We start from the raw sequence: 144,179 nt of genomic DNA, 5'->3' as shown, positions 1-144,179 counted from the left end.
AATCATCTTGTACACCTCTATCAAGTCACCCCTAAACCTTCTTTTCTCCAATGAAAACAACCCCAAGTGCCTCAGCCTTTCCTCATAGGATCTTCCTACCATACCAGGCAACATCCTGGTAAACTTCCTCTGCACCCGTTCCAGTGCCTCCACATCCTTCCTATAGTATGCCGACCAAAACTGCACACAATATTCCAGATGCGGCCGCACCAGAGTCTTATACAACTGCAGCATGACCTCAGGACTCCGGAACTCAATTCCTCTACCAATAAAAGCCAGTACGCCATATGCCTTCTTCACTGCACTATTTACCTGGGTGGCAACTTTCAGAGATCTGTGTACATGGACACCAAAATCCCTCTGCTCTTCCACACTACCAAGTATCCGACCATTAGCCCAGTACCCCATCTTTTTGTTACTCTTACCAAAGTGAATCACCTCACACTTAGCTACATTGAACTCCATTTGCCACCTTTCTGCCCAGCTCTGCAGCTTCTCTATATCCCGCTGTAACCTGCCACATCCTTCCTCACTGTCTACAACTCCTCCGACTTTCGTATCATCCGCAAACTTGCTCACCCAACCTTCTAACCCTTCCTCCAGGTCATTTATAAAAATGACAAACAGCAATGGTCCCAAAACAGATCCCGCGAGTGACGGCACTCCAAGATGAACCTTTGCCATCAACTGCTACCCTCTGTCTTCTTCCAGCCAGCCAATTCCTAATCCAAACCTCCAACTCACCCTCAATGCCATATCTCTGTATTTTCTGCAGTAGCCTACCATGGGGGACCTTATCAAACGCCTTACTAAAATCCATATATACCACATCTACCGCTTTCCCCTCATTTACCTCCTTAGTCACCTTCTCAAAGAATTCAATAAGGTTTGTGAGGCACGACCTGCCCTTCACAAAACTATGCTGACTATCCTTGATCACATTATTCTTATCCAGATGTGCATAAATCCTATCCCTTACAATTCTCTCTAAGACTTTGCCCACAACAGAAGTGAGACTCACTGGCCTATAGTTACCAGGATTATCCCTACTCCCCTTCTTGAACAAGGGAACCACGTTTGCTAGCCTCCAGTCCTCCGGCACTACTCCTGTAGACAAAGAGGACACTAAAATCAAGGCCAATGGCTCTGCAATCTCCTCCCTTGCTTCCCAGAGAATCCTCGGATAAATGCCATCAGGCCCTTGCCAGAATTTCCAACACCTCTTCTCTACATATCTCAAAGCCATCCATTCTACTTATTCGTGCCTCAGTATTCGTATCGACAACAATATCCTGTTCCTGAGTGAATACTGACGAAAAGTATTCATTCAGTGCCTCCCCAATCTCTTCAGCCTCCACACGCAACTTCCCATTACTATCCTTGATTGGACCTATTCCTACCCTAGTCATTCTTTTATTCCTAACATACCTATAGAAAGCCTTAGGGTTTTCCCTAATCCTACCAACTAAGGACCTTTCATGTCCCCTCCTTGCTGCTCTTAGCTCTCTCTTCAGGTCCTTCCGGGCTACCTTATAACTCTCAATCGCCCCTATTGAACCTTCACGCCTCATCTTTACAAAGGCCGCCCTCTTCCATTTAACAAGGGATTCCAATTCCTTATTAAACCACGGCTCCCTCACACGACCCTTTCCTCCCTGCCTGATAGGTACATACTTGTCAAGGACACTCAATAGTTGCTCCTTGAACAAGTTCCACGTATCAATTACGCTCTTGCCTTGGAATCTACTTTTCCAATCCACACATCCTAAGTCATGCCTCACCGCATCATAATTTCCCTGCCCCCAGCTATAACTCTTGCCCTGTAGTACACACTTATCCCTCTCCATCACTAGAGTAAAAATCACCGAATTGTGGTCACTGTCCCCAAAGTGCTCACCTACCTCTCGTTCTAATACCTGGCATGGTTCGTTACCCAGAACCAAATCCAGTATGGCCTCACCTCTTGTTGGCTTATCTACATATTGTGTCAGGAAACTCTCCTGCACACACTGGACAAACACTGACCCATCTAACGTACTTGAGCTATAGCTTTCCCAATCAATATCAGGAAAGTTAAAGTCCCCCATAACAACCACCCTATTACTGTCACTCTTCTCCTGAATCATCTTCGCAATCCTTTCCTCAACGATTCTAGGACTATTAGGAGGCCTGTAAAAGACTCCGAACAGGGTGACCTCACCTCTCCTATTCCTAAACTCAACCCAAACTACCTCAGATGGCAAATCTTCGTCCATCTTCCTTTCCACTGCTGTAATACTATCTTTGACAAGCAAAGCCACCCCCCCTCTTTTACCCCCATCTCTGACCCTACTAAAACATTTAAACCCTGGAACCTGCAACAGCCAATCCTGTCCCTGATTTAGCCATGTCTCCGTAATAGCCACAACATCGAAGTCCCAGGTACCAACCCACGCTGCGAGTTCACCTACCTTATTTCGTATACTTCTGGCATTAAAGTATACACACTTCAAACCACTCTTCTGTTTACAGGCACCCTCCTTTAAGATTGATGCCATATTCCTAACCGCCCTACACTCCAGATCCTGCACCCTAAAGCTACAGTCTGGGTTCCCATGCCCCTGCATGTTAGTTTAAACCCCCCCCCAAGAGCACTAGCAAACCTCCCCCCAAGGATACTGGTGCCCCTCAGGTTCAGGTGCAGACCATCCTGTTTATGTGCAATTTTTAAAGCAAAACTCTGTAGGCAGTCAATACATGTAATAGTGTGTAAATTTGACTTTGGAAATAGAACCAGTCTAACTCAAGTTTGGGATACAGGCAGACTCTGACCTCACACCTTTAATGCATTGTCTAGTTTGAGATGTGAGCTTTTGCTATAAAACCTTGTTATCTCGAGAAGGTGACAACAAGAAGTTCAGGGATTCACATTGTAATGAGACCTGCAACCTATTTGAAAAGGTGGAAGACTTAACAATCCAGGTTTGTTGAATATACCATTTCAGTGGCAGGACGCTGGAATGTTTTGCTCTAAATTGTGTCTCAGGATCTTATCCCCCACAACCACCTGATGATGAGGCAGCACTCCAAAAGTTACTGCTTCCAAAGAAGCCTGTTGGACTCCAACCTGGAGTTGTGTGATTCTAGAATCTGGTCTCCAGCATCTGCAGTCCTTGTTTTTACCTCGTTGATTTTAACCCTAAAGCGAATCCTCTTGCAAGGATGCCTGCCTTTCCTCCTCTCTCTCCAAGTTTTCCTCCTCTCTCTACAAGAATCTCAAGGAGTCCCTCTCCCACTGCAACTCCCAGGTCATTTCCGCTGCCCTGAAGCTCTTCAACCATGTCCTGAAACAGACTCGCTACCACAGCCACATTTGCTTCCTCAGTGCCAGCCCCCGTAACCAGCTCATCCTGCACAGACTCTGGAACACCTTGATCCAAACAGGCCACTCCACCCTCCTGTCTGACCTATCACCTTCATCCCCACCCCTATTCACCTATTGTACTCTATATTACTTTCTCCCCACCCCCCTCTCATTTATCTCACCACCTTGCAGGCGCACTGCCTCTATTGCTGATGAAGGGCTTTTGCCCAAAATGTCGATTTTCCTGCTCCTCGGATGCTGCCTGAACTGCTGTACTTTTCCAGTACCTAATCTAAAGTGGATTGGCCATGCTGAATTACCCATAGTGTCTAAGGATGTGCAGGTTAGGGTGGATTGGCCGTGCTAAACTACCCATAGTGCCCAGGGATGTGCAGGTTAGGGTGGATTGGCCATGCTAAATTACCCATCGTGCCCAGGGATGTGCAGGTTAGGGTGGATTGGCCATGCTAAATTCCCCATAGTGCCCAAGGATGTGCAGGTTAGGGTGGATTGGCTGTGCTAAATTACCCATCGTGCCCAGGGATGTGCAGGTTAGGGTGGATTGACCATGCTAAATTCCCCATAGTGCCCAGGGATGTGCAGGTTACGGTGGATGGGCCATGCTAAATTACCCATCGTGCCCAGGGATGTGCAGGTTGGGGTCGATTGGCCATGCTAAATTACCCATAGTGTCTAAGGATGTGCAGGTTAGGGTGGATTGGCTGTGCTAAATTACCCATAGTGCCCAGGGATATGCAGGTTAGTTTGAATGGGCCATGCTAAATTAGGCATAATGTGCAGGGAAGGTGCATGACTCAGGGTTAAATGTAGAGCAATGGGGACAGGGGGAATGGGTGTGGGTGGGTGACCCTTGGGAGGGTCGGTGAGGCCGAGTGACCTGCTTCCACACTGTGGGGATTCTCTGAAGGGACGGGGTTTGGAAAGTGAGTTGTCCTCCCCGTCTGCTGCTGGGGCCGCGCATGCGCGGTGCGGCGGCCCGCTGAAGGACTCGCCCCGCCTCCTGTCCCGGCACGTTTCCTCGCCCCGCCCCTAGTTCCTTTGTGACGTCACAACGCGGAAGTGGCCCTGTCCGTTTCAAAGTGAATCTCCCTCCCTCTGGGCAACTCTTCATCCTGGGAGGGAGACAGAGATGGGAGGAGGGGAAATTGGTCACTTGGAGCAACTGGAGTGAATCCAGGGAGGGAGCAGACTCCACAAACTCAGGTATGTGTCTTAGTTACCCGGGCGAGCAGGGACTGAAGGATAGAGATTGTGAAGGGGGAGGGCTGGATATCTTTTCTGTTTTGATGTTTAAAATGCACCCGATTCCCACCAGTAACTGCAACAGGTACAAGTACAGCACATACAATATTCCTCATTGCAGCTTCACGCTGGTTTTGCATCCTCCGTTCTTGCTCCACCTTCGTTCCTGCACATTTAGCCTCTTTCCCTCATTCCCATCCCCCCGCCCTGATGTTCCAAGCTCCATTCTTTCCCGATGGCGCCCATTACTCTTGTCGATTTCTTGCCTTATCCGGCCTTGTGTGTGAACAAAGTGTTAACGTATATCCTCTTTCACTGCCAGCTGCTTCCTTGTTTGCGAAAGCAACATTTCTTCCCATTTTCCGCCGACACTGAGCCTTCTGACCTCCTTGATTGTGTTTTTTTGTTTTGCAGAAGCAGGAAATAGATGGTTATAACTGTTTGTACGAGCACATCTAGTTTAATCTACACCCCCTCCCCTCACAGCACCTTTATCTATTTGTCTGTAACATTGTTTGCAGGCACATTTCATGTATGCACGTTTTAGCTAATACAAAAGCAATTATATATTTCCTTCACATAGCTTTCATTCTTGTTAACTCCACTGTTGGCTGAAACAATTATACCCTGATGTTAGTTCATTTACTTTGCAGAAGCAATTATGGTTGCAGAAGTAACACTGCTTTACCTATATCCCACAGGGGTGACCCTACAACCTTGTATAAATAATGTGGGGCATGGCGAGGGTAAACAGACAATTTCTTTGATCTGGGATTGCTCATAGGTTTAGGGTGAGATTTAAAAGAAACCTAAGGAGCAACTCCTATGTACAGAGGGTGGTGTGTGTAAATGTTGGGAAGCATTTAGAGGGACATGGGTCAAGTGCTGGCAAATGGGACTAGATTGATTTAGGATATCTGGTCAGCATGGACTGAAGGGACTGTTTCTGTGCTGTACATCTGTGATTCTGGCTTGCCACTAATGTTTGTCACGTCTGTATGTTCAGGTTCTCCCTGGTGTTGGTGTTAACGCCTTGGTGTCTTATTTTGCTCCCCACATCCTGGGGACATTAACCATTTCCTGTCTGGTTGTTCTGATCTGGACTGCTGTCCGGATCTTTGGATTTCTGGGATTGGTCAATAAGCACACCTGGAAATGACTCTTTGTCAATCACACAAGCAATAGTTTATTCTTTGATACGGCCGGGTCGGTAGACTCTGATCAGCCCAGAAGGATTAGATTAGATTCCCAACAGTATGGAAACAGGCCCTTCGGCCCAACCAGTCCACACCGACCCTCTGAAGAGTAGCCCACCCAGACCCATCTCCCTCTAACTAATTCACCTAACATTACGGGCAGTTTAGCATGGCCAATTCACCAAACCTGCACATCTTTGGATTGTGGGAGGAAACCCACGCAGACATGGGGACAATGTGCAAACTCCACACAGCCAGTCCCCCGAGGCTGGACTCGAACCTGGGACTCTGGTGTTGTGAGGCAGCAGTGCTAACCACTGAGCCACCGATGAGTACTCCTAGAGTGCCAAAAGAATCCGCCGACTTTTACAGAGTTTGGATAGAACTTATGTACATTGTTCAGAGTCAGACATTGAGCATGATCACATAGTAACAACCAATCAGATCCTGCAAGGTCCACGTGCATTTTTGACTTAGCCTAGGGCGGCATGGTGGCTCAGTGGTTAGCTACTGCTGCCTCACAGCACCAGGATCCCAGGTTCGATTCCAGCCTTGGGTGACCGTCTGTGTGGAGTTTGCACATTCTCCCTGTGTCTGTGTGGGTTTCCTCCGGGGGCTCCGGTTTCCTCCCAGACTCCAAAGATGTGCAGGTCAGGTGGATTGGCCATGCTAAATTGCCCACAGTGTTAGGTGCATTAGTCAGAGGGAAAATGGTTCTGGGTGGGTTACTCTTCAGAGGGTCAGTGTGGACTGGTTGGGCCGAAGGGCCTGTTTCCAAACTGTAGGGAATCTAATCTAATCTATCATAATTTCTTGTAGACAACCTGTTCTTGGAATCGTATTTGTCCTGGCTAGTGGTGAGGATTAAACGTTACTTCTGCGATTGATGGTTAGGTTCAGATTTGTTACTTCTGCATTTGCAATTTTTTTCACTGGATTTACATCCGTCTGTGGATTCTTGTTTGTTCTGAGTCGTATCTGCCTGACTCAGTCCCACCGAGTTAGCCAAGCAGAAGCTATTTTGTCCTACCTCCCATGTTAAAGTGGAGATTTGAGGTGGCCCAGGGAATCCTTTGAGAACTCAGACCTGTAACGCCTCACTCTTGGTTTGTCCTGGAAATCATACTCTTTGGAAGCCTGGAATAAAAATCTCTCATCATAAAGCCCCAAAATGCAATTCAATTCAATCCATTGCAGATAAGCACTAAGAGTTAATTTTCTACGGGTTTCAACAGTCTCAGCACTAAAATGGTCTCACAAGGGAACGGCTGTGAATGTTATCACTTGGTGTCCTGTTCACACAGATTCACCGATGCTGAGGCAAACATTCTTCATTGCCTTACAGCATCCTGTTATCACTTGGTGAGCCCAGGTATCCCTATCTTTAAGTTCTCTCCTCATTCTGAGCCTTCCTGCCTGTTTATTTTCTAGTGCAGTAAATGTATTCAATGATTCAGCATTACATTTTAGTCTGAATGTTTAAAGACAAGTTTTAAGGCTATAGACTTCATCACCCAGATGCCCACACCCTCATTCCTCCCTTTGATTGCACCGCGATCACTGAAAGAGAAGGCTAGTCCAAACGAATGCCCTTCAAGGTGGTCCAGCCATCAACATCCTGTAGAGAGGCACCACCATCTTCGCAGCTCATCTGGTCATATTTATCATCGCCATCAACACGTGTGGGTGAGCCATCAGATCGCGAAAGGAACATTTTCTGGGGCAAATCTATATCACTAAGGGCCCTCATAAACCTAGCAATTAAATACCTAACAATACCAATACCGACAAACAGACATAGCTAAATTGATAAGCCAATTGTACCATCGGCCCGATCTGCAGTTTCCCCAACTAGTCCCTTCAGACATTCTGTCACGGAATACCTGACTCTCTTCTTGTATCTTAGTTAATATTGCCAGTGAGATCAGGAATACCCATAGTGCATTTATCTTGGACAATGGTGCAGACCTCACCCTCCCGGGCGAGTATATAATCTAAGGCATATCAATTCTGCACAGAGTAAAGACACAGGTCTGATAATCCCAGTTTACTCTGTTCCAGAGCCTCTTTACTCTTATTTCCTCAATTGGTCAGGCCGCAAAAGAGGGAACTGCGGTTCTGTTGACTTGTCAACCCTGCCGATCCTTCCAACCTCAGGGTACTCTGGATTCCCCAGCCTATCGGGTGTCCTGTATTGTCACCCAGTCCCTTGGGATCCTTCCAGTTGGAGCAAGGTTGGCTGAGACCAACCGCTGCATCCTCCTCAGATGGAGGTTCCATCGACTTGTCCACTGGCCTGGACAAGGTACTATTGTGGGAACAAGGGCTCCGATACTGACCTTATGAGGGACATCTTTGCCATCCAGGACAAGGAAATTGGTAGCTTTACCTTAGCTGAAGAAATAATAGTCTGGTTTGGTGTATATTAGGGAGAGTTTGTCAAAATAGGTTACTGAAATGTTACAGCAGGGGGTCTGGTCAGGTCTACAGGAGTATAGGGTCAACGTTTTGCAAGGGGAGTCACTTTAGCACTGTACAAAATGGGCCAAGTGACTTGAGCACTCGCAGTGTATGGGAGACAATGGTCCTCAGAATGCTGTTCCCATTGGGCTCTCCCTTAGCTCTATTGTACATGGTCTTGGTGACAGTATCTGGTTCTGAAAAGAGAAAAGGCCTATAAATGCACAAGGGAAGGGTTCCGTTCCAGGTCCATGTGCCACATAAGGCCTGCTGTACCCCAGGCAGTGTTACACCAGCTGTTTGTATAGACAGACCGGAGGTATTGGAAAGTGATATTTCTCTTCACAGGATCAGCAGTAGGAAGTCTGACGAATAGAATGGAATCGGGGTCTGGGGACAGGGCAAGTAAGTCATCTCCTGATAGAGAGGAGTAACATACTACTGTCTCTGGGGTGAAGAGCGTTCTGTGGGCCTGTATAAATAAGTTCCTTGTGGATTGAGGAGTTTCCCCTATCAGGCTTCCCTTTTCTCGAGTCGGCCCGTCCTACAAAAAGGGATGGTGTTCCTGGGCGTCCTTAAAATATTTACCATAATGACGGGGTTGATCATTTTTATCCTCACTAGGCTTGCGTCTGCAGATAAAATCAAAAAGACAGGTTCGGTAACGCCATGGTAACTCCCCCTGATTTCTACTGTCCAGATGGACCATCTGGTCTTTCTGATGGAAGAGTCCATTCCAATAATCAATCTTCATCACGTTCCACACGTCAAAGGTGTCTGGTCCGGTGCACTGGACGACATCTCCTCAGTATGGGTGGTGATAACATCTGATCATTCCCGGTCCCATCCATACTTAGAGCCTTTCCCCATCAGGATGTTGTATGTGATCAGAGAGGTGAGGAGATAAGCGATCCCCCACATGTCCCTCCTCTTAGTTCAAGTATCTGCAATAAGATTAACATTAGAACAACAGCAGGATTCAAAAACCCAAATGGACAGGGTCCACTCCTTTTGTTCAGATTTCAGGATTCTCTCCTCGTCTTCGCCCCTTTTGATTGGTGCGGTCAATCAATTTACAATGGTGCAGGTGGACCCAAGCTGAGTGCCCAGCGACTGTGACCGCCGTAGGGGCGGGAAGTAAAACCTGGAAGGGGCCATCCCAACGAGGTTGGAGACCTTTGCCAGTCCAGTTCTTGACGAGCACCAATGAACCAGGCTCTACCCGTAACGAGACTGAAAGGGGGGGAACATCGCTGTAGGTCACACGCTCCTGGGAGTGAAAGGCACACATAACATTAGATAGAGCAAGAACATAACCAATCATTGCTTCGGTCATGTGGCGGACGTGGACTGAGAAGGGAGGTGAATCGTTCCAAGGGGTACAGAGGGGGTGACCAGAGAGACTCTCAGCTGGAGACAGTCGTGTCTTGCCCGCAGACATGGATCACATCTGGAATAAGGCCACAGGGATTAGCATAACCAGGAGAGGCCAGACTCGGCCATTAATTTGGCAAGTTTAGGCATGAGTCTGGTTTAAACATTCAACAAGGCCGGTCACCTGAGGATGATAAGTACCATGCAGTTGCCGACAAATACAAAGCTGGGAACAGAGTTCTCTGTTAATATTACCTACAAATGTGACTGGAGTCATAGAGATGTACAGCACAGAAACAGACCCTTCGGTCCAACTCCGTCCTTGCTGACAGGAGAGCCAACCCAATTTAGTCCCAGCTGCCAGCTCCCGGCTCATATAGGGGCCAAGTGATGGCAAACGTGACTCGGTTAATTGAGGATATCTGGGCAGGTTGGGCCAAAGGGTCTGTTTCTGCGCTGTGTGACTCTAATTGTCTTCAGTGAAAGCAGAAGTGTGGTTGTGAAGGCTGGACTTTCAGAGCATGTTCTGCCCTGACTGGAAGCAGAAGAGTTTGACTGAAGTGTGTTGGTGTTAATGCCTTGATGTCTCATTTTGCTCCCACCTTCTCGGGGTCATTAACCATTTTGTGTCTGGTCCTTCCTCAAGAAGCTGAATTGGCACACTTTGTTTTTGCTTCCCAAAATCAGAAGCTGAATTGGCACACTTTGTTTTTGCTTCCCAAAATCAGACCTGCTCACTCTCAGCAGGATCCCAGTGTTGTGAAAGATATTAACTTTCAGGTGGAGGTATCCAAAATTCAGAGAGATGTCAGTCTTGATGTTTTTGCTTTTTCTGCCCCTGTAAGATCCTGAATCAGCACCTTCAGGGGAATTAGTTAGAGCAGAGTGAGAACAGAGGGGAAGGGAGATTGGGATGGTGCTTTCAATTTTGTGGAACAACAAAAGAATATTCCACAGAAAGTAGAATTGCTTGTTATGAATTTCTACCCTGCACTGATAGTGATGACTTTTGTAATCTGTTTTTGCAGAGTATTTGAAAATCTGAAGACTGAAGTTTCAAAATCAACAGATGAAGGGCTTATTCCTGAACCATTGACTCTCCTGTTCCTCGGATGCTGCCTGACCTGCTGTGCTTTTCCAGCGCCACATTTTTCAATTGACTCTCCAGTGTCTGCAGTCCTCACTTTGATGTCAATGTCTGACAGTCTCTGAATCCATCGGGACCACAACGATTTTTGACTGTGATTTCTGTGAGAGGGATCCACACTTTTTGGTTCCTGTTTGAGGATGTTTTCAGCATCAGTGGGACTGGACGAGAGACCCCACTGTTACAGCGAACTGTGTGTGGAGCCTGAAACAGTTATACGGCCTGGGAAGGGGACTTCACGGCAGGGAGGGGCTCTACACGTGTTTGTGTGCAGCTGAAGCTGTGGCCATGGAGAAACCAGAGGAATCCCGCCCTGTGGAGAAACCGTGGAAGTGTGGTGACTGTGGGAAAAGCTACCATTTCCCGTCTGCCCTGGAGACTCATCGGCGCAGTCACACCGGGGAGAAGCCATTCCCCTGCCCTGTCTGCGGAAAGGCCTTCAGACATTCCTCCAACCTGCAGGCCCACCAGCGGATCCACACGGGGGAGAGGCCCTTCCGCTGTCCCGAGTGCGGGAAGGCCTTCGGCACATCCTCCCACCTGCTGACCCACCAGCAGATCCACACGGGGGAGAGGCCGTTCACCTGCTCTCAGTGCGGGAAGGGCTTCAGGTATACCTCCCACCTGCTGATCCACCAGCGTATCCACACGGGGGAGAGGCCCTTCAGCTGCCCCGAGTGCGGGAAGGCCTTCAGCACTTCCTGTAACCTGCTGACCCACCAGCGGATCCACACGGGGGAGAGGCCGTTCACCTGCTCTCAGTGCGGGAAGGGCTTCACCTGCTCCTCCAACCTGCGGAACCACCAGCGTGTCCACACGGGGGAGAGGCCCTTTAGCTGCCCCGAGTGTGGGAAGGGCTTTACCCAGGTCTCCTCCCTGCTGACCCACCAGTGGGTCCACACCGGGGAGAAGCCAGTTACCTGCTCTCAGTGCGGGAAGGGCTTCACCAGCTCCTCCACCCTGCTGGCCCACCAACGGATCCACACCGGGGAGAGGCCATTCACCTGCTCTCAGTGTGGGAAGGCCTTCACCTACTCCTCCCACCTGCGGAAGCACCAGCGAGTTCACGTGCCATCGCAGGGGGATTGAAGGAGTGACGGCCGAGTGCCAATATCAATTGAACTGTGGACCTGTTTCTGGGGAGTCCTGGGTTTGAATCCCGCCACGACAGATGGCAGAATTGGTATTCGGTCAGAAATGTGGAGTTCAGAATCTGACGATGAGACCGTTTCAGGGAGGGGGTGGTGCAGGGGAGAAAGCCCCCATCTGATTTCCCCCTCTCCCTTGTTAGGGAAGGGAACCACCATTGTGGGAAAGGATTCACTCAGTCGTTCCAGCTGCATCCTTTACCCGGTCTGGCCTACACCTGACTCCAGACCCACAGCAGTCTGGTTGACTCTACACTCCCCCTTCCTGGCAAATGAGCAGGGAGACACTTACTTGGAGACAGGGTATGGGTTAAAATTGCTGAGTGAGGCAATACTTCCTCCGGGTTACGGATGTACCAAGGATCCAATTACAAAGGGACAACTTGGTGCTCGCCAATAGTGAAGACAGTGAGGGAGGTGGGACAGGGGAGGTGTGGTGTGTGCAGGCAGTCAATACATGTAATAGCTTGTAACTTTGACTTTGGAAACAGAACCAGTCTGACTCAAGATTGGGATACAGGCCGACTCTGACCTCACACCTTTAATGCATTGTCTGAGCTGAGATGTGAGCTTTTGCTATCAAACCTTGTTATCTCGAGAAGGTGACGACAAGAAGTTCTGGGATTCACATTGTAATGAGACCTGCAACCTATTTGAAAAGGTGGAAGACTTAACAATCCAGGTTTGTTGAATATACCATTTCAGTGGCAGGACGCTGGAATGTTTTGCTCTAAATTGTGTCTCAGGATCTTATCCTCCACAACCACCTGATGATGAGGCAGCACTCCAAAAGTTACTGCTTCCAAAGAAGCCTGTTGGACTACAACCTGGAGTTGTGTGATTCTAGAATCTGGTCTCCAGCATCTGCAGTCCTTGTTTTTACTTCGTTGATTTTAACCCTACTGCGAATCCTCTTGCAAGGATGCCTGCCTTGAAGAAGTTGTCCTCCTCTGTCTACAAGAATCTCAGGGAGTCCCTCTCCCACTGCAACTCCCAGGTCATTTCCTCTGCCCTGAGGCTCTTCAACCATGTCCTGAAACAGACTCGCTACCACAGCCCCATTCGCTTCCTCAGTGCCTGCCTCCGTAACCAACTCATCCCACACGGACTCCAGACCACCTTTAAACCAGCAGAGTTCGGATCCGAACAGGACAAACAGTACAGACTACAGATTCAAAAACACCAGCAACGGTTCTCCTTCAGGATCCTCCGCTCCACGCTTGCAGCAATGCGCCGTCAACTAACCTTTCTACAGTCAGCCCTGCCTCAGCTGAGGGCCACACTCTCTCAGAATTACAAAGGACCCCCTCTGTACTACATCCTCAGGAGAATTCATACTCTCAACAAACAGTATTTCAACTCCATCTTAAACATCAAAAACTGTAAGTACAACAAACCTTTATCCACCCACCTCCATAACCAGCGCTCCTCAAACATTCCAAAAGATTCCCCCGGCCTCTGAAATTGCTCGGACGCCATTAGCCATGCGGCTGGTGCAGCTGCCACCCCCACGCTGATTGATGTCACTTCCGCCCCCATCATGGCTACTCCCACAGCCACTTCCGCCCCTCACAATTCCTCATGCGTCACATGTGACATCATTTCTGCCCCTCACATCATCGCTGATGTCACACGCTCAGTGACTTCCGCCACCCCTACTGCCGTGGTCACCCCCACTTCCGCCCCCACCAACGCCACTCACCTGCATTCTGCTGACATGCCCCCCACAGATCCCACCGTCACCATTCCTGGCCTACAGAACCCTGAGGGGAACACCACCCCAGCTCATGACTCCACCCCCCATTCCCCCCCCACCATCACACCCACTCCAGTTACCGGCTCCGCCCCCACTCCCAGCTCCACACCCACACCAGATCCCAGCTCCCAGCCATGCTGCGTTTTCACCATCCCCCCAGACCTCCCCCTCACTGAGGACGAACGATTAGTCCTCAGCAAAGGACTCATCTTCATCCCCCTCCGTCCATGCATCAATGAATTTAATACACGCCGTGATGTCGAACACTTCCTCCGCCTCCGAGCTTACTTTCACAATCTGGACTCCCGCCCACCTTCCGAGGACCCCTTCGCCCACCTCCAACACACTGCATCCACCTGGACACCCCGCGCTGGCCTATTACCTGCCCTCGACCTCTTCATTTCCAACTGCCGCCGGGACATTAACCGCCTCAACCAGTCTACCCCCCCTCCCCCACTCCAACCTCTCACCCTCACAACGCGCAGCCCTCCAATCCCTCTGCTCCAATCCTAACCTCACCATCAAGCCAGCGGATAAAGGGGGCGCAGTGGGAGTCTGGCGCACTGACCTCTACGCCGCTGAAGCCAAACGCCAACTCGAAGACACCTCTTCCTACTGCCCCCTCGACCATGACCCAACCCCCATCATCTCCCAGACCATACAGAACCTCATCACCTCAGGAGATCTCCCAACCACAGCTTCCAACCTGATAGTCCGGGAACCCCGCACTGCCCGGTTCTACCTCCTTCCCAAGATCCACAAGCCTGACCACCCTGGCTGACCCATTGTCTCAGCATGCTCCTGCCCCACTGAACTCATCTCTACCTACCTCGACACTGTCCTATTCCCCCTAGTCCAGAAACTCCCCACATACATTCGAGACACCACCCACGCCCTCCACCTCCTCCAAGACTTCCGTTTCCCCGGCCCCCAACGCCTTATCTTCACCATGGATATCCAATCCCTCTACACCTCCATCCGCAATGTCCAGGGCCTCAAAGCCCTCCGTTTTTTCCTCTCCAGACGTCCCTAACAGTACCCTTCCACCGACACACTCATTCATTTGGCTAAACTGGTCCTCACCCTTAACAATTTCTCCTTCGAATCCTCCCACTTCCTCCAGACCAAAGGGGTAGCCCATGGGCACACGTGTGGGCCCCAGCTATGTTTGTGTCTTTGTTGGCTACGTAGAACAGTTGATCTTCTGTAATTACACCGGCACCACTCCCCACCTCTTCTTCCGCTACATTGATGACTGCATTGGCACCACCTCGTGCTCCCGCGAGGAGGTTGAGCAATTCAGCAACTTCACCAACACATTCCACCATGACCTTAAAGTTAACTGGACCATCTCTGACACCTCCCTCCCCTTCCTCGACCTCTCCATCTCCATTAATGATGACCGACTTGACACCGACATTTTCTACAAACCCACCGACTCCCACAGCTACCTGGATTACACCTCTTCCCACACTACCTCTTGCAAAAATGCCATCCCGTATTCCCAATTCCTCCGCTCCCGCCGGATCTGCTCCCAGGAGGACCAGTTCCATCACAGAACACACCAGATGCCCCCCTTCTTTAGAGACCGCAATTTCCCTTCCCACGTGGTTAAAGGTGCCCTCCAAGGCATCTCGTCCACATCCTGCACTCCTGCCCTCAGACCCCACCCCTCCAACTGTAACAAGGACAGAACGCCCCTGGTGCTCACCTTCCACCCGACCAACCTTCGCATAAACCAAATCGTCTGCCGACATTTCCGCCACCTCCAAAAAGACCCCACCACCAGGGATATATTTCCCTCCCCACCCCTTTTCCGCCTTCCGTATCTACTTGGTTAAGTCCACCCCCACCCCCCCACAACCCATTAGGAAGACTGGGTGCCTCCTACCAGAGCGCTTTAGGGAACATCTCCAGGACACCCGCACCAATCAACCACACTGCCCGGTGGCCCAACATTTCAACCGCCGCTCCCTCACCACCAGACGCCTGGAGGAAGAACGCCTCATCTTCTGCCTCGGAACACTTCAACCCCAAGGCATCGATGTGGACTTCAACAGTTTCCTCATTTCCTCTTCCCCCCACCTCACCCTAGTTCCAAACTTCCAGCTCAGCACTGTGCCCCTGACTTGTCCTAACTTTCTATTTTCTTTTCCACCTATCCACTCCACCCTCCGCCTTGACCTATCACCTTCATCCCCTCCCCCACTCGCCTATTGTACTCTATGCTACTTTCTCCACTCCCCCACCCTCCTCTCACTAGTCTCTCCACGCTTCAGGCTCTCTGCCTTTATTCCTGATGAAGGGCTTTTGCCTGAAACGTCGATTTCGAAGCTCCTTGGATGCTGCCTGAACTGCTGTGCTCTTCCAGCACCACTAATCCCGAATCTGGTTTCCAGCATCTGCAGTCATTGTTTTTACCCAATAGTAAAGAAAGGGTGGGGGTGGTGAGGAGGAGGGGAGGTGTGGGGTTCAAAAAGCAACTGCTTTTTCTCTGCCTTTTTGCTGGGGGGATCTGAAGCTGTAACAAAGTTGGTTTGCAATAAAAGGTTACCTGAACTTACTGCCGGGCTCAGACTCTCATTGAAAGCTTTGAGCTCCAAGAGGTTTTTGTTTTAAAGCTGCTCATTTCTTTCAGCCTCCTGCACTAAGTTTAGAACATAGAACAATCCAGCGCTGGGGAACTCAAAACTAGGAGGGGGGGGGGCATTTTTATTTAAATATAAGGAGAGAGATTAAAAAGAAACCGGCGGGGCAATATTTTGAAAGAGGGTGAATTGCATGTGGAATGAACTTGCTGAGGATGTGGTAGATGCAGGTACAGTGACAACATTGAAACAGCATTCGGATGGATACATGAGTAGAAAGGTTTAGAGGGATATGGGCCAAATGCAGGCAAGTGGGACTGGTTTAGATTGGGAATCCTGGTCAACATGGACAAATTGGACCGAAGTGTCTGTTTCTGTGCTGTATACCTTTATCGAAACCAGTAGATTTCTGAAAGGGGCTTGACAGGATAGATGCAGATAAAATGCTCCTTTGTGGGGAGGGTCATCGAATTCCGACAAGGTGGAAGCAGGCCATTCAGCCCATCTATTTCACTCTGGCCCTCTGAACAGAATCTGAGAGACAGTAACTGAGCTGGAAGTTTGAAACTAGGATGAGGTGGGGGAAGGGGAAATGAGGAAGCTGTTGAAGTCCACATTGATGCCCTGGGGTTGAAGTGTTCCGAAGCGGAAGATGAGGCGTTCTTCCTCCAGGCGTCTGGTGGTGAGGGAGCGGCGGTGAAGGAGGCCCAGTCCCAGTCCCCCCCCCCCCTCCCCCCAGTCCCAGTCTCCCCCCCCCCCCTCCCCCCAGTCCCAGTCTCCCCCCCCTCCCCCCAGTCCCAGTCTCCCCCCCCCCTCCCCCCAGTCCCAGTCTCTCCCCCCCCCTCCCCCCAGTCCCAGTCTCTCCCCGCCCCTCCCCCCAGTCCCAGTCTCCCCCCCCCCTCCCCCCAGTCCCAGTCTCTCCCCCCCCCTCCCCCCAGTCCCAGTCTCTCCCCCCCCCCCTCCCCCCAGTCCCAGTCTCCCCCCCCCTCCCCCCAGTCCCAGTCTCTTCCCCCCCCCCCCCCAGTCCCAGTCTTCCCCCCCCCCCTCCCCCCAGTCCGAGTCCCCCCCCCCCCCCAGTCCCAGTCTCCTCCCCCCCCCCCCCAGTCCCAGTCTCCTCCCCCCCCCCCCCCCAGTCCCAGTCTCCTCCCCCCCCCTCCCCCCAGGCCCAGTCCCTCCCCCAGTCCCAGTCCCCCCCCCTCCCCCCAGTCCCAGTCCCCCCCCCTCCCCCCAGTCCCAGTCCCCTCCCCTCCCCCCAGTCCCAGTCCCCTCCCCTCCCCCCAGTCCCAGTCCCCCCCCTCCCCCCAGTCCCAGTCCCTCCCTCTTCCCTCTCCCCTCCCCCCCCCCCCCCCCCCGGGCCCAGTCCCTCCCCCCCCCTGCCCCAGTCCCTGCCCCCCCCCCCGGGCCCAGTCCCTCCCCCCCCCCCTCCCCGGGCCCAGTCCCTCCACCCCCCCCCCTCCCCGGGCCCAGTCCCTCCCCCCCCCCCCTCCCCGGGCCCAGTCCCTCCACCCCCCCCCCCTCGGGCCCAGTCCCTCCCCTCCCCCCGGGCCCAGTCCCTCCCACGTGGCCCCATCGTTGTCACAGGCCCCGCCCCCCGACCAGGAGGGCCCCACCCCCCAGGCGGCCGACCATGTTCCCAAACAGACCCTTAACCCCCATCCTCCTCCACAATGATCACCGGCTCCTACCTGCTGTACAGCCCGGGGGGGGGGTGTGGCCCGTGACCCAGCAGCTGCCCCAGGAAGGCGGCGGTGCCCAGTGACGGGTGTCTGCCCCCGGGGGGGGACCGCACGGCGCCATTTTCCTAACGGCCGCCCTCCCGCCGCTTCCTCGCTCGAGCGACTTCTCCCAACCGCCTTCACCCCCGCGTGACGTCTGCACGTGGGAGGTGGGCGGGGCCGGGGGGTGGGCGGGGCCGGGGGTGGGCGGGGCCCGGGGAGCCTCCCCGTCACCAAGTCACAGCCACCTCGCGCTCCAATTGTTCATTCACAAAAACAAACTCTCCTGTCTCACTCTGCAGCTGCGGGGGGCGGGGACACTGCCACGTTTCGAGGAGCCCTGTCTACATTGGGAAAGCTCACGGCTCAATTTAAACAGATATTCCGACATCGAACAGGACGGCGTCATATCTGCATTTTTTATGCTGGAATCCATTGCTTATTATTTTTTTTCTTAACCCCCCCCCTCACTATGGTAGTGCTTATTTTTCCCCCAGCACCCATGGTGTGTGTGTGTGCAAATGTAAGACACAGTGAAAGACACAAAGTGCACGAATCTGCAAATAAAGAGGTCTAAATGGACAAGGTTATATTTCAAAGGGATGTGAGCACATTCAAAGGGATATCTTCATATGTAAAGTGACGCAGTTATATCCAAATGAATCTACATTTCAAAGAGACGTTGCCCTATTTATAAGTAGAGACAATCGGTGTGAATTCTGTCTGTGTCCCAATGTTGAGTCAGACTGACATTTTTCTTAGAAAAGCTCTGCATTTAAACTACATTCTTGTGCTCCAGTGAATAAAGTCCCAGCCTCTCTCCTTATAACTCAAACCCTCCAGTCCTTACAACATCCTGGTAAATCTTTATTAAACCCTCTCTGATAGTATTCTTCCTATTACAGGGCCACCAGAACTGTACTCAGTCCTCTGCAAGTGGCCTCACCAACATCCTGTACAACCTCAACATGATGTCCCATCCCCGATACTCAATGGGGTGAACAATGAATGCTATGCTGCTAAATGCCTTCTTAACTGCCATGGCTACCTGTGACGCAACTTCCAAAGAACCATGTACCTGAACACCCCCCCCCCCATGTCTGTCTGTTCTATAACATGACCCAGGGCCCTATCATTATCTGGACAAGTGCTGCCCTTCCTTGTTTTAACAAAATGCAACCCCTTGCTTGTATTAATACCTCTCACACATATGCTCCGACACACACACACACACACACACACGTTCCTCCTCCCCTCAATACTCTGACAGGCTTATACACCATCACACTCACACTTTACCAAGCATGTACACACTCTCACGCACAAACTCACATGCACGCACACACAATTCTTTGGGGTGAATTTGTATTGGCAGAATTATATTTGCAGATACATTCAATTTTGGTCAAAAAGCACACAATGTCCAGGCAGTCAATCCATGTAATATTTTATGAATTCCTCCTTTGGAAATAGAACCAGTCTGATTCAAGATTGGGGTACAGACAGACTCTGACCTCACACCTTTAATGCATGGTCTGAGCTGAGATGTTATCTTTTTCATAAAACCTTAAGTCATCTCAAGAATGTGACTTAAAAGATGTTCTGGCAGTGACACATTAATGAACCAAAACCTGCACCCATTCTAAGAGATGAAAGGCTTAACAGCAATCTAGGCTTGTTCAATATATTCTATCAGTTGCATGATCTTTTGATATACGTTCTGTGTCTGCTCCACAGCTACCCGATAAAGGAGCAGCACTCAGAAAGCTAGTGCTTCCAAATAAACCTGTTGAACAATAACCTGGTATTGTGATTTTTTTTTAAACTTTATCACCCCAGTCTAATACCAACCCCTCCATATCATTTCGACTGAACACAGCCCCCACCTCCTGGTGCTGCCAGGAAACTTGACAATGCTGATGAAACAACGCAGTACCTGAAAGATGTACAATTTCTAATGATACAAGCTACTCATTCACTGCTCCATCTGATACACGACATTGGAAACTCTGCAGAGGCTGAAAGACAGGAGCAGCTTTAAAACAAAAACCTCTCGGAGCTCAAAGCTTTCAATGAGAGTCTGAGCCCGGCGGTAAGTTCAGGTAACCTTGATTGTGACCCGACTTTGTTACAGCTTCAGATTCCCCCAGCAAAAAGGCAGAGACAAAGTAGCAGCTTTTTAAACAGTTCAAGATCAAAGCCCACACACACCCCACTGTCTTTACTATTGGTCAGCACCAAGTTGTCCCTTTGTAATTGGATCCTTGGTACAGCCGTAATCCGGAGGAAGTATTGCCTCACTCAGCAATTTTAACCCATACCCTGTCTCCAAGTAAGTGTCTCCCCGCTCATTTGCCAGGAAGGGGCAGTGTAGAGTCAACCAGACTGCTGTGGGTCTGGAGTCACGTGTAGGCCAGACCGGGTAAAGGATGCAGCTGGAACGACTGAGTGAATCCTTTCCCACAATGGTGGTTCCCTTCCCTAACAAGGGAGAGAGGGAATCAGATGGGGGCTTTCTCCCCCGCACCACCCCCTCCCTGAAACGGTCTCATGGTTAGATTCCGAACTCCACATTTCTGACCGAATACCGATTCTGCCATCTGCCACAGTGGGATTCAAACCCAGGAGTCCCCGGAACCTGGTTGATAGTCCAATCGATAATGGCACTCGGCCGTCACTCCTTCAATCCCCCTGCGATGGCCCGTGAACTCGCTGGTGCTTCTGCAGATGGAAGGAGCGGGTGAAGCCCTTCCCGCACTGAGAGCAGGTGAACGGTCTCTCCCCGGTGTGGATCCGCTGGTGCCTCAGCAGGGTGGAGACCTGGGTAAAGGCCTTCCCACACTCAGGGCAGCTGAAGGGCCTCTCCCCCGTGTGGACCCGCTGGTGGGTCTGGAGGTTGGAGTAATTGCTGAAGGCCTTCCCGCACTCAGGGCAGCTGAAGGGCCTATCCCCTGAGTGAACCCGTTGGTGCCTCAGCAGGTCGGAGGAATAGTTGAAGCCTTTCCCACACTCAGAGCAGCTGAACGGCCTCTCCCCCGTGTGGATTCGCCGGTGGGCCAACAGGGCAGAGAAAAACATGAAGGCCATCCCACAATCGGGACAGCTGAAGGGCCTCTCCCCCGTGTGGTCCTGCTGGTGGGCCAGCAGGTGGGAGGAATGTCTGAAGGCCTTCCCGCAGTCGGTGCAGGGGAACGGCCTCTCCCCGGTGTGACTGCGCCGATGAGTCTCCAGGGCAGAAGGGAAATGAAAGCCTTTCCCACAGTCGCCACACTTCCACGGTTTCTCCACGGGGTGGGATTCCTCGGGTTTCTCCATGGCCAAAGCTTCGGCTGCACATAAACGCTTTTCCAGCCCCTCCCTGCTGTCAATTCCTCTTCCCAGGCCGTCCAACTGTTTCAGGCTCCACACTCAGTTGGTCAGACTGACAGTGAAAACATACTCAGTCAGGAACCAAAAAGCTTTGATCCCTCTCACAGAAATCACAGTCGAAAATCGTTGCGGTCCTGGTGGATTGAGTGACTGTCAGACATTGATGTTGAAGTGAGGACCGCAAATGCTGGAGAGTCAGTCGAAAAACGTGGCACTGGAAAAGCATGGGGATGTCAGACAGCATCTGAGGAGCAGGAGGGTCAATGCTTCTCATCTGTTGATTGAGAAACTTCCGCCATCAGATCTTCAAATACGCTGTAAAAATAGATTACAAAAGTCACCACTGTCAGTCCCAGGGTAGAAACTCTAAACAAGCAATTCTACTTTGTAGAATTTTCTTTTCTTTTGTTATTCTACAAAATTGAAAGCACCATCCCACTCTCTCCCCTCCCCCCCCCCCCCACTCTGTTCTCACTCCGCTCTAACTAATTCTCCTGAAAGTGCTGATTCAGGATCTTACAAGGGCAGAAAAAGCAAAAACATCAAGACGGACATCTCAGAACAAGAGGGCATAGGTTTAGGGTGAGAAAGAAACAAAAGAGATCTGAGGGGCAACCTTTTCACACAGAGGGTAGGACATGTATGGAATGAGCTGCAGGAGGAAGTGGTGGAGGCTGACACAAATACAACTTTTAAAGAGCAGCTGGATGGGTACGTGAATGGGTAGGGTTTAGAGGGATATGGGCTGCTCGTATCATACATTTGTAAATCCCAGAATTTCCTGAAAGACATCTTCTTGAGATAACTCAAGGTTTTATAACAGAATGTGACAGCTCAGCTCTGACAATGCATTAAAGGTGTGAGGTCAGAGTCTGTCTGTAACACAATCTTGAGTCAGACTGGTTCTATTTCCAAAGGGGAATTTACAAAATATTACATGGATCAGCCTGCATATTGTGCATTTTTGAGAAAAATAGAATGTCTCTGCAAATATAATTCTGCAAATACAAATTCACCTCCATGGATGTATGTGTGTGAATGAGACAGAGAAAAGTCTATTTTGTGCTGTATATCCCGATGTCTACTTGATAACAGATGCTTTAATTCTGCTGGTGTAAATATTGTTGTAAATCATAGCTGGGTATGAATAGTTAGATGTTAGGGTGAGAGAGTGCCTCAAGAGGGGCACTATAAGAATCGTGGGAGAGCCCTATTTCTGGTTTACTTCCTCATGAACAAACATTAAGCACGAGCATTTATTTATTTCTAATTTTGTTCTGTTTTTCTTGTTTGATTCCCAGCTAGGACTACACTCCGTGTCTGGATGGTTGACAGGCTGGGAGACTGTGGCTTGAGTCTTGAATAACTGAATGTTTTAGTGTTCCAGAAGGTGTGGGGGGTGGGGGGGTCAAGGCTTCAGCAGAAATCCAGCAGAGCAGAGAACAGACCAATATCTTACTCTGTGGGAAACTGAAATCCGAGCTGATTGTGGCTGATATATCCATTGGCTCAGCTCTTTCTCCCTGCATTATCCCAACTACCCTTAACTCCCTGACCATGAAAACCCATCCAATTGTGTCTTGAATATACTTAATGAAGATGCCTCTACTGCTTCCTTGGGCAGAGAATTCCATAGAATGACTCTTCTCCAGGAAAAGCAGTTCCTCCTCATCTGTCCTAGGTGGCACAGTGAGTAGCACTGCTGCGTCACAGCGCCAGAGACCCAAGTTCAATTCCTGCCTCGGGCAACTGTCTGTGTGGGTTTCCTCCGGGTGCTCTGGTTTCCTCCCACAGTCCAAAGATGTGCAGGTTAGGTGAATTGGCCACGCTAAATTGCGTGTAGGGTCAGGTGAAGGGGTAAATTTTGTAGAGTGGGTCTGGGTGGGTTGCTCTTCAGAGGGTTGGTGAGGTCTTCTTGGGGGTTGTGCATCCACCACGACCTCTGGACATTCATCCCATACAAGAACCACTCTCTGTTTTTGAAAACCTTTTCCCGAATCGGTCCACGCCGTGCATTCACTTGCAGCAACCGAAAGGAAATGGAAGTCAAAGATTGAATCCAAGAATGGGGGGAAAAAAAAGGAAAAGGAGTTGGGAAGAGAGTACCCTACTCACAGATGGTTGACAGAGTAAGGAGGTTGCAGTCTGGAGCAAACTCAATCTTCATTCAGAGACAGAGCAGCAGCAGCTCCCGAAGCTCGTGTTCCAACTTCCGCATTCAGACAATAGGAAGGCTCTGATTGGCAGGAGGACCAGTCACCTTCCGGTCCTCCAGCGCTTCCGATTGGCCCACCAAAAGAAAGTCGCGAGGCGTGTGCCTTGCGTGCAGTGAGGAGCACGCGCAGTCTGCTCTCTGGCGATGAGGCTGTTACTGACAGGATTGAAGTGTCTGAATGTCAAGAGAAGGAAAAAAGGGGATATGCATCATTTTTCCCCCCCTGTGATATTTACCTTTCCTACACGCCCCATGACTTTATAAATCGAAATAAGGTCACCCGACAACTTGTGGTTGTCGATAGGGCGACCAGAAGTGTACTCAGTGCTCTACACATGGTCTCAACCAATATCCTGTCCAACCTCAACGTGATGTCCCAACTCCTGCACTGAACGGTGTGAACAATGAAGGAGAGTGTGCTAAACGCCTCTTTCACCACCCTGTCTACCAATGATGCAACTTCCAAAGAACTATGTCCCCGACTTGGAGATGCCGGTGTTGGACTGGGGTGGATGAAGTTAAAATTCACACCACACCAGCTGATACTCCAACAGGCTCATTTGTAAGCACTAGCTTTTGGAGTACTGCTCCTTCATCAGGTGGTTGTGTCTTATGATCCTGTTCCACAAACATCCCATGAAGGAGCAGCGCTCCAAAAGCTTGTGTTTCCAAATAAACCAGTTGGACAATAACCTGGTGTTGAGAGATTTTTAACTTTATGTACCAAAACCCCTCCACGCCCCCCCCCCCCCCCCACCATGAATCTGTTCTAGAACACATTGCAGGGCCCTACTATTAACTGTACAAGTCCTGCCCTTCCTCTTTTTAGCAAAATGCAACCCCTTGCCTTTATCTCTCGCTCTCTCAGACACACACACACCCTAACACTCACCCCATCTCACAGGCTGATACTCCATCTCACACACACTTCATTTGCATATATGCACACACTCTCATGCACACACAGTCACACAAGTCTATGGGGTGAATTTGCAATTGCAGAATTATATTTGCAGATATATTCAATTTTGCTCAAAATGCAGACAAACTGCATGTAATATTTTATAAATTCCTACTTTGGTTAATAGAACCAATTTGATTCAAGATTGGGATACAGACTCGAACCTCACAACTTTTATGCAGTATCGGAGCTGAGATGTCACCTATTTTTATAAAACCTTAAACCGTCTCAAGAAGTTGAATTAAAAGTAGTTCTGGGGTTTACTGAACTGAAACCTGCAACCCATGGTAAAAGATGAAAGACTAATCCGCAATCTAGATTTGTTCAATATCTTATCAGTTGCATGACACTGTCAGCTTTTGCTATAAATTCTGTGTCTTATGATCCTGCTCCACAGCTACCTGATGAAGGAGCAGCACTCCAAAAGCCAGTGCTTCCAAATAAACCAGAAGGAAGATAACCTGGTGTTGTGTGATTTTTAACTTTATCCACCCCAGTCCGACACTGGCACCTCCACATCGTTTCCAATGGACACAGCCCACACCTCCCAGTGCTGCCAGGAAACTGTACAATGACAATGGGATGATGGAGTACCTGCACTCCTGAAAAATTCACAATTTCTAACAATACTGGCTACTCATTCACTGCTGCAACCAATACACAACATTGGAAACATAGTACAGGAGGCTGACAGAAATGAGCACAGAAGGTCAGGCAGCATCCGAGGAGCAGGAAAATCAATATTGCCCAAAAAATGTCGATTTTCCTGCTACTTGGATGCTGCCTGACCTGCTGTGCGTTGCCAGCACCACTCTAAGCTCGATTCTGATCTCCAGCATCAGCAGTTCTCACTTTCACCTGTAAGAAATGAGCAGTTTTAGAACAAAATGCAATTCAAAGCTCTCAATGAGAGTCTGAGCTCGGCGTGAAGTACAGGCAATCTTTATTGCGACCCAACTTTGTTACAGCTTCAGAATCTCCCAGCAGGAAGGTGTAGAAAAAGTAGCAATGTTTTAAAAACAGCTCACAGTCAAAGTGCACACACTCCCTTCGACCCCTCACTTTCTTCATTATTGGTCATTACCCAGTTGCCCCTTTGTAATTGGATCCTTGGTACAGCCTTAACCCGGAGAAAGTACTGCCTCACTCAGCATTTTCAACCCGTATCCTGTATCCAAGTAAGTTGGATGGGCAGTGTAGAGTCAATCATACTGCATTGGGTCTGGAGTCACGTGTAGGCCAGACCGGGTAAAGGATGCAGCTGGGACGATTGAGTGAACCCTCTCCCACAACGACAGTTTCTTTCCCTAAAAAAAGAACGGAGTGAATCAGGGTGGGGGTTTTCTTCCATCCCCACCCCACCGACAATGGTTTCACCGTTAGATTCTGAACTCCAGATTTCTGACTAAATTCCAATTCCCCCATCTGCTGCGGTGGGACTCGAACCCGGGAGTCCCCAGAACCGGGTTGATAGTCCAGTCAATAAATGGTACTCGGCCGTCATTCCTTCAATCCCCCTGCGATGGTACATGAACTCGCTGGTGGCTCCGCAGGTAGGAGGAGCGGGTGAAGGCCTTCCCACATTCGGGGCAGCTGAAGGGCCTCTCCCCCGTGTGGACCCGCTGGTGCCTCAGCAGGTTAGAGGAATTGCTGAAGGCCTTCCCGCACTCGGGGCAGGGGAACGGCCTCTCCCCCGTGTGGACGCGCCGGTGGGTCAGCAGGTTAGTGGAATGCCTGAAGGCCTTCCCACACTCGGGGCAGCTGAAGGGCCTCTCCCCGGTGTGGACCCGCTGGTGGGTCAGCAAGTGAGAAGAATACCTGAAGGCCTTCCCACACTCTGTGCAAGGGAACAGCCTCTCCCCCTTGTGGACCTGCTGGTGGCTTAGCAGGTTAGAAGAATTGGTGAAGGCCTTCCCACACTCGGGGCAGCTGAAGGGCCTCTCCCCCGTGTGGACCTGCTGGTGCCTCAGCAGGGTGGAGGAATTACTGAAGGCCTTCCCACACTCGGTGCAGCTGAAGGGCCTCTCCCCCGTGTGGACCCGCTGGTGCCTCAGTAGGTGGGAGGAATTGCTGAAGGCCTTCCCACACTCGGGGCAGCTGAAGGGTCTCTCCCCCGTGTGGACCCGCTGGTGGCTCCGCAGGTGGGAGGAATTGCTGAAGGCCTTCCCACATTCAGGGCAGCCGAAGGGCCTCTCCCCCGTGTGGACCCGCTGGTGGGTCAGCAAGTGGGAGGAATTCCTGAAGTCCTTCCCGCACTCGGGGCAGCTGAAGGGCCTCTCCCCCGTGTGGACCCGCTGGTGGGTCAGCAGGTGAGAGGAATTGCTGAAGGCCTGCCCGCACTCGGGGCAGCTGAAGGGCCTCTCCCCCATGTGGACTCGCCAGTGGGTCTGGAGGTTGGAGGCCTGGGTAAAGGCCTTCCCACACTCGTGGCAGATGAAGGGCCTCTCCCCCGTGTGGACACGCCGGTGGGTCTGGAGGTTGGAGGCCTGGGAAAATATTCTTTTCTTTTGTTATTCCACAAAATTGAAAGCACCATCCCACTTTCTCTCCCCCTCTGTTCTCACTCCACTCTAATTCCCTGAAGGTGCTGATTCAGGATCTTAAAGGGGCAGAAAAGCAAAAACGTCAAGACTGACACCTCTCTGCATTTTGGATAACCCCACAACACTGGATACAGTTGACAGTGAGCAGGTCTGTTTCTGAGAAGCAAACATAAGTGTGCCAGTTCATGGGGTAACCTGCAATGCAGCTATTTGTGGAACAAAATGGTTAAGGTCCCCAGGAAGGTGGGAGCAAATTGAGACATCAAGGCATTAACACCGACACACTTCAGTGAAACTCTTCTGCTCCCAGTCAGGGCAAAACATCTTTGAAAGCTGCTCTGAAAGTCCAGCCTTCACAACCACACTTCTGCTTTCACCAAAGACAATTAGACTCATACAGCACGGAAAAAGACCCTTTGGCCCAACTTGTCCGAGCTGACCAGACATCCTAAATTAATCTAGCCACGTTTGCCATCACTTGGCAATAGATCCACACACATCATCTATTGCATCCGCTGCACCCGATGTGGCCTCCTCTATATTGGGGAGACAGGCCGCCTACTTGCGGAACGTTTCAGAGAACACCTCTGGGACACCCGCACCAACCATCCCGTAAAACCAACACTTCAACTCCCCCTCCCACTCCACCAAGGACATACAGGTCCTTGGACTCCTCCATCGCCAGACCATGGCAACACGACGGTTGGAGGAAGAGCACCTCATCTTCCGCTTGGGAACCCTCCAACCACAAGGGATGAACTCAGATTTCTCCAGTTTCCTCATTTCCCCTCCCCCCACCTTGCCTCGGTCAAATCCCTCGAACTCAGCACCGCCTTCCTAACCTGCAATCTTCTTCCTGACCTCTCCGCCCTCACCCCACTCCGGCCTATCACCCTCACCTTGACCTCTCTCCACCTATCGCATTCCCAACGCCCCTCCCCCAAGTCCCTCCTCCCTACCTTTTATCTTAGCCTGCTGGACACACTTTCCTCATTCCTGAAGAAGGGCTGATGCCCGAAACGTCGATTCTCCTGCTCCTTGGATGCTGCCTGACCTGCTGCGCTTTTCCAGCAACACATTTTCAGCTCTGATCTCCAGCATCTGCAGTCCTCACTTTCTCCACCAATTAAGACACATACCTGAGTTTGCAGAATCTGCTCCCTCCCTGGATTCACTCCGGCTGCTACAAGTGAACAGATTTCCACCCCTCCCCTCTCTCGCCTCCCCAGGATGAACAGTTGTCCAGAGGGAGGGAGTTTCACTCTGAAACTGCCAGGGCCACTTCCGCGCATTGTGACGCCATCGATGGGTCGGGGGTGGGGGAGGGTATGGGAGACTGGGCGTGAGAAAGGGGCGGGATGGGATGCGGGGCTCGGCCAGCAGCAGGACCCCGCAGTGCGCCTGCACTGCCCTGCACAGTTTGCAGAAATTCCTTCCCTTCAGAGAATCCCCAGTGTAGAAGCAGGCCACTCAGCCCAACGAGTCCACACCGACCCTCCAAAGGGTAACTCACCCTCAACCAGTCCCCTAGCCGTATTGCTCAATACTGTTAGAAATGGGGTAAAGTGTTGTTTTTGCAGATATAGAAAAAGCACAAAGAAAAGGGGTACAGCAAGAGAACTATTCACCCTGCAGGTATTTAGGGACTTTTCAGTGTTTAATTGTGGTTAATTAAATACTAACGTTGGTGTGTAATTACTATAACAAAAAATTATTTTTGTAAAATTATGCTTTCAGCAAAAAGCTGAGATAACCGAAATACTTGAGCGATACAAAACGATACAAGTTAATGAAATATCTGAGGATGGAATGTACCAGCAGAACTGATACAAAATGTTAAACCAGATCTCGACAAAATAAATGTATGTGTCAGCATTTACAGAGAGGAAGGTTGCCAACCTGGGGAAGGGGGAAGTAATAAGGGTGGAGCACAGCTGGGCAGTGGTCTGGTACAGTGAGAGAGATTGGGTCATTAGGAGTCTAGAGAGATGACCTCACTCAGCTCAAAGGGTATAACTGTCCACTAACCTGATTCTAATTTGCTCATTTGCTTCTGCATTTGATGCCCTTTCTTGCAAGATCGTAGAATAAATTGTCTTGTTTCCAGTTTCAGTGGTCTCCTCTAAATTTTATTCAACTTGTTTCTAAAAGATTTGGGGGCTCGTTCCTGGATCCCAAGCTCCGGTCACTCGGCGTTCATGGAGAAACGGAGAAGGTGCACCTCGCTGATTTCGGCGATCTCTAGCTTCCCCTCGTTGCCGAGGCGGCTCTGGGCGAGGGTGATCCGGACTGGGAGACCCTGGAGACAGGACGGGCAGAGGCGACGCAGCGGGTCCGGTCGGGTAACTCTTGTGCACAAGACCCGGGTAAGAAAAAGGTCTTAAATAAGTATTGTCCAGGCGACCGGGGTAGGCAGCGGGTTTTGTTTTGTTGTCAGTCTTTGCCACGAGCGAGGTGCACTAAGACCTGGCGGGTTGGTCAGGTAACACTTATGGACTTAAGACCCGCATTCGCGGGCGGCCGGGATTCGCAGCAGTACTTGCTGTTTCACCGCGGCGCGAAGGTCTTGTACATAAGACCCAGGTAAAGGTAGATTTCAGGCAACCTAGATGGACAACGTATTTTGCTGTCTGGTATTGCCGCAGGAAGGGGCACGCATTCGACCAGGTAACTTTTGTGCACAGACCAAGGTATGAAAATTGACCTTTAGGTATTACCTTGGTGGTCGGTTCCATACGAGAAGTACGGGGGAATTGGCAACATAAAAAATAGAGAATAAAGGTCTTTAATTGGCTAGATTAATCAAACAAGTAAGGTGTCTAACTGATTCGATCACCCAGCCTTAGACCGGTTATTAAGAAGGGAAACCCCCATGCGGAGATTAGGACTCTGAAGTGGGTGTGGAAGAAGGTAACACCGAACTTCAGAGAGGTTAATTGAAATTATATAAAGAAAACGGCCGAGTATTAAAATGGGAAATAAGAATAGCAATTTAGATGTAGAAGGGGACATGAGAGGGACGTTCGAGGACCACATCCCAACGGACAGTCCTTTAGGAAAAATGTTAAGAGATTGGAAGGACAATCCTCGGACGCGAGGAAAGGATAAAAAACAAATGATAAAATGTCAATGAAAAACAGCCTTATAGTCAGGAGGAATCAGATTATGCTTCGTGTCAGAAGGGCTAGTAGCTGAAGGGCTACTGGGGGTGCACTTCGGAACTAACTTATGGCCAGACGCCCAGAAAAATATTCAAAAGCTAGAGGAGTCATTGTGGGAAACTCAAAGTGTTTGTGAGACTCTGTGTGTGTGTGTGTGAGAGAGAGAGAGAGAGAGAGAGAGAGAGAGAGAAAAGAGCCGTACAGTTAGTAGAAAGTTTATCCCTGTGTGATTCAGTCTGAATACACATTTGTTTGTTGGTGATTGAATGTTCCCTGGAGCTTGAGATCCGGGACTGTTTTGAATCTGATTTCTACTATGGAAATTTTAACATGATTTCTTTTAAGGTTAAGGATTTTGCAAGACTATGAAATAAAATGTTCTTTTTACAGGTCATGACTGCCTTACTATCAGTTACTAATTAATCTCTTTTGTCCTTACATAAAAGCGATTTATGGAGGACAGTTGAAGTTTTAACTTGAATAGACAAATCCTTTTAAGGCAGCTCTGTTTATTTCACGGCCTATAGCATTGTAATTGAGCAATGACTGGTCAGGACTAGTTGGGAGGACTAGTTTTGGATTTGAATCAGGGGACTGGAACCGGGTGATTGTGGTGGATTTCAGAGTTGGGAACTGTGTGCATTTTGCATTTTGAATATTAAACACTGAATAAATGAATTTATAATAGATAAATATATATTTACAAGTAAGATTCCAAAATGTATAGTTAGGAACAGGCTTTCAAGAAAAGCAAGCATCAATTGATGAATTGTATTTGAGATTACAGGGAGCAAGAAAAATTGCAATATTTCTTTAAAAGAATCAAGGTCTAAACAAAACATTGGGTGATGAGGAATGGCCATGAGGTGGCCCTAAAGCTGTTCAGTTGGTTCAATCGGCTCAGCCATTGATCTGGCAACGTAACATGAGGAGCAGAAACAGAAAGCAAAAATAATGATAAGCCACGGTTAATGAGGTAATAAAGAAAAGGACAAAACTAAAAGGAGAAGGAAACCGGAATGGTGGCAGGCAGCATGTTGAAAATAAAGGGAGGAGAAAGGATCGGGGAGGAGATGTGAAGGGGTCTGGGAGACAGGAACAAGGATCAAAGTGGAAATCCCCACAGGCGGGATGTTATTACTGTGGAAAGACAGGTCACTTTAAGAGAGAGTGTCCTGACCCGACAAAGGAAGTAAAGGCAGTGCCGTTTATGAGCCTTGATGAAAACTAGGGGTGTCAGGAGTTCCTGCCCCCGGGGACCCACCAGGAACCCTCGATAAATTTAAAGGTGGGACCTTACAAAGAGGACGTAGTTTTCCGAGTCGATACGGGGGCAGCAAGGTCACCCTTCAATTTTAAGCCCAAGGGAGTGGGAACGAAAACAAAAGTTAATTGGATTATGGCAACAGTTTTGAGACGAGAGGCAGGAAGAATCAGTTTTGCGTTCATGACGAGATATTGCCACCAAATTGGGGATTTAATTAACTGCAAAAGGTGCTATGGAATCTGTCGAGGTTCTTAAATATGAATGTGCTTGAGCAAAAATATATAATCAATAATTAATATTTATAATAATTCAAATGCGTTAGCCTGAATCAATATTAATTGGCAGGATTCCTTCATACATTCTCAGTGACCTGTCATTATTGATTCATGGTTAATTCAAAACATGACTGCATTCATTCATTGTTAATTAAAGAATGGAAAGCTACATTCCTGACTTTTAAAGGTCCAATTTGTAACTAAATCATGGCAGGACGTACAAAAGAAGTTACAGAGATTAGAAGGCTGGAGTGAAAAACAGATAGAAAATCTGTTTTCTGAGGCACAGAAAGTGTGTGTGAGAAGGGAAGAGGAGAAACAAAAACAAAAAGCTAAAATAATGGTTGCAGCAGTTGAAGAAATTACGATAGACGATGTCCAAGGTTAGGACGACAAAGAGAAGCGGTATCATTGATGATTTTTGATGAAGATTAGGGGAGTCAGGGGTTCCCTCCTCCTGAGACCCACCGGGAACCCTTGATAAAGTTAAAGGTGGCACCTGAAGGAGAGGAAACAGTATTTTTAGTGGATACGGGAGCAGCACGATCATCCCTAAGCTTTAGACCTGGCGGTGTTAAATTAACTAACAAAGATCTCAAGGTTTCTGGAGTAAAAGGCAAAGAATTCTTAAATCAGAATGCAGGACAATGGCTCACAGACTCTAGGATCTTGAAATATGAGACAATCTTAATAGAACAGGATGACCTTGTGTTAGTCACAGACAGTTGCTTGAATCCAGCTGCATTTCTGTGGCGGAGAGAGGGGGGGTGACCCCGGTCAATCCAGAACATGACTGCCTTGATATTACCGAATATCAGACTAAAGTGCGAATGAACTTAAGAGACGTACCGTTGCATGCGAGAGCTCGGTTGTTTATCGACGGGTCCTCCCGGATGACTGAGGGTAAAAAGGGCAATGAATATACTGTAGTAGACAGGATAGAGGGAAGCATTATCGAGGCTGAAAGACTGCCTCACGGCTGGTCAGAGTTCAATGATAAGTTTTTAACGAACTATATAGTGGCACTCAGCTCTTCTTTGTCTATTCTTAGGAATAAAGGCCTGTTGGTACAGACACTGCCACTCGAGTTTACAGTCCATCGAATACAACCGGGTGATTGGGTCCTGATCAAGACCTGGAAAGATACCAAACTGTACCCGAGCTGGGAGGGACCATTCCTAACCCTCCTAACTAGTGAAACAGCTATTCGGACTGCTGAGGAAGGGTGGAGTCATCACACTCCCGTTAAAGGTCCTGTGAATGCCCCAAAGGTGGAGTGGCACACTCATCCTACAGACAACCCTCTGAAAGTTAAGAAAGAAAGAATGAACCGAAACAAAAGACTCTTTTAACGTTTACTGATATATATATATATATATATATTGTTATTGATTGTAAGGGCTGTGTGACATCTAAAATGTTAAGACAGGATGGTGGGCAGAGTTCAGAGATGGGTAGATACTGGTATAGTATTGTAATGTTAGTAGTACTAACTATTCAAGGAAGTGGGAAAAATCACTTCACTACGCTGTGCCAGAATTATGCTAAACAAGAGGGACTTACCGACTGTTGGGTCTGTGCAGAGGTCCCACACCATAGCGAATCTTGGAATCCCCACCTCAGTAATACCGCTCGCTAAAAAAAATACGATGTACAATAATTTGATGTGGGTTCAAATAATACAAAGTGGAGATCTGAAAGGAGCAAATATAACTTTGCGGGATGGTTCCCAAGGCCAGCCCCGAAAAATCAGGGCGCTATTGACAGTCTTAGAATTTCCCCACCGAAAGGAGCAGTGAATACCACCTGTTTCTGTCATCAGAATGATGCTGCACCTTTCCAACTAGGAAAATCATCTTGTGTCCACACCAGTCAGGCCACTGCCACGACCACTCCCCGAATATTAAACGGAACGTGTTGGGGATGCGGTCTGAAGGCCTATCCATTTATTCCCGGGGAAAAAGATGTTCGTGTGATCGAATGTGTCACGTTATGAAGTTGACGAAACACTTCCTCAAAACCAGAAAGGTTGGAGTGGCTGCTGTTCCCTCGCTTATATAGACCCTCACCTCCGAATAGAAAAGCATGAGCCCAACCTGAGAAAGGAGGGGGGGCGGATAAGACGTAAGACCCGAGAGGTCTCTGAAGGAGACCGTCTACTGTGGACACTGCTCCCAAACTACGGCACTACAAGGGCAGGGGTGGAAATACAGAAATGGCGGCCGCCCTTGAAAATTTAATTAATGATAACACCGGCACGATGGGGAATCTCAATCCCAAATATCGGCCATAACCACTGAAATGATTGCCACGAGACCGACAGCTTTACAGAATCGAATGGCTTTAGACTATCTTTTGGCCGAAAAAGGGGGAACTTGTGCTCTGATTGGTAAAGAATGCTGCACCTTCATCCCAGACACCTCTTCCATAGTGGAAGATAAGGTGGAAATAGTAAAGTAAAAGATAAACGATATAAGACAAATTGGAGATGAACTCCGAAAAGATGAAGGATGGGGTAACTGGAGATTGACCGAGTGGGGAAAATGGTTAGTGAATTTAGGCATTTATGTGCTACTAATAATTGTAGGTTTACTGATAGGGTTTAATGTGTTAAAGTGGATAATAACTAAGCTGGTAATCTCTTTGGGAGGTTAACAACCAGTAATGGTCATGACAATAGCACAAGCGCAAGAAAGAGAGAGTAACAGATTACTCCTAGAGTTTAAAAAAAAGACAAACTTAGAAGGACAGAAATGACTAGATTGTGAACCTCGACACCACAGGGTGAAAAGAGGGCAGAAAATAAGATTGCAGAAACAACAAATGGTTAAAGAAAAGAAATGGGGGAATCGTGAGAAATGGGGTAAAGTGTTGTTTTTGCAGATATAGAAAAAGCATACAGAAAAGGGGTACAGCAAGAGAACTATTATCCCTGCAGGTATTTAGAGAAGAGTATCTTTACTTTTCAGTGTATAATTGTGGTTAATTAAACACCAACTTTGGTGTGTAATTATTATAGCAAAAAGTCCTTTTTGAAAAATTGTGCTTTCAGCAAAAAAGCTGAGATAACCAAAATGCTTGAGCGATACAAAACGATACAAGTTAATGAAATGTCCGAGGATGGAATGTACCAGCAGAATTGATACAAAATGTTAAACCAGGTCTTGACAAAATAGTGTTGAGTTCAGCACTGACAGAGAGGAAGGTTACCAACTTGGGGAAGGGGGAAGTAATAAGGGTGGAGCGCAGCTGGGCAGTGGTCTGGTACAGTGAGAGAGATTGGGGAATTAGGAGTCTAGAGAGATGAGCTCACTCAGCTCAAAGGGTATAACTGTACACTAACCTGATTCTAATTTGCTCATTTGCTTCTGCAATTGAAACCCTTACTTGCAAGTTTGTAATAAATTGTCTTGTTTCCAGTTGTGGTGGTCTCGTCTAAATTTTATTAAGTTTGTTTCTAACAATTGGGACGCAGACAGAATTCACACCTATTGTCTCTACTTACAAATAGGGCAACGTCTCTTTGAAATGTAGATTCATTTAGATATAACTGCGTCACTTTACATATGAAGATATCCCTTTGAATGTGCTCACATCCCTTTGAAATATAATCTTGTCCATTTAAACCTCTTTATTTGCAGAAATACCCGTTCAAATGTCCACGTCCCTTTAAAATGCAGATTTCCCTCTTTAGATATGACGCCGTTCCGTTCGATGTCGGAATATCTGTTTAAATTGAGCCGTGAGCTTTCCCAATGTAGACAGGGCTCCTCGAAACGTGGCAGTGTCCCCGCCCCCCGCAGCTGCAGAGTGAGACAGGAGAGTTTGTTTTTGTGAATGAACAGTTGTAGCGCGAGGGGGCTGTGACTTGGTGACGGTGAGGCACCCGGGCCCCGCCCATCCCCAACCCCGGGCCCCGCCCATCCCCACACCGGCCCCGCCCATCCCCTCCCCCGGGCCCCGCCCATCCCCTCCCCCGGGCCCCGCCCATCCCCTCCCCCGGCCCCGCCCATCCCTCCCCCGGGCCCCGCCCATCCCCTCCCCCGGCCCCGCCCATCCCCCACGTGCAGACGTCACGCGGGGGTGAAGGCGGTTGGGAGGAGAAGTCGCTCGAGCGAGGAAGCGGCGGGAGGGCGGCCGTTAGGAAAATCCAGATATCCTGAATTAATCTAGTCCCCTTTGCCAGCGCTATATCCCTCTAAACCCTTCCTATTCATATACCCATCCAGATACCTTTTAAAGGCTGTAATTATACCAGCCTCCTCCACTTCCTCTGGCAGCTCATTCCATACCTGCACCACCCTCCACATGGAAACGTTGCCCCTTCAGGAACCTTTTATATCTTTGTGGCCTCACCCTAAACCTATTCCCTCTAGTTGTGAGTCTCACCCCAACATTAAGGAAAAGACTTAAAAACATTGCCAAATATCGAGCCACATTGGGGGGAATTATGGCTCTGCCCTTTTTGTTCTCCGATAGGTATTTGGAAACTTAAAATCTGTCAATACCATCAGCATTGCTACAGTGCACGTTGTGTACACTCCTCAGTGTCAACAAGCAGGGCACGTGTTTGCCAATGTCACCAAAACATTGGGCATGTTCCTCGCTGTCGGCAGAAAAGTTGCGAAACCTACTTTTGATGGACGAATAAGGAGCACTGGAGGACCAGGGGGAGACTTGTCCTTCTGCCATTCGGAGCTCCCCTATTGGTGAATGTGGAAGTTGGACCATGAGCTTCTTAAGGTCCTGCTCCTCCTCTCTCTGAATGAAGATTGAGCTTCACCTCAGACTGCAACTTCTTTCCTCCGTCCAACATGTGAGTACAGCACTCTCTTTTCTCACCCCCTTTTCCATTTACGTTTCATTCTGGGGTTCAAGTGTTGACTTGGAGCAACTGAAAGGAATGGGAGTGAATCCAGGGAGGGGACAGACTCTGGAAAAGTTAGTCCAGGCCTGTGTCTCAATTGGCAAAATAGACAGACAGGAGACTGGAAGAGCAAGCCAGGCAGTATCAGGAGGTGGAGAAGTCGAGGTATCTGGTGTAACCCTTGTTCAGGACTGGGGGTGGGTATAGGGAGAGCTGTGGAACAAGGGTGTGCTGGGGGCAGGGTATTGAAGTAGGGACAGGTGGAGACAGGTAGAGGGTACAATAGACAATAGGTGCAGGAGTAGGCTGTTCTGCCCTAAGAGCCAGCACCACCATTCATTGTGATAATGGCTGATCATCCTCAATCAGTATCCTGTTTCTGTCTTATCGTCATAACCTGGTACGACCTGGTTGGTGAATGGGAGGAAGGAATCTAGTTGGCAGGGAAGAGTGGAAGGGGCTGGGAAGTGAGTTGGGGGATAGGATGGGAGATTATTTGAAATTGGAGAACTGTGTTGAGTCCTCCGGGCTGTTGACTGCTCAGACAAGATGAGGTTTTGTTCCTCCAATTTGTGGTTTGGTTTGTTGTGGTAATGGAGGAAGCCAAAGATAGTCATGTCAGAAGGGGAGTGGGAAGAGGCATTAAAATGGGTGGAGACTGGGAAGTCCGCTCAGCCTCTGCGGACCCGGCTGTGATGCTCAGCAAACCGTTCCCCAAGTTTACGCTCGGTTTCCCCGATGTAGAGAAGACCACAATTGACAAAGCACAGCAGGTCAAGCGGCATCTGAGCAGTAGGACAGTCGTAGTTTGGGGCACGAGCTCTTCATCAGGAATGATGTGTGGATGTTCAGAGGGGCATCAGTGTCCTTCTGTGCCAGTTGTCAGACAGGTGCAGCAGGCAATGAGCAAGGCAAGTGGTGTATTAACAAGAGGAATTGAGTTCAGAAGTAGGGATGTCTTCTTGCAGTTAGGGGGTCATTGAATATATTCAAGGCTGAGTTCATCTGATTTTTACGTGAATGTTTATGGGGAAGGCAAGAAAATGGTTTAAAGACTAGTATAGAACCAAGTTACAGAAACAGACCCTTCAGTCCAACTAGTCCATTCTCAAACTAAACCAGTCCCACCTGCCAGTGTTTTGGCTCATATCCCTCCAAACCTTTCCTATTCATGAACTTATCCAAATGTCTTTTAAACATCGTTACTGTATCTGCATCCACCACTTCCTCTAGACATTTAGTCCACACGTGAACCACTCTATAAAAAAAATTGTGCCCTTCAAGTCTTTTTAAAATTTCTTTCTCCTGTCACCATCAAAATTTGCTCCCTAATCTTGAAACCCCAACCCTAGGGGAAGGACACCCGTCGTTCACCTCGTCTCTCTCCTCATGATTTTATAAACCTTGATAAGGTCACATCTCCTCCTCCTCTGCTCCAGTGAAAGTCCCAGCCCATCCACCGAGATGCAGGTAGATCCATATCCAATCATGATCGGTTCAATGCTGGTCCCAATTCTCTCTCTGTGTCCAGGACAGCAAGAGACCACAAGACACAGGAGCAGAAATTAGACCAGCAGGTCTGCTCATTCCATTCAATCATGGCTGATATGTTTCTCAGTTACATTCTTCCGCTATAAGCAAAGTGAAAATGGAGGGAGTTAGTGTGGGATGGAGATTTTCGGTTTCCAGGGAATAAGAGAGGAAAGAGTTCATTATAAATTAGAATTTATGGGATCGGCTGATGAGCCGAGGAGTGTCAGTTGGAGTTTAATTTAGAGAAATCAGAGGTTTGTATTTTGGTCAAACAATCCAGGCACGACTGACACAGTTAAGGGGAGTGTTGCAGAATAAAGAGACCTTGGAGTGCTAGAGTCTCAGGTGGATAGAGTAGTGAAGGCGGCGTTTGGTTTGCTTTCCTTCATTGGTCATAGCATTGAGGATAGGAGTTGTGAGATTATGTTATACACACTTTCCACTCGAACGTGTTATCTAACTGCTTAGCTGTTTTAGTGAATATAATCCACACCTCCCGCTGCTGCCATAACGTGGTTTGTTTGGAAGCCCTAGCTTTCGGAGTGATTAGATTTATTTTAGATTTTATTACTTACAGTGTGGAAACAGGCCCTTCAGTCCAAACTGACCCTTCGAAGAGCTGCCCACCCAGACCCATTCCCCAACATTTACCCCTTCACCTAACACTACAGGCAAATTAGCGTGGCCACTTCACCTAACCTGCACATCTTTGGACTGTGGGAGGAAACCCACGCAGACACGGGGAGAATGTGCAAACTCCACACTGACAGTTGCCTGAGGTGGGAATTGAACCCGGATCTCTGGCGCTCTGAAGTGCTGCTGCTGCTTCAGGTGGTTGTGGAGAATAAGGTCATGATTAGACTATTTATAGCCAACGGAGTCCAGTTCATGGAGATGTGATACATTAAACAATTTAGATTAAATCTTCCATCTTTTAGAATGGAGTTCTGTTCTTTGGTATGTTAATTCCAGAACCTGTTTTCAGTAACTTTCTCAAGAACGTAATTTAAATGCATAGCTTTTCTATCAAAAATGTCAGGCTGACTCGACAGAATTCGCACCTATTGGTGGGTAGGCTGGGACTTTTTTCACTGGAGCACAGGAGGTTGAAAGGTGAAGGTATCGGGTGCCTCATTAGCAAGTTTGCAGATGACATTCAGATTGATGGAAAATCAGATAGTGAAGGGGACTGTCAGACGCTTCAGCAGAATATAGACCGGAGAGTTGGGAAGAGAAATGACAGATGGAGTTCAACCCAGACAAATGTGACGTGATGCATTTTGGAAGATGCAATTCAAGAGCGAGCTATCCAGTAAATGGAAAGGTCCTGGGGGAAATTGATGTACAGAGAGAGCTGGGTGTTCAGGTCTATTGTTCTCTGAAGGTGGCAAATGCATGTCAGTAGAGTGGTCAAGGCAGCATACAACACACGTTCCATCATCGGACGGATTGAGGAAAAGATTTTGGTTTGGCGCATTTGGAATACTGCGTACAATTCCGGTCGCCAGATTTCTAAAAGGATGTGGATACGTTTGGAGAGAGTGCAGAGGGGGTTCACCAGGATGTTCCCTGTTATGGAGAGCGCTAGCTATGAGGAGAGGTTGAGTAGATTAGGATTATTTTCACTGGAAATAAGGAGGTCGAGGTGGGGTGGGGGGTTCCTGATTGAGGCCGAAAAACCATGAGAGGTGTAAACGGGGTGGATAGGGAGAATTATTTTCCCAGAGGAGAAGACTTAATTACTCAGGGTTACGAGTTCAAAGTGAGAGGGGAAAGGTTTGAGGGAGATCTACATGGAAAGTTCTTTACACAGAGAGGTGGTGGGTGCCTCGAATGCATCGCCAGGGGAGGCAGTAGGGGTGGGATCGATAGTGTCATTTAAGATGTATCTAGACAGATACATGAATGGGCAAGGAGCAGAGGGATACAGATCCTTAGAAAATAGGCGGCAGGTTTAGATAGAGTATCTCGATCAGCATTGCCTTGGAGGGCTGAAGGGCCTGTTCCTGTGCTGTAGGGTTCTTTGTTCTCTTTATAGAGGTTTCCAAAATCAGGCTCACTGCCTTTATTCCTGCTGAAGGGCTTTTGCCCGAAACGTTGATTTCGCTGCTCGTTGGATGCTGCCTGAACTGCTGTGCTCTTCCAGCACCACTAATCCAGTGCCTGCAGATTGTGCAGTCTTTCAGCAAAGTAGAATGTTTAGGGTGCAGGTTTGCTCGCTGAGCTGTAGGTTTGATATCCAGACATTTGATTACCTGGCTAGGTAACATCATCAGTGGTGACCTCCAAGTGAAGCGAAGCTGTTGTCTCCTACTTTCTATTTATATGTTTGTCCTGGATGGGGTTCCTAGGATTTGTGGTGATATCAAAGTTATGAAGAGAGATACATATTTTGTTTTACCAACTACAATGGCAGTGCAGAGAATTTCAGAAAAGTGCAATAAATATTTGCTTTTTACCCCTTATTCAACTCATTCAAGAATTTCAAATTGAATCTGAGCTAACTTGAGAGCAAATGGCAACATTCGTTTGTTAATAGACTCACCATATATTATGAAAGATCACTTTTAGCTAAGTCACAATGTTTAATCCCAAACAGAGCAATTAAGTGCAAAGTTACGTTCAACCATTTAATAAAACCCTGCAAATTTTATTTTGTATGAAAATACAATCATTTTATAATTTGGATAAGATCTTTACAAAGGAAATATATTAAACAAAATAGCTTTCCTGGGTATCAATATTGACAACAGTTATGCAGCTATTATTTGCCAATTAACCAACTAATTGAAATAGTTTCAGAATAAATGAGCTGCTTCATTATTATACATTGAGGTATTGCATATCTTGGCTCTCACCCAAGTATTGTCCGAAGAAAAAAATGTATCTGGATGGGGACATGAACAGGAAGCATTCAGAGGGATATGGGCCAAATGCTGGCAAATGGGTCACTTGATTAATTTAGGATATCTGGTTGGCCTGGACTGAAGGGTTTGTTTCTGTGTGTCAGTACAGACTCCCCTCTTCTGGGATCCCCATACCAGCTGTTATTTTCATGAAATAATCTGACAATTGTTGACTTCCATCAACCTATTCCATCCGGAGAAATTTCCTCTCTCTGCCAAGTGTGGTTCACGTTGGCAAGTTCAATCCTCCTCAGCAAAAAGGCAGAGAGAAAGTAGCTGCTTTTTAAACAGCTCAAGATCAAAGCGCACCCCACCGTCCCCCCCCTCCCTCCAACTCACCTCACTTCTATACTATTGGTCACCACCAAGTTGTCCCTTTGTAATTGGATCCTTGGTACAGCCTTAACCTGGAGGAAGTATTGCCTCACTCGGCAATTTCAACCCATACCCTGTATCGCACCATCTGCTGCAGTGGGATTCAAACCCGGGAGCCCCTGGAACTGGGTTGATAGTCCAGTTTATAATGGCAGTCAGCCATCGCGCCTTCAATCCACCTGCGATGGTACATAAACTCCCTGGTGCCTCCGGAGGTTGGTAGAGCTGGTGAAAGCCTTCCCGCACTCTGGGCAGCTGAAGGGCCTCTCTCCTGTGTGGATCTGCTGGTGAGTCAGCAGGTTGGAGGCCTGGGTAAATCTCTACCTGCACTTGGGGCAGCTGAAGGGCCTCTTCCCCCGTGTGGACCCACTGGTGCCTCAGCAGGGTGGAGGAATCACTGAAGGCCTTCCTGCACACTGGCCAGCTGAAGGGTGTCTCCCCAGTGTGGATCCGCTGGTTGGTTAGCAGGGTGGAGGAAGTGCTGAAGCCCTTCCCGCAGACGGGACAGGGGAACGGGCGCTCCCTGGTGTGGCTGCGCCGATGAGTCTCCAGGACAGAGGGGACACGGAAGCTTTTCCTGCAGTCGCCACACTTCCACCATTTCTCCATGGGGTGGGATTCCTCGGGTTACTCCGTGGCCGAACCTTCAGTTACACACAAACGTGTGAGGAGCCCCTCCCCACCCTGAATTCCCTTTCCCAGGCTGTAGACCTGTTTCAGGCTCCACACTCAGTGCGCTGCAACAGTGGGGTCTCTCATCCAGTCCCACTGATGCTGAAAACATCCTCAAACAGGAACCAAAACACTTTGCTCCTTCTCTCAGACTCAGTTGAAAATTGTTTCCGGTCCCGATGGATTGAGCGACTGTCAGACACTGACGTCAAAGTGAGGTCTGCAGAGGCTGGAGAGTCAGTGTCAAAATGTGTGGTATTGGAAATGGCCAACAGGTCAGGCAGCATCCGAATCGGAGGAGAGTCAATGTTTCGGGCATAAGGCCTTCATCTGTTGATTTTGAAGCTTCCGTCTTCAGATCTTCAAATACACTGTTAAAAACAGATTACAAAAGTCATCACTATCCGTGCAGGGTAGAAATTCAGAACAAGGAATTCTACTTTCTGTGGAATATTCTTTTCTTTTGCTGTTCCACAAAATTAAAAGCACCATCCCACTGTCCCTTCCCCTCTGTTCTCACTCCGCTCTAACTAACTCTCCTGAAGATGCTGAAAAGCAAAAACATCAAGACTGACATCTCTCTGAATTTTGGATACCTCCACCTGAAAGTTAATATCTTTCACAACACTGGGATCCTGCTGAGAGTGAGCAGGTCTGATTTTGGGAAGCAAAAAAAAAGTGTCAATTCAGGGCGAACCTGCAATGCAGTTTCTTGAGGAAGGACCAGACACAAAATGGTTAATGACCCCGAGAAGGTGGGAGCAAAATGAGACATCAAGGCATTAACACCGACACACTTCAGACAAACTCTTCTGCTTCCAGTCAGGGCAAAACATGCTCTGAAAGTCCAGCCTTCACAACAACACTTCTGCTTTCACTGAAGACAATTATAGTCACACAGCGCAGAAACAGAACCTTTGGCCCAATCTGCCCAGATATCCTAAATTAATCTAGTCAGATTTGCCATCACTTGCCCCCTATATGGGTCGGGTGCTGACAGCTGGGACTAAATTGGGTTGGCTATCTTGTCAGCAAGGACGAGTTGGACCGAAGGGTCTGTTTCTGTGCTGTACATCTCTATGACTCCAGTCACATTTGCCATCACTTGGCCCTGACCCATCTGAACCCTTCATATTCAGATGCCCGTCCAGGAGCCTTTTAACTTGTCATCGTACCAGCACCCACCACTTCCTCTGGCAGCTCACTCCCATCGCTCAAGCGACTCCACGTTGAAAGCGTCTGGTCTGGTGCACCAGATGACATCAGGATAATCTCAGATCGTTCCAGATCGCATCGATACTCAGTCAGTGGCTTTCCCGATCAGGATGTTGTACGTGATCAAACAGGTCAGTGAGTCGGCGATCCCCCACCTCTTAGTTCAAGTATCTCTACGAGAACTCCCTTGCTGGAGGGTCCCTTGGAGACACTTCAACTGAACTTCATTGAGTTGGAGAAATGAGTTGAGTTGCTATAAATATGTTTTGCTTATTGTTGATGTCATTTCGAAGTGGATTGAAGCCTACCCTCCTCCTAACGCTACTGCTGAGACTGTGGTGAAGATTTTGTTTAAGGAAATAATTCCCCGCTTCAGTATACCTGCGTGCATTAGCTCAGACAATGGACCACACTTTGTAGGTAATATTAATGGAGAACTCTGTTCCCAGCTTTGTATTTGTCGGCAACTGCATGGTGCTTATCATCTTCAGGTGACCGGCCTTGTTGAATGTTTTAACCAGACTCAAGACTAAACTTGCCAAATTAGTGGCAGAGTCTGGCCTCTCCTGGTTATGCTAATCCCTGTGGCCTTATTCCAGATGTGATCCATGTCTGTGGGCAAGACACGACTGTCTCCAGCTGAGAGTCTCTCTGGTCACCCCCTCCGTACCCCTTGGAACAATTCGGCTCCCTTCTCAGTCCACGTCCATCACATGACCGAAGCAATGATTGGTTATGTTCTTGCTTTAACCAATGTTATGTGTGCCTTTCACTCCCAGGAGCGTGCGGCCTACAGCGATGTTCCCTCCCTTTCAGCCTCGTCACGGGTAGACCCTGGTTCATTGGTGCTCGTCAAGAACTGGACTGGCAAAGGTCTCCAACCTCGTTGGGATGGCCCCTTCCAGGTTTTACTTCCCACCCCTACGGCGGTCACAGTCACTGGGCGCTCAGCTTGGGTCCAACTGCACCATTGAGAATTGATTGACCGCACCAATCAAAAGTGGGGAAAGAGGAGGAGAGAATCCTGGAATCTCATGAAAAGGAGTGGACCCTGTCCAGTTGGGTTTTTGAATCCTGCTGTTGTTCTAATGTTAATCTTATTACAGATACTTGAACTAAGAGGAGCGAGTGGTGGCTTATGGAAAATATTCAGGCTGGTGTCTGGTTACTAGTGGTGTGCCACAACGATCTGTTTTGGGACTACTGCGGTTTGTCATTTTTATAAATGACTTAGATACAGGCATAGGTGGATGGATTAGCAGAATTGGACAGAGGTGGCAAATGGAGTTCAATGCAGCTAAATGTGAGGTGATTCACTTTGGGAATAAAAACAGGAAGGCAGTGATCTTGGAGTCCATGTGCACAAATCCCTGAAAGTTGCCACTCAGGTAAATAGTGCTGTGAAGAAGGCATACGGTGTGTTCGGTTTCATTCGTAGAGGGATTGAGTTCTGGAACCGCAATATCACACTGCAACAAAACCAAACACGGGTGCGGCCACATTTGGAATATCGTGTATAGTTCTGGCCCCCATATTTCAGGAAGGATGTGGGAAGCATTGGAAACGGTGCAGAGGAGATTTACCAGGTTGTTGCCTGGTCTGGAGGGAGGGTCTTATGAGGAAAGGCTGAGAGAGGGTCTGTTCTCATTGGAAAGAAGGCGGCTAAGGGGGGATTTGATAGAGACATATAAGATATAGATAGGGTAGACCGTGAAAGACTCTTTCCTAGGATGGTGATGTCAACTTGTACGAGGGGGCATAACTACAAATTGAGGGGTGATAGATTTAAGACAGATGTCAGAGGCAAGTTCTTTATGCAGAGAGTGGTAAGGGGGTGGAATGCCCTACCTGCTAAGGTAGTCAACTCAGCCACATTCGGGAGATTTAAACAATCCTTAGATAAACACATGGTTGATTTTGGGATAGTGTAGGGGGACAAGCTGAGAATAGTTCACAGGTCAGCGCAACATCGAGGGCTGAAGGGCCTGTTCTGCACTGTACTGTTCTATGTTCCATGTTCTAAACTTAGTGCAGGAGGCTGAAAGAAATGAGCAGCTTTAAAACAAAAACCTCTTGGAGCTCAAAGCTTTCAATGAGAGTCTGAGCCCGGCAGTAAGTTCAGGTAACCTTTATTGCAACCCAACTTTGTTACAGCATCAGATCCCCCCAGCAAAAAGGCAGAGAAAAAGAAGTTGCTTTTTGAACAGCTCAAAGTCAAAGTGCACCCCCCTCCCCTCACTGTCTTTACTATTGGTCAGCACCAAGTTGTCCCTTTGTAATTGGATCCTTGGTACAGCCGTAACCCGGAGGAAGTATTGCCTCTCTCAGCAATTTTAACCCATACCCTGTCTCCAAGTAAGTGTCTCCCCGCTCATTTGCCAGGAAGGGGCAGTGTAGAGTCAACCAGACTGCTGTGGGTCTGGAGTCAGGTGTAGACCAGACCGGGTAAAGGATGCAGCTGGAACGACTGAGTGAATCCTTTCCCCCAATGGCGGTTCCCTTCCCTAACAAGGGAGAGAGTGAATCAGATGGGGGCTTTCTCCCCCGCACCACCCCCTCCCTGAAACGGTCTCATTGTTAGATTCCGAACTCCACATTTCTGACCGAATACCGATTCTGTCATCTGTCGTGGCAGGATTTGAACCCGGCGGACCCCGGAACCTGGTTGATAGTCCAATCAATAATGGCACTCGGCCGTCACTCCTTCAATCCCCCTGCGATGGCACGTGAACTCGCTGGTGCTTCCACAGGTTGCAGGAGTAGGTGAAGCCCTTCCCGCACCGAGAGCAGGTGAACGGCCTCTCCCCCGTGTGGATCCGCTGGTGTCTCAGCAGGGTGGAGGAATTGCTGAAGGCCTTCCCGCACTCGGGGCAGCTGAAGGGTCTCTCCCCCGTGTGGATACGCTGGTGACTCTGCAGGGTGGAGGAGCAGGTGAAGCCCTTCCCGCACAGAGAGCAGGTGAATGGCCTCTCCCCCGTGTGGACATGTTGGTGCCTCAACAGGGCGGAGGAATTACTGAAGGCCTTCCTGCATTCAGGACAGCTGAAGGGCCTCTCCCCCGTGTGGACACGCTGGTGACTCCGCAGGGTGGAGGAATCGCTGAAGGCCTTCCCGCACTCAGGACAGCTGAAGGGCCTCTCCCCCGTGTGGACACGCTGGTGCCTCAGTAGGGTGGAGACCTGGGTAAAGGCCTTCCCACACTCTGGGCAGCTGAATGGCCTCTCCCCCGTGTGGACCCGCTGGTGGGTCAGCAGGGTGGAGGAATTACAGAAGGCCTTCCCACACTCTGGGCATCTGAACGGCCTCTCCCCCGTGTGGATACGCCGGTGACTCTGCAGTGTGGAGGCCTGGGTAAAGGCCTTCCCGCACTCTGGGCAGCTGAAGGGCCTTTCCCCCGTTTGGTCCTGCTGGAGGGTCAACAGGTGGGAGGAATGTCTGAAGGCCTTCCCGCAGTCGGTGCAGAGGAATGGCCTCTCCCCGCTGTGACTGCGCCGATGAGTCTCCAGGGCAGACGGGAAATGGTAGCCTTTCCCACAGTCACCACACTTCCACGGTTCCTCCACAGGGCGGGATTCCTCTGGTTTCTCCATGGCCACAGCTTCAGCTGCACACAAACACGTGTAGAGCCCCTCCCTGCCGTGAAGTCCCCTTCCCAGGCCGTATACCTGTTTCAGGCTCCACACACAGTTCGCTGCAACAGTGGGATCTCTCGTCCAGTCCCACTGATGCTGAAAACGTCCTCAAACAGGAACCAAAAAGTGTGGATCCCTCTCACAGAAATTACAGTCAAAAATCGTTGCAGTCCCGATGGATTCAGACACTGTCAGACATTGACATCAAAGTGATGACTGCAGACACTGGAGAGTCAGTCAAAAAATGTGGCGCTGGAAAAGCACAGCAGGTCAGGCAGCATCCGAGGAACAGGAGAGTCAATGTTTCGGGAATAAGCCCTTCATCCGTTGATTTTGAAACTTCAAGTCGTCAGATTTTCATATACTCTGCAAAAAGAGATTACAAAAGTCATCACTATCAGTGTAGGGTAGAAATTCAGAACAAGCAATTCTACTTCCTGTGGAATATTCTTTTGTTGTTCCACGAAATTGAAAGCACCATCCCACTCTCCCTTCCCCTCTGTTCTCACTCCACTCTAACTAATTCCCCTGAAGGTGCTGATTCAGGATCTTACAGGGGCAGAAAAAGCAAAAATATCAAGACTGACATCTCTCTGAATTTTGGATACCTCCACCTGAAAGTTAATATCTTTCACAACACTGGGATCCTGCTGAGAGTGAGCAGGTCTGATTTTGGGAAGCAATAAAAAAAGTGTCAATTCAGGGTGAACCTGCAATGCAGCTTCTTGAGGAAGGACCAGACATAAAATGCTTAATGACCCCGGGAAGGTGGGAGCAAAATGAGACATCAAGCCATTAACACCGACACACTTCAGTCAAACCCTTCTGCTCCCAGTCAGGGCAAAACATGCTCTGAAAGTCCAGCCTTCACAACCATACTTCTGCTTTCACTGAAGACAATTAGAGTCACACAGCACGGAAACAGACCCTTTGGTCCAACCTGCCCAGATATCCTAAATTAATCTAGTCACGTTTGCCATCACTTGGCCCCTATATGAGCCGGGAGCTGGCAGATGGGACTAAATTGGGTTGGCTCTCTTGTCAGCAAGGACGGAGTTGGACCGAAGGGTCTGTTTCTGTGCTGTACATCTCTATGACTCCAGTCACATTTGCCATCACTTGGCCCTGACCCATCATATTCATATGTCCATCCAGGAGCCTTTTAACTTGTCATCGTACCAGCACCCCCACCACTTCCTCTGGCAGCTCACTCCATCGCTCAAGCGACTCCACGTTGAAAGCGTCTGGTCTGGTGCACAAGATGACACCAGGACAATCTCAGATCATTTTCAGATTGTATTGATATTCAGTCAGTGACTTTCCCGATCAGGATGTTGTACGTGATCAAACAGGTCAGTGGGTAGGCGATCCCCCACCTCTTAGTTCAAGTATCTCTACGAGAACTCCCTTGCTGGAGGGTCCCTTGGAGACACTTCAACTGGACTTCATTGAGTTGGAGAAATGAGTTGAGTTGCTATAAATATGTTTTGCTTATTGCTGATGTCTTTTCGAAGTGGATTGAAGTCTACCCTCCTCCTAACACTACTGCTGAGAGTGTGGTGAAGGTTTTGTTTAAGGAAATAATTCCCCCCTTCAGTATACCTGCGTGCATTAGCTCAGACAATGGACCACACTTTGTAGGTAATATTAATGGAGAACTCTGTTCCCAGCTTTGTATTTGTTGGCAACTGCACGGTGCTTATCATCCTCAGGTGACCGGCCTTGTTGAATTTTTTAACCAGACGCAAGACTAAACTTGCCAAATTAATGGCCGAGTCTGGCCTCTCCTGGTTATGCTAATCCCTGTGGCCTTATTCCAGATGTGATCCATGTCTGCGGGCAAGACACGACTGTCTCCAGCTGAGAGTCTCTCTGGTCACCCCCTCCGTACCCCTTGGAACGATTTGGCTCCCTTCTCAGTCCACGTCCACCACATGACCGAAGCAATGATTGGTTATAGAACATAGAACATAGAAGAATACAGCGCAGTACAGGCCCTTCGGCCCTCGATGTTGCGCCGATCAAAGCCCACCTAACCTACACTAACCCACTATCCTCCATATACCTATCCAATGCCCACTTAAATACCCATAAAGAGGGAGAGTCCACCACTGCTACTGGCAGGGCATTCCATGAACTTACGACTCGCTGAGTGAAGAACCTACCCCTAACATCAGTCCTATATCTACCCCCCCTTAATTTAAAACTATGCCCCCTTGTAATAGCTGACTCCATATGTGGAAAAAGGTTCTCACTGTCAACCCTATCTAACCCCCTAATCATCTTGTACACCTCTATCAAGTCACCCCTAAACCTTCTTTTCTCCAATGAAAACAATCCCAAGTGCCTCAGCCTTTCCTCATAGGATCTTCCTACCATACCAGGCAACATCCTGGTAAACTTCCTCTGCACCCGTTCCAGTGCCTCCACATCCTTCCTATAGTATGGCGACCAAAACTGCACACAATATTCCAGATGCGGCCGCACCAGAGTCTTATACAACTGCAGCATGACCTCAGGACTCCGGAACTCAATTCCTCTACCAATAAAAGCCAGTACGCCATATGCCTTCTTCACTGCACTATTTACCTGGGTGGCAACTTTCAGAGATCTGTGTACATGGACACCAAGATCCCTCTGCTCTTCCACACTACCAAGTAGTCTACCATTAGCCCAGTAATCCATCTTTTTATTACTCTTACCAAAGTGAATCACCTCACACTTAGCTACATTGAACTCCATTTGCCACCTTTCTGCCCAGCTCTGCAGCTTCTCTATATCCTGCTGTAACCTGCCACATCCTTCCTCACTGTCGACAACTCCTCCGACTTTCGTATCATCCGCAAACTTGCTCACCCAACCTTCTAACCCTTCCTCCAGGTCATTTATAAAAATGACAAACAGCAATGGTCCCAAAACAGATCCTTGCGGAACACCGCTAGTGACAGCACTCCAAGATGAACCTTTGCCATCAACTACTACCCTCTGTCTTCTTCCAGCCAGCCAATTCCTAATCCAAACCTCCAACTCACCCTCAATGCCATATCTCTGTATTTTCTGCAGTAGCCTACCATGGGGGACCTTATCAAACGCCTTACTAAAATCCAGATATACCACATCTACCGCTTTCCCCTCATCTACCTCCTTAGTCACCTTCTCAAAGAATTCAATAAGGTTTGTGAGGCACGACCTGCCCTTAACAAAACCATGCTGACTATCCTTGATCACATCATTCTTATCCAGATGTGCATAAATCCTATCCCTTACAATTCTCTCTAAGACTTTGCCCACAACAGAAGTGAGACTCACCGGCCTATAGTTACTAGGATTATCCCTACTCCCCTTCTTGAACAAGGGAACCACGTTTGCTAGCCTCCAGTCCTCCGGCACTACTCCTGTAGACAAAGAGGACACAAAAATCAAGGCCAATGGCTCTGCAATCTCCTCCCTTGCTTCCCAGAGAATCCTAGGATAAATGCCATCAGGCCCAGGGGACTTATCTATTTTCACCCTTGCCAGAATTTGCAACACCTCTTCTCTACATATATCAAAGCCATCCATTCTACTTATTCGTGCCTCAGTATTCATATCGACAACAATATCCTGTTCCTGAGTGAATACTGACGAAAAGTATTCATTCAGTGCCTCCCCAATCTCTTCAGCCTCCACACGCAACTTCCCATTACTATCCTTGATTGGACCTATTCCTTCCCTAGTCATTCTTTTATTCCTAACATACCTATAGAAAGCCTTAGGGTTTTCCCTAATCCTACCAACTAAGGACCTTTCATGTCTCCTCCTTGCTGCTCTTAGCTCTCTCTTCAGGTTCTTCCGGGCTACCTTATAACTCTCAATCGCCCCTATTGAACCTTCACGCCTCATCTTTACAAAGGCCGCCCTCTTCCATTTAACAAGGGATTCCAACTCCTTATTAAACCACGGCTCCCTCACACGACCCTTTCCTCCCTGCCTGATAGGTACGTACTTATCAAGGACACTCAATAGTTGCTTCTTGAACAAGTTCCACATATCAATTACACTCTTGCCTTGGAATCTACTTTTCCAATCCACACATCCTAAGTCATGCCTCAACGCATCATAATTTCCCTGCCCCCAGCTATAACTCTTGCCCTGTAGTACACACTTATCCCTCTCCATCACCAGAGTAAAAATCACCGAATTGTGGTCACTGTCCCCAAAGTGCTCACCTACCTCTAGTTCTAATACCTGGCCTGGTTCGTTACCCAGAACCAAATCCAGTATGGCCTCACCTCTTGTTGGCTTATCTACATATTGTGTCAGGAAACTCTCCTGCACACATTGCACAAACACTGACCCATCTAACGTACTTGAGCTATAGCTTTCCCAATCAATATCAGGAAAGTTAAAGTCCCCCATAACAACCACCCTATTACTGTCACTCTTCTCCTGAATCATCTTCGCAATCCTTTCTTCAACGATTCTAGGACTATTAGGAGGCCTGTAAAAGACTCCTAACAGGGTGACCTCACCTCTCCTATTCCTTACCTTAACCCAAACTACCTCAGATGGCAAATCTTCGTCCATCTTCCTTTCCACCGCTGTCATACCATCTTTGACAAGCAAAGCCACCCCCCCTTTTTTACCCCCATCTCTGACCCTAATAAAACATTTAAACCCTGGAACCTGCAACAGCCAATCCTGTCCCTGATCTAGCCATGTCTCCGTAATAGCCACAACATCGAAGTCCCAGGTACCAACCCACGCTGCGAGTTCACCTACCTTATTTCGTATACTTCTGGCATTAAAGTATACACACTTCAAACCACTCTTCTGTTTACAGGCAAACTCCTTTAAGATTGATGCCATATTCCTAACCGCCCTACACTCCAGGTCCTGCACCCTAAAGCTACAGTCTGGGTTCCCATGCCCCTGCAGAGTTAGTTTAAACCCCCCCCCCCAAGAGCACTAGCAAACCTCCCCCCAAGGATACTGGTGCCCCTCAGGTTCAGGTGCAGACCATCCTGTTTATGTGCAATTTTTAAAGCAAAACTCTGTAGGCAGTCAATACATGTAATAGTGTGTAAATTTGACTTTGGAAATAGAACCAGTCTAACTCAAGTTTGGGATACAGGCAGACTCTGACCTCACACCTTTAATGCATTGTCTAGTTTGAGATGTGAGCTTTTGCTATAAAACCTTGTTATCTCGAGAAGGTGACAACAAGAAGTTCAGGGATTCACATTGCAATGAGACCTGCAACCTATTTGAAAAGGTGGAAGACTTAACAATCCAGGTTTGTTGAATATACCATTTCAGTGGCAGGACGCTGGAATGTTTTGCTGTAAATTGTGTCTCAGGATCTTATCCTCCACAACCACCTGATGATGAGGCAGCACTCCAAAAGTTACTGCTTCCAAAGAAGCCTGTTGGACTACAACCTGGAGTTGTGTGATTCTAGAATCTGGTCTCCAGCATCTGCAGTCCTTGTTTTTACCTCGTTGATTTTAACCCTAAAGCGAATCCTCTTGCAAGGATGCCTGCCTTTCCTCCTCTCTCTCCAAGTTTTCCTCCTCTCTCTACAAGAATCTCAGGGAGTCCCTCTCCCACTGCAACTCCCAGGTCATTTCCGCTGCCCTGAAGCTCTTCAACCATGTCCTGAAACAGACTCGCTACCACAGCCACATTTGCTTCCTCAGTGCCAGCCCCCGTAACCAGCTCATCCTACACAGACTCTGGACCACCTTTAACCAAACAGAGTTCTGATCTGAACAGGCCACTCCACCCTCCTGTCTGACCTATCACCTTCATCCCCACCCCTATTCACCTATTGTACTCTATATTACTTTCTCCCCACCCCCCTCTCATTTATCTCACCACCTTGCAGGCGCACTGCCTCTATTGCTGATGCTTTTGCCCAAAATGTCAATTTTCCTGCTCCTCGGATGCTGCCTGAACTGCTGTACTTTTCCAGTACCTAATCTAAAGTGGATTGGCCATGCTGAATTATCCATAGTGTCTAAGGATGTGCAGGTTAGGGTGGATTGGCCGTGCTAAACTATCCATAGTGCCCAGGGATGTGCATGTTAGGGTGGATTGGCTGTGCTAAATTCCCCATCCTGCCCAGGGATGTGCAGGTTAGGGTGGATTGGCTGTGCTAAATTCCCTATCCTGGCCAGGAATGTGCAGGTTAGGGTGGATTGGTCATGCTAAATTACCCATAGTGTCTAAGGATGTGCAGGTTAGGGTGGATTGGCCATGCTAAATTACCCATCGTGCCCAGGGATGTGCAGGTTAGGGTGGATTGGCCATGCTAAATTCCCCATCGTGCCCAGGGATGTGCAGGTTAGGGTGGATTGGCCATGCTAAATTAACCATAGTGCCCAGGGATATGCAGGTTGGGGTGGATTGGCCATGCTAAATTACCCATCGTGCCCAGGGATGTGCAGGTTAGTATGAATGGGCCATGCTAAATTAGGCATAATGTGCAGGTAAGGTGCATGACTGAGGGTTAAACGTAGAGCAGTGGGGACAGGGGGAATGGGTGTGGGTGGGTGACCCTTGGGAGGGTCGGTGAGGCCGAGTGACCTGCTTCCACACTGTGGGGATTCTCTGAAGGGAGGGGGGTTTGGAAAGTGAGTTGTCCCCCCCGTCTGCTGCTGGGGCCGCGCATGCGCGGTGCGGCGGCCCGCTGAAGGACTCGCCCCGCCTCCTGCACCGTCACGTTTCCTCGCCCCGCCCCTAGTTCCTTTGTGACGTCACAACGCGGAAGTGGCCCTGTCAGTTTCAAAGTGAATCTCCCTCCCTCTGGGCAACTCTTCATCCTGGGAGGGAGACAGAGATGGGAGGAGGGGAAATTGGTCACTTGGAGCAACTGGAGTGAATTCAGGGAGGGAGCAGACTCCGCAAACTCAGGTATGTGTCTTAGTTACCCGGGTGAGGAGGGACTGAAAGATAGAGATTGGGAAGGGGGGAGGGCTGGATATCTTTTCTGTTTTGATGTTTAAAATGCACCCGATTCCCACCAGTAACTGCAACAGGTACAAGTACAGCACATGCAATATTCCTCATTGCAGCTTCAAGCCGGTTTTGCATCCTCTGTTCTTCCTCCACCTTCGTTCCTGCACATTTAGCTTCTTTCCCTCATTCACATTTCCCCCCGCCTTGATGTTCCAAGCTCCATTCTTTCCCAATGGCGCCCATTACTCTTGTCTATTTCTTGCCTTATCCGGCCTTGTGTGTGAACAAAGTGTTAGCGTATATCCTCTTTCACTGCCAGCTGCTTCCTTGTTTGCGAAAGCAACATTTCCTCCCATTTTCCGCCGACACTGAGCTTTCTAACCTCCTTGATTGTGTGTTTTTTGTTTTTGCAGAAGCAGGAAATAGATGGTTATAACTGTTTGTACGAGCACATCTAGTTTAATCTAAACCCCCTCCCCTCACAGCACCTTTCTCTGTTTGTCTGTAACATTGTTTGCAGGCACATTTCATGTATGCACATTTTAGCTAATACGAAAGCAATTATATATTTCCTTCACATAGCTTTCATTCTTGTTAACTCCACTGTTGGCTGAAACAATTATACCCTGGTGTTAGTTCATTTACCATGCAGAAGCAATTATGGTTGCAGAAGTAACACTGCTTTACCTCTATCCCACAGGGGTGACCCTACAACCTTGTATAAATAATGTGGGGCATGGCGAGGGTAAACAGACAAGATCTTTGATCTGGGGTTGCTCATAGGTTTAGGGTGAGATTTAAAAGAAACCTAAGGAGAAACTCCTATGTACAGAGGGTGGTGTGTGTTAAGAATGAGCTGCCAGAGGAAGTGGTGGCTACAATTATAACCTTTAAAAGGTATCTGGATGGGTATATGTTGGGAAACATTTAGAGGGACATGGGCCAAGTGCTGGCAAGTGGGACTAGATTGATTTAGGATATCTGGTCAGCATGGACTGAAGGGACTGTTTCTGTGCTGTACATCTGTGATTCTGGCTTGCCATGAATGTTTGTTACGTCTGTATGTTCAGGTTCTCCCTGGTGTTGGTGTTAACGCCTTGGTGTCTTATTTGCTCCCCACATCCTGGGGACATTAACCATTTCCTGTCTGGCTGTTCGGACTGCTAGTCCGGATCTTCGGATTTCTGGGGTTGGTCAATAAACACACCTGGAAATGACTCTTTGTCAATCATGCAAGCAATAGTTTATTCTTTGATACAGCCGGGTCGCTAGACTCTGATCAGCCCAGAAGGATTAGATTAGATTCCCAACAGTGTGGAAACAGGCCCTTCAGCCCAACCAGTGGGGAATGTGGGGCCTGTCCTGTCATAGTGACATTTTACACTCACTTTCCATCTGCTTTTACTGGCCCTTGGGCTGTTTACCCCCCTCACTGTTTGTTTAATCCTTGGGCTGTTTCCCCCCTCACTGTTTGTTTAATCCTTGTGCTGTTTATCCTTTGCTGTTACTTGTGCAATTGCTGAGGGTAGTGTGTAAATCTTAGTGAAGGAGATTATGCACCAGCATGTATATGTTCCTCAGTTATTGAAGGGGCAGGATCTGTTGAGAATGGTTAGTAAATGTGGTGCACTAAGCCTTATTAACATGGATATAGTTTATTATTTGGAAAAATATACTTTTATTATTTAGAATCATAGAGATGTACAGCACGGAGCCAGACCCATTCGGTCCAACCTGTCCATGCCAACCAGATATCCTAAATTAATCTAGTCCCATTTGCCAGCACTTGGCTCCTATCCCTCTAATCCCTTCCTGTTCAAATATCCATTCAGATGTGTTTTAAATGCTGTAATTATACCAGCTTCCACTACTTCCTCTGGCAGTTCATTCCATACATGCACCACCCTCTGTATGGAAAAGTTGCTCCTTAGGTACCTTTAATATTTTTCTGCTCTCACCCTAAACCTATGCCCTCTAGTTGTGAACCTCACCCCTACACTGACGAAAATACATTTTTTTTTTAAAAAGTGAGCAGCCCGACAAAATGCAAAAGCTATCCAGTCATTTCTGCTGGTAGCTGAGACTAGGCCTCAAGCTTTGGGGGGAGTAGGTTTAGGACTGAGATGAGGAGGAGGAAGTGAGGGCTGCTGGTTTTCCCAGAGAGTAGTGTATCTGCAGAATTCTCTGCCCGAGGAAGCAGGCTCCAAAATGCCCCGGTCCTAATTCTTCAGCTTGACATACCCGTGACTGTAAACTTTGAAGTGTTTTGGTTAACTGATGCAAATATTTCCCACTTGTCCAACAATACAGTGTCAGCTGTTTCAGTCATTTGAGATGGTTTTGATTCATCTGCTAAATACATCTACTATTATTAGACAATATTCATGACAATGTATGGGAGGTGATACTATATATGCAAGTTGTAGACAAGTAAAAAAGACTGACCAGGCAAGGAAGTGGTTAACAAACACAGGGCATCCCTCTTAGAGTATGCACCTTGTTTGTTCACAAATTAAACACACTTCAGATCTTTTCCTAGCTGCTTTCCCAAAATCTGGGTGCCACCAGGTTTGTGAGCGTGTACAATAATGTACATCAACTGAAATAGGCAGCAGCAAAGAGTGAACACAAACCAGTCCAGCAGGGGGCACCCATGTTTTGGTTTGAGTATTGAGGGAGTGCCCTTTTTGAGGCCCCTGTGATATCAGTATCATACCCAGGCTAATGTGCATTGAAACCAGATTATGAAGTGTTAACTTTCCTGCAAACTTCTGCCTGTGTGTGTGTGTGTCTCTCTGTAACATTTTCCAACTTTCCTCATACCTGTTTGTCAGCTCTTGTTTATTTCTTCCTTCCAAGGCAAATGACGCACACGCTTTCCAGAACAGTGCAAATTAGGGAGTTGAGCCTCCTAAATCCTGGCTATCACCCATAGCTGCTTAACCAAGTGTGCAAACTCTCAATATCGGTCAGCCGTTCCATTTGCAAATCGAACACTGTTATCAAAGTAAGTTGTTCTTGTCTCTGCATGAGTCCACAACCCGGTGAAATACAACGGAGTCTTTAATAGTTGCCCAATGTGTCCTGTGCCAAATTCATTCACGTCTGGATGTCCTGAAGCGAGCAATTATCCTTCAGATTTCTACTACCCAATTAAAACTAATGTGGGGTACTCTAATGGATCGGGGGCATTTTATATCAATAATTATTCCCTCCGGTGTGGAAACGGGCCCTTCAGCCCAAAAACTCCACATCGACGCTCCGAAGAGCAACCCACCCAGACCCATTCCCCTACATTCACCCCTGACGAATGCACCTACACTACAGGGCAATTCAGCATGGCAAATTCACCTAACCTGCAATTCTTTGGACTGTGGGAGGAAACCCGCTCAGACACTGGGAGAACGTGCAAATGCCGCACAGTTGCCCGAAGCGGGAATTGAACCCAAATCACTCCAAAAGTTACTGCTTCCAAAAATAGATTAAGTCTTTTCCCTGGGGTCGGGGAGTCCAGAACTAGAGGGCATAGGTTTAGGGTGAGAGGGGAAAGATATAAAAGAGACCTAAGGGGAAACTTTTTCATGCAGAGGGTGGTACGTGTATGGAATGAGCTACCAGAGGAAGTGGTGGAGGCTGGTACAATTGCAACATTTTAAAAGGCATTTGGATGAGTACATGAATAGGAAGGGTTTGGAGGGATATGGGCCAGGTGCTGGCAGATGGGTTTGGGTTGGGATATCTGGTCGGCATGGACAGGTTGGACCGAAGGGTCTGTTTCCATGCTTATGTCTCATGACACTCCAAAGGTTACTGCTTCCAGAGAAGCCTGTTGGACTACAACCTGGAGTTGTAATTTTAACCTTTATCCAAGTTAAGGTGGATTGGCCATGCTAAATTACCCATAGTGCCCAGGGATGTGCAGGTTAGGGTGGAATGGCCATGCTAAATTCCCCATAGTGCCCAGGGATGTGCAGGTTAGGGTGGAATGGCCATGCTAAATTCCCCATAGTGCCCAGGGATGTGCAGGTTAGGGTGGAATGGCCATGCTAAATTCCCCATCGTGCCCAGGGATGTGCAGGTTAGGGTGGATTGGCCGTGCTAAATTAGGCATAATGAACAAGTAAGATGCATTACTCAGGGTTAAATGTAGAGCAATGGGGATAGGGATGTGGGTGTGGGAGGGTCGGTGAGGCCGAGTGACCTGCTTCCACACTGTGGGGATTCTCTGAAGGGAGGGGGCTTTTGGAAAGTGTGTTCTCCTGCCCTACGCCCCAAGGAGCAGCGCATGCGCAGTGCAGCGTCCCGCAGTCGGTCTTGCCCCGCCCCCTCAACCTCCACTTTTCCTCGCCCCGCCTCCTGTACCGTAACGTTTCCTCGCCCCGCCCCTAGTTCCTTTGTGACGTCACAACGCGGAAGTGGTCCTGTCCGTTTCAATGTGAATCTCCCTCCCTCTGGGCAACTCTTCATCCTGGGAGGGAGACAGAGATGGGAGGAGGGGAAATTGGTCACTTGTAGCAAATGGAGTGAATCCAGGGAGGGAGCAAACTCCGCAAACTCAGGTATGTGTCTTAGTTACCCGGGTGAGGAGGGACTGAAGGATAGAGATTGGGAAGGGGGAGGGCTGGATATCTTTTCTGTTTTGATGTTTAAAATGCACCCGATTCCCACCAGTAACTGCAACAGGTACAAGTACAGCACATGCAATATTCCTCATTGCAGCTTCAAGCCGGTTTTGCATCCTCTGTTCTTCCTCCACCCTGGCTCCAGCACATTCAGCTTCCTTCCCTCATTCCCATCCCCCCGCCCTGATGTTCCAAGCTGACCCGCAAAAGATCGGTTTATCCCTCCATTCTTTTTGTGGGTTTTGAAAACTTTCCCAATGCTCTTCTTATAAAAGTTGTGAAGTTATGTTGTAGCTGCACTAGACATTGGTTAGGCCACTTTTGGAATGTTGTGTGCAGTTCTGGTATCTCTGCTAGAGGAAGGATGTGGTGAAACTTGAAAGGATTCAGAGAATAAGGTCATTGAATATATCCAAGGCTGGTTTCATCTGATTTTTGAACAACAAAGAAGTGGATGTTTGTGGGGGAAGGCAAGAACACATCTGTCGTCTGCAAGGTGTTGGAAAGGATTCTGAGGGATAGGATTTATGACCATCTTGTGATTGTGAAGGCTGGACTTTCAGAGCATGTTTTGCCCTGACTGGAAGCAGAAGAGTTTGACTGAAGTGCGTCGGTGTTAATGCCTTGATGTCTCATTTTGCTCCCACCTTCCCGGGGTCATTAACCATTTTGTGTATGGTCCTTCCTCAAGAAGCTGCATTGCAGGTTCACCCTGAATTGACACTTTTTTTCTATGCTTCCCAAAATCAGACCTGCTCACTCTCAGCAGGATCCCAGTGTCGTGAAAGATATTCACATTCAGGTGGTATTATCCAAAATTCAGGGAGATGTCAGTCTTGATGTTTTTGCTTTTTCTGCCCCTGTAAGATCCTGAATCAGCACCTTCAGGGGAATTAGTTATATCGGAGTGAGAACAGAGAGTGGGATGGTGCTTTCAATTTTGTGGAGTAACAAAAGACCAGAATATTCCACAGAAAGTAGAATTGCTTGTTCTGAATTTTTACCCTACCCTGGCAGTGATGACTTTTGTAATCTCTTTTTAAACAGTGTACTTGAAGATTTGAAGATAGAAGCTTCAAAATCAACGCATGAAGTCCTTACACCCGAAACATTGACTCTCCTGCTCCTCGGATGCTGCCTGACCTGCGCTTTTCCAGTACCACACATTTTGACACTGACTCTCCAGCGTCTGCAGTCCTCACTTTGACGTCAATGTCTGACAGTCGCTCAATCCATCGGGACAGGAAACAATTTTCAACTGAGTCTGTGAGAAGCAGCAAAGCGTTTTGGTTCCTGTTTGAGTACGTTTTCAGCATCAGTGGGACTGGATGAGAGACCCTACTGTTGCAGTGCATTGAGTGTGGGGTGTGTAGAAGCATCTACAGCCTGGAAAGAGGAATTGACGGCAGGGAGGGGCGGGAAACGTGTGTGTGCACGCAGCTGAAGCTTCGGCCATGGAGAAACCTGAGGAATCCTGCCCCGTGGAGAAACGGTGGAAGTGTGCTGATGGCGGAAAAAGCTTCCATTTCCCACCTGCCCTGGAGATTCATCAGCGCATCCACACAGGGGAGGGGCCGTTCTCCTGCCCCGAGTGTGGGAAGGCCTTCAGCAAATGCTCCGACCTGCTGAGGCACCAGCGCTCCCACACGGGAGAGAGGCCCTTCAACTGCCCCAAGTGCGGGAAGAGATTTACCCGGGCCTCCCACCTGCTGAGACACCAGCTGGCCCACACGGGGGAGAGGCCGTTCTCCTGCCCTGAGTGTGGGAAGAGATTTGCCCAGGCCAACAACCTGCTGACCCACCGGAGGGTCCACACGGGGGAGAGGCCCTTCAGCTGCCCCGAGTGCGGGAAGGCCTTCAACAATTCCTCTTCTCTGCTGACCCACCAGCGGGTCCACACCGGGGAGAGGCCCTTCAGCTGCCCCGAGTGTGGGAAGGCCTTCAGCGATTCCCCCAACCTGCTGAGACACCAGTGGGTCCACACGGGGGAGAGGCCCTTCAGCTGCCCCGAGTGTGGGAAGGCCTTCAGCAATTCCTCCAACCTGCTGACCCACCAGCGGGTCCACACGGGGGAGAGGCCCTTCAGCTGCCCCGAGTGTGGGAAGGCCTTCAGCAGTTCCCCCAACCTGCTGAGACACCAGCGGGTCCACACGGGGGAGAGGCCCTTCAGCTGCCCCAAGTGCGGGAAGGCCTTCAGCAGTTCCCCCAACCTGCTGAGACACCAGCGGGTCCACACGGGGGAGAGGCCCTTCAGCTGCACCGACTGCGGGAAGGTCTTCAGCAATTCCTCCAACCTGCTGACCCACCAGCGGGTCCACACGGGGGAGAGGCCCTTCAGCTGCCCCGAGTGTGGGAAGGCCTTCAACAATTCCTCTTCTCTGCTGACCCACCAGCGGGTCCACACGGGGGAGTGGCCCTTCAGCTGCCCCGAGTGCGGGAAGGCCTTCAACAATTCCTCTTCTCTGCTGACCCACCAGCGGGTCCACACGGGGGAGAGGCCCTTCAGCTGCCCCGAGTGCGGGAAGGCCTTCAACAATTCCTCTTCTCTGCTGACCCACCAGCGGATCCACACGGGGGAGAGGCCCTTCAGCTGCCCCGAGTGCGGGAAGGCCTTCAGCAATTCCTCCACCCTGCTGAGACACCAACGTGTCCACACGGGGGAGAGGCCCTTCAGCTGCCCCGAGTGTGGGAAGGCCTTCAGCAATTCCTCCACCCTGCTGAGACACCAGCGGGCCCACACGGGGGAGAGGCCATTCCCCTGCACCGACTGCGGGAAGGCCTTCAGCAATTCCTCCCACCTGCTGACCCATCGGCGGGTCCACACGGGGGAGAGGCCCTTCAGATGCCCCGAGTGCGGAAAGGACTTCACGCGCTCCTCCCACCTTCAGAGGCACCAGCGAGTTCACGTACCACCGCAGGGGGGATTGAAGGAATGATGGCTGAGTGCCATTATCGACTGGACTATTAACCCAGTTCCAGGGATCCCAGGTTTGAATCCCGCTGCAGCAGATGGCGCTATACAGGGTATGGGTTGAAATTGCTGAGTGAGGCAATAATTCCTCCAGGTTAAGGCTGTACCAAGGATCCAATTACAAAGGGACATCTTGGTGGTGACCAATAGTAAAGAAAGTGATGGGGGATGGGGGGGGGGGGGGTGGGGTTGGGGGGGTGTGTGCGCTTTGACTTTGAGCTGTTTAAAAAGCAACTGCTTTTTCTCTGCCATTTTGCTGAGGGGGTTTGAAGCTGTAACAAAGTTGGGTCGCAATAAAGGTTACCTGAACTTGCTGCTGTGCTCAGACTCTTATTGAAAGCTTTGAGCTCCAAGAGTTTTTGTTTTAAAGCTGTCATTTCTTTCAGCCTCCTGCACTAAATTTCCAATGTCGCCTATCAGTTGGAGTCGTGAATGAGCAGCCAGTATCGTGAGAACTTGTCAATTTTTCAGGAATGCAGAGTGTGCCGTTTCATCGGCGTTGTAAAGTTTCCTGGAAGCATCAGGAGGTGTGGGCAGTGTTCGCGAGAAATTATGTGGAGAGGCTGATGTTGGACTGGGCTGGATAAAGTTAAAAATCACACAACACCAGGTTATAGTCCGACAGGTTTATTTGGAAGGATGAGCTTTTGGAGCGCTGCTCCTTCATCATGTAACTGTGGAGCAGGATCATAACACCCAAATTTTATAGCAAAAGATCAGTGTCATGTAACTGAAATGACATATTGAACACACCAAGATTGCTGTTCAGTCTTTCACCTTTTAGACTGAGTTTCAGGTTTCAGTTCATTAACCTGTAAATCCCAGAATTACTATTAATTCACATTCTCGAGATGACTTAAGGTTTTTTTTTAAAAAAGTGACATCTCAGCCCAGACAATGCATTAAAGGTGTGAGGTTCGAGTCTGTCATACTCCAATCTTGGATCAGACTGGTTCTATTTCCAAAGTAGGAATTTATAAAATATTACATGGATTGACTGCCTGCAGACTGTGCACTTTTTGAGCAAAGTAGAATGTGTCTGCAAACATATTTCTGCCAATACAAGTTTGCCCAAAAAGTGATGAGTTTGTGCATGAGAGTGCACATAAGTGTCTGCGCATGTTTGGTAAAGTGAGTGCGTGATGGAGTATACGCTGAGAGAGTGTTGGGGGCGTGTATGTGTGGGTGTCTGGAGAGAAAGCGTGTGTATGAGTGAGCTATCAAAAGCGAGGGCTTGCGTTTGGCTAAAACAAGGAAGGGAAGCCCATGAACAATTTAAGGGTCCAACCCTTTGTCGTGCTGTAAAAGAGAGACAGGGTGGGGTTCAGGTACACAGTTCTTTGAAAGTTGCATCGCTGCTCGACAGGGTGGTCAAGAAGACATTAAGCATACTTGCCTTCATTGTTCACCCCACTGAGTCTCGGAGTTGGGACATCATGTTGAGGTTGTACAGGATGTTGGTGAGGCCACTTGGAGAGTACGGAGTACGATTCTGGTGACCCTGTAAGAGAAGTCTTCCTATGAGAGAGGGTTCGGTAAAGATTTACCAGGAGGTTGCCAAGACTAGATGGTTTGAGTTATAAGAAGAGATTTGGACTTTATTTATTGGAGCACAGGAGGTTGAGGAGTGACGTTATTGAGATTGATAAAATCATGAGGAATGGAGGTAAGGTGAATAGCGAAGGGCTCTTCCTTAGTGTAGGGGAAGTCAAGGCTCGGGGGCATATATCTTTAAAGTGAGAGGAGAGAGATTTAAAAGGAACCTGAGGGACAATGTTTTGATAGAGGGTGAATTACCCATAGTGCCCAGGGATGTGCAGGTTGTGGTGGATTGGCCATGTTGAATTACCCATAGTGCCCAGAGATGTATAGGTTAGGGTGGATTGGCTATGCTAGATTACCCATAGTGCTGTGAGAAACGAACCCAACTTAATCAATAATTTTCAATCCGAGTCCGCCCTGCCCCCGCCCCCGCCCCCGCCCCTGCCCCCCCCCCCCCCCACCGCCGCTTTCATTCATATCGCTTTCATTCTTGTTAACTCCACTGTTGGCTGAAACAATTATACCCTGGTGTTAGTTCATTTACCTTGCAGAAGCAATTATGGTTGCAGAAGTAACACTGCTTTACCTATATCCCACAGGGGTGACCCTACAACCTTGTATAAATAATGTGGGGCATGGCGAGGGTAAACAGACAAGATCTTTGATCTGGGATTGCTCATAGGTTTAGGGTGAGATTTAAAAGAAACCGAAGGAGGAACTCCTATGTACAGAGGGTGGTGTGTGTAAAGAATGAGCTGCCAGAGGAAGTGGTGGCTACAATTATAACCTTTAAAAGGTATCTGGATGGGTATATGTTGGGAAACATTTAGAGGGACATGAGCCAAGTGCTGGCAAATGGGACGAGATTGATTTAGGATATCTGGTCAGCATGGACTGAAGGGACTGTTTCTGTGCTGTACATAGAACATAGAACATAGAAGAATACAGCGCAGTACAGGCCCTTCAGCCCTCGATGTTGCGCCGATCAAAGCCCACCTAACCTACACTAACCCACTATCCTCCATATACCTATCCAATGCCCGCTTAAATACCCATAAAGAGGGAGAGTCCACTACTGCTACTGGCAGGGCATTCCATGAACTTACGACTCACTGAGTGAAGAACCTACCCCTAACATCAGTCCTATATCTACCCCCCCTTAATTTAAAGCTATGCCCCCTTGTAATAGCTGACTCCATACGTGGAAAAAGGTTCTCACTGTCAACCCTATCTAACCCCCTAATCATCTTGTACACCTCTATCAAATCACCCCTAAACCTTCTTTTCTCCAATGAAAACAACCCCAAGTGCCTCAGCCTTTCCTCATAGGATTTTCCTACCATACCAGGCAACATCCTGGTAAACTTCCTCTGCACTCGTTCCAGTGCCTCCACATCCTTTTTATAGTATGGCGACCAAAACTGCACACAATATTCCAGATGCGGCCGCACCAGAGTCTTATACAACTGCAGCATGACCTCAGGACTCCGGAACTCAATTCCTCTACCAATAAAAGCCAGTACGCCATATGCCTTCTTCACTGCACTATTTACCTGGGTGGCAACTTTCAGAGATCTGTGTACATGGACACCAAGATCCCTCTGCTCTTCCACACTACCAAGTAGTCTACCATTAGCACAGTAATCCATCTTTTTATTACTCTTACCAAAGTGAATCACTTCACACTTAGCTACATTGAACTCCATTTGCCACCTTTCTGCCCAGCTCTGCAGCTTCTCTATATCCCGCTGTAACCTGCCATATCCTTCCTCACTGTCTACAACTCCTCCGACTTTCGTATCATCCGCAAACTTGCTCACCCAACCTTCTAACCCTTCCTCCAGGTCATTTATAAAAATGACAAACAGCAATGGTCCCAAAACAGATCCTTGCGGAACACCGCTAGTGACGGCACTCCAAGATGAACCTTTGCCATCAACTACTACCCTCTGTCTTCTTCCAGAGAGCCAATTCCTAATCCAAACCTCCAACTCACCCTCAATGCCATATCTCTGTATTTTCTGCAGTAGCCTACCATGGGGGACCTTATCAAACGCCTTACTAAAATCCATATATACCACATCTACCGCTTTCCCCTCATTTACCTCCTTAGTCACGTTCTCAAAGAATTCAATAAGGTTTGTGAGGCACGACCTGCCCTTCACAAAACCATGCTGACTATCCTTGATCACATCATTCTTATCCAGATGTGCATAAATCCTATCCCTTACAATTCTCTCTAAGACTTTGCCCACAACAGAAGTGAGACTCACTGGCCTATAGTTACTAGGATTATCCCTACTCCCCTTCTTGAACAAGGGAACCACGTTTGCTAGCCTCCAGTCCTCTGGCACTACTCCTGTCGACAAAGAGGACACAAAAATCAAGGCCAATGGCTCTGCAATCTCCTCCCTTGCTTCCCAGAGAATCCTGGGATAAATGCCATCAGGCCCAGGGGACTTATCTATTTTCACCCTTGCCAGAATTTCAAACACCTCTTCTCTACATATCTCAAAGCCATCCATTCTACTTATTCGTGCCTCAGTATTCATATCGACAACAATGTCCTGTTCCTGAGTGAATACTGACGAAAAGTATTCATTCAGCGCCTCCCCAATCTCTTCAGCCTCCACACGCAACTTCCCATTACTATCCTTGATTGGACCTATTCCTTCCCTAGTCATTCTTTTATTCCTAACATACCTATAGAAAGCCTTAGGGTTTTCCCTAATCCTACCAACTAAGCACCTTTCATGTCCCCTCCTTGCTGCTCTTAGCTCTCTCTTCAGGTCCTTCCGGGCTACCTTATAACTCTCAATTGCCCCTATTGAACCTTCACGCCTCATCTTTACAAAGGCCGCCCTCTTCCATTTAACAAGGGATTCCAACTCCTTATTAAACCACGGCTCCCTCACACGACCCTTTCCTCCCTGCCTGATAGGTACGTACTTATCAACGACACTCAATAGTTGCTCCTTGAACAAGTTCCACATATCAATTACGCTCTTGCCTTGGAATCTACTTTTCCAATCCACACATCCTAAGTCATGCCTCAACGCATCATAATTTCCCTGCCCCCAGCTATAACTCTTGCCCTGTAGTACACACTTATCCCTCTCCATCACTCGAGTAAAAATCACCGAATTGTGGTCACTGTCCCCAAAGTGCTCACCTACCCCTAGTTCTAATACCTGGCCTGGTTCGTTACCCAGAACCAAATCCAGTATGGCCTCACCTCTTGTTGGCTTATCTACATATTGTGTCAGGAAACTCTCCTGCACACATTGCACAAACACTGACCCATCTAACGAACTTGAGCTATAGCTTTCCCAATCAATATCAGGAAAGTTAAAGTCTCCCATAACAATCACCCTATTACTGTCACTCTTCTCCTGAATCATCTTCGCAATCCTTTCTTCAACGATTCTAGGACTATTAGGAGGCCTGTAAAAGACTCCTAACTGGGTGACCTCACCTCTCCTATTCCTAACCTCAACCCAAACTACCTCAGATGGCAAATCTTCGTCCATCTTCCTTTCCACCGCTGTAATACTATCTTTGACAAGCAAAGCCACACCCCCCCCTCTTTTGCCCCCACCTCTGACCCTACTAAAACATTTAAACCCTGGAACCTGCAACAGCCAATCCTGTCCCTGATCTAGCCACGTCTCCGTAATAGCCACAACATCGAAGTCCCAGGTACCAACCCACGCTGCGAGTTCACCTACCTTATTTCGTATACTTCTGGCATTAAAGTATACACACTTCAAGCCACTCTTCTGTTTATAGGCACCCTCCTTTAAGATTGATGCCATATTCCTAACCTCCCTACACTCCAGGTCCTGCACCCTACAGCTACAGTCTGGGTTCCCATGCCCCTGCAGAGTTAGTTTAAACCCCCCCCCCCCAAGAGCACTAGCAAACCTCCCCCCAAGGATACTGGTGCCCCTCAGGTTCAGGTGCAGACCATCCTGTTTATAGAGGTCCCACCTTCCCCAGAAAGAACCCCAGTTATCCAAGTACCGAAATCCCTCCCTCCTGCACCATCCCTGTAGCCACGCATTTAACTCTTCTCTCTCCCTATTCCTCGACTCTCTATCACGTGGCACGGGTAACAAACCAGAGACAACAACTCTGTTCGTTCTAACTCTGAGCTTCCAACCTAGCTCCCTAAAAGCCTGTCTAACATCCTCAGCACTCCTCCTACCTATGTCATTGGTGCCAATATGGACCACGACTTCAGGCTGCTCCCCCTCCCCCTTAAGGACCCGGAAAACACGATCAGAGACATCACGTACCCTTGCACCTGGGAGGCAACATACCAAACGTGAGTCTCTCTCGTTCCCACAAAACCGCCTATCTGTGCCCCGAACTATCGAGTCCCCAATTATTATTGCTCTGCTCTTCTCCACCCTTCCCTTCTGAGTAGCGGGGACAGGCTCCGTGCCAGAGGCCTGAGCCCCGTTACTTACCCCTGGTAAGTCGTCCCCCCCACAAGTATCCAAAACGGTATACTTGTTCTTGAGGGGAACGACCACAGGGGGTCCCTGCACTGGCTGCTTCCTCCCAGTCCCCCTCACTGTCACCCATCTATCTGCCATCTTTGGAGTTACTACTTCCCTATAGCTCCGATCTATGACCCCCTCTGCCTCCCGAATGATCCGAAGTTCATCCAACTCCAGCTCCAGTTCCCTAACACGGTCTTGGAGGAGCTGGAGATGGGTGCACTTCCTGCAAGTGTAATCAGCAGGGACGTCCATGGCATCCCTCACCTCATACATCTGTGATTCTGGCTTGCCACTAATGTTTGTCACGTCTGTATGTTCAGGTTCTCCCTGGTGTTGGTGTTAACGCCTTGGTGTCTTATTTTGCTCCCCACATCCTGGGGACATTAACCATTTCCTATCTGGTTGTTCTGATCTGGACTGCTGTCCGGATCTTTGGATTTCTGGGATTGGTCAATAAACACACCTGGAAGTGACTTTGTCAATCATACAAGCAATAGTTTATTCTTTGATACAGCCGGGTCGGTAGACTCTGATCAGCCCAGAAGGATTAGATTAGATTAGATTCCCACACCGATCCTCTGAAGAGTAGCCCACCCAGACCCATCTCCCTCTAACTAATTCACCTAACATTACGGGCAGTTTAGCATGGCCAATTCACCAAACCTGCACATCTTTGGATTGTGGGAGGAAACCCACGCAGACATGGGGAGAATGTGCAAACTCCACACAGCCAGCCCCGCGAGGCTGGAATCGAACCTGGGACCCTGGTGTTGTGAGGCAGCAGTGCTAACCACTGAGCCACCGATGAGCACTCATTGAGTGCCAAAAGAATCCACCGACTTTTACAGAGTTTGGATAGAACTTATATACATTGTTCAGAGTCAGACATTGAGCATGATCACATAGTAACAACCAATCAGATCCCGCAAGGTCCTCATGCATTTTTGACTTAGCCTAGGGCAGCACGGTGGCTCAGTGGTTAACACTGCTGCCTCACAGCACCAGGGTCCCAGGTTCGATTCCAGCCTTGGGTGACCGTCTGTGTAGAGTTTGCACATTCTCGCCGTGTCAGAGACCTGGGCCCGAGTGCACACGCCTGGTAGGATGTTTTCCCCCCTCAACAGTACCCTCTGACTTATACAGCAGGAAGAAAATAAAAATAAGTCGTCCCTCCTCTCCCAGGAACCTCTGCTCTCCAACTTCAAATGTAAAACCTCAACTCAGTGACTCCCCACTCCTGGGTTGCTGCTACCGCTGAAAAATAGAAAATGTCACCTTTTTTTGTGGTTAGCACTGCCGCCTCACAGCACCAGAGCCCCGGGTTCAATTCCCCTCCTATGTCTGCGCGGATATCCTCCCACAGTCCCAAGATGTGTGGGTTAGCGTGAATTGGCGACGCTAAATTGCACCATTGTATTAGGTGACGGGGAATGGGGCTGGGTGTTTTGCTCTTCGGCGGGTCGGTGTGGACTTGTTGGGCCGAAGGGCCTGTTTCCACACTGTAGGGAATCTGATCTAAAGTTCTGGAATTTATATATTGATGAACTGAAACCTGCAACCCCTTCTAAAAGATGAAGGATTCAGCAGCGGTCCAGGTTTGTGCCAAACATTGCATCGGTTGCAAGACACTGTGATGTTTTGCTATTAATTCTGTGTCTTATGATCCTGCACCACCACGACCCGTACAAGGAGCAGCGCTGCAGAAGCTAGTGCTTCCAAATACTCCTGGGTGGGCGAGTTTACCAGGAGGGGCGGGGTTTAGCGGGAGGGCAGTACTCATGGGCGGGGCGTGTCTCGTGAGGTTCGCGCGCTGGTAGGCGGCGCGTACAGCCTGGACGCGCGCGGCTTTGTGGGCGGTTGCGCGTGAGGGAGGGGGGCGTGGTTTTGACTCGAGCGGGGATCGCGGCGAAGGGGTGGGGTTTGGTGCAGGAGGGGGAAAGAGGTTTGGTTCCCAGAGGCGGGGCTTATGACCTGCTTCAGGAAGGGGCGGGGTCTACGAGTTGCGTTCGGAAGGGGCGGTGTTGACGTGTCGCGATGGCGGAGGAGGGGGCGGGACCAGGATCTGGATCAGTGGGCGTGGCCATCCCGAAGCCGGAAGTGTGCCCGCGGCCTGTTTCCTCCGCTGGAGCCTCGCCTGCAGCAAGTAAGGTAAAGCTTTATCAATATTTCCTTTTACAGAGTTTGTATTTAATAACCAGTAATGGATACTCAATATCATCATAAAGTCCCAAAATGCAATTCATTTCAATCCATTGCAGATAAGCACTAAGAGTTAATTTGCTCCAGGATTCAACAGTCTCAGCACTAAAATGGTCTCACAAGGGAACGGCTGTGAATGTTATCACTTGGTGTCCTGTTCACACAGATTCACCGATGCTGAGGCAAACGTTCTTCATTGCCTTACAGCATCCTGTTATCACTTGGTGAGCCCAGGTGTCCCTATCTTTAAGTTCTCTCCTCTTTCTGAGCCTTCCTGCCTGTTTATTTTCTAGTGCAGTAAATGTATTCAATAATTCAGCATTACATTTTAGTCTGAATGTTTAAAGACAAGTTTTAAGGCTCTTGACTTTATCACCCAGATGCCCACACTCTCATTCCTCCCTTTGATTGCACCGCGATCACTGAAAGAGAAGGCTAGTCCAAACGAATGCCCTTCAAGGTGGTCCAGCCATCAACATCCTGTAGAGCAGCACCACCATCTTCACAGCTCATCTGGTCATATTTATCATCACCATCGACACGTGTGGGGGAGCCATCAGATCGCGAAAGGAACATCTTCTGGGGCAAATCTATATCGCTAAGGGACCTCATAAGCCTAGCAATTAAATAGCTAACAATACCAATACCGACAAACAGACATAGCTAAACTGATAAGCCAATTGTACCATCAGCCCGATCTGCAGTTTCCCCAACTGGTCCCTTCAGTCATTCTGTCACGGAATACCTGGATCACTTCTTGAATCTTAGTAATATTGCCAGTGAGATTGGGAATGCCCATAGTGCATTTATCTTGGACAATGGTGCAGACCTCACCCTCCCGGGCGAGTATATAGTCTAAGGCATATCGATTCTGCACAGAGTAAAGACACAGGTCTGATAATCCCAGTTTACTCTGTTCCAGAGCCTCTTTACTCTTATTTCCTCAAATGGTCAGGCCACAAAAGAGGGAATTGTGGTTCTGTTGACTTGTTACCCCTGCCGATCCTTCCAACCTCAGGGTACTCTGGATTCCCCAGCCTATCGGGTGTGCTGTATTGTCACCCAGTCCCTTGGGATCCTTCCAGTTAGAGCAAGGTTGGCTGAGACCGATCGCTGCATCCTCCTCAGATGGAGGTTCCATCGACTTGTCCACTGGCCAGGACAAGGTACTGTTGTGGGAACAAGGGCTCCGGTAGTGACCTTATGAGGGACATCTTTGCCATCCAGGACAAGGAAATTGGTAGCTTTCCCTTAGCTGAAGAAATAATAGTCTGGTTTGGTGTATATTAGGGAGAGTTTGTCAAAATAGGTTACTGAAATGTTACAGCAGGGGGTCTGGTCAGATCTACAGGAGTAAAGGGTCGACGTTTTGCAAGGGGAGTTGCTTTAGCACTGTACAAAATGGGCCAAGTGACTTGAGCACTCGCAGTGTATGGGAAACAATGGTCCTCAGAATGCTGTTCCCATTGGGCTCTCCCTTCGCTCTATTGTACAAGGTCTTGGTGACAGTATCAGCTTCTGAAAAGAGAAATGGCCTATAAATGCACAAGGGAAGGGTTCCGTTCCAGGTCCATGTGCCGCATAAGGCCTGCTGAACCCCAGGCAGTGTTACACCGGCTGTTTGTATACACAGACCGGAGGTATTGGAAAGTGATATTTCTCTTCGCAGGATCGGCAGTAGGAAGTCTGACAAATAGAATGGAATCAGGGACTGGGGACGGGGCAAGTAAGTCATCTCCCGCTAGAGAGGAGTAACATACTACTGCCTCTGGTGTGAAGAGCGTTCTGTGGGCCTGTATAAATAAGTTCCTTGTGGATTGAGGAGTTTTCCCTATCAGGTTTCCCTTTTCTCGAGTCGGCCCGTCCTACAAAAAGGGATGGTGTTCCTGGGCGCCCTTAAAATATTTACCATAATGACGGGGTTGATCATTTTTATCCTCACTAGGATTGCGTCTGCAGGTAAGATCAAAAAGACAGGTTCGGTAACGCCATGGTAACTCCCCCTGATTTCTACTGTCCAGATGGACCATCTGGTCTTTCTGATGGAAGAGTCCATTACAATAATCAATCTTCATCACGTTCCACACGTCAAAGGCGTCTGGTCCGGTGCACTGGACGACATCTCCTCAGTATGGGTGGTGGATAATCTCTGATCATTCCTGGTCCCATCCATACTTAGTGGCTTTCCCCATCAGGATGTTGTACGTGATCAGAGAGGTGAGGAGATAAGTGATCCCCCACATGTCCCTCCTCTTAGTTCAAGTATCTGTAATAAGATTAACATTAGAACAACAGCAAAATTCAAAAACCGAACTGGACATGTCCACTCCTTTTGTTCAGATTCCAGAATTCTCTCCTCGTCTTTCCCCCTTTTGATTGGTGCGGTCAATCAATTTACAATGGTGCCGTTGGACCCAAGCTGAGCGCCCAGCGACTGTGACCGCCGTAGGGGTGGGAAGTAGAACCTGGAAGGGGCCATCCCAACGAGGTTGGAGACCTTTGCCAGTCCAGTTCTTGACGAGCACCAACGAACCAGGCTTTACCTGTGACGAGGCTGAAAGGGAGGGAACATCGCTGTAGGCCGCACGCTCCTGGGAGTGAAAGGCACACATAACGTTGGTTAGAGCAAGAACATAACCAATCATTGCTTCGGTCATGTGGTGGACGTGGACTGAGAAGGGAGCCGAATCGTTCCAAGGGGTACGGAGGGGGTTACCAGAGAGACTCTCAGCCAGAGACAGTCGTGTCTTGCCCGCAGACATGGATCGCATCTGGAATAAGGCCACAGGGATTAGCATAACCAGGAGAGGCCAGACTCTGCCATTAATTTGGCAAGTTTAGTCTTATGTCTGGTTAAAACATTCAACAAGGCCGGCCGCCTGAGGATGATAAGCACCGTGCAGTTGCCAACAAATACAAAGCTGGGAACAGAGTTCTCCGTTAATATTACATGCAAAGTGTGGTCCATTGTCTGAGCTAATGCACGCAGGTATACTGAAGGGGGGAATTATTTCCTTTAAACAAAATCTTCACCACACTCTCAGCAGTAGTGTTAGGAGGAGGGTAGACTTCAATCCACTTTGAAAAGACATCAGCAATAAGCAAAACATATTTATAGCAACTCAACTCATTTCTCCAACTCAATGAAGTCCAGTTGAAGTGTCTCCAAGGGACCCTCCAGCAAGGGAGTTCTCGTAGAGATACTTGAACTAAGAGGTGGGGGATCGCCTACCCACTGACCTGTTTGATCACGTACAACATCCTGATCGGGAAAGTCACTGACTGAATATCAATGTGATCTGAAAATGATCTGAGATTATCCTGGTGTCATCTGGTGCACCAGACCAGACGCTTTCAACGTGGAGTCGCTTGAGCGATGGAGTGAGCTGCCAGAGGAAGTGGTGGGTGCTGGTACGATGACAAGTTAAAAGGCTCCTGGATGGGCATCTGAATATGATGGGTCAGGGCCAAGTGATGGCAAATGTGACTGGAGTCATAGAGATGTACAGCACAGAAACAGACCCTTCGGTCCAACTCCGTCCTTGCTGACAAGAGAGCCAACCCAATTTAGTCCCAGCTGTCAGCTCCCGGCTCATATAGGGGCCAAGTGCTGGCAAACGTGACTAGATTAATTTAGGATATCTGGGCAGGTTGGACCAAAGGGTCTGTTTCCGTGCTGCGTGACTCTAATTGTCTTCAGTGAAAGCAGAAGTGTGGTTGTGAAGGCTGGACTTTCAGAGCATGTTTTGCCCGGACTGGGAGCAGAAGGGTTTGACTGAAGTGTGTCGGTGTTAATGGCTTGATGTCTCATTTTGCTCCCACCTTCCCGGGGTCATTAACCATTTTGTGTCTGGTTATTCCTCAAGAAGCTGCATTGTAGGTTCACCCTGAATTGACACTTTTTTATTGCTTCCCAAAATCAGACCTGCTCACACTCAGCAGGATCCCAGTGTTGTGAAAGATATTAACTTTCAGGTGGAGGTATCCAAAATTCAGAGAGATGTCAGTCTTGATGTTTTTGCTTTTTCTGCCCCTGTAAGATCCTGAATCAGCACCTTCAGGGGAATTAGTTAGAGCGGAGTGAGAACAGAGGGGAAGGGAGAGTGGGATGGTGCTTTCAATTTTGTGGAACAACAAAAGAATATTCCACAGAAAGTAGAATTGCTTGTTCTGAATTTCTACCCTGCACTGATAGTGATGACGTTTGTAATCTCTTTTTGCAGAGTATATGAAAATCTGACGACTTGAAGTTTCAAAATCAACGGATGAAGGGCTTATTCCCGAAACATTGACTCTCCTGTTCCTCGGATGCTGCCTGACCTGCTGTGCTTTTCCAGCGCCACATTTTTTGACTGACTCTCCAGTGTCTGCAGTCCTCACTTTGATGTCAATGTCTGACAGTCTCTGAATCCATCGGGACCGCAACGGTTTTTGACTGTGATTTCTGGGAGAGGGATCAACGCTTTTTGGTTCCTCTTTGAGGATGTTTTCAGCATCAGTGGGACTGGACGAGAGATCCCACTGTTGCAGCGCACTGTGTGTGGAGCCTGAAACGGTTATACGGCCTGGGAAGGGGACTTCACGGCAGGGAGGGGCTCTACACGTGTTTGTGTGCAGCCGAAGCTGTGGCCATGGAGAAACCTGAGGAATCAGGCCCTGTGGAGAAACCGTGGAAGTGTGGTGACTGTGGGAAAGGCTTCCGTTTCCCGTCTGCCCTGGAGACTCATCGGCGCAGTCACACCGGGGAGAAGCCATTCCTCTGCCCTGTCTGCGGAAAGGCCTTCAGACATTCCTCCAACCTGCAGGCCCACCAGCGGATCCACACGGGGGAGAAGCCCTTCCGCTGTCCCGAGTGCGGGAAGGGCTTCGGCACATCCTCCCACCTGCTGACCCACCAGCGGATCCACACGGGAGAGAGGCCATTCACCTGCTCTCAGTGCAGGAAGGGCTTCAGGTATACCTCCCACCTGCTGACCCACCAGCGGGTCCACACGGGAGAGAGACCCTTCAGCTGCCCCAAGTGCGGGAAGGCCTTCAGCACTTCCTCCAACCTGCTGACCCACCAGCGGGTCCACACGGGGGAGAGGCCGTTCACCTGCTCTCTGTGCGGGAAGGGCTTCACCTGCTCCTCCAACCTGCGGAACCACCAGTGTATCCACACGGGGGAGAGACCCTTCAGCTGCCCCGAGTGTGGGAAGGGCTTTACCCAGGTCTCCTCCCTGCTGACCCACCAGTGGGTCCACACCGGGGAGAAGCCAGTCACCTGCTCTCAGTGTGGGAAAGGCTTCACCAGCTACTCCTCCCTGCGGGTCCACCAACGGATCCACACCGGGGAGAGGCCCTTCACCTGCTCTCAGTGCGGGAAGGCCTTCACCTACTCCTCCCACCTGCGGAAGCACCAGCGAGTTCACGTGCCATCGCAGGGGGATTGAAGGAGTGACGGCCGAGTGCCAATATCAGTTGGACTGTCGACCTGTTTCCGGGGACTCCCGGGTTCACAAATCCCGCCACGACAGATGTCAGAATCGGTATTCGGTCAAAAATGTGGAGTTCGGGATCTAACGATGAGACCGTTTCAGGGAGGGGGAGGTCGGGGGGGGAGAAAGCCCCCATCTGATTTCCCCCTCTCCCTTGTTAGGGAAGGGAACCGCCATTGTGGGAAAGGATTCACTCAGTCGTTCCAGCTGCATCCTTTACCCGGTCTGGTCTTCACCTGACTCCAGACCCACAGCAGTCTGGTTGACTCTACACTGCCCCTTCCTGGCAAATGAGCGGGGAGACACTGACTTGGAGACGGGGTACGGGTTAAAATTGCTGAGTGAGGCAATACTTCCTCCGGGTTACGGATGTACCAAGGATCCAATTACAAAGGGACAACTTGGTGCTGGCCAATAGTGAAGACAGTGAGGGGGGTGTGGGACAGGGGAGGTGTGGTGTGTGCAGGCAGTCAATACATGTAATAGCTTGTAACTTTGACTTTGGAAACAGAACCAGTCTGACTCAAGATTGGGATGCAGGCAGACTCTGACCTCACACCTTTAATGCATTGTCTGAGCTGAGATGTGAGCTTTTGCTATAAAACCTTGTTATCTCGAGAAGGTGACAACAAGAAGTTCAGGGATTCACATTGTAATGAGACCTGCAACCTATTTGAAAAGGTGGAAGACTTAACAATCCAGGTTTGTTGAATATACCATTTCAGTGGCAGGACGCTGGAATGTTTTGCTCTAAATTGTGTCTCAGGATCTTATCCCCCACAACCACCTGATGATGAGGCAGCACTCCAAAAGTTACTGCTTCCAAAGAAGCCTGTTGGACTCCAACCTGGAGTTGTGTGATTCTAGAATCTGGTCTCCAGCATCTGCAGTCCTTGTTTTTACCTCGTTGATTTTAACCCTACTGCGAATCCTCTTGCAAGGATGCCTGCCTTGAAAACGTTTCCCTCCTCTGTCTACAAGAATCTCAGGGAGTCCCTCTCCCACTGCAACTCCCAGGTCATTTCCTCTGCCCTGAGGCTCTTCAACCATATCCTGAAACAGACTCGCTACCACAGCCCCATTCGCTTCCTCAGTGCCTGCCTCCGTAACCAGCTCATCCCACACGGACTCCAGACCACCTTTAAACCAGCAGAGTTCGGATCCGAACAGGACAAACAGTACAGACTACAGATTCAAAAACACCAGCAACGGTTCTCCTTCAGGATCCTCCGCTCCACGCTTGCAGCAATGCGCCGTCACCTAACCTCTCTCCAGTCAGCCCTGCCTCAGCTGAGGGCCACACTCTCTCAGAATTACAAAGGACCCACTCTGTACTACATCCTCAGGAGAATTCATACTCTCAACAAACAGTATTTCAACTCCATCTTAAACATCAAAAACTGTAAGTACAACAAACCTTTATCCACCCACCTCCATAACCAGCGCTCCTCAAACATTCCAGAAGATTCCCCCGGCCTCTGAAATTGCTCGGACGCCATTAGCCATGCGGCTGGTGCAGCTGCCGCCCCCACGCTGATTGATGTCACTTCCGCCCCCATCATGGCTACTCCCACAGTCACTTCCGCCCCTCACAATTCCTCATGCGTCACATGTGACATCATTTCTGCCCCTCACATCATCGCTGATGTCACACGCTCAGTGACTTCCGCCACCTCTACTGCTGTGGTCACCCCCACTTCCGCCCCCACCAACGCCACTCACCTGCATTCTGCTGACATGCCCCCCACAGATCCCACTGTCGCCATTCCTGGCCTACAGAACCCTGAGGGGAACACCACCCCTGCTCATGACTCCACCCCCCATTCCCCCCCACCATCACACCCACTCCAGTTACCGGCTCCGCCCCCACTCCCAGCTCCACACCCACACCAGATCCCAGCTCCCAGCCCTGCCGCGTTTTCACCATCCCTCCAGACCTCCCCCTCACCTGAGGACGAACGATTAGTCCTCAGCAAAGGACTCATCTTCATCCCCCTCCGTCCACGCATCAATGAATTTAATACACGCCGTGATGTCGAACACTTCCTCCGCCTCCGAGCTTACTTTCACAATCTGGACTCCCGCCCACCTTCCGAGGACCCCTTCGCCCACCTCCAACACACTGCATCCACCTGGACACCCCGCGCTGGCCTATTACCTGCCCTCGACCTCTTCATTTCCAACTGCCGCCGGGACATTAACCGCCTCAACCTGTCTACCCCCCCTCCCCCACTCCAACCTCTCACCCTCACAACGCGCAGCCCTCCAATCCCTCTGCTCCAATCCCGACCTCACCATCAAGCCAGCGGATAAAGGGGGCGCAGTGGTAGTCTGGCGCACTGACCTCTACGCCGCTGAAGCCAAACGCCAACTCGAAGACACCTTTTCCTACTGCCCCCTCGACCATGACCCAACCCCCCATCACCAACCCATCATCTCCCAGACCATACAGAACCTCATCACCTCAGGAGATCTCCCAACCACAGCTTCCAACCTCATAGTCCGGGAACCCTGCACTGCCTGGTTCAACCTCCTTCCCAAGATCCACAAGCCTGGCCACCCTGGCCGACCCATTGTCTCAGCATGCTCCTGCCCCACTGAACTCATCTCTACCTACCTATACACTGTCCTATCCCCCGAGTCCAAGAACTCCCCACATCTGTTTGAGACACCACCCACGCCCTCCACCTCCTCCAAGACTTCCGTTTCCCCGGCCCCCAACACCTCATCTTCACCATGGATATCCAATCCCTCTACACCTCCATCCGCAATGTCCAGGGCCTCCAAGCCCTCCGTTTTTTCCTCTCCAGACGTCCCCAACAGTACCCTTCCACTGACACTCTCATTCGTTTGGCTGAACTGGTCCTCACCCTTAACAATTTCTCCTTCGAATCCTCCCACTTCCTCCAGACCAAAGGGGTAGCCAATGGGCACACGTATGGGCCCCAGCTATGTTTGTCTCTTTGTTGGCTACGTAGAGCAGTTGATCTTCTGTAATTACACCGGCACCACTCCCCACCTCTTCTTCCGCTACATTGATGACTGCATTGGCGTCACCTCGTGCTCCCGCGAGGAGGTTGAGCAATTTATCAACTTCACCAACACATTCCACCATGACCTTAAAGTTAACTGGACCATCTCTGACACCTCCCTCCCCTTCCTCGACCTCTCCATCTCCATTAATGATGACCGACTTGACACCGACATTTTCTACAAACCCACCGACTCCCACAGCTACCTGGATTACACCTCTTCCCACATTACCTCTTGCAAAAATGCCATCCCGTATTCCCAATTCCTCCGCCTCCTCCAGATCTGCTCCCAGGAGGATGAGTTCCACCACAGAACACACCAGATGCCCCCCTTCTTTAGAGACCGCAATTTCCCTTCCCACATGGTTAAAGGTGCCCTCCAATGCATCTCGTCCAGATCCCGTACTCCTGCCCTCAGACCCCACCCCTCCAACCGTAACAAGGACAGAACGCCCCTGGTGCTCACCTTCCACCCTACCAACCTTCGCATAAACCAAATCGTCTGCCGACATTTCCGCCACCTCCAAAAAGACCCCACCACCAGGGATATATTTCCCTCCCCACCCCTTTTCCGCCTTCCGTATCTACCTGGTCAGGTCCACGCCTTTTTGCTGGGGGGATCTGAAGCTGTAACAAAGTTGGTTTGCAATAAAGGTTACCTGAACTTAACACCGGGCTCAGACTCTCATTGAAAGCTTTCAGCTCCGAGAGGTTTTTGTTTTAAAGCTGCTCATTTCTTTCAGCCTCCTGCACTAAGTTTAGAACATAGAACAATCCAGCGCTGGGGAACTCAAAACTGGGGGGGGGGGGCATTTTTATTTAAATATAAGGAGAGAGATTTCAAAGAAACCGGCGGGGCAATATTTTGAAAGAGGGTGATTTGCATGTGGAATGAACTTGCTGAGGATGTGGTAGATGCAGGCACAGAGACAACATTGAAACAGCATTCGGATGGATACATGAGTAGAAAGGTTTAGAGGGATATGGGCCAAATGCAGGCAAGTGGGACTGGTTTAGTTTGGAATCCTGGTCAACATGGACGAATTGGACCGAAGTGTCTGTTTCTGTGCTGTATAACTTTATTGAAACCAGTAGATTTCTGAAAGGGGCTTGACAGGATAGATGCAGATAAAATGCTCCTTTGTGGGGAGGGTCATCGAATTCCGACAAGGTGGAAGCGGGCCATTCAGCCCATCTATTTCACTCTGGCCCTCTGAACAGTATCCCACCCATAACCCAACCCCTTACTCTGTATTTCCCATGGCCAAGCCACCTTAACCTGTACATCCCTGGTCACTTTGGGTAACTTAGCACGGCCAATTCTCCCTAACCTCTACACCCTAATCTATAAATTACCTTCTCAAGAATGTAATTTAAATGCAGAGCTTTTCTAAGACTCAACATTGGGACACAGATTGTCTCTACTTATAAATAGGGCAACGTCCCTTTGAAATGTAGATTCATTTAGATATAACTGCGTCACTTTACATATGAAGATATCCCTTTGAATGTGCCCACATCCCTTTGAAATATAATCTTGTCCATTTAAACCTCTTTATTTGCAGAAATATCCGTTAAAATGTGCACGTCCCTTTAAAATGCAGATTTCCCCCTTTAGATATGACGCCGTTCCGTTCGATGTCGGAATATCTGTTTAAATTGAGCCGTGAGCTTTCCCAATGTAGACAGGGCTCCTCGAAACGTGGCAGTGTCCCCGCCCCCCGCAGCTGCAGAGTGAGACAGGAGAGTTTGTTTTTGTGAATGAACAGTTGTAGCGCGAGGTGGCTGTGACTTGGTGACGGTGAGACTCCCCGGGCCCCGCCCATCCCTCCCCCGGGCCCCGCCCATCCCTCCCCCGGCCCCCGCCCATCCCTCCCCCGGCCCCCGCCCATCCCTCCCCCGGCCCCCGCCCATCCCTCCCCCGGCCCCGCCCATCCCTCCCCCGGCCCCGCCCATCACCCCCACCCCGGGCCCCGCCCATCTCCCACGTGCAGACGTCACGCGGGGGTGGAGGCGGTTGGGAGGAGAAGTCGCTCGAGCGAGGAAGCGGCGGGAGGGCGGCCGTTAGGACAATGGCGCCGTGCGGGCCCTGGGGGATAGACCCCCGTCACTGGGCACCGCCGCCTTCCTGGGGCAGCTGCTGGGTCACGGGCCACACCGCCCCCCCCCCCCCCCCCCCCCCCCCCGGGCTGTAGAGCCGGTGATCATTGTGGAGGAGGATGGGGGTTAAGGGTCTGTTTGGGAACATGGTCGGCCGCCTGGGGGGTGGAGTTCACCTGGTCGGGGGGCGGGGCCTGTGACAACGATGGGGCCACGTGGGAGGGACTGGGCCCGGGGGGGAGGGGACTGGGGCTGGGGCTGGGACCGGGACTGGGGGGGGGCGGGAATGTGGGGCCTGTCCTGTCAGAGTGACATTTTACACTCACTTTCCATCTGCTTTTACTGGGGCTTGGGCTGTTTACCCCCCTCACTGTCTGTTTAATCCTCGGGCTGTTTACCCCCCTCACTGTCTGTTTAATCCTCGGGCTGTTTACCCCCCTCACTGTCTGTTTAATCCTTGGGCTGTTTACCCCCCTCACTGTCTGTTTAATCCTCGGGCTGTTTACCCCCCCCCCTCACTGTCTGTTTAATCCTTGGGCTGTTTACCCCCCTCACTGTCTGTTTAATCCTCGGGCTGTTTACCCCCCTCACTGTCTGTTTAATCCTTGGGCTGTTTACCCCCCTCACTGTCTGTTTAATCCTCGGGCTGTTTACCCCCCTCACTGTCTGTTTAATCCTCGGGCTGTTTACCCCCCTCACTGTCTGTTTAATCCTCGGGCTGTTTACCCCCCTCACTGTCTGTTTAATCCTCGGGCTGTTTACCCCCCTCACTGTCTGTTTAATCCTTGGGCTGTTTACCCCCCTCACTGTCTGTTTAATCCTCGGGCTGTTTACCCCCCTCACTGTCTGTTTAATCCTCGGGCTGTTTACCCCCCTCACTGTCTGTTTAATCCTCGGGCTGTTTACCCCCCTCACTGTTTAATCCTTGGGCTGTTTACCCCCCTCACTGTCTGTTTAATCCTCGGGCTGTTTACCCCCCTCACTGTCTGTTTAATCCTCGGGCTGTTTACCCCCCTCACTGTCTGTTTAATCCTCGGGCTGTTTACCCCCCTCACTGTCTGTTTAATCCTCGGGCTGTTTACCCCCCTCACTGTCTGTTTAATCCTTGGGCTGTTTACCCCCCTCACTGTCTGTTTAATCCTCGGGCTGTTTACCCCCCTCACTGTCTGTTTAATCCTCGGGCTGTTTACCCCCCCCCTCACTGTCTGTTTAATCCTCGGGCTGTTTACCCCCCTCACTGTCTGTTTAATCCTTGGGCTGTTTACCCCCCCCCTCACTGTCTGTTTAATCCTCGGGCTGTTTACCCCCCTCACTGTCTGTTTAATCCTTGGGCTGTTTACCCCCCTCACTGTCTGTTTAATCCTCGGGCTGTTTACCCCCCTCACTGTCTGTTTAATCCTCGGGCTGTTTACCCCCCTCACTGTCTGTTTAATCCTTGGGCTGTTTACCCCCCTCACTGTCTGTTTAATCCTCGGGCTGTTTACCCCCCTCACTGTCTGTTTAATCCTCGGGCTGTTTACCCCCCTCACTGTCTGTTTAATCCTTGGGCTGTTTACCCCCCTCACTGTCTGTTTAATCCTCGGGCTGTTTACCCCCCTCACTGTCTGTTTAATCCTCGGGCTGTTTACCCCCCTCACTGTCTGTTTAATCCTCGGGCTGTTTACCCCCCTCACTGTCTGTTTAATCCTCGGGCTGTTTACCCCCCTCACTGTTTAATCCTTGGGCTGTTTACCCCCCTCACTGTCTGTTTAATCCTCGGGCTGTTTACCCCCCTCACTGTCTGTTTAATCCTTGGGCTGTTTACCCCCCTCACTGTCTGTTTAATCCTTGGGCTGTTTACCCCCCTCACTGTCTGTTTAATCCTTGGGCTGTTTACCCCCCTCGCTGTTAGTTGTGCAATTGCTGAGGGTAGTGTGTAAATCCTAGTGAAGGAGATTATACACCAGCATGTATATGTTCCTCAGTCATTGAAGGGGCAGGACCTGTTGAGAATGGTTAGTAAATGTGGTGCACTAAGCCTTGTTAACATGGTTATACTTTAAAGTTTGGCAGAATATTTGTAGCTCGGGTGCTCGTTGTTGTGGTTCTGTTCGCCGAGCTGGGAATTTGTCTTGCAAACGTTTCGTCCCCTGTCTAGGTGACATCCTCAGTGCTTGGGAGCCTCCTGTGAAGCGCTTCTGTGCTGTTCTGACCCGATACCCAACATGAGCAAAACCAATGTAGTGTATAAAATCCCATGCAAGGACTGCAGAAAACACTACATCGGACAAACAGGAAGACAGTTAACGATCCGTATACACGAACACCAACTAGCCACGAAACGACACGACCAGCTATCCTTAGTAGCCACACACACAGATGACAAGCAACATGAATTCGACTGGGACAACACTACCATTATAGGGCAAGCCAAACAGAGAACAGCCAGGGAATTCCTAGAGGCATGGCACTCATCCACAGACTCTAACACCAAACACATCGAACTGGACCCAATATACCGGCCACTACAGTGGACAGCTCGAACTGACAACCGGAAGCGGCAGAGACAGGCCACTATAAATGCTGGAGGAAACAGCACAGAAGCGCTTCACAGGAGGCTCCCAAACACTGACGATGTCACCTAGACAGAGGACGAAACGTTTGCAAGACAAATTCCCAGCTCGGCGAACAGAACCACAACAATGGTTATACTTTGTTATTTGGAAAAGTAGACTTTATTGTTTAGAGTCACCGATGTACAGCACGGAGCCAGACCCATTCGGTCCAACCTGTCCATGCCAACCAGATACCCTAAATTAATCTAGTCCCCATTTGACAGCACTTGGCTCCTATCCCTCTAATCCCTTCCTCTTCATATATCCATTCAGATGTGTTTTAAATGCTGTAATTATACCGGCCTCCACTACTTCCTCTGGCAGTTCATTCCATATATGCACCACCCTCTGCATGGAAAAGTTGCCCCTTCGGTACCTTTTAATATCTTTCTGCTCTCACCCTAAACCTATGCCCTCTAGTTGTGAACCTCACCCCTACACTGACAAAAAGACATTTTAAAAAAAAAGTTGAGCAGCCAGACAAAATGCAAAAGCGAAAAAACGTTGAGCCACTTGGGGGAAAAAGAACTGTGGCTCTACCCTTTGTTTCTCCTCTTGGCATTTGAACACTTAACATCTGTCAATAACACCAGCATCGCCACAGAGCATATTGTGTCTGCTCCTTGGTGTGAACAACAACGCACCTGCTCGCTGGTGTCACCAACACATTGTCCATGCTCCTCGCTGTCGGCAGAAAAGACGACATCGCTTATCTCTGTTCCTAAAGGTCTTCCCTTTATTCTTAAAGCTGTGTCCTCTGGTACTAGTCTCTCCTACCAATGGAAACAGCTTCCCAATGGTCATTGCACTGTGGGGATGAAGCCCTACCCTGTCCGGTAATTTCTGCTGCTGGGTGAGACTAGGCCTCAAGGTTAGAGGGAGTAGCTTTCAGACAGAGATGAGGAACTGCTTTTCCCAGAGGGTCATGAATCTATGGAATAGTCTAAATTAGAGTGGTGCTGGAAAAGTACAGCAGGTCAGGCAGCATCCGGAGAGCAGGAAAATCGATGTTTAGGGCAAAAGGCTTTCATCAAAATCTATGGAATACTCTCTGGCCAAGGAAGCAATAGAGGCAGCTTCATTAAGTATATTCAAGACACAGTTGGATGGGTTTTTGCCTGGTATTGGAATTAAGGGGTTCCTTGTGACAGTGCATGGAGGAGGAGATGAGCCATGATCTTAATGATTGCGGAGCAGGCTCACTTGTAGCAACTGGAGTGAATCCAGAGAGGGAGCAGACTTTGCGACCTCAGGTATGTGTCTTGGTTACCTGGGTGAGGAGGGACTGAAGGACAGGCTGGGACTGTTTTCCGTAGCTTGCCGGAGTCTGAGGAGTGACCTGATATGCTTTTATATCGTCATGAGGGACATGGATAGGGTAAATAGACATGGTATTTTCCTTTGGATGGGGGAGCCCAGAAATAGCGGGTAATAAGTTTAGGATCGAGAGTGTGGTGTTGCAGCAAGTCAGGCAGCATCCCAGGAGCAGAAAAATCAATGTTTCGGGGAAAAGCCTTTCATCAGGAAAGTGTGTATGTGAGTTTGTGTATAAGACTGTGTGTCGGTGAGTGTGTATTTGCTTGATGAAGTGTGATTTGTGATGGAGAATGAGAGTGTTGAGAGGATGGTGTATGTGTATGTCTGAGAGAGAGTGTGTGTATGAGAGAGGTATGGATATAATTGAGGGTTTGCATTTTACTAAAATAAAGGAGGGCAAGACTTGTACAAGTAATGTTAGGGCCTGGGTCGTGTTGTAGAACAGAGACCAGGGGGTGTTCGGGTTCATTGTTGTTGAAAGTTACATCACTGGTAGATGGGGGTGAAGAAGGTGTTTCGCACACTTGCCTTCATTGTTCACATAGGTAAAACCTACCTCTTGCAAAAATGCCATCCCGTATTCCCAATTCCTCCGCCTCCGCCGTATCTGCTCCCAGGAGGACCAGTTCCACCACAGAACACACCAGATGGCCTCCTCCTTTCGAGACTGCAATTTCCCTTCCCACGTGGTTAAAGATGCCCTCCAACGCATTTCGTCCACATCCCTCTGCCCTCAGACCCCACCCGTCCAACCGTAACAAGGACAGAACGCCCCTGGTGCTCACCTTCCATCCTACCAACCTTTGCATAAACCAAATCATCTGCCGACATTTCCGCCACCTCCCAAAAGACCCCACCACCAGGGAGATACTTCCCTCCCCACCCCTTTCCACCTTCCGTTTCCTCTGTGACTACCTGGTCAGGTCCACGCACCCCTACAACTCACCCTCCCATCCTGGCACCTTCCCCTGCCACTGCTAGAACTGCAAAACCTGCGCCCACACCACCTCCCTCACCTCCATCCAAGGCCCCAAAGGAGCCCTCCACATCCATCAAAGTTTTACCTACACATCCACTAATATCATTTATTGTATCCGTTGCTCCCGCTGCGGTCTCCTCTACATTGTGGAGACTGGACGCCTCATAGCACAACGCTTTAGAGAACATCTCCGGGACACCCGCACCAATCAACCACACCGCCCCGTGGCCCAACATTTCAACTCCCCCTTCCACTCTGCTGAGGACATGAAGGTCCTGGGCCTCCTTCATCGCCGCTCCCTCACCACCAGACGCCTGGATGAAGAACGCCTCATCTTCCGCCTCGGAACAAATCAACCCCAGGGCATCAATGTGGACTTCAACAGTTTCCTCATTTCCCCCGCGCCGTGCGCGATATTGAAAGAATCGAACATCGAGTCGGAGGGGCGGAGCTAAAGGTCGCGACCTCAGACGCTGCTGCAGAATCATCCGTGGGTCGGGCCTGGACTCTCGAACAGCGAGTCCGGGCCTTGGACGATCTCATCAACCTCGAAAATCGAGGTCGTCAAGAAAATATTCGTTTGCTGGGCCTTCCCGAACGGGAAGAGGAAGGCCAGCTTACAACGTTTCTGGAGCAGTGGCTTCCGCAGTTATTGAATCTGGAGGCTGGATCAGGCCGGGTCAGGGTAGAATGGCCCCACCGGGTTGCAATACACAGGCCTGGCTTGGGCCAGCGCCCCCATCCGGTCCTGTTCGGGCTGCAGTGCTTTTAGGAGAAGCAGATGCTCCTGGAAGCTTCCAGAAATCTTGGGAAAGATCCCCAAGCCATGATTTACAAAGGATCCAAGATTATGCTGTTTCAGGACCTTTCTCCAGCTCTGGTCCAAAAGAGGAGGGGGTTTTAAGGGATTTAAACATTCAGTACTCCCTGCGCTACCCTGTGGCGCTACATTTTAGCCACGAAGGGTCAATGTATAACTTCGGATCGCTGCAGAAGGTAAAGGAATTTTTGGACTCTCTTAGATAAATTGTAAGAGTGAACTCGTGTGGTGAATGATGTTGTTCTGCCCTCCCCCTTCTCCTGTTCACCGTTTTTTCTTTTTTATTACTTTATTGCTTAATATTATCTCCGGGGAGTAGGGAGGGGGGACACTCTGCAATTTTTTTTTCCCCTCCCTTTTTTTGTAAATATATATAGGCCGAGTGGTCTAGTAGATTTAGGTGAGGAGGGGTCTCTGCTTTGTCTTATTTTTTCTCTTTCTTTTAAAGTGGGGCTGTTTTCCCCCTGTTTATTTTGTATTACCATAATTATTACCTGCTGAGAGTGTAATTTTATAGTTTTATGTTTATACATGGTATTAATATCACCAAATATATCTAGGGGAGGGGGAGGAGGGTAGGGTACTCACTGTTAATTTTAGCTTGGTCGTACACTTGAATTTTCTTCACTTTATTATGGGGTGCCTGGGTCGAGGGTGGGGCACTGGTCGGGAGAGGATATGATGGATTTTCGGAAAGGAAGGAGTTCCCCCGGAAATGTGGGGGAAATCTCCATTTAAATATGTTTTTGTTTTTTTATTTAGAAATAGTTTTTTATTATATTAGTGTGAGTATATTAAAGAATCTCTATTTTTGTGAATTTTCTATGGTCTATGCTCGTGGTGTTTTGGATGGTGTTTCTCCTCCCAGGGGGTCTCGGACTCGTCTGGATGATTATGGTTAGTCATTCAATTATATGGTCCACCTGGAATGTCAAGGGGAGTAATTCTCCAATCAAAAGGAAGAAAATATTACCAAACCTCAAAAAAGAAAGGGTTGATATCGGAGACCCATTTATTGGTTAAAGGACATTTGAAATTACAACAGGGTGGATTTGATCAGGCCTTCTTTTCATCCTTCAGCTCAAAATGTAGGGGAGTAGTCATTCTTATTTGGAAGAATCTCCCTTTCAAAATCCTAAGTCAGATAAAAGATGAATCTGGACGATATATACTAATTAAAGCCCTTATAAATGGAGAGGAATATGGGATTTTAAACCAGTATTGTCCCCCGGCGCATCCTTTTCAAATTTATAACAGAAGCCTTCTCCAAACTGATGGCTCTCGGTGCTCGTCATACAATTATGGGGGGAGACTCTAATTGCACTATGGAGCTGGAAATAGACAGGATACCCAAGAGTACTGCGGGTGGATGCCCCAGATCTAGACAATTGGCGGATTTGAATCAAGAATTAGGATTAATAGATGCGTGGAGGTGCCTCCACCTGCACGGCAGAGATTTCTCTTTTTACTCTAAACCACATAAATGTCACACTAGAATTGACATGTTTTTTGCCCCCTCAACTTTTTTAAATTCCATATCATCCTGTAAAATAGGTGATATAATAATTTCTGATCATGCTGTTGTGTACATGAAAATCAAGGCTAGGAACAATGAGGCATTCCCCTGACATTGGCGTATGGATTCCTTCTTAATGAAGGATAGTAAATTTGCAAAATATTTTTCTCAAGAATTTAAAGCTTTCTTGGAAATTAATTCAGGTCCGGCTAGTAACCCGTCAATGATGTGGGTGACTATTGATGCTGATGCGTGAGGTCTGATCATTTCATACTCGGTGACCCAGAAAACATTAAAGGGAGAGCAACAGCTTGAGGCTCGCTTAAAAGCAGCTGACAGACCTTCTATTACCAAATTACAAAGGATTACGGCCCTTAGGACAGCTCTGAATACCGCCTTCACCCAAACAGCAAAGAGGGAAATATTATTTACAAAACAAAGATTATATGAATTTGGCGATAAACCTGGTAGATGCGTAGCATTTCTCCCAAGGAGAAAAAGGGCCCCTCAAGCTATCACGGCTATCGGGGAAAGTGCTGGTACTCTGACTCACGATCCTAAAAGGATCAACACAATCTTCAGAAAGTTTAATCCTGATCGCAGGGTTGTGAAGATAGAGTCAGGAGGATGCAGTCCTTTTTTAAAAGCCTGGCCTTTCCAGACTTAATCCCGGAACAGGTATCAGTCCTGAATGCTCCCCCAACAACCCAGGAAATACTTGACGTAATCAGGCAACTTCAGAGCGGTAAGGCACCTGGCCAAGAGGGCTTTCAGGTTGAACTTTACAAAGAGTTCACTGGAGTATTAGCTGGCCCCACTTATGGACGTGTATAACTACACAAATAGTCAGGGCTGCCTCCCACCTTCACTGAAAGAGGTGAATATCTCCCCTATTCTCAAAAAAGGAAAGGATCCAGAAGATTATGCATCTTGCTAACTGTAGATTTTAAAGTTCTTTCTAAAACATTAGCATTGAGGCTCGAGAGGGTGCTGCCATATATCATAAAAGAGGAGCAGACTGGGTTTATTAAGGGCTGTAGACCATCTGATAATATTAGAAGGGTCTTGAATGTGAATCAAGTCTGTCATCAGGAAAAAATACCGGGAATAGTAGTCTCATTGGACACGGAGAAGGCATTCGACAGGGTTGAATGGTCATATCTGTTCTATACATTGGAAAGGTTTGGCGTTGGAAACGTATTTGCTAAATGGCTCTCAACACTGTATAATGATCCCAAAGCAGTTGTGATCACCAATGGATTAGGCTCAGATCGAGTGGGGAGAGGCTGCCATCAGGGATGTCCTCTCTCACTGTTGCTATTCACGCTAATAATTGAGCCACTGGTGGTAGCGATACGGGCTGACTCTAATATAACGGCCCCGAGGGTTGGTACAGGTAAACATAAAATTACCCGATATGCTGATGATGATCTCCTTTTTCTTAGTAATCCTCTGATGTCCTTGCCTCACTTAATCCAAGTTATTAATACATTTAGTGCATTTTCAGGCTACAAAATGAATTTTTCAAAATCGGAGGCCATGCCTCACTAGTATGTCCCACTTATTGGACGGATCCCACTTCCCCTTTCAGTGGTCTCTGGAGGGTTTCTTATACTTTGGCATTTTTATCACCCCAGTATTTGGCCAGCTAGACAAGGTCAATTTTGTGCATCTATTGGAAAGGGTAAGACAGGGCCTTCAACGTTGGGGAGACCTTCCAATTTCCTGGCTAGGTAGAATAGCCCTAATTAAAATGAGTGTCTTGCCCCGATCTCTTATACCCGATGAGAATGCTGCCGAGTACGGCACTGCGCAGATTGTATGGTTGGCTGGGTTCTTTCATCTGGAATCCTAGACGGCCCCTTATTAAGTTAAGAAAGCTACAGCTTCCACAGACAAGGGGGGAGGGCTGGATTTTCCAGACTTTAGGAAGTATCAGTTAAGTTCCTTGTTAAGCTACATAGCCGATTGGGTCACGTCTGACCCGCAATCAATCTGGATGGACATCGAGGCTTCTCAAGTACAGTGCCCTCTTATTCACCTCTTATTTTTATATCAGATGAAAATCATTACGGACCACTGTAGAAACCCTACAGTACTAAACACAATTAAAGCTTGGAATATAATGTGGCAAAACGAGGGTAATTCACATAAAACATCCCCCTATACTCCTATAGTGGGGGCATGGGGTTTTCAACTGGGGCTTACAGATGCTGCATTCAAATCCTGGAGATCCAGGGGTATCTCCTGTTTAGGGGATCTGTTCGAGAAGGGGGTCCTGATGTCTTTTGAACAGCTGCATCAGAAATTTGGATTACCTAATGGAGACCTCTTTCGATACTTCTACATTCGAGACTACATACTGGAGACTACTGCGTTATTAGATGTTCTCTATAAATCAGATAGAGAACGTAGTGTGTTGTGGCCAATGGGTGTACCCTCGGTCAGCACTCTTTATCATTTATTACGTGATGAAGTGTCGGAAGATATGGACCATCTGCTTAGAACGTGGGATCAGGATTTGAGGCTGGAAATTTCTACAGAACAGTGGAATGACATCTGGGAAAATGCCAAAAAAAATCTCCATTTGTAACAGAACCCAGACCATTCAGTTAAAGATGCTTCATATGGCCCATATGGCACTGGAAAGATTGGCAAAATTTAGGGCAGGAGCATCTCCAATGTGTCCCAAATGTAAAACAGAGGTGGGCATTCTTACACCGCTAATGGACATGCCATAAGATCCTCAAATACTGGACCAAAGTAGTAAAGGCCCTGACAGAAATCTTGGGAACGGAAATTACTGTAGATCCAGTATCTCCTCTTCTGGGCTTCTCGAGCTTACCTTCTCTGGATGTGCGCTGGAGGAAATTATTTTCCATTCTCTCCTTCTACGCAAGGAAAGGTATCTTAGTAAACTGGATGGCTGAGGGCCCTCTCGGACTTCCGAATTGGCACAGATTAATCATGGAATGTATTCCCCTTGACTTCCTTACAAATATGGTGCACCAAAAAACTGAATTATCCTGTAAAATATGGCAGCCCTTTTTTGAATTACATAGATACAGATATTTCGGCCATTCTTTCAAGGGCTTTCATCTAGTTGAGGTAACAGTTCTGGCTGGTCCGGGGTCCCTTGGGAGAGGAATCCCGCGTGAATACGGGTTTTATTACGAATTATGTTAACTCATTCCGAGCATGTACTTCACTACTTAATTACTATGTTCTCCTTTTTTCTTTTGAATAATGTAAGATATTTGATCATACACTCTGGTTAGTTATAGGTTAGATTAGTAGTTAGTTGAGTTTATCTTTATCTTCTCTGTATCTCTTCTCTTTGTTTGACAGGTTTTGGCTATTTATTTAAGATTTAATTGTATAGTAGTGTTTGTACGTGTCTTTTTTTATTTGCAAACTTGTAAAAACATGTTAAATTTTCAATAAAAATATCTGTAAAAAGAAAAAGTGCATCTGTACAGATGCATGAGTAGGTGGAGAGCAGAGGGATACAGATTCAGGAATTGCACGATAGGTTTAGACAGGGGATTTGGATCGGCTTAGACTTGAAGGGCCGAAGAGCCTGTTCCTTAGTTGTAAATTTTTTTTGTTCTATGTTGAGGTTGTACAGGATGTTGGTGAGGCCGTTTTGTTTAGAGTACTGAGTACAGTTCTGGTCACCCTGTAATAGGAAGAATATTATCAGAAGGGGTTCGGTAAAGATTTACTTGGACGTTGCCAGGAATGGAGGGTTTGAGTTATAGGGAGAGGCTGGGACTTTTTCACTGGAATGGAGGAGGTTGAGCGATGACCTTATTGAGATTTGAAAAATCACGAGGGGTGAGGGTAAGGAGAAAAGCAAGGAACATGCACGGTTATGCCGAGCCGGGGGTGGGAAGCTGAACCAAAATTGTGGCTCTACCCTTTTTTCTTCCTCCTTGACATTTGGCCAGTTGAATCGGTCAGTTACACCAGCATATCTACAGAGCCTACTGCGCGTGCTCCTCGGTGTCAGCAAGCACTGCACATGTTCATCGGTGTCTGCAAAAACCTGCACATGCTCCCATCTGTCTGTAAAAATGGTGCATGAACTTCATTTGCCGGCCCAATGAGGTGCAGTGGAACATCAGAAAGAGCCTGGTCCTCCTACCATTCAGAACAGCCCTATTGTCTGAATCGGAGACGTCGATTTTCCTGCTCCTCGGATGCTGCCTGACCTGTGCTTTTCTAGCACCACTCTAATCTTGACCCATGAGCTTCTGAAGCTGCTACTGCTCTTCTCTCTCTCTCTCTCTCTCACTCACTCAATGAAGATTGAGATTCATCCAAGACTGTAATTTCCTTCCTCTGTCCAACAGCACACTCTCTTCTCTCACTCCCTTTTCTATTTCTTTTATTTTCATGCTGGGATCCAATTGTTGACTTGCAGCAACTGAAAAGAAAGGGAGTGAATCCAGAAAGAGGACAGACTCTGGAAAAGCTGGTCCAGGTCTGTGCCTCAAATACCTGGCAAGTGCAGTACCACAGGGTGAAGTTATAGTCTTTGCTGTAAAAAAAAAGGCAGAAATGAGGTGTATTGTTTAAATGGTGATAAATTGGGAAGTGGAGAAAGTGAGGACTGCAAATGCTGGAGATCAGAGTAAATATGTGTGGTGCTGGAAAAGCACAGCAGGTCAGACAGCATCCAAGGGGTAGGAAAGTTGACGTTTCGGGTAAGAGCCCTTCCTCAGCAATGATGTATGGATGTACAAAGGAACCTCAGCGTCCTCCTACACCAGTCGCTGCCGGTTGTCAGACAGGTGCAGCAAGCAATCAGCAAGGCAAGTGGTATATTAGCAAGAGGAATTGAGTTCAGAAGAGGGGATGCCTTCCTGCAGTTAGGGGGTCATGGAATATTTTCAAGGCTGAGTTCATATAATTTTTGAACAGCGAAGTGGATGTTTATTGGGGAAGGCAAGAAAATAGTTTTAACGCCAGTACAGAACAGTGACGTACAGCATAGAAACACACCCTTCAGGTCAACTAATCCATGCTGACTATATTCACAAATTAAACTAATCCCACTTGCCTGTGTTTGGCCCATATCCCTCCGAACCTTTCCTGTTCATGTACGTATCCTAATGTATTTTAAACATTGTAACTGTACCTGCGTCCAACATTTCCTCTAGACATTCATTCCACACACCAACCACACTTTTTTTAAAAAAAGAAAGTGCTCCTTATGTCTTTAGACTCGTTCTACTCTCACTTTAAAAGTTTGCTCCCTAATCTTGAAATGACACCTGCCATTCACCTCACCTATACCCCTCATGATTTTTTAAACCTCTGTCAGGACACCTCTTAACCTCCGATGCTCCAGTGAAAAGAGTCTCAGCCTCTGCATCTCGATGTAGGGAGATCCATATCCATTTGTGATCTGTTCACTGCTGGGGCAGGCTTAAAAGACCAAATGGCTGACTCCTGCTCCCAATTCTCAGTGTCCTGGACAGCAAGAGACTATAAGACATAGGAGCAGAAAGTAGGCTAATCAGCCCATCAGGTCTGTACATACCATTCAATCGTGGCTGATCAGTTTCTGAGCACCATTCTGCTGCTTTCTCCCTGTCACCTTTGATCACCTCAATACTCAAGACCCTAGCTATCTCAGTCTGAATATCCTCAGTGACCTGGCCTCTGCAGTCTTCTATGCCAATGAATTCCATAGATTCGCCACTCTGACTGAAGACGTTTCTCCTTATCTCCATTCTAAAAGGTCATCCCTTTACTCTAAAGCTGTGCCCTCGGGTCTTAGTTTCTCCTATTAATGGAAACATCTTCCCAACATCCACTCTGTCCAGGCTGTTCAGTATTCTATATGTTTCAATTCGATCTCCCCTGAGTATGGCCCTGTTAATCAGCATGAACCAGACCCTTCAGAATGAGGTGCAGCAAGGATTTGGTTCAGCAAACTGAGAATGGAGAGTGTGTGGGATGGAGATCTTCAGCTTCGAAGGAATAAGAGAGGAAAGAGAGTTCACTTTAAATTAGAATTGATTGGATGGGCTGATAGGCTAACGAAGGGCAGATGGAGTTGAACTTGGAGAAATGTGATGTGTTGCATTTTGGTCAAGCAATGCAGGCAGGACTTACACAGGGGAGGTGTTGCAGAAGAAAGAGACCTTGGAATGCATGTTCATACTTCCTTGTAAGTGGAGTCGCAGTAGACAGGATAGTGAAGACGATGTTTGGTATGCTTTCCTCTATTGGTCAGAGTATTGAGTGAAGGAGTTGGGAGGTCACGTTGTGGCTGCACTGGACAGTGGTTAGGCCACTTTTGGAACATTGTGTGTAATTCTGGTCTCCATCCTATGGAAGGATGTTGTGAAACTTGAAAGGGTTTGGAAAAGGTTTATAAGGCTGATGTCCGAGTTGGAGGGTTTGAGCGAGAGGGAGAGACTGAATAGGCTGGGGCTGTTTTCCCTTAGTGTTGGAGGCTGAGGGGTGACATTTATAGAAGGTTATAAGGGGCATGGATAGGGTGAATAACTAAGGTCTTTTCCTCCGGGACGGGGAGCCCAAAATTAGAAGGCCGAGGTTTGAGCTGAGAGGACAAAGATTTAAAAGGGACCTGAGGGTCCACCTTCTCAGAGGGTTTTGCATGTATGGAACGAGCTGACAGGAAGTGGTGGAGGCTGGTACAATTACAACATTTAAGCAGCATCTGGATGAGTACATGAAGGGGAAGGGTTTTGAGGAATATGGGCCACATGCCGGCAAATGGAATAGATTGATTTCGGATATATGGTTGGCATAGACGAGTTGGGCTGAAGGATCTGTTTGTGTGGTGTATGACTCTAACTGTCTTCGGTGAAAGCAGAAGTGTGGTTGTGAAGACAGGGCTTTCAGAGCAGCTTTCAAAGATGTTTTGCCCTTACTGGGACCGGAAGAAGTTAGAATGAAATCTTTCATTTGTGAGACAGCAACCACTAAGTGAGTACATCCGGGAATTTGGGAGAAAGTGGGAATTCATTGCACTGAGAGGATGAAGCCCTACCCTATCCAGTCATTTCTGCTGGTAGCTGAGACTAGGCCTCAAGCTTTGGGGGGAGTAGGTTTAGGACCGAGATGAGGAGGAGGAAGTGAGGGCTGCTGGTTTTCCCAGAGAGTAGTGTATCTGCAGAATTCTCTGCCCGAGGAAGCAGGCTCCAAAATGCCCCGGTCCTAATTCTTCAGCTTGACATACCCGTGACTGTAAACTTTGAAGTACTTTGGTTAACTGATGCAAATATTTCCCACTTGTCCAACAATCCAATGTCAGCTGTTTCAGTCATTTGAGATGGTTTTGATTCATCTACTAAATACATCTACTCTTATTAGACAATATTCATAACAATGTATGGGAGGTGATATTATATATGCAAGTTGTAGACAAGTAAAAAAGACCGACCAGGCAAGGAAGTGGTTAACAAACACAGGGCATCCCTCTTAGAGTATGCACCTTGTTTGTTCACAAATTAAACACGCTTCAGATCTTTTCCTAGCTGCTTTCCAAAAATCTGGGTGCCACCAGGTTTGTGAGCGTGTACAATAATGTACATCATCAACTGAAATAGGCAGCAGCAAAGAGTGAACACAAACCAGTCCAGCAGGGGGCACCCATGTTTTGGTTTGAGTATTGAGGGAGTGCCCTTTTTGAGGCCCCTGTGATATCAGTATCATACCCAGGCTAATGTGCATTGAAACCAGATTATGAAGTGTTAACTTTCCTGCAAACTTCTGCCTGTGTGTGTGTGTCTCTCTGTAACATTTTCCAACTTGCTTCATATCTCAGTTTGTCAGCTTTTATTTATTTATTCCTTCCTTCTAGGGTTAATGAGGCACTCACATTCCAGAACAGCCCAAGTTAGGGAGTTGAGCCTCCTAAATCCTGGCTGTGACACTTTGCTGCTTTGCCAAGTGTGCAAACTCTAAATCCCTCTCAGCTGTTCCATTTGCAAATCGAACACTGTTTTTAACACAAGTTGTTTGTGTCTCTGCATGAGTCCACAACTCGGGGGAAGTACAACGGAGTCTTTAATAGTTGCCCAATGTGTCCTGTGCCAAATTCATTCAAATCTGGACATCCTGAAGTGAGCAATTATACTTCAGATTTCTACTCACCATTTAAAACTAATATTGGGCACTCGAACAGATCGGGGGCATCTTGAAGGATGGCACGGACCTCAGTGTGGGTCCAGGGCTTATCAAATAGGGGTTCACCTCTCATAACCCTGGGGCAAGCAAATTCATTATTACTAACTTTGTAAAGCACAAGTGCTCTCAGCAACATTACGTCCAGACGCTAGGACCCTGTTGAGTTCTCTCACTAGTATCTTGTGGCTGAGTAGGGAGAATTGTTAGAAATGTTGATACAGCATTTTTGTCCCTGGCCAGCTTTCCTCTTTATTTTGGACACAACAAAAGCAGCAACCACCCTCTATATTTCATCTCTCAAAGGATATCGGCCGGTGACCTGAGAGGACCAGGGTATCTCCTGCCTGACTCGCCAACTGTGGGGGATGGAAATAAAGTCCCATGTCAGAAAAGAATTTGTTTATCAGGAAGCAGTAAAGCTGCAAGGCCAACCGTCTCCGCTGAGCCTGGGAAACACAAGCTTTAGCAAGCAGGCACTAAGCTGAGATTCAAAATGGTTTCCAGGCTTTAATATGTGACAAAATGGCTGACCCAAATCTAATAATTCTCCCACATCATCGCAGGGAATTAAACAAGAAAAATGAAACACAATGAGAAATAAATAGGCGACCGTGCTTAATGTTTGTTCATTACGAAGTAAACAAGAAATAGCAGTCTCCCAGGACTCTTATGGTGCCCTACTTGAGAAATTCTGTCCAACAAGTTTAATTGGAAGCAGTAGCTTTCGGAGTGCAGCTCCTTCATCAGGGGGTTGTGGAATATAAGATTGTAAGATACAGAATTTATAGCAACAGTTTATAGTGTGATGTTACTGAAATTATATATTGAAAAAGACCCGGATTGTTTGTTAAGTCTCTCATCTGTTCGAATGACCACGATAGTTTCAATTATTTCAAATGTAAATCACAAAACCTTTTAATATAGTTAAATTCTCAAGTGAATGTTACCAATTGGTGTCACGTCAGTCCAGATAATGTATTGAAGGTGTGAGCTCCCCTGTGTGAGACTGTCTGTGCCACAATGGTTAAACTGATTTACAGAATCTTACATGGATTCATGCAATTTTTGAGCAAAGTAAGGCATAATTCTGCAAGTACGAATTCACCCAACAAACTTGTGTGTGTATGTGTGTGCACATGTTGGGGGGAGGGGGAGGGGATGTATATTTGCAGATAGAACATAGAACATAGAAGAATACAGCGCAGTACAGGCCCTTCGGCCCTCGATGTTGCGCTGATCAAAGCCCACCTAACCTACACTAACCCACTATCCTCCATATACCTATCCAATGCCCGCTTAAATACCCATAAAGAGGGAGAGTCCACCACTGCTACTGGCAGGGCATTCCATGAACTTACGACTCGCTGAGTGAAGAAACTACCCCTAACATCAGTCCTATATCTACCCCCCACCCCCTTAATTTAAAGCTATGCCCCCTTGTAATAGCTGACTCCATACGTGGAAAAAGGTTCTCACTGTCAACCCTATCTCACCCCCTAATCATCTTGTACACCTCTATCAAGTCACCCCTAAACCTTCTTTTCTCCAATGAAAACAACCCCAAGTGCCTCAGCCTTTCCTCATAGGATCTTCCTACCATACCAGGCAACATCCTGGTAAACTTCCTCTGCACCCGTTCCAGTGCCTCCACATCCTTCCTATAGTATGGCGACCAAAACTGCACACAATATTCCAGATGCGGCCGCACCAGAGTCTTATACAACTGCAGCATGACCTCAGGACTCCGGAACTCAATTCCTCTACCAATAAAAGCCAGTACGCCATATGCCTTCTTCACTGCACTATTTACCTGGGTGGCAACTTTCAGAGATCTGTGTACATGGACACCAAAATCCCTCTGCTCTTCCACACTACCAAGTATCCGACCATTAGCCCAGTACCCCATCTTTTTGTTACTCTTACCAAAGTGAATCACCTCACACTTAGCTACATTGAACTCCATTTGCCACCTTTCTGCCCAGCTCTGCAGCTTCTCTATATCCCGCTGTAACCTGCCACATCCTTCCTCACTGTCTACAACTCCTCCGACTTTCGTATCATCCGCAAACTTGCTCACCCAACCTTCTAACCCTTCCTCCAGGTCATTTATAAAAATGACAAACAGCAATGGTCCCAAAACAGATCCCGCGAGTGACGGCACTCCAAGATGAACCTTTGCCATCAACTACTACCCTCTGTCTTCTTCCAGCCAGCCAATTCCTAATCCAAACCTCCAACTCACCTTCAATGCCATATCTCTGTATTTTCTGCAGTAGCCTACCATGGGGGACCTTATCAAACGCCTTACTAAAATCCATATATACCACATCTACCGCTTTCCCCTCATTTACCTCCTTCGTCACCTTCTCAAAGAATTCAATAAGGTTTGTGAGGCACGACCTGCCCTTCACAAAACTATGCTGACTATCCTTGATCACATTATTCTTATCCAGATGTGCATAAATCCTATCCCTTACAATTCTCTCTAAGACTTTGCCCACAACAGAAGTGAGACTCACTGGCCTATAGTTACCAGGATTATCCCTACTCCCCTTCTTGAACAAGGGAACCACGTTTGCTAGCCTCCAGTCCTCCGGCACTACTCCTGTAGACAAAGAGGACACTAAAATCAAGGCCAATGGCTCTGCAATCTCCTCCCTTGCTTCCCAGAGAATCCTAGGATAAATGCCATCAGGCCCAGGGGACTTATCTATTTTCACCCTTGCCAGAATTTCCAACACCTCTTCTCTACAAATCTCAAAGCCATCCATTCTACTTATTCGTGCCTCAGTATTCGTATCGACAACAATATCCTGTTCCTGAGTGAATACTGACGAAAAGTATTCATTCAGTGCCTCCCCAATCTCTTCAGCCTCCACACGCAACTTCCCATTACTATCCTTGATTGGACCTATTCCTACCCTAGTCATTCTTTTATTCCTAACATACCTATAGAAAGCCTCAGGGTTTTCCCTAATCCTACCAACTAAGGACCTTTCATGTCCCCTCCTTGCTGCTCTTAGCTCTCTCTTCAGGTCCTTCCGGGCTACCTTATAACTCTCAATCGCCCCTATTGAACCTTCACGCCTCATCTTTACAAAGGCCGCCCTCTTCCATTTAACAAGGGATTCCAATTCCTTATTAAACCACGGCTCCCTCACACGACCCTTTCCTCCCTGCCTGATAGGTACGTACTTGTCAAGGACACTCAATAGTTGCTCCTTGAACAAGTTCCACGTATCAATTACGCTCTTGCCTTGGAATCTACTTTTCCAATCCACACATCCTAAGTCATGCCTCACCGCATCATAATTTCCCTGCCCCCAGCTATAACTCTTGCCCTGTAGTACACACTTATCCCTCTCCATCACTAGAGTAAAAATCACCGAATTGTGGTCACTGTCCCCAAAGTGCTCACCTACCTCTCGTTCTAATACCTGGCCTGGTTCGTTCCCCAGAACCAAATCCAGTATGGCCTCACCTCTTGTTGGCTTATCTCCATATTGTGTCAGGAAACTCTCCTGCACACACTGGACAAACACTGACCATCTAACGTACTTGAGCTATAGCTTTCCCAATCAATATCAGGAAAGTTAAAGTCCCCCATAACAACCACCCTATTACTGTCACTCTTCTCCTGAATCATCTTCGCAATCCTTTCCTCAACGATTCTAGGACTATTAGGAGGCCTGTAAAAGACTCCTAACAGGGTGACCTCACCTCTCCTATTCCTAACCTCAACCCAAACTACCTCAGATGGCAAATCTTCGTCCATCTTCCTTTCCACCGCTGTAATACTATCTTTGACAAGCAAAGCGACACCCCCCCCCCTCTTTTACCCCCACCTCTGACCCTACTAAAACATTTAAACCCTGGAACCTGCAACAGCCAATCCTGTCCCTGATCTAGCCATGTCTCCGTAATAGCCACAACATCGAAGTCCCAGGTACCAACCCACGCTGCAAGTTCACCTACCTTATTTCGTATACTTCTGGCATTAAAGTATACACACTTCAAACCACTCTTCTGTTTACAGGCACCCTCCTTTAAGATTGATGCCATATTCCTAACCTCCCTACACTCCAGGTCCTGCACCCTAAAGCTACAGTCTGGGTTCCCATGCCCCTGCAGAGTTAGTTTAAACCCCCCCCCAAAGGCACTAGCAAACCTCCCCCCAAGGATACTGGTGCCCCTCAGGTTCAGGTGCAGACCATCCTGTTTATGTGCAATTTTTAAAGCAAAACTCTGTCGGCAGTCAATACATGTAATAGTGTGTAAATTTGACTTTGGAAATAGAACCAGTCTAACTCAAGTTTGGGATACAGGCAGACTCTGACCTCACACCTTTAATGCATTGTCTAGTTTGAGATGTGAGCTTTTGCTATAAAACCTTGTTATCTCGAGAAGGTGACAACAAGAAGTTCAGGGATTCACATTGTAATGAGACCTGCAATCTATTTGAAAAGGTGGAAGACTTAACAATCCAGGTTTGTTGAATATACCATTTCAGTGGCAGGACGCTGGAATGTTTTGCTCTAAATTGTGTCTCAGGATCTTATCCTCCACAACCACCTGATGATGAGGCAGCACTCCAAAAGTTACTGCTTCCAAAGAAGCCTGTTGGACTACAGCCTGGAGTTGTGTGATTCTAGAATCTGGTCTCCAGCATCTGCAGTCCTTGTTTTTACCTCGTTGATTTTAACCCTACAGCGAATCCTCTTGCAAGGATGCCTGCCTTTCCTCCTCTCTCTCCAAGTTTTCCTCCTCTCTCTACAAGAATCTCAGGGAGTCCCTCTCCCACTGCAACTCCCAGGTCATTTCCGCTGCCCTGAAGCTCTTCAACCATGTCCTGAAACAGACTCGCTACCACAGCCACATTTGCTTCCTCAGTGCCAGCCTCCGTAACCAGCTCATCCTACACAGACTCTGGACCACCTTTAACCAAACAGAGTTCTGATCTGAACAGGCCACTCCACCCTCCTGTCTGACCTATCACCTTCATCCCCACCCCTATTCACCTATTGTACTCAATATTACTTTCTCCCCACCCCCCTCTCATTTATCTCACCACCTTGCAGGCGCACTGCCTCTATTGCTGATGAAGGGCTTTTGCCCAAAATGTCAATTTTCCTGCTCCTCGGATGCTGCCTGAACTGCTGTACTTTTCCAGTACCTAATCTAAAGTGGATTGGCCATGCTGAATTATCCATAATGTCTAAGGATGTGCAGGTTAGGGTGGATTGGCCGTGCTAAACTACCCATAGTGCCCAGGGATGTGCATGTTAGAGTGGATTGGCTGTGCTAAATTCCCCATCCTGCCCAGGGATGTGCAGGTTAGGGTGGATTGGCTGTGCTAAATTCCCTATCCTGGCCAGGAATGTGCAGGTTAGGGTGGATTGGTCATGCTAAATTACCCATAGTGTCTAAGGATGTGCAGGTTAGGGTGGATTGGCCACGCTAAATTCCCCATAGTGCCCAGGGATGTGCAGGTTAGGATGGATTGGCCATGCTAAATTAACCATAGTGCCCAGGGATATGCAGGTTGGGGTGGATTGGCCATGCTAAATTACCCATAGTGCCCAGGGATGTGCAGGTTAGTTTGAATGGGCCATGCTAAATTAGGCATAATGTGCAGGTAAGGTGCATGACTCAGGGTTAAATGTAGAGCAGTGGGGACAGGGGGAATGGGTGTGGGTGGGTGACCCTTGGGAGGGTCGGTGAGGCCGAGTGACCTGCTTCCACACTGTGGGGATTCTCTGAAGGGAGGGGGTTTGGAAAGTGAGTTGTCCCCCCCGCCTGCTGCTGGGGCCGCGCATGCGCGGTGCGGCGGCCCGCTGAAGGACTCGCCCCGCCTCCTGTCCCGGCACGTTTCCTCGCCCCGCCCCTAGTTCCATTGTGACGTCACAACGCGGAAGTGGCCCTGTCAGTTTCAAAGTGAATCTCCCTCCCTCTGGGCGACTCTTCATCCTGGGAGGGAGACAGAGATGGGAGGAGGGGAAATTGGTCACTTGCAGCAACTGGAGTGAATCCAGGGAGGGAGCAGACTCCACAAACTCAGGTATGTGTCTTAGTTACCCGGGTGAGGAGGGACTGAAAGATAGAGATTGGGAAGGGGGAGGGCTGGATATCTTTTCTGTTTTGATGTTTAAAATGCACCCGATTCCCACCAGTAACTGCAACAGGTACAAGTACAGCACATGCAATATTCCTCATTGCAGCTTCAAGCCGGTTTTGCATCCTCTGTTCTTCCTCCACCTTCGTTCCTGCACATTTAGCCTCTTTCCCTCATTCTCAACCCCCCGCCCTTGATGTTCCAAGCTCCATTCTTTCCCGATGGCGCCCATTACTCTTGTCTATTTCTTGCCTTATCCGGCCTTGTGTGTGAACAAAGTGTTAACGTATATCCTCTTTCACTGCCAGCTGCTTCCTTGTTTGCGAAAGCAACGTTTCCTCCCATTTTTCGCCGACACTGAGCTCTCTAACCTCCTTGATTGTGTGTTTTTTGGTTTTGCAGAAGCAGGAAATAGATGGTTATAACTGTTTGTACGAGCACATCTAGTTTAATCTAAACCCCCTCCCCTCACAGCACCTTTCTCTGTTTGTCTGTAACATTGTTTGCAGGCACATTTCATGTATGCACATTTTAGCTAATACAAAAGCAATTATATATTTCCTTCACATAGCTTTCATTCTTGTTAACTCCACTGTTGGCTGAAACAATTATACCCTGGTGTTAGTTCATTTACCATGCAGAAGCAATTATGGTTGCAGAAGTAACAGTGCTTTACCTATATCCCACAGGGGTGACCCTACAACCTTGTATAAATAATGTGGGTCATGGCGAGGGTAAATAGACAAGATCTTTGATCTGTGGTTGCTCATAGGTTTAGGGTGAGATTTAAAAGAAACCTAAGGAGCAACTCCTATGTACAGAGGGTGGTGTGTGTAAAGAATGAGCTGCCAGAGGATGTGGTGGCTACAATTATAACCTTTAAAAGATATCTGGATGGGTATATGTTGAGAAGAGTTTAGAGGGACATGGGCCAAGTGCTGGCAAATGGGACTAGATTGATTTAGGATACCCTATCCAGTCATTTCTGCTGGTAGCTGAGACTAGACCTCAAGCTTTGGGGGAGTAGGTTTAGGACCGAGATGAGGAGGAGGAAGTGAGGGCTGCTGGTTTTCCCAGAGAGTAGTGTATCTGCAGAATTCTCTGCCCGAGGAAGCAGGCTCCAAAATGCCCCGGTCCTAATTCTTCAGCTTGACATACCCGTGACTGTAAACTTTGAAGTGCTTTGGTTAACTGATGCAAATATTTCCCACTTGTCCAACAATACAGTGTCAGCTGTTTCAGTCATTTGAGATGGTTTTGATTCATCTGCTAAATACATCTACTATTATTAGACAATATTCATGACAATGTATGGGAGGTGATACTATATATGCAAGTTGTAGACAAGTAAAAAAGAATGACCAGGCAAGGAAGTGGTTAACAAACACAGGACATCCCTCATAGAGTATGCACCTTGTTTGTTCACAAATTAAACACACTTCAGATCTTTTCCTAGCTGCTTTCCCAAAATCTGGGTGCCACCAGGTTTGTGAGCGTGTCCAATAATGTACATCATCAACTGAAATAGGCAGCAGCAAAGAGTGAACACAAACCAGTCCAGCAGGGGGCACCCATGTTTTGGTTTGAGTATTGAGGGAGTGCCCTTTTTGAGGCCACTGTGATATCAGTACCATACCCAGGCTAATGTGCATTGAAACCAGATTATGAAGTGTTAACTTTCCTGCAAACTTCTGCCTGTGTGTGTGTGTGTCTCTCTGTAACATTTTCCAACTTTCCTCATACCTGTTTGTCAGCTCTTGTTTATTTCTTCCTTCCAAGGCAAATGAAGCACACACTTTCCAGAACAGTCCAAATTAGGGAGTTGAGCCTCCTAAATCCTGGCTATGACCCATAGCTGCTTAACCATGTGTGCAAACTCTCAATATCGGTCAGCCGTTCCATTTGCAAATCGAACACTGTTATCAAAGTAAGTTGTTCTTGTCTCTGCATGAGTCCACAACCCAGTGAAATACAACGGAGTCTTTAATAGTTGCCCAATGTGTCCTGTGCCAAATTCATTCACGTCTGGATGTCCTGAAGCGAGCAATTATACTTCAGATTTCTACTACCCAATTAAAACTAATGTTGGGCCCTCTAATGGATCGGGGGCATTTTATATAAATAATTATTCCCTCCGGTGTGGAAACGGGCCCTTCAGCCCAATAAGTCCACACTGACGCTCCGAAGAGCAACCCACCCAGACCCATTCCCCTACATTCACCCCTGACGAATGCACCTACACTACAGGGCAATTAAGCATGGCAAATTCACCTAACCTGCAATTCTTTGGACTGTGGGAGGAAACCCGCTCAGACACTGGGAGAACGTGCAAATGCCGCACAGTTGCCCGAAGCGGGAATTGAACCAAAATCACTCCAAAAGTTACTGCTTCCAAAAATAGATTGTCTTTTCCCTGGGGTCGGGGAGTCCAGAACTGGAGGGCATAGGTTTAGGGTGAGAGGGGAAAGATATAAAAGAGACCTAAGGGGAAACTTTTTCATGCAGAGGGTGGTACGTGTATGGAATGAGCTACCAGAGGAAGTGGTGGAGGCTGGTACAATTGCAACATTTAAAAGGCATTTGGATGAGTACATGAATAGGAAGGGTTTGGAGGGATATGGGCCAGGTGCTGGCAGATGGGTTTGGGTTGGGATATCTGGTCGGCATGGACAGGTTGGACCGAAGGGTCTGTTTCCATGCTTATGTCTCATGACACTCCAAAGGTTACTGCTTCCAGAGAAGCCTGTTGGACTAAAACCTGGAGTTGTAATTTTAACCTTTATCCAAGTTAAGGTGGATTGGCCATGCTAAATTCCCCATAGTGCCCAGGGATGTGCAGGTTAGGGTGGAATGGCCGTGCTAAATTCCCCATAGTGCCCAGGGATGTGCAGGTTAGGGTGGAATGGCCGTGCTAAATTCCCCATAGTGCCCAGGGATGTGCAGGTTAGGGTGGAATGGCCGTGCTAAATTCCCCATAGTGCCCAGGGATATGCAGGTTAGGGTGGAATGACCGTGCTAAATTCCCCATCGTGCCCAGGGATGTGCAGGTTAGGGTGGATTGGCCATGCTAAATTCCCCATAGTGCCCCAGGGATTAGATTAGATACCCTACAGTGTGGAAACAGGCCCTTCAGCCCAACCAGACTACACCAACCCTCCGAAGAGTAACCCACCCAGACCCATCTCCCTCTGACTAATGTACCTATGGGCAATTTAGCATGGCCAATTCATCTAATCTGCACATCTTTGGACTGTAGGAGGAAACCGGAGTACCCAGTGGAAACCCATGCAGACACTGGAAGAATGTCTGTATGGAGTTTGCACAGTCACCCAAGGCTGGAATTTGACATCCATCTTGGGTCAAATATTGTTTAACAAGGCTCCCGAGAAGTAATTTGGGATGGTTTATGTTAAAAGCACTACATAAATACAAGTTGGCCATGCTGTTGGCCCTCTTTAATGCACCAATGCTATTTACCTCAACTACAGAATGTTACATTCTAACCATAATCAGAGGAATAAGTTACTTCTATATTCCTCATGAGATTTATTAATGACATATTTACATCCTCCAGTTTTGGACTCCCTCATGAATAGAATCATCCCAATATCTAACCTATAAAATCACTTATTTGTTTTAAAGACCCAACCTATTCACCTACTTTTAAAAACCTGTGTCTGTGCAGGTTAGGGTGGAATGGCTGTGCTAAATTCCCCATAGTGCCCAGGGATGTGCAGGTTAGGGTGGATTGGCCATGCTAAATTCCCCATAGTGCCCAGGGATATGCAGGTTAGGGTGGATTGGCCGTGCTAAATTAGGCATAATGTACAGGTAAGATGCATGACTCAGGGTTAAATGTAGAGCAATGGGGATAGGGATGTGGGTGTGGGAGGGTCGGTGAGGCCGAGTGACCTGCTTCCACACTGTGGGGATTCTCTGAAGGGAGGGGGCTTTTGGAAAGTGTGTTCTCCTGCCCTACGCCCCAAGGAGCAGCGCATGCGCAGTGCAGCGTCCCGCAGTTGGTCTTGCCCCGCCCCCTCAACCTCCACTTTTCCTCGCCCCGCCTCCTGGACCGTAACGTTTCCTCGCCCCGCCCCTAGTTCCTTTGTGACGTCACAACGCGGAAGTGGCCCTGTCCGTTTCAAAGTGAATCTCCCTCCCTCTGGGCGACTCTTCATCCTGGGAGGGAGACAGAGATGGGAGGAGGGGAAATTGGTCACTTGTAGCAACTGGAGTGAATCCAGGGAGGGAGCAGACTCCGCAAACTCAGGTATGTGTCTTAGTTACCCGGGTGAGGAGGGACTGAAGGATAGAGATTGGGAAGGGGGAGGGCTGGATATCTTTTCTGTTTTGATGTTTAAAATGCACACGATTCCCACCAGTAACTGCAACAGGTACAAGTACAGCACATGCAATATTCCTCATTGCAGCTTCAAGCCGGTTTTGCATCCTCTGTTCTTCCTCCACCCTGGCTCCAGCACATTCAGCTTCCTTCCCTCATTCCCATCCCCCCGCCCTGATGTTCCAAGCTGACCCGCAAAAGATCGGTTTATCCCTCCATTCTTTTTGTGGGCTTTGAAAACTTTCCCAATGCTCCTCTTATAAAAGTTGTGAAGTTATGTTGTAGCTGCACCAGACATTGGTTAGGCCACTTTTGGAATGTTGTGTGCAGTTCTGGTATCTCTGCTAGAGGAAGGATGTTGTGAAACTTGAAAGGATTCAGAGAATAAGGTCATTGAATATATCCAAGGCTGGTTTCATCTGATTTTTGAACAACAAAGAAGTGGATGTTTGTGGGGGAAGGCAAGAACACATCTGTCGTCTGCAAGGTGTTGGAAAGGATTCTGAGGGATAGGATTTATGACCATCTTGTGATTGTGAAGGCTGGACTTTCAGAGCATGTTTTGCCCTGACTGGGAGCAGAAGAGTTTGACTGAAGTGCGTCGGTGTTAATGCCTTGATGTCTCATTTTGCTCCCACCTTCCCGGGGTCATTAACCATTTTGTGTATGGTCCTTCCTCAAGAAGCTGCATTGCAGGTTCACCCTGAATTGACACTTTTTTTTTATGCTTCCCAAAATCAGACCTGCTCACTCTCAGCAGGATCCCCGTGTCGTGAAAGATATTCACATTCAGGTGGTATTATCCAAAATTCAGGGAGATGTCAGTCTTGATGTTTTTGCTTTTTCTGCCCCTGTAAGATCCTGAATCAGCACCTTCAGGGGAATTAGTTATATCGGAGTGAGAACAGAGAGTGGGATGGTGCTTTCAATTTTGTGGAGTAACAAAAGACCAGAATATTCCACAGAAAGTAGAATTGCTTGTTCTGAATTTTTACCCTGCCCTGGCAGTGATGACTTTTGTAATCTCTTTTTAAACAGTGTACTTGAAGATTTGAAGATAGAAGCTTCAAAATCAACGCATGAAGTCCTTACACCCGAAACATTGACTCTCCTGCTCCTCGGATGCTGCCTGACCTGCGCTTTTCCAGTACCACACATTTTGACACTGACTCTCCAGCGTCTGCAGTCCTCACTTTGACGTCAATGTCTGACAGTCGCTCAATCCATCGGGACAGGAAACAATTTTCAACTGAGTCTGTGAGAAGCAGCAAAGCGTTTTGGTTCCTGTTTGAGTACGTTTTCAGCATCAGTGGGACTGGATGAGAGACCCTACTGTTGCAGTGCATTGAGTGTGGGGTGTGTAGAAGCATCTACAGCCTGGAAAGAGGAATTGACGGCAGGGAGGGGCTGGAAACGTGTGTGTGCACGCAGCTGAAGCTTCGGCCATGGAGAAACCTGAGGAATCCTGCCCCGTGGAGAAACGGTGGAAGTGTGCTGATGGCGGAAAAAGCTTCCATTTCCCGCCTGCCCTGGAGATTCATCAGCGCATCCACACAGGGGAGGGGCCGTTCTCCTGCCCCGAGTGTGGGAAGGCCTTCAGCAAATGCTCCGACCTGCTGAGGCACCAGCGCTCCCACACGGGAGAGAGGCCCTTCAACTGCCCCAAGTGCGGGAAGAGATTTACCCGGGCCTCCCACCTGCTGAGACACCAGCTGGCCCACACGGGGGAGAGGCCGTTCTCCTGCCCTGAGTGTGGGAAGAGATTTGCCCAGGCCAACAACCTGTTGACCCACCGGAGGGTCCACACGGGGGAGAGGCCCTTCAGCTGCCCCGAGTGTGGGAAGGCCTTCAGCGATTCCCCCAACCTGCTGAGACACCAGCGGGTCCACACGGGGGAGAGGCCCTTCAGCTGCCCCGAGTGTGGGAAGGCCTTCAGCAATTCCTCCAACCTGCTGACCCACCAGCGGGTCCACACCGGGGAGAGGCCCTTCAGCTGCCCCGAGTGTGGGAAGGCCTTCAGCGATTCCCCCAACCTGCTGAGACACCAGCGGGTCCACACGGGGGAGAGGCCCTTCAGCTGCCCCGAGTGTGGGAAGGCCTTCAGCAGTTCCCCCAACCTGCTGAGACACCAGCGGGTCCACACGGGGGAGAGGCCCTTCAGCTGCCCCAAGTGCGGGAAGGCCTTCAGCAGTTCCCCCAACCTGCTGAGACACCAGCGGGTCCACACGGGGGAGAGGCCCTTCAGCTGCACCGACTGCGGGAAGGCCTTCAGCAGTTCCCCCAACCTGCTGAGACACCAGCGGGTCCACACGGGGGAGAGGCCCTTCAGCTGCCCCGAGTGTGGGAAGGCCTTCAGCAATTCCTCCAACCTGCTGACCCACCAGCGGGTCCACACGGGGGAGAGGCCCTTCAGCTGCCCCGAGTGCGGGAAGGCCTTCAACAATTCCTCTTCTCTGCTGACCCACCAGCGGGGCCACACGGGGGAGAGGCCCTTCAGCTGCCCCGAGTGCGGGAAGGCCTTCAGCAATTCCTCCCACCTGCTGACCCACCGGCGCGTCCACACGGGGGAGAGGCCCTTCAGCTGCCCCGAGTGCGGGAAGACCTTCAACAATTCCTCTTCTCTGCTGACCCACCAGCGGATCCACACGGGGGAGAGGCCCTTCAGCTGCCCCGAGTGCGGGAAGGCCTTCAGCAATTCCTCCACCCTGCTGAGACACCAACGTGTCCACACGGGGGAGAGGCCCTTCAGCTGCCCCGAGTGTGGGAAGGCCTTCAGGCATTCCCCCAACCTGCTGAGACACCAGCGGGCCCACACGGGGGAGAGGCCATTCCCCTGCACCGACTGCGGGAAGGCCTTCAGCAATTCCTCCCACCTGCTGACCCATCGGCGGGTCCACACGGGGGAGAGGCCCTTCAGATGCCCCGAGTGCGGAAAGGACTTCACGCGCTCCTCCCACCTTCAGAGGCACCAGCGAGTTCACGTACCACTGCAGGGGGGATTGAAGGAATGATGGCTGAGTGCCATTATCGACTGGACTATTAACCCAGTTCCAGGGATCCCGGGTTTGAATCCCGCTGCGGCAGATGGCGCTATACAGGGTATGGGTTGAAATTGCTGAGTGAGGCAATAATTCCTCCAGGTTAAGGCTGTACCAAGGATCCAGTTACAAAGGGACATCTTGGTGGTGACCAATAGTAAAGAAAGTGATGGGGGATGGGGTGGGGGTGGGGGAGAATGCGGGTGGGTGGGTGTGTGCGCTTTGACTTTGAGCTGTTTAAAAAGCAACTGCTTTTTCTCTGCCATTTTGCTGAGGGGGTTTGAAGCTGTAACAAAGTTGGGTCGCAATAAAGGTTACCTGAACTTGCTGCTGTGCTCGGAGCTCAAAGCTTTCAATGAGAGTCTAAGAGTTTTTGTTTTAAAGCTGCTCATTTCTTTCAGCTTCCTGCACTAAGCTTCCAATGTCGCATATCAGTCGTGAATGAGCAGCCAGTATCGTGAGAACTTGTCAATTTTTCAGGAGTGCAGAGTGTGTCATTTCATCGGCGTTGTAAAGTTTCCTGGCAGCATCAGGAGGTGTGGGCAGTGTTCGCGAGAAATTATGTGGAGAGGCTGATGTTGGACTGGGCTGGATAAAATTAAAAATCACACAACACCAGGTTATAGTCCAACAGGTTTATTTGGAAGGATGAGCTTTTGGAGCGCTGCTCCTTCATCATGTAACTGTGGAGCAGGATCATAACACCCAAATTTTATAGCAAAAGATCAGTGTCATGTAACTGAAATGACATATTGAACACACCAAGATTGCTGTTCAGTCTTTCACCTTTTAGACTGAGTTTCAGGTTTCAGTTCATTAACCTGTAAATCCCAGAATTACTATTAATTCACATTCTCGAGATGACTTAAGGTTTTTTTTTAAAAAAGTGACATCTCAGCCCAGACAATGCATTAAAGGTGTGAGGTTCGAGACTGTCAGTATCCCAAATTTGGAACTAGAACCAGTCTGATTCAAACTGGGAATTTATAAAATATTACACTGATTGACTGCCTGCAGTTTCTGCACATTTTTGAGCAAAGTAGAATGTGTCTGCAAACATATTTCTGCCAATACAAGTTTGCCCAAAAAGTGATGAGTTTGTGCATGAGAGTGCACGTAAGTGTCTGCGCATGTTTGGTAAAGTGAGTGTGTGATGGAGTATATGCTGAGAGATTGTTGGGGGCGTGTATGTGTGGGTGTCTGAGAGAAAGCGTGTGTATGAGTGAACTATTAAAAGCGAGGGGTTGCGTTTTGCTAAAACAAGGAAGGGAAGCCCATGAACAATTAAGGGTCCAACCCTTTGTCGTGCTGTAAAAGAGAGACAGGGTGAGGTTCAGGTACACAGTTCTTTGAAAGTTGCATCGCTGCTCGACAGGGTGGTCAAGAAGACATTAAGCATACTTGCCTTCATTGTTCACCCCACTGAGTCTCGGAGTTGGGACATCATGTTGAGGTTGTACAGGATGTTGGTGAGGCCACTTGGAGAGTACGGAGTACGATTCTGGTGACCCTGTAAGAGAAGTCTTCCTATGAGAGAGGGTTCGGTAAAGATTTACCAGGAGGTTGCCAAGACTAGATGGTTTGAGTTATAAGAAGAGATTTGGACTTTATTTATTGGAGCACAGGAGGTTGAGGAGTGACATTATTGAGGTTGATAAAATCATGTGGAGTGGAGGGAAGGTGAATAGCGAAGGGCTCTTCCTTAGTGTAGGGGAAGTCAAGGCTCAGGGGCATATATCTTTAAAGTGAGAGGAGAGAGATTTAAAAGGAACCTGAGGGACAACGTTTTGACAGAGGGTGGTTTGCATGTGGAATTTGGATGAGTACATGCATAGAAAGGTTTAGAGGGATATGGGCCAAACACAGGCAAGTGGGACTAGTTTAGTTTGGGAATCCTGATCGGCATGGATGAATTGAACCGAAGGGTCTGTTTCTGTGCTGTCTACCTCTCTGAACTAGAAGTGATCGTATTGAAACCAGTAGAATTCTGAAAGGGGCTTGACAGGATAGATGCCGATAAAATGCTCCTTTGTTGGGATTCTATGACTCCCCCGACAATGTGGAAGCAGGCCATTCAGCCCATTTATTTTATTCTGGCCCTCTGAAGAGTTTCACCCATATCCATTCCCATCCTCCGTATTTCCCATGGACAATCCACCCTAAATTGCACATCCCTGGTCATTATGGGTAATTCAGCACAGCCAATCCACCCAAACCTCTACACCCTAATCTAGAAATTACCTCCTCAAAAATGAAATTTAAATGCAGAGCTTTTCTCTAAGAAAAATGTCACTCTGAATCAATATTCAGACGCAGACTGAATTCACACCTATTGTTAGAAAAGCTCTACATTTGAATGATATTCTTGAGAAGGTAATTAAAATCAAATTCTGGGATTAACATAGCAAAGAACAGAAACCCATTCGAAAGGTGAAAGATTTAATCTAAAATTGGTTGATGTGTCATATTTCCGTGACGCTAGACTCCTTTGGATATAAATTGTGATCATGATCTCATTCTCCACAACTACCTGATGAAGGAGCGGTGCTCCGAAAGCTAGTGCTTCCAAACAAACCTGTTGGACTATAACCTGGTGTTGGGTGATGTTTAACTTTGTCCATGGGAAACACATGAGTTATGGGACTGGTAACAGTTCTTATTTTGTGATCTATTCCAAGTGAAATTTCTCCTCTGTGCAGGCACGGGTCAACAGTTTGTTTTTTGTACTTTGTGCGAGATCGGGCGAGCAGCTTTTAAATCCTTACGTTAAGCAGTTCAAGTAAACTGTCAATCAGCAATTGTATTCAGAGAGTGGTACTTCCAGCTCTGGTAATCCTGTTGCATCAACACAGAGAGGGGGAGGATGTCACATCTAAAGAGCAGACAGAAAAGTTATTTCGCTTGTTCAGTCAGTTCCTCACTCAGATGAGACTGGATACTGCTTTTAATGGATCATAATTAAATGCTACAATGGAACACCTTAAATTCGAGGAATTTTGAAAGGGCAAACGGAACAGTAACTTTGAAGAGAGATGTTCTTCCATTTTTAACCTTGGGTGACCCATATGAGGCATTTTTATTGATAGCTCCATAATCGTCTTCCTGCTGGATTTTTTTCAGGGCAAACAATTTCTGGTGGGAGAAATTCTGCATCCTGTGGAGGCAGGGAAATGAAAATAAAAACAGGTTGTTAAAAGCATTTGAACTATGGGCCCACGAGCTTTCGTGGGAGCAGTGCATTTGCCAAAAACATTTCTGAGGAATTCTGTCTAAATGTTGGACTGAAAGTAGTTTCCCCACCGAACATTAAACAGGTATTGAGAACGTTGTGCATTATAGAGTGTGTTCCTGAGGACCGGAGGAGGATTGAACTTGCCAACGTGAACCACACTTTGCAGAGAGAGGAAATTTCTCCGGATGGAAGAGGTTGATGGAAGTCAACAATTGTCAGATTATTCCATGAAAATAACAGCTGGTATGGGGATCCCAGAAGAGGGGAGTCTGTAATGACACACAGAAACAAACCCTTCAGTCCAGGCCAACCAGATATCCTAAATTAATCTAGTGACCCATTTGGTCCATATCCCTCCTGAATGCTTCCGATTCATGTCCCCATCCAGATGTACGTTTTTCTTCGGAGAATACTTAGGTGAGAGCCTAGATATGCTATTACTCAGCCTTTCCCCACTGAGCTTCACCTTTCCTTCATGCTAATTGTAGCTGGAGAAGGCTGAAAGCTGAAAAGGATTTCCTGGGGGGAAAAAAACTTTTATTCCAGATTGGGCTCAGTGATGGATTTTCTAAAGCTTGGTTATTGTAGATTTCAATCAGACAAAAAAAACCTTTCAGTTGTCCTTGTCCAAGGCAGAGTAGATATTCTTTTAAGGTACAATTGAGATATCGACATTCTTTACAATGTTTTTTCCATCATTACCAGTGATTGTCCATCATTTGGTTTATTGAGCATCATCTTCTTGTGATTCACCAGAGATGATTTGAAGTGAATTCTGTAAGATGCTTTTCTATTTTATTTAACTTTACTTGGTTCTTTAAGGCAAAGATTTCCTTTTCATGTGATTGGTATTAAAATATCTCAATGTATAATAATGAAGCAGCTCATTTATTCTGAAATTATTTCAATTAGTTGGTCAATTGCCAAATAATAGCTGCACAACTGTTGTCAATATTGATACCCCGGAAAGCTATTTTGTTTAATATATTTCCTTTGTAAAGATCTTATAATAATTTGGATATGAAATAAAGTTTGCAGTGTCTTATTAAATAGTTGAAAGTAACTTTGTACTTAATTGCTCCGTTTGGGATTCAACATTGTGACTTTGATAAAAGTGATCTTTCACAATTTATGGTGAGTCTATTAACAAACAAATGTCGCCATTTGCTCTTGAATTACCACAAATTCAATTTGAAATTCTTGAATGAGTTGAATAAGGGGTTAAAAAGTGAATATTTATTGCACTTTTTCTGAAATTCTCTGTACTGCCATTGTATTTGGTTAAGTGTATGTAACCCTCTTCATAACTTTGTATTTCTTTGATATTTCATTTGTCACTGCTACTGCCCAAATAGCCTAAAAAAAATGTTTTGGCAGTTGGTGAAGTTGTGAATTTTTAGTCTAGTAACATTATTCAATTGTGAAACAATCTGAAGATTAATTTAGGCACATACAAGAACGTCAAAGAGATTGTGATGATAGAAAGTCAACATGTAGAATTGCCAAAGAAATGTCAACTGTGGCTGCTCTTAATTTGGTACAGAATAAGTAGAGATAATGGCATTGTACACAAACTGTGTGTAGTGTGAGTTCAGAATTTTTCTCTTCCTTTTAATTCTGGCACATGCAGTGATAGCAGCACCATAATCTGTTTTATTTGTTCGTGGAATGTAAGCATCACTGGCAGAGCCAGGATTTGACTGCTAAGAACACAGATATGAATATTCGGTGAGCTTGAGTTGCAAGGTCTACTATGGCAAAACAAATGGTACTGGCTTGCACTGTACTCTGACAAGACAGAGACTTTGGGAGGAGAACAAAAATAGGAATTTCTACTTCAATATTGATGCTCCTATTTATATCTCTCAAAAGGAGAGTGTTTGGTCCTAAAAAATTAATAATGGCTCTTTTGTTGAATTATTTCCCTGCATCCGCATATATCTGGAATCGTTTTCTTTTCAAGAATTTTGCAATTACCTTTGCCATTTACTGGTTACATTACCCCTTCACGATCATTTCAAATCGTAATAACTTGCTTATTTTCTTTAAAATTAACTATCTCAAGGTCACCTCAAACCCCTTTTTCAAAGTGGCTGCACTATTTCCAATATGGTCATGCTTTGTAAATATTACCATATACCATTAATTATGTCCAAGTCTCCTTAGATTTCAATGTATCGTTTTATATATAAAAATGCCCCGTTACTTGTAGCTCAGCCCTTTAAATGTGTTATGTGTTCTCCCCCCGCAGCTGCAGAGTGAGACAGGAGAGTTTGTTTTTGTGAATGAACAGTTGTAGCGCGAGGTGGCTGTGACTTGGTGAAGGTGAGGCTCCCCGGCCCCGCCCATCCCCAACCCCGGCCCCGCCCACCCCTCCCCCGGCCCCGCCCACACCCGTGTGGAGATCCTGTACAACCTGAACATGATGTCCCAACCCTTGTACTCAATGGTGTGAACAATGAAGGCAATGGTGCTAAATGCCTTCTTAACCACCCTGTCTACCAGTGATGCAACTTCCAAAGAACGATGTACCTGAACCCCTCCCCCCCCCCCCCACACACAAACACACACACACACACCCCTCTCTATTGCACAACATGAGCTGGGGCCCTATCATTCTGTGCAAGTCCTGCCCTTCCCTGTTTTAGCAGAATACAACCCCTCGCTTTGATTCATACCTTGCTCATACACATCTGCTCTCTCGAACCACCCACACACACACACACTCTCTCTGACACACACAGGCTCATACTCCATTACACTCATTGTACCAAGCATACACTCAACACATGCACACACATGCTCTCTCATGCATGCATGTGCACATACACAACTCAATGGGGTGAATTTGTATTGGCAGAATTGTATTTGCATATATATTCAACTTTGTGCACTTTTTGAGCAATCTGCAGAAAATCAATCCATGTAATGTTTTATATAAATTCCTACTTTGGAAATAGAACTGGTCTGATTGAAGATTGGGATACAGATTCAATGTTCACACCTTTAATGCAATATCTGAACCCAGCTGTCACCTATTTTAGAAGACCTTATGTCACCTTGAGAATGTGAATTTAAAAAAGCTCTGGGATTAAGTATTAATGTACCAAAACCTGCAACTGCCTCACTCAGCAATTTCAGCCCACACCCTGTCTCCAAGTAAGTGTCTCCCTGCCCATCTGCCAGGAGGTGGGGGTTGGGGCATCTGTGTAGAGTCAACCACACTGATGTGGGTCTGGAGTCACGTACAGGCCAGACTGGGATGACTGAGTGAATCTATTCACAAAATGGCAGTTTCCTTCCCTAAAAAAAGGGACATGAGTGAATCAGATGGGGGTTTTCTCACCCCCCCCCAACCAAAAAACGGTTTCACTGTTAGATTCCAAACTCCAGATTTCTGACCAAATTCCAATTCCACCATCTGCCACAGCGGGATTCAAATCCGGGATCCCCGGAACTTGGTTGATAGTCCAGTCGATATTGGTACTCGGCCGTCGCTCCTACAATCCCCCTGCGATAGCTCCTGAACTTGCTGGTGGCTCTGCAGGTGGGGGGAGTGGGTGAAGGTTTGGCCGCACTTGGGGGCAGGGGAATGGTCCCTCCCCCGTGTGGACCCGCCAGTGCCTCAACAGGTTGGGCGAATTGTTGAAGGCCTTCCCGCACTCAGGGCAGCTGAAAGGCCTCTCCCCCGTGTGGACCCGCTGGTGCCTCAACAGGGACGGTGAACTGTTGAAGGCCTTCCCCCACTTGGGGCAGGGGAATGGTCCCTCCCTCGTGTGGACCCGTCAGTGCCTCAGCAGGGAAGAGGAATCGCTGAAGGCCTTCCCACATTCGGGGCAGCTGAAAGGCCTTTCCCCCATGTGGATCTTGCTGGTGGGTCAGCAGGGCAGAGGCCTGGGTTAAGCTTTTTCTGCACTTGGGGCAACTGAAGGGTCTTTCCCCCACCCCCCCCCCCAGTATGGCTACGCTGATGAGTCTCCAGGGCAGATGGAACACGAAAGCCTTTCCCACAGTTGGCACACTTCCACGGTTTCTCCAAAGAGTGGCATTCCTCTGGTTTCTCCATGGCCAAAACTTCAGTGACATACAAACGTGTGTACAGGCCCTCTCTGCCGTGAATTCCTCTTTCCAGGCCGTATAGTTGTTACACGCTCCACACACACACACACTGCACTGCAATGGTAGGGTCTCTCATCCAGTTCCACTGATACTGAAAATATACTTAAATGGGACCCAAAAACCTTTGCTCCTTCTCACAGAATCATAGTTGGAAATTGTTGCCTGTCCCGATGGATTGAGTGACTGTCAGACATTGATGTCAAAGTGAGGACTGCAGACACTGGAGAGTCAATGTTTCCGGTATAAGGCCTTCATCTGTTGGTTTCGAAGATTCCCCCTACAGATCTTCAAATATTCTGCAAAAACAGATTACAAAAGTCCTCACTGTCAGCGCAGGGTAGAAATTCTGAACAAGCAATTCGACTTTCTGCAGAATATGCTTTTCTTTTGTTATTCCACAAAATTAAAAGCACCATCCCACTCTCTCTCCCCCTCTGTTCTCAATCCGCTCTAACTAATCCTCCTGCATGTTCTGATTCAGGATTGTACAGAAGCAGAAGAGCATTTTGGATAACTCTGCCTGAAAGTTAATATCACAGAATCATAGCTGAAAATCGTTACAGTCCCAATGAATTCAGTGACTCAGGCAGTGACCACTACAGACATTGGAGAGTCAGTGCTGAAAAGTGTAGCGCTGGAAAAGCATAGGAGGTCAGGCAGCATCCGAGGTGCAGAAGAGTCAACGTTTTGGGCGTAGGCCTTTCATCTGTTGATTTTGAAACTTCAGTCTTCAGATCTTCAAGGATTCTGATAAAAAGAGATCACAAAAGTCCTCACTGTCAGTGCAGGGTAGAAATTCAGAACAAGCGATTCAGCGGAATGTTCTTTTGTTATTCCATGAAATTGAAAGCACCACTCCGCTCTCACTCATTCTCCTGAAGGTGTTGATTCGGGATCTTATAGGGACAGAAAAGCAAAAATATCACTACTCTGAATGTTGAATACCTCCATCTGAAAGTTAATATCTTTCACAGCATTTGGATACTGCCGAGAGAGTGAGCAGGTCAGATTTTGGGAAACAAAATAAACTGTCACTTCAGGGTGAGCCTGCAATGCAGCTTCTTGAGGAACAACTTTAGCATGAAATGGTTAACGTACATGGGAAGTTGGGGGAAAGGCACCATCAAGACATTACTTCCCTGGGCACGATGGGTAACTTAGCACGGTCAGTCCATTCTCACCTGGACAAAGTTGAACAAGCCTGGTTGTTAAGTCTTTCATCGTTTAGTACAGGTTTCAGGTATCAATAATATGTAAATCCCAGAACTTGGTGTCAGCCATCTTCTCAAGATAAATTAAGGTTTTATAACAAAAAGTGACATCTCAGCTCAGAAAATGCATTAAAAGGATTGAGGCCAGAGTCTGTCTGTATCCCAATCTTGAGTCAAACTGGTTCCACTTCCAAAGTGGAATTTAAAAAATATTACGTGTACCGACTGCTTACAGATTTTGCGCAAAAATGCACAATAAAATGTATCTGCAAACACGATTCTGCAAATACACATTCAACCCCCATTGGACATGTGTGCGCATGCGTGCGTGAGGGAGAGAAAATGTCTATCGGTGCTGTATATCTCTACGTCTATTTGATAACAGATGCTTCACTTCTGTTGGTGTAAATATTGTTTTAAATCATAGCTGGGTGCAAATGGTTAGATGTAAGGGATAGATAATTCATCAAGTAGAGCAGTATAAAAATCCTGGGAGATCCCTATTTCTGCTTTGCTTCCTAATGAACAAACATGAAGCCTGAGCACCGATATGTTTTTAATTTTGTTTCATTTTTCTTGTTTGATTCCATGCTATGATTACGGTCTGTGCCTGGTCGGTTGACAGGCTGGGGGATTGTGGGTTGGGGCTTGATTGACTGAATGTTTTATTGTTCATGAAGGTGTAAAGGTGGGGTCAAAGCTTCAGCAGAAATTCAGCAGAGCTGAAACAGACCAATATCTCACTCTGTGGGAACAGGGAGATCAGAGGATAGAGAAACCAGGACCTGAAACCCGAGCTGACACCAGACTACCCTGTGATCAGTGCTTTGATTAGCAGTGCCAACCCTCTGCCTTTACCTCGCTTCCCATTTGACCATCCCCTCGATATTCAGGATCCAATCCTTGTCATCATGAAGCCATGTCTCTGTAAGGAGTCTTTGATCACAATTATTCACTTCAGTGGGTGCAGTCAATTCATTGACTTTAGTTACAATGCAGCACACAATCAGACAACATTTGATTAATCTAGTCTAATTTGTTTGCATGTGCCCCATATCCCTCCGAACCCTTCCTATTCATATCCCCATCCAGATGCTTTTTAAATGTTGTAATTGTACCAGCCGTCACCACTCCCTCTGGCAGCTCGTTCCATACATGCACCACTCTGTGTGAAGTTGCCCCTCAGGTCCCTTTGAAATCATTCCCCTCTCACCTCAAACATATGGCCTCGAGCTTTGGACTCCCTTACCCTGGGGAAAAGACCTTGGGTATTCACCATATCCATGCCTCTTACAAACGTTTATCAGGTCACCCCTCAGACTCTGATGCTTCAGGTGAGGATCTAAAATTTGAATTTAGGGTATTGTCAGACTCAACAAGTATATGTAGGTTTTTACAAACCACAAAATGGCTTTTCAATTTAAAATAATACACAAAATGGCTGAGAATAATGATTGAACTCTGTGAACTTGTCCTGCTGTTTTGCAGAATTAAGCTACAATCCAAAGATAAGAGGACAATGGAGTTTGTTTAAAATGAACACGGACACATTAATTGACCATTTGAACTAACCTTGAGCTGCTACCATGGCATGATGATTTACGTAATTAAGACCCCTTTCCCAGGAAATATCATTGGATTAACCTGCTCTAAAGCATGTCACCTTATTACATTTGATTGGTCTTTTCTTGTAATTAAGGCTGTACTGTCTCTTAAAAAACCTAAATAAATAACGTGTCATTTTCAAATGTAATTGCACAACTTCGCCATGGAACACAGAAGCTTTAATCACTGTGTTGCTGGACAGAATTGGGTCAAGATGTCTTATTAAACTGATAACCTTGCTTTGTACAGACTGCATTTCATTGATTCTTTAGACCAATTGTGAACCGAAAGGGCCCTTAAGAGGGGTCTAGATCTTCACTCTGGATAGTTTGACCTGGCCAATTAACCCTAACCTGCACATTCCTGGGAACTATAGGTAATTTAGCATGGCCAATCCATTCTAAGCTGCGCATCCCTGGACACTGTGTAACTTAGCACAGCTAATTCACACAATCCTGCACCTCCCTGGGCACTGAGAGTACTTTAGCATGATCAATCCAACCTAACGTGGACAAAGTTTAAAAAAAATCACACACACCCAGGTTATTGTCCAACAGGTTTATTTGGAAGGACCAGCATTTGGAGTGCTGCTCCTTCATCAGGTGGTTGTGGAGAATAAGATCATAAGGTACAGAATTTATAGAAAAACATTACGGTGTCCTGCCACTGAAATGATATATTGAACAAACCTGGATTGTTAAGCCTTTCATATTTCAGAATGGGTTGCAGGTATCATTAATATGTAAATCCCAGAACTTCCTGTAAGACACTTTCTTGAAATAACTTCAGGTTTTATAACAAAAGGTGTCATCTCAGCTTAGACAATGCATTAAAGGTGTGAGATCAGAGTCTGTCTATATCCCAGTCTTGAATCAGACTGGTTCTGTTTCCAAAGCAGGAATTTATAAAATATTACCTGGATTGACTGCCTGCATGAACTGCCGAGTCTCACCCACGAGCTGAAATAACTGGATAGGGTTGGGCTTCATCCCACAGTGCAAAGAATTCCCATTTTCCACCAAAATCCCAGATGTACTTCCTTTACTCAGTTGCTCTCTCACAAATGCAAGACTTGATTACATTCTTCTGCTCCCAGTAAGGGCAAAACACTGGGTGCCTCCTAGCAGAGCGCTTTAGGGAACATCTCCGGGACACCCGCACCAATCAACCACACCGCCCCGTGGCCCAACAGTTCAACTCCCCCTCCCACTCTGCCGAGGACATGGAGACCCTGGGCCGCTCCCTCACCACCAGACGCCTGGAGGAAGAACGCCTCATCTTCCGCCTCGGAACACTTCAATCCCAGGGCATCAATCTGAACTTCAATAGTTTCCTCATTTCCCCTTCCCCCACCTCACCCTAGTTCAAAATTTCCAGCTCAGCACTGTCCCCATGACTTCTCCGGACTTGTCCTACCTGCCTATCTCTTTTTCCACCGAGCCACTCCACCCTCTCCTCCCTGACCTATCACCTTCATCCCCTTCCCCACTCACCTATTGTACTCTATGCTACTTTCTCCCCACCCCCACCCTTCTCTAGCTTATCTCTCCACGCTTCAGGCTCTCTACCTTTATTCCTAAAGGAGTGCTTTTGCCCGAAACGTCGATTTCGCTGCTCCTTGGATGCTGCCTGAACTGCTGTGCTCTTCCAGCACCACTAATCCAGAATCTGGTTTCCAGCATCTGCAGTCATTGTTTTTACATCTTTGAAAGCTGCTCAGAAAGTCCAGTCTTCACAACCACACTTCTGCTTTCACAGCATGGAAGCAGACCTTACGGCCCAACTTGTCTGTGCCGACCACATATCTGAAATTAATCTAGTCCCATTTGCCAGCACGTAATCCACACGACTCCAAACCATCCCGATGCATTTTAAATGTAATCGTACCAGCCTCCACCAACTCTTTTTAGATTAGATTAGATTACTTACAATGTGGAAACAGGCCCTTCGGCCCAACAAGCCCATACTGCCCCGCCGAAGCACAACCCACTCATACCCCTACATCTACCCCTTACCTAACACTACAGGCAATTTAGCATGGCCAATTCACTGGACCTGCACATCTTTCGACTGTGGGAGGAAACCGGAGCACCCGGAGGAAACCCACGCAGACACGGGGAGAATGTGCGAACTCCACACAGTCAGTCGCCTGAGGTCTCTGGGGTCTCTGGCGCTGTGAAGCAGCAGTGCTAACCACTGTGCCACCGTGCCGCGCTAGCAGTTCGTTTCATATATGCACAACTGTCTATGTGAAAAAGTTGTCCTTCACGTCCCTTTTAAATCATTTCCCTCTCACCTCAAACAAATGTCCTCTAGCTTTGGACTCCCCAACCCTGGGGAAATTCCTGATGAAGGGCTTTTGCCCGAAGCATCGATTTTCCTGCTCCTCGGATGCTGCCTGATCTGCTATGCTTTTCCAGCACCACTCTGATCTAAACTCTGGTTTCCAGCATCTGCAGTCTTCCCTTTTGCCTCGGTCGAACCCTCTACCTGTCTACACCTGTGCCCACTTCACCAACCAGCACACCCTTTATCTGCATCGCCCCCTACACCCAACCCCAATCCTGAAGAAGGGTTACACCCGAAACGTTGACTTCTCCACCTCCTGATACTGCCTGACTTGTTGTGTTCTTCCAGCCTCCTACCTGTGTATCTTGCCAATTGAGACACAGACCTGGAGCAACGTTTCCAGAGTCTGTCCCCATCCCGACACACTGCCTTTCCTTTTAGTTGCTGCAAGGCAACAACTGAATCCCAGAATGAAAAAAATAAATGGAAAAGGTGACAAGAGAAGAGAGTGCCGTACTCCCAGATAATGGACAGAGGGAGGAATTTGCAGTCTGGGATGAAGCTCAATGTTCATTCAGACACGAGCAGCAGCAGCTTCAGAACCTCATGGTCCAACTTCCGCATTCAGACAATGGGGTGACTCTGATTGGCAGGAGGACCAACGTCCTTCCTGTTCTCCTGTGCTGCCTATTGGTCAATCAAAAGAAGGTCTCGCGCCTTATTTGCCGATAGCGATTAGCATGCGCACCGGTTTTTGCTGACACCGGCGAACATGCGTACTGCGTTGCTGACACCGGCAAACATGCGCAGTATGCTCTTTGAGGTTGCTGTTATTGACAGATTTGAAGTGTCCAAATGCCAGGGAAAAAAAAGGGGTAGAGCCACAATTTTTTTTTCCCCTGTGGTTCGACATTTTATTGCTTCTGCGTTTTGTCTGGTTACTCCACTTTTGTATGTCTTTTGTCCTTGTGGAGAGAGAGTGTGCCCCAGTGAGCTGTCTATGGGATGGAGCTGTAACCAGTTACACAGACTGAAGTAACATTATAGTCGTCGCAGCAGGGAGTAACTGCACACATTTCCTGAGTGTGATCACAGTTTCAATTGTTCATCAGAAACAGGGAGCCAAAAGAACACCAGAACGACAGAGAAGTCGTAGAAATGCGGGGACTGTGCTGACGGATTCCATTCCCTGTCGGTCCATGAGATTTATCAGCTCAGTCACAGTGCGGAGAGGCAGTTCTTCAAAACATTATTACAACATTATTTCCCATTGACAAAAACACATTCACGCTGCCTGATTACCTTGAACTTGTACAAGTGCCCTGTCATCACATCTTTAATCATAGCTTTGAACATTTTCCCTATGACATATGTTAAGGTAAATGGTCTGCAGTGTCCTGTTCTCGGTCTCCCTTTTTGAAGAAAGGAGTTTTCCAATCTACAGAAACCTTCCCTGAAACTAATGACGTTTGGAAAATTAAAACCAATGCATTAACTATATCACCAGCTAATTTTTCTTTTAAGGGTCTAGAATGAAATCCTTTGGACCCCTGGGACTTGTGAGCTTGTAGTTCCAACAGTTTACTCAGTACTACTTCCCTGGTAATTGTAATTGTCTTCAGTTCCTCCTTCCCTTTCAATTCCTGATTTCCAGCTAGTTCCAGGCTGTTACTTGTATCCTCTCTAGTGAAGACAGACTCAAGCTCTTTTTAATTCATCTGCCATCTCTTTGTCCTCCGTTATTGAATCCCCAGACTCATTTTTTACAGAACCAACACTTAACTTTTTTAAGAAAAGCTAACAAAGTGATGAAACTTTCCTTCCTGTTTTTATATTTTTGGCTAACTTTCTAACTCTAATTGCTGTGCTCCTGCCTCCATTATTTCTGATGTTTGCCCCAGCTCTCAACTCTCGCATCAACCTGTCTGCATATTCTATAGAACTGACCTTGGTTAAGTGTTGCAAAACACACAAGGACAAATTTTTCATCTCCAGAAAGTCTTAATACTGAACACGATAACATTCACTTTGAAATATTGTTCATTCAAACTTCACAAGCACACCCTCCAGATTCAAAATCCCACAATGACACCCAGTTTTGTTATGATCTTTAATTGTGAAGAGAAATTTGAATATCCAGTGATTAACTGGAAGAACTGTTCACGAGGATTTCACATTTTTAAACAGAAAAAAATCAACTGGATTAATTTAGCAGAATACCACGTATGGCCTGAAATTGTAAATTGAGTTTTGTTTTGAGTGACGGAGCAGGTCCACACCAGATGAGGATCTAATACCTAGATTTAGGCTGTTGTCAGGAGCTTTTATTCATCACAAAATGGCATCTCAATATAAAGTAATAGAACAACATGGCTTCAGGCAGCAAATTAACATTGTGTTTAAAATGGCTCAAAGCTGCATTTCTGCATTCCTGAGCGAACTGAATTACAGATTAAGCAAACGATGCCTTCTTCATTGTATGGATCTAATTAAGCTAGATAAGACATGACTGACCATCCTAGCTAACCTTGAAGCACAGGTATGAGGAGATCATACGCGTGAAACAACATTATTTCCCAGGAAGTATCATTGGATTAACCTGTTTCCATTGTGTAATTTTATTACATTTTATTGGATTATTCTGGAATTAAGGCTGTACTGTCTCTTAAGAAACATACGAAAATTGATTTTTTATTCTAAGTTAATCATACAGTTTCTCCAAGGAACACAGAATCTTTTAATATCTGTGTTGCTGGACAAATCTTTGCCCGGCCATTACAAATTAAAGTGTGAAACCTTGCTGAAGCAGACCATAATCCTAGTGTTCATTTGACCGATCGCGGAACTGAGAGACCCCTCCCGGGGGTTGAGATCTTCAACTCTCACTGTGCTTTTGGTGTGACCCATGATTACAGAGACTTGTGGGAACGGAGAGGATTTTTAACCCCCATGGGGCAGACGAACAGTAATGCTGTTTTGTCCAATCAATCTGGCAGCTATCAAGATGTTCAGCTCATGCTGAGGCAATGGATACAGTCTCCAAAGGAATGAGCAGATGGATGCTGCTGCCAAGCAGGCAGCCTGACACCCCAAACCTCTGGTCCCATTGGGTCCCCAGCAAAACCCCGACAGAGACAATATGGGGATAGAAATGCCAGGCCTGAAATCACAGGGTGCGCCCCCTGCTGAGCAGCACAAACTATGGCCTCAAACAGGGTACTCCCTCGATACTCAAACCGAAATGTGGGTGACCCCCGATGGACTACTTTGTATTCCTTCTTTGCTGCTGCCTTTTTCAATTGATTATGTGCAGTATTGTACACACGTGGGTAGGGAGGGAATGGTTAATACTGTATTACAAACCTGGTGTCACCCAGATTTCCAGAAAGCAGATAGGAAAAGAGCTGAAGCATGTTTAATTTGTAAACAAACAAGATGCATGGTTTAAGAGGGATGCCCTAAGGTTGTTAACCACCTCCTTGCCTGGTGGGCCTTTTTACTTGTCTACAACTTGCTTTTAGAGTCATAGAGATGTACAGCATAGAAACAGACCCTTTGGTCCAACCCGTCCATGCCGACCAGATATCCCAATCGAATCTAGTCCCACCTGCCAGCACCCGGCCCATATCCTTCCAAACCCTTCCTATTCATATACCCATCCAAATGCCTTTTAAATGTTGCAATTGTACCAGCCTCCACCACATCCTCTGGCAGCTCATTCCATACACGTACCACCCTCTGCATGAAAAAATTGCCCCTTAGGTCTCTTTTATATCTTTCCCCTCTCATCCTAAACCTATGCCCTCTAGTTCTGGACTCCCTGACCCCAGGGAAAAGACCTAGTCTATTTATCGTATCCATGCCCCTTGTAATTTTGTAAACCTCTATAAGGTCACCCCTCAGCCTCCAACGCTGCAGGGAAAACAGCCCCAGCCTGTTCAGCCTCTCCCTGTAGCTCAAATCCTCCAACCCTGGCACCATCCTTGTAAATCTTTTCTGTACCCTTTCAAGTTTCACAACATCTTTCCGATAGGAAGGAGACCAGAATTGCACGCAATATTCCAACAGTGGCCTACCAATGTCCTGTACAGCCACAACATGACCTCCCAACTCCTGTATTCAATACTCTGACCAATAAAGGAAAGCATACCAAACGCCTTTTTCACTATCCTATCTACCTGCGACTCCACTTTCAAGGAGCTATGAACCTGCACTCCAAGGTCTCTTTGTTCAGCAACACTCCCTAGGACCTTGCCATTAAGTGCATAAGTCCTGCTCAGATTTGTTTTCCCAAAATGCAGCATCTCACATTTATCTGAATTAAACTCCATTTGCCACTTCTCAGCCCATTGGCCAATCTGGTCCAGATCCTGTTGTAATCTGAGGTAACCCTCTTCGCTGTCCACTACACCTCCAATTTTGGTGTCATCTGCAAATTTACTAACCGTACCTCTTAATGCTCGCATCCAAATCATTTATAAATGACAAAAAGTAGAGGGCCCAGCACCGATCCTTGAGACACTCCACTGGTCACAGGCCTCCAGTCTGAAAAACAACCCTCCACCACCACCCTCTGTCTTCTACCTTTGAGCCAGTTCTGTATCCAAATGGCTAGTTCTCCCTGTGTTCCGTGAGATCTAACCTTGCTAATCAGTCTCCCATGGAGAACCTTGTTGAATGCCTTACTGAAGTCCATATAGATCACATCTACAGTTCTGCCCTCATCTATCCTCTTTGTTCCTTCTTCAGAAAAACTCAATCAAGTTTGCGAGACATGATATCCCACGCACAGTGTCATGTTGACTATCCCTAATCAGTCCTTGCCTTTCCAAATACATGTACATCCTGTCCCTCAGGACTCCCTCCAACAACTTGCCCACCAATGACATCAGACTTACTGGACTCCCACCCTTCTTAAACAGTGGAACCATGTTGGCCAAGATCCAGTCTTCCGGCACCTCACCTGTGACTATTGATGATAATATCTCAGCAAGAGGCCCAGCAATCACTTCTCCAGCTTCCCACGGAGCTCTAGGCTACACCGGATCAGGTCCTGGGGATTCATCCACCTTTATGTTTCAAGACATCCAACACTTCCTCTTCTGTATTTTAGGGTGTAGCTTAGGGTGGATTGGCAGTGCTAAATTACCCATAGTGCCCTGGGATGTGCAAGTTAGGATAGATTAGCCATGGGAAATACGGGGAAAGGGGTTAGGAATGGGTGGGATGCTCTTCAGAGGGCCAGTGTGGAATAGATGGGCCGAATGGCCTGCTTCCACATTGTTGGGATTCTCTGACTCCCACCACAAAGAAGCATTTTATCGGCATCTATCCTGTCAAGCCCCTTTCAGAATTCTACTGGTTTCAATAAGATCACTTCTGGTTCAGAGAGGTAGACAGCACAGAAACAGACCCTTCGGTCCAACTCGTCCATGCCGACCAGGATTCCCAAACTAAACTAGTCCCACTTATTTACATTTAGCCCATAACCCTCTAAACCTTTCTATTCATGTACCCATCCGAATGTCATTTCAATGTTGTAACTGTCCCCGCATCTACCACTTCCTCAGCAAGTTAATTCCATATGCAAACCACCCTGTACCAAAATGTTGTCCCTCAGGCTCCTTTTAAATCTCTCTCCCCGCACTTTAAAAAAATATACCTCCTAGTTTTGAGCACCTCTACACTAAGGAAGAGCCCTTTGCTATTCACCTTACCTCCACTCTTCATGATTTTATCAATCTCAATGACATCACCACTCAACCTCCTGCACTTCAGTGAAAAGTGTCCCAGTCTCTCCTTATAACTCAAACCCTCCAGTCCTGGCAATGTCCTGGTAAATCTTTATTAAACCCTCTCTAATAGTACTCTTCCTATTACAGGGCCACCAGAACTGTACTCAGTCCTCTCCAAGTGGCCTCACCGACATCCTGTATAACCTCAACATGATGTCCCAACCCCGATACTCAATGGGGTGAACAGTGAAGGCAAGTGTGTTAAACACCTTCGTAACCACCCTGTCTCCCAGTGATGCAGCTATGCACCTGAATCCTCCCATGTCTCTGTTCTCCAACAAGACTCAAGGCCCTACCACTACCTGTATAGGTCCACCCTTCCTTGTTTCAGCAAAATGCAACCCCTTGCTTTTATTCATACCTCTCTCATACATATACACACACACACATACACCCCCCCAACAGTCTCACAGGCTTATACTCTTTACCAAGCATGCACACAAACTCAAATGCACACACACAAATAACTCCAAGAAGTGAATTTGAATTGGCTGAATTATTTGCAGATACATTCTTTGCTCAAAAAGTGCGGAAACTGCAGGCAGTCAATCCGTGTAATATTTTATAAATTCCTACTTTGGAACTGGAACCAGCCTGATCCAAGATTGGGGTATGACAGGCTCGAACCTCACACCTTTAATGCATTGTCTGAGCTGTCAGCCTTTTTTAAAATAAACCCTTAAGTCATCTCAAGAACGTAACTTAAAAGATGTTCTGGGATTTACATATTAATGAACCAAAACCTGCAATCCATTCTCAAAGGTGGAAGACTTAACAGCAATCTAGGTTTGTTCAATATATCCTATCAGTTGCACGACACTGTGAGCTTTTGCTATCAATTCTGTGTCTTTTGATCCGGCTCCACAGCTACCCGGTGAAGGAGCAGCGCTCCGAAAGCTAGTGCTTCCAAATAAACCTGTTGGACTATAACCTGGTGTTGTGCGATTTTTAACTTCATCCAGGCCAGTCCCCCATCGGTTCCTCCACCTCGTTTCCATTGAACACAGCCCACACCTCCCGAAGCTGCCAGGAAACTTTACAATGACGATGAAATGATGCACTCTACAATCCTGAAAAACTTACAATTTCGAATGGTACTGGCTCCTCATTCACTGCTCCATCTGACAGACAACATTGGAAGCTTAGTGCAGGAGGCTGAAAGAACTGATCAGCTTTTAAACAAAAACCTCTTGGAGCTCAAAGCTTTCAATGAGAGTCTGAGCCAGGGGGTAAATTCAGGTAACCTTTATTGCGACCCAACTTTGTTACAGCTTCAGATCCCCCTGCAAAAAGGCAGAGAAAAAGTAGCTGCTTTTTAAACAGCTCAAGGTCAAAGTGCATACACTCCACCCCCCACCCCCACGTTCTTTACTATTGGTTAGCACCCAGTCGTCCCTTTGTAATTGGATCCTTGGTACAGCTGTAACCAGGAGGATGTGTTGCCTCCTCACTCAGCAATTTCAATCCATACTCTGTCTCCAAGTAAGTTTCTCCCCTCTCATTTGCCGAGCGAGGAGGGGTGGGACAGTGTAGATTCAACCACACTGCTGTAGACCTGGAGTCATGTGTCGGCCAGACCGGGTAAAGGATGCAACTTGGCCATCACAGTTTCAATTCCCCTCCAGGTGAACTCGCTGGTGCCTCCGCAGGGCGGAGGAGCAGGTGTAAGCCTTCTTGCACAGACAGCAGGTGAACGGCCTCTCCCCCGTGTGGACCCGCCGGTGGGTCAGCAGGGTGGAGACCTGGGTAAAGCACTTCCCGCACTCTGGGCAGCTGAAGGGCCTCTCCCCTGTGTGAACCCGTTGGTGGGTCAGCAGGGCAGAGGAATTGCTGAAGGCCTTCCCGCACCCGGGGCAGCTGAAGGGCCTCTCCCCGATGTGGCTGCGCCGATGAGAGTCCAGGGTAGATGGGAAACAGAAGCTTTTCCCGCAGTCATCACACTTCCATCGTTTCTCCAAAAGGTGGGATTCCTCAGGTTTCTCCATGGCCAACGCTTCAGTTACACACAAACATGCATACAATCCCTCCCTGACGTCAATTCCTCTTTCCAGGCTGTATAGCGGTTACATGCTCCACACACAGTGTGCTGCAACAGTAGGGTCTCTCATCCAGTCCCACTGACACTGAAAACGTACTCAAACAGGAACCAAAAAGCTTTGCTCCTTCTCACAGAATCATAGTTGAAAATTGTTGCGGTCCGAATGCACTGAGTGACTGTCAGACATTGACTCAAAGTGAGGACTGCAGACGCTGGAGAGTCAGTGTCGAAATGTGTGGCATTGGAAAAATCACAGCAGGTCAGGCAGCATCCGAGGAACTGGAGAGTCAACGTTTCGGGCATAAGCCCTTCATTTGTTGATTTTGAATCTTCTGACTTCAGATTTTCAAATACTCTGCAAAAAGAGATTACAAAAGTCATCACTATCAGTGCAGGGTAGAAATTCAAAACAGGCAATTCTACTTTCTGTGGAATATTCTTTTGTTATTCCACAAAGTTGAAAGTACCATCCCACTCTTCCCTTCCCCTCTGTTCTCACTCCGCTCTAACTAATTCCCCTGAAGGTGCTGATTCAGGATCTTACAGGGGCGGAAAAGCAAAAACATCAAGACTGACATCTCTCTGAATTTTGGATACCTCCACCTGAAAGTTAATATCTTTCACAACACTGGGATCCTGCTGAGAGTGAGCAGGTCTGATTTTGGGAAGCAAAAAAAAAGTGTCAATTCAGGGTGAACCTGCAATGCAGCTTCTTGAGGAAGGACCAGACACAAAATGGTTAATGACCCCGAGAAGGTGGAGCAAAATGAGACATCAAGGCATTAACACCGACACACTTCAGTCAAACCCTTCTGCTCCCAGTCAGGGCAAAACATGCTCTGAAGGTCCAGCCTTCACAACCACACTTCTGCTTTCACTGAGGACAATTCGGGTCACACAGCGCAGAAACAGACTCTTTGGTTCAACCTGCCCAAGCTGCCCAGATATCCTAAATTAATCTGGTCACATTTGCCATCACTTGGCCCCTATATGGGCCGGGTGCTGGCAGCTGGGACTAAATTGGGTTGGCTCTCTTGTCAGCAAGGACGAGTTGGACCGAAGGGTCTGTTTCTGTGCTGCACATCTCTATGACTCCAGTCACATTTACCATCACTTGGCCCCTCTATATCTGAACCCTTTGTATTCATCCGCCCATCCAGATGCCTTTTAACTGTTGGAATTCTACCAGCCCCCACCACTTCCTCTGGCAGCCCATTCCATATACGCATCACCCTCTTCATGATAAAGTTGCCCCCGAGGTCTCTTTTACATCTCCCCACTGCCCTCACCCTGAACCTATGACCCTCCAGTTTGGGACTCTCCCATCCCAAGGGAAAGACCTTGTCTATTTACCCTATCCATACCCCTCATGATTTTATAAAAGTCTCAGACTCTGGCGCGATGGGGAAAACAGCTCCACCCCATCCTTCTGTCCCTCCTCTCCCGGGTAATTAAGACACATACCTGAGTTTGCAGAGTCTGCTGCCTCCTTGGATTCACTCCAGTTGGCACAAGTGAACAGATTCCCCCCACACACTCCCAGGATGAAGAATTGCCCAGAGGGAGGGAGTTTCATGCAAACTGACAGGGCCACTTCCGCGTTGTGACACCTTCAATGGGTCAGGGGTGGGGTAGGGAACGGGAAAAGGGGCGAGAGGAAGGGGTGTGGCACGGCCGGCCGGCTGGCTAGCCTGCACTGCCCTGCACAGTTTGCAGGAATTCCTTCCCTTCACAGAATCCCCACAGTGTGGAAGCAGGCCACTCGGCCCGACGAGTCCACACTGACCCTCCAAAGGGTAACCCACCCACATCCATTCCCCTGCACCTGTTGCTCTACTCCCTGACTATCACACCCTAACCTGCACGTCCCTGGGCACTATGGGTAATTTAGCGTAGCAATTTCCCCCCCTAACCTGGACAAAGTTAAAAATCACAACACCACGTTATAGTCCAACAGGTTTATTTAGAAGCACTAGCTTTTGGAGCACTGTTCCTTCATCAGGTGGTTGTGGAGAATAAAATAATAAGACACAGAATTTATAGAACAACATGACAGTGTCCTGTCACTGAAATGATCCATTGAACAAACCTGGATTGTTAAGGCTTTCATCTTTTCAAATGGGTTGCGGGTGTCATTAATATGCAAATCCCATAAATCCCTGGAAAGCACCTTATCAAGCGAACTTAAAGTTTTATGACAGAAAGTGACACTTGAGCTCAGCTCTGCAAATGTGCATTCACTCCCGTGTGTGTGTGTGTATATGCATGAGAGATCTTGTATGTGCGCATCTTGTATATCTCTCTGTCTACTTGAGAACAGGTGCCTTACTTCTGTTGGTGTAAATATTGTTGTAAATCATAGCTGGGTTCTCAGAGTTAGATGTAAGGGAGAGAGAATTCCTCAAGTAGGATAGTATAAGAATCCTGGGAGACCCCCATTTCTCGTTTACTTCCTAATGAATAAACATTAAACAACAGCACCTATTTCTTCCAAATTTGGTTTCATTTTTCTTGTTTGATTCCCTGCTAAGATTTAAGGGAGACAAAATTCCCCCTGAGAATTCTGGGAGAGCCCCATTTGTGGTTTACTTTCTCATGAACAAACATTAAACACGAGCACCTCGTCATTTCGAATTTGGTTTCCTTTTTCTTGTGAGATCCCCTGCTGTGATTACACTGTGCCTGGGTGGCTGACAGGCTGGGAGATGGTGGGTTCGGGCTTGATTGACTGAATGCTTTATTGTTCCAGAAGGTGAAAAAGGGGACAAAGCTTCAGCAGAAATCCAGCAGAGCTGAGCACAGACCGACATCATACTCCTTGGGGACAGGGAGATCAACAGAGGACAGAGAAACCAGGCCCTAAAATCCGAGCTGACATCAGACTACCATGTGATCAGAGCTTTGATGAGCAGTGCCAACCCTCTACCTTTACCAAGCTTCCCATTAGAGAACACCCTCAATATACAGAATCTAATCCTTGCCATCCTAAAGACATGTCTCTGTAAGGAGTCTCAGACCATAATTATTCACTTCAATGTGTGCAGTTAATTCATTCAATTTTGTTACAATGCAGCACACATTCAGACTCACAGTTTCAGTTTTTGTGATCTTTAGAATCCAGTTTTGATTGCTGGTACATTTACTCTCCCTGTCCCTTTCTCTGATGTTCATTTCCCACATCACCTCACTGCTCACTGGCCTTGATTTGGATTGGCCATGCTAAATTCCCTATAATGATGACAGATGTGCAGGTTAGGTGGGTTAGACGTGGGAAATGCAGGGTTACAGTTACATAGTGATAGAAGCAGGAGAAGGCCATTTGGCCCATCCAACCTGTTCCGCCATTCATTAAGATCATGGCTGATCTATTCATCATCTGAGATCCTCCTCCTTGCATTGTCCCAACTACCTTTAATTCCCCTACCATGCAATAACTCATCCAACTGTGTCTTGAATATACTTAATGAAGCTGCCTCCACTGCTTCCTGGGGCAGAGAATTCCATAGATTCACTAGCCTCCAGGAAAAGCAGTTCCTCCTCATCCCTGTCCTAAATTTACTCCTCCTAATCTTGAGTCTGGTTTCATTCACCAGCAGAAATGACTCAATAGGTAGGGCTTCATCCTCACAGTGCAACGAATTCCCACTTTGCACCAAAACCTCGGATTTACTCACTCACTCAGTTGCTGTCTCACAAATGCAAGATTTCATTGTAACTTCTTCTGCTCCCATTAAGGGCAAACATCTTTGAAAGCTCCTCTTAAACTCCAACCTTCACAATCACCCTTCTGCTCTCCCCAAAGATGATTAGAGTCATACAGCACAGAATCAGACCCTTTGTCCATCCACACATCATTCCTGATGAAGTGCTCGGGACCGAAATGTCGACTCTCAAGGTCCTCAGATGTTGCCTGACCTACTGCCTTTTTCTAGCACCACACTTTGCCTCTGATCTCCAGCATTTGCAGTTCTCACTTTCTCCACATCCCAAAGTATCACCATTTAAATAATACACTGTCTTTCTGCTTTTTTTTTTCCACAGCAAAGACTATAACTTCACATTGACTTACTGCATTTGCCACGTGTTTGTAAATTGTGGTCTTCTCTACTTCGGGGAGACTGAGCGTAAACTTGGGGAACGGATTGGTGAGGATCACAGCTGGGTCCGAGAGGCTGACCAGACCTCCCAGTCACCACTCATTTTAATTCCCCTTCCCACTCCCTTTCTGACAAGAACATCTTAGCCTTCCTTTATTGCCACAACAAACCAAACTGCAAATTAGGGAACAAACCCCATCTTCCGCCCGGGCAGCCTACAGCCTGCAGGACCCAACATCAAGTTCTCCAATTTCAAATAACCTCCCTTTCCATCCCCCGACTCCCTTCTCAGCCCCGTGCCCCTCACTATCACTCCTTCCTGTCACCAACCTGATTTCTTCCACCCAATGATTAATCAGGCCGGACCCTCTCCCTATCTTCACATATCCCCACTTTAGCCCCAGTCCTGAAGAAGGGTTACACCCGAAATATCGACTTCTACACCTCTTGATGCTGCCTGATTTGCTGTGTCCTTCCAGCCTCCTGCTTGTCTATTTTGCCAATTGAGACACAGACCTCGATCATTTTTCCATAGTCCGTCCCCTCCCTGGGTTCAATCCCTTTCCTTTCAGTTGGTGTAAGTCAACAATTGAACTCCGGAAAGAAACAGAAATGGCAAAGGGGGCGAGAAAAGAGAGTGCCGTACTCACAGATCTGAGACAGAGGAAGGAATTTGCGGTCTGAGTGAAGCTCAATGTTGATTCAGAAAGAGAGGAGCAGGAGGAGCAGCTTCAGAAACTCATGGTCCAACTTCCGCATTCAGACAATGGAGTGGCTCTGATTGGCAGGAGGACCAGTTTTGTTCTGGTCCTCCACGGTTCCCTATTGGGCCATCAAAGCAAGGTCGCGCGCCTTTTTTTTGCGGAAAGCAATGAGCATGCCCAGAGTTTTGCTGACACCAGTGGGCATGTGCACTGCGTTGATGACACCGGAAAACATGCGCAGTATGCTCACTGGGGGATGCTGGTGTTTCTTGGAGAAAGTGAGGACTGCAGATGCTGGAGACCAGAGTTGAAAATTCTGGCATAAAATTCCTGAAGAAGGGCTTATGCGCGAAACGATGATTCTCCTGCTCCTCGGATGCTGCCTGGCCTGCTGTGTTTTTCCAGCACCACACTTTTCAATGCTGGTGTTTCTGTCAGATGTTAAGAATCCAAATGCCAATAGGAAAAAAAGGGGTAGAGCCACAAGTTGTTTTTCCCTGTGATTCGACATTGCATTCTCTCTGGCTTTTCCCCGAGTCCAGGTCATGGGTTTAGGGTGAGGGGGGAAAGGTTTCTGAGGGGCAACCTTTTTGCACAGACGCTGGTGCGTGTCAGCCAGAGGGAGTGGTGGAGGCTAGTACAATGATAATATTTAAAATGCTTCTGGATGGGGATATAAATAGGACAGATTCAGATGGATAAGGAGCCAAATATTGGCAAATGGGTCACTAGATTAATTTAGGATATCTGGTCGGCATAGACGGAAGGGTATGTTTCTGTGCTCTGTGATGCTATTTCTAGATAGTTGGAACCAACTTCACAAGACTAGGACTAGGCCATTCACCCCTTACATTCAAGATCAGAGTGGTGTTGGAAATGACAGCAGGTCAGGCAGCATCCAAGGAGCAGGAACATTGACGTTTCAGACAAAAGTCTCGAATGCTGCCTGACCGGCTGTGCTTTTCCAGCACCACTCTAATCTTGACTCTAATCTCCTGCATCTGCAGTGCTCACTTTCGCCCATTCACCCCTTTCAGCCTGTCCTGAGCGGTGGCCTGACTGCGTTTATTTCAGAGAAAGAATCAGATAGATTTCAGCAGCTCTTTTAAAAAACTTGAAAGCGCTTTCTGGCGTTAATGATGTTTCTGAAGATATTATTTTAGGTATTCTCAATTTAGAAGATCAGCCATTTATCACCACCCCCCCACTCCCCGACTCCCAGGTAGAGTCATTGCTACCCATTATCTCTCTCTCTCTCTGTCCTTTGAAGGGCTTGATACAGCGGTCAAAGATGGTTCGAGGCTCGAGAAAGGACGGTGTGGTGGGGGCTGGGGAGAAAAGAGACCGAAAGGATGGGGGGATAGAGAGAGAGAAAATGGACGGGGGGCAGGGGGTGGGGGTAGAGAGAGACTCGGGGGTACAGAGAGAGAGAGAGAGAAAATGAGTGGGGTTGATGGAGAGATTGAGTGGGGGAGAGAGAGTGGGCGTGGCGGAGAAGTGGGAGATGGCACAGGGCAGGGTGATACTAGGCACACAGATACACAAGATGATCACTGAGCCATCAGTTGGCCAACTTGACACACAAGATGGTCACTGGATCACAATATGGAGAGAAACAGCAGAGCAGATACAGACACTGCCTGGGGCCACCAGAATGTTAGCACAATGGACTCACAACCCAGGTGATTAGTTTAAGGCGGGTGGGGAGAGAATATTCATGAGTAATGAACACTGCCCGCCGAAGTGTCTGGGTCCAGCCAGCACCTCTGAGAGAAGTGCCAACAGCATGATACAGACTCAATACCAAATGCTAATAGCCAGGGCTGCAGGAATCCTCCTTCTCAGGGAGAGCAATTAGCGCCCATTACAACAACAATGGATTTCCATGCAGACATTGAAATGGACAATATCTGCACTGAAACTGACAACGACTGTGTGGAAATTAACAAAGGTTCTGTGGGAACTGACAATGATTGTATCAACTATCAACGATTCTGCAAGGATTACCATAAACAAATCATGTTACAAAGACAATAATCTCATCCCTGACCGATTGGATCATAAGATGTATAAAAGTTTCTTGACGTGTGCTCCGGGTCGAGAGAAGTCTCGCAGCTGACACTGTGCTGTTGGTGTCTTTCTCTCCCTGGAGCCCCGGTATTTCCTTGTGCAATAAACTCTGTCATTGAACCCCAATTCTGACTCCGAGCCTGGTGTATTTCAGGGGAGAGAGAATGGGTGGGGTGGCAGATGGTGGGGGGAGGGGAGAGAGAGAGAGAATGGATGGTGGGGGCTGGAAGAATGGACGTGTGACAGAGGGTGGGATGAGAGAGAATAGATGGGTGTAGAAGGTGGGGAGACGGACTGGACAGGGCCTGAGGAATGAAACGACAGGGGTACAGAGGGTGGCGTGAGAGAGAGTGGACAGGGTGTTTGGAGTATAGAGGGAGAACGGGCAAGAACCTGGGGATGGAGAGAGAATGGACAAGGGGCGCTGTGGTTGGCGGTGGAATGGACAGTGGGAGCTGTGGGTGGTGGGAGGAAAGAACGGGGGTGCTGTGAGTGGTGAGGGAGAATGGATAGGGGGCGCTGGAGTGCCGGGGTAGAAATGGACAGGGAGCGCTGGAGTGGCGGGGGCTAATGGACAGGGGGCGCTGTGTGTGGCCAAGATCAAAAAGGTTGATGACAGTCAACACTTATCAGATGGTTTCCCGAACAGAAAACCTTGCACTGGAGACTCCCAGAAGAGGGGTGTTTCATCTGTATTCCTTCAATTAGTTTTGAAATATTGTTGTGTATCTGAATTGTTCAGGGATACCTGGGACAGAGAGAGATGGCTTTGGTTGTTGGAGGTCAGTCATCTCAGTTCCAGGACGTCTCTGCAGGAATTCATAGGGTAGTGTCTGAGGCTCAACCATCTTCATCATAAGGTCAGAGGTGGTGATATTCTCCAATAATTGCACAATGTTCGGCACGATTCACAACTCCTCACAAACTGAAGCAGTTCAGTTTGAAATGCAACAAGATCTTAACAATATCCAATGGGCTCAGGAGTGGCAAGTAACATATATGCCATGCCAATGACAAACAATGACTCATCCCCAAAAGAGATAATCTGACCACTGCCCCGTGATATTCAACAGTGTTACTGTCACTAAACACCCCACTATCAACATCCTTGGGGTTTACCATTGACCAGAAACTCAACTAGACTAATCACAGACACAATGGCAACAAGAGCAGGCAACAGGTCAGGCATACTGTGACTCCCCAAACCCTGTCCATCTTCTACAAATCACAAGTCAGCAGTGTAATGGAATACTCTCCCACCAGCCTGGATGGGTGCAGCTTCAACAGCATCCAAAAAGCTTGATACCATCCAGGACAAAGTCGCCTGCTTGATTGGCACCATCTCCACATACATCCACTCCCTCTGTCCCACTGTTCAGAAGCAGTAATGTGTACGGTGTACAAGATACAACACAGAAATTCACCAAATATCCTTAGAAAATACCTTCAAACCAACAACCACTTCCATCTACAAGGACCAGGGCAACAGATGCTTGGGAACACAACCTCTTGCAAGTACCCCTCCAATCCACTCACCGTCTTGACTTGGAAACACATTGCTGTTCCTTCAGTGTTGCTGGGTCTAAATCCTGGAATTCTCTCCCTCAGGACATTGTGGGTCACCGTACAGCGTGTGGAACACAGAAGGTCACCACCACCTTCTCAAGTGGAACTAAATGCTGGCTAGCCAGCGAAGCCCATGTAACACGAATAACTTTTAATAAATGATTGAAACGGAGGGTTGGAACCTGCAAATTAAACAAAAATCAACGTTCAGGTGGAACAGACGTCGGGCTTTGATTCGGTCCTTATTTGAGGACAGAAAAAGAGCGATATACTGACACTGAACTGGAAATAGAGAGTTAAACCCCTGTAGTGATTCACTCAGTCTATCAATTGAAAATCGATTAAAGATTAGCTCTTGACGTGTACGTCCCCAATACATGAAAAAGGACGGTTAAGAAGGCTTATGGGACTCTTCATTTCATGTCTTTAATGGCTGATGTAGTACCCACAATACTATGCGATCCAGACACCGCTCTATCGGTCGTGAGCAGTGTTCATGGTGCGCATGTGTGAGACCGACTTAGGGCCCCTCCCCTCGCCTTACTGTTGGATGGGGAAACCAATGTTTGGGAAACCCTCTCGGACCGGAAGGGGCCTGGTCCTCCTGCCAATCAGAACCTCCGCCACTGTCTGAATGCGGAAGGTCGACCATGATCTTCTGAAGTTGCTGTTGCTCTTCTCTCTCTGAATGAAGATTGAGCTTCAGTCCAGACTGTAACTTCCTTCCTCTGTTTAACATCTGGGAGGACCGCACTCTCTTTTCTCACCCTCTTTCCCATTTCTTTTCTCATCCTTGGGTTCAGCTGTTGGTTTGTAGGAGCTGAGGGGAAAAAGAAAGTCAATCGAGGTGAAGGGACAGACTCTGGAAAAGGTTGGTCTAGATCTGTGCCTGTTAATGTTTGACAGGCTTTGTTTCCTGAGCTTGAGACATTTACTTGTCTGGCAAAAAGGGATGGTGTCTTGATCCATGTTGGGGATGGAAGTGGATTATGCTGTGGGTGACTTGCTCGTAGTAGTCCAATAAGTATTAGATAAGTAATCATGACACACAAACCTTGGGTTATTGACTGTTTATTCGGAGCTCACGGGGAGAGCCAAGTCGACCTCATGGTCACAAGTCACTCCGACGAGAAACAGAGAGTTGTATGATTATATAGGTTACAATCATTTAACAATTAGCAAACTGTTAATTGCAGGAATTTGAGCAACCTAAGTCACTTTGCCCAGCAACGCAGTGTCTGGATAGTGTTGGTTAGTAGCTGATAAGTATACAATAGGTCCTTGCAAAGAGAAGGATACTCCCATGCAAGGAAAGAATTTGTTTATCAGGTAACAGTACAGCTGCAAGGCCGAGTGTCTCTGTTGAGTCTGGGAATTAAGGGTAGTTGGGACAATGCAGGGAAGAGGAGCTCAGACAATGGATAGATCAGCCATGATCTTAATGTAGGCTGGAAGGGCCAAATGGCCTACTCCTGCTTCTATTACTATGAAACTATAACCCTGCATTTCCCATGGCTAACCCACCTAACCTGCACATCCCTGGGCACTGTAGGCAATTTAGCATGGCCAATCCAAATCAAGGCCGGTGAGCAGTGTAGTGATGTGGAAAATGAACATCAGAGAATGATAGAAAGGGACAAGGAGAGTAACTATACCAGCAATCAAAACTGGATTCTGAAGATCACAAAAATTGAAATGATACATGGTGAATCTGAATGTGTGCCACATTGTAACAAAAGTGAATGAATTAACTGCACTCATTGAAATGAATAATTATGGTCTGAGACTCCTTACAGAGACATGGCTTCAGGATGGCAAGAATTGGATCCTGAATATTGAGGGGGGAGTCAGATAGGAAGCGAGGTAAAGGCAGAGGGTTGGCACTGCTTATCAAAGCACTGATCACAGGGTAGTCTGGTGTCAGCTCGGGTTTCAGGGCCTGATTTCTCTGTCCTCTGATCTCCCTGTTCCCACAGAGTAAGATGTTGGTCTGTCCTCAGCTTTGCTGGACTTCTGCTGAAGCTTTCACGCCTCTTTTACAGCTTCCAGAACAAGAAAACATTCAGTCAATCGAAAGCCAACCCACAATCTCAGCCTGTCACCTTTCCAGACACAGAGTGTAGTCACAGCAGGGAATCAAACAAGAAAAATGAAACAAAATCAGAAATAAATAAATGCCTAATGTTTGTTCATTAGGAAGTAAACCAGAAATAGGGTTGTCCCAGGATTCTGATAGTGCCGTACTTGAGGAATTCTCTCTCCCTTCGATGTAACTATTAGTACTGTTGGAGCAAAGTAACTCCTGTGTCAAATCGTTTAAAGTAAAGTAGTCAGGAGAGGAGACCTTGAGCAATTAACTCGCTTTATTCGTTGCCATTGGGGAATACCTCTTAGTTCAAAATAAAGTCTGACGTATTCCAATAAAATACAGAATGTTACAAGTTTTATGTAAAACACAAGCCCCACTCTCCATTAATTATGCAACTGAGGGGCAGTCGTAAGGTTCACATACATTGTCCATACCTACATTTCTTCATGTCTACAAAACTGAATGTTATCTTATACTGCAGGTTCAGCTAGGCTCTAATTACTGATAAGGGACAGAGAGAACCAATCCATCATTCTATGAAGCAGCACAGTCTAATGGCCTGAGGAGCAGAGACAGCCTGCAGCTGCAAGGTCAGGCTATCAAAACAGAATTCCTTAGCCAGGGCTCAGACAGCATTCTGTTAACAGGCTACATTTTACTGCAAACATTGCTTTGTGACAATATGGCTTCCATGCAGTTTTGTCAATTTTGATCACATTCTCCCACAATCCCTCCTGTTTTATTAAAAAGAGGAGTTTGGGGGTGTCAGCAAAAGGGGGATTATACCCAGAGCCAGGGGGATTGTCAGGGGTTGGTGCCTGGAGATTGTCAGGGGTTGGTGCCCTGGGGCAGAAGGCGCCAGGGATTGGGAATCATCATCAGGGGTTTCATCGGGAATGGGAAATCTCGGCATCTGGGAGATCGCTGGAGAGGAGGGCCACAACAGTGAACTGAGCCGAGCACAGGATTGTCTGCGGGGTGACTTTGATTTCCAGTCGAGCAGTTCCAAAGGCAGGGGAAAAGAAAGCTGCAAGTTGCTCAAACACCATAAGGGCTCGCTTGGTACGAGTTCAGGATGGATGGGGATATGGGCACATACCTAGCAGCTAGAGTGGTTGACCTTCTATGCATAAAAAAAGTATTAAACTGTAATTCCTGTTTATTAGAGGTTATCAGGCCCAATCAAACATAGTTAGGGAAAGAAAGATAAGGAAGAGTGCAGTGAAAGGCAGAATGATCAGGCTGAACCATTCACGATGAAGACTGAAGATGTGTCTCTGACGGGGGTCTTCTGGTGTTCCTCCAGGAGGTGGCGCTCGTTTTCATTGTGTTGTGTGTGTGTCCATGCGGCCTCCCCATGACCTTGACTGTTGACCGGGGAACCCCAGCAGGGACTAGGAACGGGCCTTTCCATCTCAGCCCCAATATGCCCCGGTCCTCATGTTGAGGCTTGGCCTTCCCGTGAATGTAAACTCTGAAGAGTTTTGGTTCACTGATGCAATTATTTCCCACTTGTCCAACACGAGAGTGTCTCGCTGTTTCAGCCATTGGGATGGTTTTGATTCATCTACTAAATACATCTACTCTTATTAGACAATATTCATAACAATGTACGTGAGGTGATTCTATAAAAGCAAGTTGTCGACAGGGAAAAAGGCTGACCAGGCAAGGAGGTGGTTAACAAACACACTCTCTCTGCCTGCACCCCTCTCTCTCTCTTTGTGTAACACTCTTCAACTTTCTACATGTCTCAGTTTGTCAGCTTTGATTATTCCTTCCTTCCAAGGGTTAATGAGGCACTCACATTCCAGAACAGCCCAAGTTAGGGAGTTGAGCCTCATAAATCCTGACACATTGCTGCTTAGCCAAGTGTGCAAACTCTCAATCCCTCTCAGCTGTTCCATTTGTAAAGTGAACACTATTTCCAAAGCAAGTTGTTCATGTCTCTGCATGAGTCCACAACTCGGGGGAAGTACAACGGAGTCTTTCATAGTTGCCCCAATGTGTCCTGTATGTCGAATTCATTCAAGTCAGGACATCCTGAAGCGAGCGATTATACTTACTGCAGATTTCTACTCACCAATTAAAAGTAATGTTGGGCACTCGAACAGATCGGGGGCATCTTGAAGGATGGCACGGACCTCAGTGTGGGTCCAGGGCTTATCAAATAGGGGTTCACCTCTCAAAACCCTGGGGCAAGCAAATTCATTATTACTAACTTTGTAAAGCACAAGTGCTCTCAGCAACATTACGTCCAGACGCTAGGACCCTGTTGAGTTCTCTCACTAGTAATCTTGTGGCTGAGTAGGGAGAATTGTATCAACATTTCTAACAGCATTTTTGTCCCTGGCCAGCTTTCCTCTTTATTTTGGACACAACAAAAACAGCAACCACCCTCTATATTTCATCTCTCAAAGGATACCGGCCGGTGACCTGAGAGGACCAGGGTATCTCCTGCCTGACTCGCCAACTGTGGGGGGTGGAAATAAAGTCCCATGTCAGGAAAGAATTTGTTTATCAGGAAGCAGTAAAGCTGCAAGGCCAACCGTCTCCGCTGAGCCTGGAAACACAAGCTTTAGCAAGCAGGCACTAAGCTGAGATTCAAAATGGTTTCCAGGCTTTAATATGTGACAAAATGGCTGACCCAAATCTAATAATTCTCCCACATCATCGCAGGGAATTAAACAAGAGAAATGAAACAAAATGAGAAATAAACACATGTTTGTGTTTACTGTATGTTTATGAGGAAGAAACCAGAAGGAGGGATCTCACAGGTTTCTCCTCATGCCCAACTTGAAGAATTCTCTCTCTCGCTTACATTTAACTATTCGTATGCAGCTTGGATTTACATCACTAGAAATAAAGCATCTGTTATCAAATACGCATAGAGATAGACAGCACTGATGTAGACTTTTTCTCTCCCTCATGCACATACGCACACATAGAAGTCCATGCCAGTGAATGTGTATCTGCAGAATTATATTTGCTCAAAAAATGCAAAATCTGCAGGCACTCAATACGTGCAATATTTTGTGAATTCCACTTTGGAAATACAATCAGTCTGACCCAAGATCGGGACACAGAAGACTCTGACCTCACACCTTTATTGCATTGTCTGAGCTGAGATGTCACATTTTGCTATGAAACTGTTAGAAACGAAAATCGCTTCTTAATAATTGCTCTAGACAAATTCAGGAAAACAAAGTTTTATTAGAAAGTCTGCAGAGTTGGGCACCATTCTGAGTAAAAGGCGCGCTAAGGCTTACAAAGTGTCTCATTATATACAGCACAAGTCCCTCCCCTCCTTGTTTCTAATGAGCCATGAGGTTCACATTCTTAAAAACATCATTATTCTCCAATTCGCACCTTATCACAAAGTCTGCAACAAATGTCTCCAGACCCTCCCCTTCCTGGCTCTTAACGAGCCATGAGGTTCACATTCTTAAACCGTCATTATTCTCCAACTTGCATCCTTATCACAAAGTCTGCAATAAATGTCTCCAATGTTCCTAGAGGTGTTGTCTTTCTCCCCCTGTAGTCTTATCAGTCAAAGACTTATTCTTCTCTGTCTGTGCTAGCGGTCTTATCAATCTGTAGCAGATGTCTCTCGAGTCGTTTCCTGTCCTGCAGTCTTTATCAGTCAAGGACTCATCCTTCCCTGCCTGTGTTTATGGTTTCATCAATCAAGGGCCTGTTTGTTTTTACTCTGCTCACAAACTGCATGCACAATTTTAAACTATTCTACTTTTTAGTATACAAAATGTTTTAGAAAAGAAGCAAAAGTTTTGTCTTTTATTATAGATCAGTCTGTGGTCTAGGCACATCTTAAAGTTTGAACCGAAATTACCTCTCACACTTATCTTGGTCAGGCACATCGTAAAAAGAGAAAGGGTGGAATTGTGAGAGGCAATTTCGGTTCAAACAATTAAGATGTGCCTGAACCAACAGGTTGCTCTATAATAAACGACAAGACTTTTACTTCTTTTCTAAAACATTTTGTATACTCAAAAGTAGGATAACTTAAATTGTGCAAATGCTGACATTTTGTGAGCAGAGTAAAAACAAGTCCTTGATTGATGAAACCATTAACACAGACAGGAAAGAAT

The 144,179-nt window shown here is 47.7% G+C and overlaps 2 protein-coding genes and 2 long non-coding RNA genes across 7 annotated transcripts; 2 read left to right on the top strand and 2 right to left on the bottom strand.

Moving 5' to 3' along the window:
* Nucleotides 1-10,664: 10,664 nt before the first annotated feature.
* On the top strand, nucleotides 10,665-16,123 carry LOC140460767 (uncharacterized). Its single transcript, XM_072555444.1, has one exon. The coding sequence runs from the start codon at nucleotides 11,072-11,074 to the stop codon at nucleotides 11,870-11,872; it is 801 nt and encodes a 266-aa protein (XP_072411545.1). The 5' UTR covers nucleotides 10,665-11,071; the 3' UTR covers nucleotides 11,873-16,123.
* A 37,576-nt stretch (nucleotides 16,124-53,699) lies between these two features.
* LOC140460737 (uncharacterized) lies at nucleotides 53,700-109,431 on the top strand. 4 transcript variants are annotated; one of them, XM_072555372.1, is made up of 5 exons: nucleotides 53,700-53,875; nucleotides 59,590-61,411; nucleotides 74,549-75,173; nucleotides 78,974-78,982; nucleotides 108,035-109,431. In XM_072555372.1, exons 2-5 carry the CDS (start codon nucleotides 59,997-59,999, stop codon nucleotides 109,229-109,231), a joined length of 3,246 nt encoding a protein of 1,081 aa, XP_072411473.1. In that variant the 5' UTR covers nucleotides 53,700-53,875; nucleotides 59,590-59,996; the 3' UTR covers nucleotides 109,232-109,431. The 4 variants fall into 4 exon arrangements, with proteins under 4 accessions (XP_072411473.1, XP_072411471.1, XP_072411472.1 ...); XM_072555370.1 differs by lacking the exons at nucleotides 53,700-53,875; nucleotides 59,590-61,411; nucleotides 74,549-75,173; nucleotides 78,974-78,982 and adding an exon at nucleotides 101,689-101,824 and having other exon boundaries at nucleotides 107,259-109,431; XM_072555371.1 differs by lacking the exons at nucleotides 53,700-53,875; nucleotides 59,590-61,411; nucleotides 74,549-75,173; nucleotides 78,974-78,982 and adding an exon at nucleotides 103,742-103,805 and having other exon boundaries at nucleotides 107,259-109,431.
* Nucleotides 109,432-112,150: 2,719 nt separating this feature from the next.
* LOC140460827 (uncharacterized) lies at nucleotides 112,151-113,147 on the bottom strand. The gene is made up of 2 exons (XR_011954368.1): nucleotides 112,559-113,147; nucleotides 112,151-112,412 (listed from the first exon to the last, which is right to left on the bottom strand). It is a non-coding gene; the product is annotated as an uncharacterized lncRNA (long non-coding RNA).
* Nucleotides 113,148-119,039: 5,892 nt separating this feature from the next.
* LOC140460800 (uncharacterized) lies at nucleotides 119,040-122,340 on the bottom strand. The gene is made up of 3 exons (XR_011954337.1): nucleotides 122,232-122,340; nucleotides 120,342-120,384; nucleotides 119,040-119,162 (listed from the first exon to the last, which is right to left on the bottom strand). It is a non-coding gene; the product is annotated as an uncharacterized lncRNA (long non-coding RNA).
* Nucleotides 122,341-144,179: the final 21,839 nt, after the last annotated feature.

Source organism: Chiloscyllium punctatum, chromosome 36, assembly GCF_047496795.1.
Source record: "Chiloscyllium punctatum isolate Juve2018m chromosome 36, sChiPun1.3, whole genome shotgun sequence".
In the NCBI taxonomy this organism is placed as follows: domain Eukaryota; kingdom Metazoa; phylum Chordata; class Chondrichthyes; order Orectolobiformes; family Hemiscylliidae; genus Chiloscyllium; species Chiloscyllium punctatum.
Note: the sequence above shows the minus strand (reverse complement) of the source record. Positions and strands in the feature narration are given on the sequence as shown.

What these genes read in the sequence shown, in the direction of transcription:
- LOC140460737 (XM_072555372.1), top strand. Translation starts at nt 59,997, where the DNA reads ATGGAGAAACCTGAGGAATCCTGCCCCGTGGAGAAACGGTGGAAGTGT. An exon ending in GAGTGCGGAAAGGACTTCAC is followed by an intron (nt 61,412 to 74,548) that starts GCGCTCCTCCCA and finishes AAAGGCCTTCAG; the next exon opens with ACATTCCTCCAACCTGCAGG.
- LOC140460767 (XM_072555444.1), top strand. Translation starts at nt 11,072, where the DNA reads ATGGAGAAACCAGAGGAATCCCGCCCTGTGGAGAAACCGTGGAAGTGT.